Source organism: Amborella trichopoda, chromosome 6, assembly GCF_054954075.1.
Source record: "Amborella trichopoda isolate Santa Cruz 75 chromosome 6, AtrichopodaSantaCruz75HAP2 v2.0, whole genome shotgun sequence".
Classification (NCBI taxonomy): domain Eukaryota; kingdom Viridiplantae; phylum Streptophyta; class Magnoliopsida; order Amborellales; family Amborellaceae; genus Amborella; species Amborella trichopoda.
The window spans coordinates 3,718,627-3,845,796 of record NC_142341.1 but is presented as its reverse complement, the minus strand read 5'-3'; the positions used below and the strand labels follow the sequence as shown (position 1 = coordinate 3,845,796).

General features: G+C 36.9%; 7 protein-coding genes across 17 annotated transcripts; 4 read left to right on the top strand and 3 right to left on the bottom strand.

Annotated features, from left to right (window-relative positions):
- Nucleotides 1-18,586: 18,586 nt before the first annotated feature.
- LOC18434453 (glutaredoxin-C1) lies at nt 18,587-19,442 on the top strand. Its single transcript, XM_011625140.3, has one exon. The coding sequence runs from the start codon at nt 18,758-18,760 to the stop codon at nt 19,130-19,132; it is 375 nt and encodes a 124-aa protein (XP_011623442.1). The 5' UTR covers nt 18,587-18,757; the 3' UTR covers nt 19,133-19,442.
- A 4,746-nt stretch (nt 19,443-24,188) lies between these two features.
- LOC18434454 (Pseudouridine synthase family protein) lies at nt 24,189-44,904 on the bottom strand. 7 transcript variants are annotated; one of them, XR_016058340.1, is made up of 13 exons: nt 44,618-44,802; nt 44,420-44,463; nt 42,208-42,285; nt 39,828-39,951; nt 38,863-38,950; nt 29,304-29,382; nt 29,054-29,136; nt 28,212-28,277; nt 27,490-27,729; nt 27,200-27,256; nt 26,482-26,610; nt 25,169-25,431; nt 24,189-24,629 (listed from the first exon to the last, which is right to left on the bottom strand). XR_016058340.1 is itself a non-coding variant. In XM_011625141.3 (12 exons), the coding sequence occupies exons 1-12, from the start codon at nt 44,802-44,804 to the stop codon at nt 24,527-24,529; spliced, it is 1,275 nt and encodes a 424-aa protein (XP_011623443.1). In that variant the 5' UTR covers nt 44,805-44,904; the 3' UTR covers nt 24,189-24,526. The 7 variants fall into 7 exon arrangements, 5 of the variants coding, with proteins under 5 accessions (XP_011623443.1, XP_088726638.1, XP_088726639.1 ...); XR_016058339.1 differs by having other exon boundaries at nt 39,828-39,928; XM_011625141.3 differs by lacking the exon at nt 27,490-27,729 and having other exon boundaries at nt 29,054-29,133; nt 39,828-39,928; nt 44,618-44,904.
- A 10,873-nt stretch (nt 44,905-55,777) lies between these two features.
- Nucleotides 55,778-62,919, top strand: MUB4 (membrane-anchored ubiquitin-fold protein 4 precursor). The gene is made up of 4 exons (XM_006844525.4): nt 55,778-56,028; nt 56,126-56,391; nt 60,780-60,950; nt 62,717-62,919. The coding sequence occupies exons 2-4, from the start codon at nt 56,262-56,264 to the stop codon at nt 62,770-62,772; spliced, it is 357 nt and encodes a 118-aa protein (XP_006844588.1). The 5' UTR covers nt 55,778-56,028; nt 56,126-56,261; the 3' UTR covers nt 62,773-62,919.
- A 2,016-nt stretch (nt 62,920-64,935) lies between these two features.
- LOC18434456 (GRAS family protein RAM1) lies at nt 64,936-70,932 on the bottom strand. Its single transcript, XM_088870511.1, has 3 exons — nt 70,075-70,932; nt 68,259-68,727; nt 64,936-65,740 (listed from the first exon to the last, which is right to left on the bottom strand). Exons 1-3 carry the CDS (start codon nt 70,846-70,848, stop codon nt 65,082-65,084), a joined length of 1,902 nt encoding a protein of 633 aa, XP_088726637.1. The 5' UTR covers nt 70,849-70,932; the 3' UTR covers nt 64,936-65,081.
- Nucleotides 70,933-87,444: 16,512 nt separating this feature from the next.
- LOC148781491 (Pollen Ole e 1 allergen and extensin family protein) lies at nt 87,445-89,069 on the top strand. Its single transcript, XM_088870510.1, has 2 exons — nt 87,445-87,995; nt 88,414-89,069. The coding sequence occupies exons 1-2, from the start codon at nt 87,809-87,811 to the stop codon at nt 88,911-88,913; spliced, it is 687 nt and encodes a 228-aa protein (XP_088726636.1). The 5' UTR covers nt 87,445-87,808; the 3' UTR covers nt 88,914-89,069.
- Nucleotides 89,070-91,006: 1,937 nt separating this feature from the next.
- On the bottom strand, nt 91,007-95,170 carry LOC18434459 (glutamate-1-semialdehyde 2,1-aminomutase, chloroplastic). Its single transcript, XM_006844529.4, has 3 exons — nt 94,912-95,170; nt 93,283-93,456; nt 91,007-92,288 (listed from the first exon to the last, which is right to left on the bottom strand). Exons 1-3 carry the CDS (start codon nt 95,128-95,130, stop codon nt 91,221-91,223), a joined length of 1,461 nt encoding a protein of 486 aa, XP_006844592.1. The 5' UTR covers nt 95,131-95,170; the 3' UTR covers nt 91,007-91,220.
- A 19,264-nt stretch (nt 95,171-114,434) lies between these two features.
- Nucleotides 114,435-119,319, top strand: LOC18434460 (TPD1 protein homolog 1). Of its 5 annotated transcripts, none has more exons than XM_088870505.1 (4): nt 114,435-114,646; nt 115,603-115,773; nt 116,691-116,819; nt 118,152-119,319. In XM_088870505.1, the coding sequence occupies exons 2-4, from the start codon at nt 115,707-115,709 to the stop codon at nt 118,487-118,489; spliced, it is 534 nt and encodes a 177-aa protein (XP_088726631.1). In that variant the 5' UTR covers nt 114,435-114,646; nt 115,603-115,706; the 3' UTR covers nt 118,490-119,319. The 5 variants fall into 5 exon arrangements, with proteins under 5 accessions (XP_088726631.1, XP_088726632.1, XP_088726634.1 ...); XM_088870506.1 differs by having other exon boundaries at nt 115,599-115,773; XM_088870508.1 differs by having other exon boundaries at nt 114,436-114,646; nt 115,513-115,773.
- Nucleotides 119,320-127,170: the final 7,851 nt, after the last annotated feature.

Here is a 127,170-nt window from a genome sequence, read left to right as displayed (position 1 = left end):
GTGGTTCTTGTATGCCTATGCAAACTGGACCTTAAGGAGCAAAGAATAAAAAGAACAGGAGGGTCATAAGACAAATTAAGAGGTGGTGTCATTGTGATTCCATCTGCTCATTTATCGTCGCTTACAAGCAAGAAGATTTCCATATTCCCTAGTGTCTTTTTCACTCTTGATGGGTGCGTGATTGGATGCTTGTCATGCTTATATTTGAAGTTATAAAACCCCGCAATCTGGGTCGAGAATCGTTGATCTTGATCGGATCCAATGGGTGGGCGATTTGGGTCCCCACTCGTGCAATCCCCCATTTTTATGTTCTTTTTTGGGGAAAGGACATACCCCCTCTCTAAAATCATTATTCGAAGTAACCTCCCCGGTCCATGAAAAGTCCGTGGATCCCACCTCCAAGTAAAAAAAGGGGTTATATAACCTCTTGTTTTTCATGTCCAAATTACAATATTTCTTTGGGGAGCGATTTCATACAACGGTTTCATAATGTAATATAATGAAACAAGCTTAAAAAACTATGCTAGGGCTTCAGAGGACGGCTTTTCCTTTTGAATTTTTTTTAGATGGCTTTACTATCGCTAGATAAACTTGTTAAAAGAAAAAAATATTTTGAATTTGCAAAAGCCAATATCTTAAATTTTACCAAATAGATGGTCAAATTCATTGCGTTGGTGGATACTCATTTTGATCATATAAAAAGTGCAATTTTTTTTTTTTTTTGTAAGGATTGATTATTAGAATGAAGATGGGCTATGTGCAATTTTTGAGATCGCAAAAATGCAACATAGTTTTTAGAATTGTGGCTTCATTATATTACAATAATGGAAAAGTATACAATGAGATCATTTACCTTTGGTACAAGGTGGTCACAATTAATCTTGACTATTGGATATGAAATTGGATGACTGCATTTATTCCACTGACCAAGCTCAAACTTCAAAAGAAATTTTCTCGAACTATTTCACACACCCAAGCTATAAGATTTCACATCGGATGGTTATAAGTAATTATGATCTCCTTGTATTAAAGGTAAATGATCTCATTGTATTCAATTCCTACAATGACACGGTGACATGAAATTACTCCCTTTTATTTATTTTTATTGTTTTAGTGATCCCTTTATCGAAACCATATAAAAGCCCTCCTTTCTTTGTCTTTCTTCCTCGCTCATGAGCGTCTTCCTCCCTCCCTACTTCTCCCTTTCTCTTAAATTCCCCTCAACCCTCTTTGGTAGAGCTTACGAGTAGGATAAAAGAAGCATCTCAAATTCCATTTATATGATATTGTCCTTAAAAAAATGATAAATATCGTAATTTTGATAGATCTCCGGACTTTTCATCCACCTAGGGATTATATAAGATTATAATTTCGGAGAGGGGGCCATGCCTTTTTCCCTTATGTTTTTTGAACCAAATTTTCACCTATTCGGCCCAGATCGCTGATTTGACTGCTGAGGACCAGTATAGGGTGTTGCTCAGGCTTTAAAAGATTGGGTTATACTGTTGTTCAAATCCGACTGTTTCTTTTAGTAATTGGGCTTGGGCTTGGGCTTGGGCTTGATTTATTAATTTTGGACAATTGGTAGGCTCTGTCTCAAGTTCGTAAAACAATGATTGGGGTTGCCTTAAACCATATGTTTTCCTCTCATATTTACATAAATGTAGTGTTATATTTGATTCATGAGCTTTTCAAGGAACATTGTCATGCCTTATGGTGTATCCAATGCGTCCCTTCCCGTAAGTTAATCATGGGGATGCTTTGGAGCTCTTGGTCTCCTATGTAGAGCTACCAAAATGAATAAAAGAGCATGAAATGAGGAGAAAGTCTCCATGCAAGTATCCATATCAGTGATTCAAAATTCGGATTAGAGGGTTGGATCGTTTACCCACGAATCTGTGTTGGATTATTAGAGCAGCAATTCAAATCGGCTCTGAATCGGTCCGACATAGTGATCCAGAAGATATTAACAAGTAAAGGGAAAGTTTTTCTATAAACCTTAATTTGGTGTTCCATATCCCGGTGGACCCACAAATTGAAAATATATCTAGCGGCGGCATTAGTTTTTAAAAAATGCTATCTTCTAACCCCCTAGATATATTTGATCTTATTTTATGATTTTCTTACGTCCCCAAAACGCTCTAGCTTATAAATGAAGTGGGGGGATAAAAAAATGAGAAAGAAAGAGAGCTCGTCATTTCAAAAATTGTTTGGAACTTTAAAATGTCATAAAACATGACCAAATGGGTTTATGGGGCCAGGAAATAATTATTCTGAAAGACTAACACTACTAGGTACTTTTCTAACTTATGAGTCTACTGAGAAATGATACATCAAATTAGGGCGTACCAAAAAGTTTCCAAAAATAAATGAAACAAAAAAAAAAATTAAATAGGATTTTATAGGGTGGGGGTATAGAAGGGCCTAAAAAAAGATTAAATAAACTTTTTAAAAAAAACTATACATACATAAGGGAGGCTTTAAGGGTGCCGTGGCCTATAATGTCCTAGGATCAGTTCAGTCTTGATCAATTCCCATCCTGATTGGCCATTCAGATCGGAAATCGTCAGGTTTTAAAGCGTTGATCCTCATACGATAGTATATCCAATTGTTAAGATGGCCAAAATGCTATCCATACCTCACAAATTTAATGTATATTAAAAGATAACATCTTGTAGCCAACAAATTTAATGTATATTAAAAGATAAAATAGTTTGAAGAAAAAAAAAAAAAAAAACTCTAATGATTCAATTCCTAATAGATCACATCAATTATTGACGAGCATGAGCTTTCCATACTTACATTGTAGTTTTGTGCCTTGGATCGCTCAAGACCATGGTGTCCTCATCCTTATCCACAGTCCGGGGACACGCACACACATACATACAAATTGAGAGAGAGAGAGAGAGATTGATTAGGGGGGTTATAAATTATGAATAAAATTGGACACGCGCAGACACATACAAATTGAGAGAGGAGGAGGGGTAAATTATGATGAAATGCAAAATTTAGAAATCTTGAAATTATATGGCAAGTATGCATGTGATGAGTTGTGTGTGTGAGAGAGATGTAAAGTATGGTGAAAAGACAAAAAAAAAAAATTAGAGAGAGTGATAATTTAAAGGTAAAGGAGTTAAGAGAGAGAGAGGGGTACGATTGCAAAGGGAGTGGAGGGTTGAAGAAGAATGGAACATATTCCTGAATCATTGCAATAGAAGAAGGAGAGGAATGATGAAGTGAAGGAGTGCCACATGGGGTTAAAACTTAGGTCTCCTTTGGCTTCAATTGGGAAGAAATGAGAGCTTGCATGGAGGTGAAGGGTGGGATTGGAGGCACACAGAGAGAGAGAGAGAGAGCGTTGTCTTTGGTCAAACAAAGTTAGGGGAGGGAGAAGTTCTGAGTTTTCAGGCCTTATCAGGTTTGGAACATGGAAAGAAGCAGAAAGGTGCCACGCCTCGCCTCCCCTCCCCTCCCCTCCCCTCCTTCGTTTTCTTTTATGGCTTCCCACTTTTCCACCTTCCTTTCCATTGCTTATGCCTCGGACAACTCATCATCATCTCTCTCTCCACACACACGTTCCATTGAGCGTTCTCAAAACACCAACCGGGTTTCAATTTTGATGGTCCCATGGGGTATCATGTAAAAATTTAACAAAAAAAATTATTAAATTCCAAAAAATAACGGATGTTTTTTTGTACTGTGTTTTTTTTTATCATTTGGGTAAATATTGTAAAGTGTTTTCTCTATGAATACTTAATTTTATATTTTTTTTTATAAATATTTCAAAAATATCTCTGGACACACTACTTTTTCAAAAAATTTTAGATTTTTTTTATATGTTTTATTTTTTTAACGCTTTTTAGACGAGCCAAAACCTGTCCAAATGTACTGGCCGGTGTACTGGTTACTCGGACCAGGCCCTTGGCCTATTCCATTTTTCGAACACTACTGTAATTTGAACTTGAAACAAACATGAAGTCTTCTCCTCTCTAATTTGAACTTCCAAGTCTTTCTCTCTCTCTCTCTCATTTGAACTTCAAACAAACATACGCTCTCTCTCTCTCTCTAGAGCCTAAAAAGCAATTCAATTCCCAACCTTTTATAAAAAGCGATGCGTGGTGAATCTTGAAGACGGATTTCCATTGTCGTCATACTTTGACCATAATTTCATCTTAAAAGAACCCAAATACGTTTCCCAAAAATCAATGTCAGTCATAGGTTTGGACCCAACGACCATTTTTTCCGTTTCCAATTCCCTCTATATAACTGGACATAAAAACACACTTGCTTTTTGTTTCATACTCCACGTTTCCAACTTATATTTTATTCTAAGTTCATATCTAATGTCTAACAAAATAAAATAAAAAACACCCCTTTCGTATGAACTTTCAAGAAATCTTAGGTTTCTATAAGTATCATATCTTAAAATATACAATAATGGGTTTTGTTAGGCTACATCGTCGAGTGATGTATACCCTTAAAATCCTTAAAATTTTTGGACACTTAGATAACTTTATGTATTTTAAGTAAGGAAAAAGTTTATATAAAGATGCTACTTTATAATGTACAACTACGGATGCCATTCAAAAATCCATCGGAAAAAATAATTTTAATTTTGAAAAGCCATTTTATTGATCATCTCGATATCGAGATGTATGACTATGAAAAATAAAAAGATTTTAAGTCTTAGAAATAGTGCATTTTACAACATATTATCTACGCCATCCATTTGCAAGATTTTCATATGTTTATAGATCTTCTTGATTTTCAAGAATTTGATAAAGAATTGAGTTATGAACCTTATAATTGATCATCTTCTACCTCCTCCCCCCTTAAAATTAGAGGTTGCACATGAGTCTCTCTATGCTAGGGCATTCTTAAAAAATGACACGTTGTACCGGAAGATATGGAAACTTATGGCTTCACTAAGGGTATAGCTCTTCCTAGAGCATTTTGACGGGCCATGATTCGTATAGCTGACCCCAATTAATTTAAAAAAATGCTTTAACGATGACGATAATGACGCCCATTGATCTATGTTAATGGACACCCAATTTGAAATTGGCTAACTGACTTTAAATCCTAAAGCCCTAAAACTTGTAACCCTAAATCATTGGAACCACACATGCCTTGCGAACCATAAGACACCCTAACTAATAACCTATGATATCTAGGAAAACCACCAAATCTAGAAAAATCTTCCTGAATCTAGTAAAATCTCCTCAAATTTAAGAAAACCAACCTAAATCCATCTCCAATTGATTCATACTCATTTAGGACAACATCAAAAACCCCATATCAGAACCCTCTACCACCCCACAAAATTAATTTGGTGTGAATCTGGATCGGCGACATGCCCCACGTTACTGCCCCTCTAGAAAGTCATGGAAACTTCCAAAGTTTGTTGTTTGGTCTTGGCTGATGCTAAACTAATTTGAAGTCCTAATCCTAAACAAATTAGAACCCCCTATATAAACCCTTCTATCCTTCCAGAAATCACACACCTAAAACCCTAGAAATCCTATAGCTCTAAAGAAAACCCTAGAGCCGGCGAAATCCTAAGAAACCTAGAAAACCCAAGGTGAAATCCTAAGCCAATTCTTTATGATCACCAAATCCTATTTTTAAAATGAAATGGCTTAGGAAGACGATGCCCTAGGTACCAAAACCGTAGGATAAATATGTCCTTGGAAAATTCTTCAAGAAAAAAAAAAGAGAATAGAGTAAACAACTCATGGTCTGATACAGGTCCCAAGTAGGGCAACCGGCCCTGTCTAAGTTTCTTTTCAATCTTTTCTATAATTTAGTTTAATTTATTTTCCTTGTATGTCATGGTACCTTTATAGTTTTTGTAAGATTTCAAGTCGTCTCTATCGGCCGGCAGCTCTTAGAAAGGGTTGATCTTTCGAGATCATGGTCTGTCTTTGAACCATGATTTGATTGATCCCCACAATCTTTATCGATTTTAAAATTTAACCATTTAAAGCATAAATTTGTAGAGGTTTCATCTAAAATCTCTTCAAATTTGGTTGTAAACAATGGTACACCACAAGAAACTGAATTTGGCTTATATTATATTGTACAACCGGACAACATCCACCCTCCTTTCCCAGTGACCAACCTTGGAGGTAAATCGTGTTTCCAGATGATGGTCACTCAATGGAGTATGTTGAATCTCCACCGTTCAGAGGACAGAAGATGCTCCTCGTTATACCGCATTACCATGGACTACTAATACATCATCTGCTCATGTACTTCTCAAAACCAATAGGTACATACTCATGATAATCCACCCACGATGTGGTTTCATATAAGGCGTCAACCTTTTATTCAATGTATAAGGCATAGTCCTCAAACAGTAATATATAAATCTATTTCTACCCCCTAATTATGAAACTTTGAGCTCCAAAATAAAATTGAGCTGATATAGATACCTAAAAATCTTCAAAATAAATAGTCCAGGTAGTGTTTACAATATGAACAATTTTTAGGATATAGATTCTTTTTTCTTTATATTTATACATCCCAAGCTTAAAATGATCAATTTGAGGGTTTTTTAATACGAGAATAATTTTTTTCAATAGATTTTTAGAAGTGCAGCGTGCTTCATACTTCTCTATCCAAAATCGGTACTCCTAATTTTACCATTTGGGATTGTATATGAGACTGTTTATCTTTGTTACAAAGAAGCCACAAGTACTCTTAATCATTATATGTCAAATTAGATGGGATGGGGTATGTCACGAAATTCGAAAAAAAAAAAATGTGAACTTTGAGTCTGGGCGATGCTCTTACAACCATCCAATTTGATGAGATCTAGACATGAGTGTTTGTGATCTCTTTGTACCTAAAGTAAATGTTCTCTTTGTATACTATCCGGTCGATTTACCTGAGGATGGGATCTCTATAAGGTCTGGGATATATGAAAACAAAATAAAGCCTCCCTCAAATCCTCATCCGGAAAGCACCTTCGACAATTGAAATCTCCATGGTGGCTCTAAAATCAATTTTCAACACCCACAATGAAATTCCAAACTAAAAAAATGGTACAGATCTTATGGATCTAGAAACACTTATTTTTAGGGCGAAATGGACGGTTTAAATAATTTCTTATAATATACTTTATTTTTAGGGTTTGAAATCTTTTTTTTCTTTTTTTTTTACAACCATAATGTTCAATGTAAAAAATTTGTAATGCTTGAATTTACAAATTTCAATGAGTCATGAAGAGAGGTTTTACTTATTTGGAGAGGGCTGAAGCCCAATCAAACCATTTTCCTTTACCTAAAATCAAGTTCTAAATCATGTCCCACGATTTTGAAGGGCAGTCATGTCATTTGCTCCTTATTCAAGAAAACATCAAGAAAACATAGTGGAGGGGCACATCACTCTTTTACACATTCTACCCTCGAGTTAGTTATCGAAAAGGCAAGTAAGCTCTGGTTTTCTTGGACTGTGTTTGTAATTTTACATACAAAATTCCAAACCCTGATGTCAGTAAAAATGTTCTTTTATTTTCCTTCTTTTATACTTTAAGAGGAAAGAGCCGAGAGAAGGGGACCAAACTGTGCACTTGCGAAAGAATAGAAATGACCTGCTGCCCTAACGGAACAGAACAGAGTCAACGAAAGTACGTCAGTTTAGAGAGAGAAAGTTTTAGAGAGAGAGAAGGGGGGGGACAAGTGGGCAGTGGTTGGTGGGCATTGCCGTCATCCGATTGTCTTGTTCGGTTGCCTTTCCCACTTCCCTATAAACGGCGTTGCACACACAGTGTTCCACAGACTTCTTACAGACCTAAGAGAGAGAAAGGATTGCACTTCTAGAGAGAGAAAGAACCTTCCAAGAGAGATTCAGATACAAGGTAGGATAGAGAGAGAGAGAGAGGAGAAACTCAAGCAAAAGATGGTTTAGACTTTAAAGAAAGAAGTGAATACAGGAAAACTTAGAGAGAGAGAGAGAGAGAGAGTAGCCGGAAAGATTAGGTTTTGGAGAGAGGGAGTGGGAGAAAGGTTTTAGAGAGAGAAAGTAAACAGTAGGAGAGAGACGAGATTCTTAGGATGAAGAGAGAGGCGGCATCGGATAGTTTATAGTTAGGAGTATAGAGAGGGAGAGAGGAAATGCAAAAGGCTGACAGGTGATGAGTGTGATGATTACAGGGATGTTGAATTGCAATGGGCATGCCCGGCATTTAGAGAGAGAAAGAGAGACAGTGGCAGGACTTCTAAAACATGCGGGTAGACATGAACCTGCAAATACCTTCGTACGCCGCCCTCCTTTTCTTTTTTTTTTCTCTCCCCATGCTCCCCTTCATTTTTAACACCTCCCATTCTCTCCCTCTTTTTCCTTTTGGTCACATTTGTCATGGGTGAGGTTTATAAAACAGGACCTGGGTCAAAAAATTAGTTTTTTTGGGTCGGGTCTGGGTCCAAATCTTGAATCCGAATATTATTTGACTAAGAGTCCGGGTCACACATTGTTAATTTTAAAGAATCTTATATTTTTATTGAGAATTGTAATATGATACACATACAAGATATCGTTGTAGATTTTGATTGATATTAAAGCTATAGATATGGATGTATATTAGTTAGTTTGTTGTAAAATTAGGATTATCTCCATTGCCCAATACATATTTTAATTTATAAACATGCATTAAAATATATTTAAATATATAAATATTTTATTTTTTTGATTAGGTCAAGTGGGTCCCGTGACTTTACTGGCCCGATCCCACATGTTTCCACCCCCTAACATTAAAAAGTGCCTTCCTTATGTTGTGGAAGTGAGATGCATCTCTAAAATTTATTTGGAGATTTAGCATCGATTTGTGAAATCTTATCACTAACTTAAACCTTATGTCCGGTCATAAAATTTATAATTCTAAAATGGGAAAGCTTTTTAAGTTGCCCCTACAATACAACATAGAATATCCAACCGTTCATTTTTAATGGAGGGCTAAGATTACCTCAATCACAATATCACGTCTCTACGCTGTTTTATTTTTAATTTTTTTTCTATAAACTATTTTGACACCAAATTTTGGATGTCCGTTTCTCTATTAAACTCTCACTAATGAAAAATATAAAAAAATTATTTTCAATATAATAAAATGACCAAAATACCCCTTAAAATTTTAAGGGGTATTTTGGTCATTATTTTTTATCGAAAAATTATTGTTAATATTTTTTATAAGTGCGCCCCAATGAGAAGAGGCACGTACCAAATTTTATTTTCAAAAAATTGGTATTAAAAAAACTAAAAATAAAATACTTGGAGACGCTGGATCTAAGATCAAACGGCAAGTGGCTCTCTAGATAAAAAATGGACAGCTGGATGGTAGGGGGAGGATACAGCTTCTATATTGTAGGGGGAACATAAAAAGCTTTCCCTTTTAAAATATAGTACAAATCAAGCATATCTATAAACGCTTAAAAATTCGGTCCACACATTGTATTACAAGATGCACTGTTTTCAAGACTTCACATTTTTTTTTTCTTTTTATCCATGCTTGTTACAAGATACACTATTTTCAAGACATAACATTTTTTTTTCTTTTTATCCCTGCATCTCGAGGTCGAGATAATCAATTGGAGGGTTCGCCAATGTCACAACACTCTCTTCTAGAGGATCTTTGGAGTTTACCTTACTTCAATTGTATAAGATTGTAACATTACACAAGCTTTAAAAAATTAATACATACTCGTATTTCTTCAATTTTTATGCCTATACCTATTTTTTTTTATCAAAAAAAGCTTTCGCCCCCTTGTTAAGGGCTTTACAACCCACTTGGGTGTTTCTTGGAAATCTCCAAAGAATCCAAGTGGGTACTAAAGGTATTACGGCCCTTCATGGTGCTATTAGGACAGTGAAGCCTTTACTAGCCTATCATGAAGAGCATCTCGAGAAAAAAAAAGATAATGTGAAAAATGGGTACATGCGTAATACTAAAAAAAAAATTAGCCAAAATTTGAATTTATGAAAATAAACAGATATTTTAAATAATTTCCCTTCCTTTTTAATTTTTTAAGGCCAATTTTGTTAGTACACTCAATTTATGTTAATTTGGCCCTCCCTAATATGTTAATATAATATAGTAGTCTCTTGCTATAGCCACCCATTGCTTCGGTGGAATTATGAACATGCAATAGGTACTCTGGCTAATTAGTTGATTAATATCTACCGGTTTTACAAACAGCGAGGAAATGTTTACTTAAGATTATTTATTTCTCAGAATTACCCATTGCCATATGAAATTTGAGAATTCAAAAAATGTCATTTTACTATTAAGCGCAGTCAATGATATGGTCCCAACCACCCGATTTTGTATCCAACTATCGGAATTAATTGTGACCTCTTTGATATTGCAGCAATGTACATGGGAATTATTGATATGGACTGCTATTCCCGCTGATGTTGGATGGAACTAGTTAAAATCATCTTAGTACTTCGGATAAGAAATTCGATTATGGGAAGAGTGGTTTTAAACGTAGCCGATTTTCGAAATTCAAGAATGGTATTACACATTGTTTGAAAAACCGCCCGTTCTAACAGGTAACTGCCCGGTTAGATCAGAACCGGCCCTTTGCCGGTTCCGGTTACGAGTAGTTTTGGTGAAAAATAAAATTCAAAAAAATGTCTATAAGATCCAAAAAATAAGGAATTTGATTTGTAATATATTTCTTAATGTTTTTTACATTATAATAAATATTAAAATTATTTTAGTCATTAATATTCACTTTTAAAATCCATTTTTTCATTAATTTTCAACTTGATTTGAATGTATTTTGTTTTAATCATTCTTTACATGCTTTTCATATTTTAGTAGATGTTTTTTTACAACTTTTTTATTTTTTTTAACAATTTTTTGGCCACCTGGGACTTGCTCAGTTAGAACGGTTGAATCGGCCGGTTTACCGGTTAGGCCAGTTAAACCGCTTCTTGCCTCATGTCTGGTTAACTGTTCCGATTCGATTTTACGAACACTGGTATTATATGACCTAATATCTTTTTGTGATGTTATAATAGCATGGTCCCCTTTTAAGTGTTTATTTGTTTAAGGGAAAATATCTTCATATCCTCTATTTTTAGGTTTGATTTCTTGATAAACCCAATATTTCAAACTATACCTTTTAACCCCCTGGCTACTTTAAACATATTTTTAACCTAAACAAATGAAAGAAAAACATGCTCTTTCTAAATCTAATCATCTCTCTCTTCACTTATATACCCAAAACTTCTCTCTTTCTTTTTCTTTATGCATCTCTCACTCTCTCTCTCTCCTCCCGTGTTTTTCCAAACACCTCTCGCTCTCTCTTACCAGTAACTTCTCACTTCCGTGAAATCCAACCCAATCTTTTATCTCTCGTCACTTATATACCCAAAACTTCTCTTTTTCTCTCTCTTCTTGTGTCTCTCACTTTCTCTCCTCATGTGTTCTCTTCCTGTGTCACTCACTCTCTTTCCTCATGTGTTTCCCTGACCCTCTCTCTCTCCTCCTGATAGCCTCTCACTTCCATAAAATCTATGAAAATCCTCTGCATAACACGAATTCAAACAAGAGCATTTTTTGAAAAAATATCTCCATAATTCTTCTCTACACAAATGAAGGTCAAAGTAGCCCAAATCCCCAATAAAATACTCTCCCTCTTCAACAATTCCTCTCTCCAAACCTCTTTGTCGACCAACACCATCAAGAGCCCCATTCTTTCTCCAATTGAACCTTCTCAAACTGTTTCTTTTTAAGAACCAAAAAGATTTGTGCCAGAATAACAGATGCCAAAAAGAGAAGAAGACCTTGGATGCGTAATGGATCTTGAAGTACTATTTCTACATCCCCCTAACAAATCCAGCCACATTGGGATTACTCGCTAATGGTTGATCAAGTTCGATAGAGTCACTTTGGAAACAAGAAGTTCCAGTCTTGAAGGTATAATATCAACCACTTGACGCCCATCTTTAATGCATTAGCTATGGTTATTTCATATCCACCATTTTCTTTACGTATTATTCTACTTATTATCCCTGATGCTGAGGCATTATAAACTGTATTGTTACTCTTGCTCCCATCGGGATAAATCTGACCCCTTCCTCTATTCCCACCCACATATATGCGATATTTCAAGAAGTGAACTTCTTTCTTAGTAGCGGGATCCAGCAAAATAATGGCAAAAAAAGGCCAAAAAACAACAAAAAATAGGTCAAAACCAAGCAATGGAGTACAAAGATTTGCTTCCTATTATGGCCGAAAAGCTCAAAGCTGATCATTTCAATGCAAAGCTCAATGGATTCAAGCTTTTGGCCAACCCATCGAAGGGTTTGATAACATTTGAGAGCTTGAAGAAAAATTATGCTTTTTTGGGTTTAGATTATCTTAGTGATTGAGAACTCATGGCCATAGTTAGAGAGCGAGACAAGGACGGTGATGGAACTTTGAATGAGCAAGAGTTTTGTGTTTGAATGGTGAGATTTAAGTACAGATGTCATGAGAGAGGCTCAGGGTTTACTTGAAGAAGCTTTAATCCATAAGATTCAGGGAGTTATTGAGAGCTGATCAGGTTTATGCAAGAGCAGCTTTCCCTGTGCTCTCTTGTTTCTGTCTCTATCTATTGCTCTCTTTCTCTCTCTGTATACTGTGTACTTGGCAAGAGAGAGACTGAGGGGAGAGAAATGGGAAACATGAAGAGAGAGCGGAAGGAGAGAGAGTGAGGGGAGAGAGATGGGAAAGATGGAGAGAGAGAATGGGTGAGGGGAGAGATAGAAAGAGAGAGAAGTTTGGGAAAATGGCTTTTAGAAAAAGCACGTCTTTTTAGATTTGTTTAGCCTAAAATAATAATTTTAAATTTGCTCAGGGGGTTAAAATAAATAGAATCTACAATTTTTATGCCCTAAGATATCTTTAAAAACCTTGGGTCTATTGTGAAATGAAACTTAAATATATGAGGTTTGGAGATATTTTTCTTTTGTTTAATTCCATTAACTTTTTAATTCAAGATTTGGGTCCTCAAGAAGAGGAATGGGAGAAAATTCCATTGCCAAATTTCCAAAAATGCCTACATTATGTTACATAAACTATGATATGTGTTCTAGTGTTTAACAAAGATATGAATGTTAGAAATGATGATATAAAAACTATTTTGTAATTATAATATGATTATGAATCGTTTGTTTGAAGAATATAATCTTTTACTTGTGGCATAATGTCATCTTTTTTTATTTTGAATTTTTTCTATAAATCATCTTGACATAAAATGCATATTTTACAAAAACAAAAAATACTTTTGATAAAATAAATGATTAAAATACTCTTGCAAGTATAAGAGCTTCTTGGTTATTTTTTGTTAAAAAAGGTTTTTTCATCATTTTTATTTGTTGGGATCTTATGAGAAGTGGTCACACCCCAAATTTCATATCAAAATAATTCATAGTTAGATAAAAGTTAAATATTTGACTCATTCGATCACGATTAGACACTAAGATACTAAATTGTGACATTATGACGAACGCTCTCAAAACTATTCATTTAAATCGAACGACTTGGGAGTAGTTATGGGGATGTGAGCGTTCAAGTGGCAATAAATTCTTTTACTTTCTAATTTTGAGAAGTACCGATGTGTCTATATTTATAAAAGTGCCATACACTAGTGTTGTGTTCTTATATATCAACATGCCCGTAAAACTATGGGTGTGATTTCGATAAGGTTGCAACTTTAAACAATCCAATTAAAGCGCACCTCCAAATTTTATCATAATATGTAATTTTGCACCAAAAAATATATACTTGCCCTTTATTTATGTCACAAAAGAGATCTTGAAGCTGACTACAAGAAAATGATAAAAAGTAAGGAGCATTGGAAATTAAGACTAAAGAGAACATTTTACTATGTTGATGATGTAATGCTCCTGTAGGATTATCATAAAGGCATGTTTGATAATTGGAAGTTTAAGAAGTTACAAATTTCAGCTTATGCCGCACTTCCATGTTTGATAAGAAGGTTAAGCTAAACAAACTCTGCGCATGTGACGTCATTTCGACATGAAAAGCCAATAAAATGGCATTTTCCTTTATCATATTTCATTTGTAACCTTAGCAAATAACTTAGAAAAAAAATCCCACGAAAAGGCAGGAGATTATCTTTGTGATTCTAAGGTTTCTTTCCTTTAAAATTTAAAACTTAATATGTATGATTGTGTAGATATTAATAGCAAATTTACTAACATTTGTTAGTAGGGAAAATTAATAGTCCTTTTTTTTTCAGAAATTTATCAAGCTAAACGCAAGATTTTAACTGCTTAACAACTTACCCATAGTTTTTTTTTTTTTATCAAATTTCAAATAGCCCACCAAATGACAAATCAAAATGGGTTTCGAATTTTATTGAATTACACTAGGGTAAAATGCTAAATAGTAAAATTTTAGATGTGTTTTGCTCAATTTCGATTTTTAATATTCATATATAACATTCACTAACTTAGAAAATCGATTTGCAAGTATATTGGAGTTTATAAAAATGGTTGTGGTTTGCACAAGGTTGCTAACTTAATGAGGTGCACCTGCAAATTTTTTCATAAGATGTAATTTTGGTGTTGAAAATTCTTAGGATGGCCTATGAATCTATTTTTATCTCCAATTATAATATTGAAACTTCAAAAATAGTTCAAATATCTATAAATGCATGAAAATCTTCAAAATAGACGATCCAGATAATGTGTTACTAGATGTACTATTTTTGGGACTTGAAAAAAAAAAAAAATTCTATAGCTTTACATCTTACAATCTAGATGATCAATTGGATAGTTTTCTAACGTCAAAACAGCCTTTTCTTATGCATTTTCAAAGCCCAACCTTAATTTTACAATAGAAGGTTTCAACATTATATAAACTTTTTGCTTATAAAATTGTCTATGAAGACTACAAAAGTTTAAGAACCTTGTGAACTGTCCATGGTGTTGATACCATTTTTCTTGATGGATGTTGTATCATCCTCCAAAGTTGGGAACTGAGAAATAGTGGAACATCAAGTGTCCAACTGGTAGAAAAGTTGTAAGTTTGACATGGGAGAAATTAAGGAGAGAAAGTACCAAAGGCTTTTGAGGATCATGGTCTCTCCATTGAAACTCTTGTCCCATCTGGCTAATCAATAAATAGATATCCAAATTAATATAGAAACGGGTAAATATCGACTAATTCTTACCCCACGATCTTATCATTTTAATATATTTATCTCACATAATAAATTCACATGGAAATAGGGTTTCCTTAAGGATTGGCCCTAAAATAAATATCTAGCCGAAAAAAATGAGTGGCCTTAAATCTCAATTAATTGGCCCGCCTTTGCCCCATTAACCGAAACGAGCAGTGCTTGTGACCTCATCATCTTATTAAATACAGATAAAATTCCACTACTGTGAAGAGTGGCCTTAAATCTAAATTAATTAGCCCGCCTTTTGCCACTTAATTACCTCAAACGCAACCAACGTTACCTAAAACTTAGCCATTTTTCGCAATTACAAACTTCTTTGAGCAAAGAAATTATTTGCAATTACAAAGAAATAAATTTCTCAAAAATCCTTGTAGATAGCCGCCATTTAAGTGCATCCGGACTGAAATTTCCGCCACAAACCAAATTTCGGCAAGCCTATTCAAATCCAGTCATGCCCCCAATAGGAACCGAAATTTCGGCTAAAAAAACCAAAATTTGGAAATCCCGCTACCTTCTTCCTCAAACCCAATCTTTGAAAACATTGATGGGTGAGCCGGATCCCCATTCCAAAAAACCAGTCTTGACCAGTGGATCGGTAATCTGGTCGAGAGAACTAGGAAAAAAAAATATATTTTTTAAAAAGTTTTAAAAAAATAAAGTGGGGCCAGATGGCTAGTTTAGTCATATAATCAATCAGTACCTAATAGGAATTGACCTTCTTGATATATTGGGAGTATTAGGCCAACCCCTGTGTTTTTGGTTTAAAGGTGGCAATAGACCTAGGGCCGACCCGAGACATGAGGGGTAGACCCGATCAGGGTCCAAGAATGGGTCTAAAAATTAGACCTAGTGGATCGGGTCTAGGTCCAAATCTTGGACCCAGATAACTTTCCGGGTCTATGTCAGGTAATATATTTTAGGTATCGAGATATGAAATATATTTAAATATAATTAAGTACATAGATATTTTAATTTTGGGTCGAATCTGGGTCTCACATTGTATTTTCGGGTCCAAGTATAGGGTCTTGTGAATGCTGGTCTGGCTCAACTCAGACCCAACCCAACCCAACCCAAGCCGTTGCCACCCCCATTCTAGTCCAAATCGCAGCGTTTCAATTTAAATCCACCTTTTTCCAAACCCGCGTAGACCAATTTAAACCCAAGTTGCTCCAAGGAATTTCTCTATTTGGCAGGGGCGAAGAGAACTCATCTAGGACTATTTCCGATATTTAACTAGAAAGCAGGGGCATTAGGTATCGTACATTTTAAAGGCGACACATGCATTGGACGGCTCGAGATGGGGAGTTGAAGCCCCGACATTCTAAATTCCGCCTATCATTCGCACGCCAACCACGGAACCCTAAAAAAAAAAAAAACAGCTCCATCACGGCGCCATGTTCCCACGTGCAAAACTATCGCGTCTATACGTGCGATTCATATCTCTCGTGTGACTTATCCTCGGCACCTCACCTCACGTCCCTAACGGGCTTGTGAATTAGTGCACAATCATTCAAGAGAAATTGCTCGATGATGCACAGATCTGAAATTTAGCACCATTCATGCATGTGGATGCATTGGAAACCATGCATGGATGCAAGACTAATTAATGATACATATGGATAAGAGGGGAATACAGCATAGATGCATGCATGGTTTACCCATGGATAAGTCCATCATAGTTCACATGCGCAAACAGTGTTTAAAAACTCGGCCGTCGAAGTCGGGCCATTTCTGTGTCGAACAAACCATATCAAGAGGCCGGCAATTTTGGGCCAGAAAACCCCAAAATTCTCTTCTGATGATCGAGTAAATTAAGAATCCTTCTTTGTTAAATTTAGTATGGTCTAATTCAAACCAGGGTTTTCTCGGGATTGAGCCGTTGCCTAGTCCGGGCCAATGTACAGTTTTTTGAAAACACTATACAAACATGGATAAGGTGTGAAATTTGCATGCATGTATGATATTTACATTAACATATAATTTCCCGTCTCCAATGCATACGTGTGCTCATAAAGGCATATGTATGATATGACGCATTTCTAACATTTATACAAAATTTTTGGACTTTTGGGGCTAGTCTTGCCCAAGTGTTTTTCAATTTGCAATGCAAAACATTGCAAATTAGTGCCATCCATGTTGTGGGCAGAGACACCAAAAATACAAATGAAATTTGGGCCTTAAAATTTTTACTAATTTGATAATTTAGTAGTTAGTTGGGAAGACGTTCAACAATGTAGAATGGCATATCATAATTTGTATATCCAACTTCAATTAATTAAAAATAAAATTACCGATACCTCGATGATGATAAATCATTTACTAGTTACCAAAAGAAAAGCTTATATGATTTTTATAACGTATCTATCTATATCTTTTGTTGAGGAAAAAGGTTTGTGGATAAAGATTAAAAGGGCCATGTCACTAGATGCCCATTGGATAAATATACACTCTCATAAAATAATAGTGGCTTTTATGAATAAACATATACTCTCTCTCACGAAAGGGATCATGAAACGGTGAGTGGCTCACTTTAAAAAAATTTACACATAAAACACAAATAAAATGGATAGGAAGTAGACCGAAAACTAGTAGACCAGTAGCCAAGGCGTTATACAACTTTTCCGGGCACCGGGAAATTTTTCGGCAGCCGGGAACAGGGTCATGTGGGGCGTGTCAACCTAGTTCCGATGAGGAGATAATATTTCCTCCACTTTTTTGCCGTGAGCCGACAACAAGGACGGGGACAGCCGTCTCTCTACCAACACTCCCTCCTGAAAAAGCCTGCCCACTTTTCTTCCCAAAATACCCTTTTTCTCTCTACATTCTCTCTCTTACGTGTATACCCTAGAAGTTCCGTTCTCTCTCCTCATTCTACTTTCTCTCTCCCTCCAACGTGTTAGCTCTAAAAGTGACCTGCCCCTGCAAATTATTATCTCTCTAACATGTTACGAGCTGCCTCTCTTTATCTCTCTAAAATAATACTACGCGTGTGGCCGCAAAAGTTGCTTCTGCCTCTGCACATTTCGACTATTTCTCTCACTTCAGAGACACCGCTCTCTCTCTCTCTATACAACACGATTACGTGCGACCGTTAAGTTTGCGCCTTGCACCTGCATATTCTTTCTTTACTCTTTCTCTCTCATCGGGAACTTTCTAAAACAAGCTACTTTCTCTCTCTACCATATTATTACGTGTAACCCCCAAAAGTGTGCGCCTGACCCTGCATAATCCCCACTTTCTCTCTCTACCACTCTCTCTCCACCTCTCTCTCTCTCACTGCATGCGCTGACGACCATAACAAACAAGGTTTCAAACCCCAATAAAAACAAAAACCCCAAATATTAAAAAATTGAAAAACCCCACGGCCCAAGTCCATGTATAAATACCACCCCAATCCCCCATCATTTACCACCGCATTCACACTTTCTCGCTCTAAAACCCTCGGCCTCTATTCGCTCTCTCTTGTCCCCTTCTACTGGTTTTCCATCCATTTCACGCCCTTTCAGGCAGTACCCATCTCTGTTTTCCTATTCTCTCTCTAGATTTTTGTGGCTAGAATGCACTACCAGACCGAAGCTTGGGGTGCTTACATGGCTCCAAGGACCGCAGGAACCGACCCATTAGAGAGAGTTGAGAGGCTTGCGGCTGAAAACGCAGTGGTGATTTTCAGCATAAGCAGTTGCTGTATGTGCCATGCCGTTAAGAGGCTCTTCTGTGGAATGGGCGTTAACCCTACTGTGTATGAGCTCGACGAAGATCCGAGAGGTAAAGAAATGGAGAAGGCTCTGGTTCGGCTTCTCGGGAGCTCTCAGGCCGTCCCTGCTGTTTTCATTGGGGGAAAGCTCATTGGTCCAATGGACAGAGTCATGGCTTCTCATATCAATGGGAGTTTGGTGCCTCTTCTCAAAGAGGCTGGTGCTCTCTGGCTCTGAACCTCACGAGAGTTTTTCTCTCTCTTGTTTTTTTGTTTTCTTTCTCTCTCTAACAGAAGAGGAGTCTCCTCTATTTTGCTTGACCCTCTCTCTCTTGCTTTCACTCTCTCTCTAACCCTGTCTTGACACTTGCCTTGTCTCTTTTTTTTGCTTCTCTCTCTCTCTTGGGTGCTCTCTTTCTCTTGCTTCGTGCATCTAACTCGCTGTTTACTCTCTGGTTTTTGTTTCGCTCGGTGCAAAGGAGAAATGTAATTGTCCGCTATCTGTATAGAAAAACACTTGAGGAAAGAGAAAAATGAGTTTTATTATACATGGTTTCTTGGTTCCTTTCTCTCTCTATACTCTGTTTCTTCTTTATTGGGTTTGCTTTACTGTCTCTGCTTTATTTTACATGGGTTCTCTCTCTATATATATTTTACTGGCAAAAGGCTGCCTGGTTCATTGGTTCTTCTCTCCTCTGTTTCTTTATTGGGCAGGCCCATGCTATTTCCTAAGCTCATGGATGTTGGTTCTTTTGTTTCTTTCCTTTTTATTTATTCATTGGGTTTGCCCCATATAACCTTTACTTCGACATTAGTTTTTGGCTTCCGCTTTCTCTCTCTAACATTCAACAAACATAAGAAAAAAGGGAACTTCGATATTAGTTTTTGGCTTCTCTTTCTCTCTCTAAATTTCCACAAACAAACGAAAAAAAAGGAAACTTGTACATTAGTTTTTGCCTTCTGCTCTCTCTCTCTCTCTCTCTCTCTCTAACATTCAACAAACAAAAGAAAAAGGAAAGGGTTGTGCTTTCTCTCTCATGAGGTCAGCAAATAACTCTACCCCAAAAAGGACCTTTCTATTGTCAACCCTGAAGCTTACTTTCCAATGCTAATAACCTAGCTTTTTCTCTCTAGTCTCAATTTTCCCGCGAAATTTATCCCGGAAACTGCATAAAAAGTCACTTTCCGATACGAAATTATAAAGAAACCCTATTTTCCAGTAGAAATGACAGCCTTTTCGGCAAATTATTGTCGGAAATGTTATCTCTATGTTTAGTTGGTAATAAATTTCAGATCAATAAGTTCCACAAAAAGGCATTTTCCAGTCAGCAATATCTTAAAAAATATCACAAAGAAGATTTTCCGGCGTATGAGCTATTAAAATTGTTAATTTTAGTTTATGGCCAAAAACAATTTTAGGTAAATTATTGCCGATATATCACGTATCTCAAAGCCGAAATTTCTCAAGATACACGATTTCCTATCAATTATTGCAGAAAAATTACAGGTCGAAAATTCTATTTCCAATAAATAATCCATATTTGGAAATGTTTACCTAAGCTATGGAGTCTCGTTCTACATAAGTAAAGTAAGGTGCACACTGCATCTTGTAACCTATTATTTAAGGGATTCTATGCAATGTGACTGTTTACCATTTGTACAATGCAGTCATAATTCTTTACAACCATTTGATATAAAATTTGATAGCTTGGATGTGTCACAAAATTTGAAAAATTGTTTTTAAAGTTTGATCTTGATCAATGAAATAATTGCAACCAATTAATTTCGGTCAAGATGAACGTGACCACTTTGTATAGGTAAATGGTTTCATTTTATATGTTCCCATTATTTATGTCTATTTTCAAGAATTTGAGTATTATTGAACTATTTATACGTCTATTTTCAAGAATTTGAGTATTATTGAACCACACTATTTTAAATATATATATTTATAATTAAATATGAAAATAGATTTTTATACCATCATAAAAACCTCATCCTCTATGTTTTGTTATTTATTTGTAGGCCATTTTCATAAAATTCGATTTTTAGCCGATATTTAAAAATTCGAAGCATAAAGATCCCTAATCTTTTCCAATAATTACATTCAATAAAAAAAAATATATTTCATAAAAATTTTAGGAGTTACAATTTCGTGAGAAAAACCCTAAAAAATGGTTCGTGTGGGAAACGGACACGTGAGGGTCTCGAAGGGACCACCAAAGCATGCTTATCTGTTCCCTCTTTTGCCCGATTGGGAAACACCGCATGCTACAATGAGTCGGTTACTGGCACGTGTGAAGCCCTCACGTCACCGTACATGAACGTTGGTGCCACGTGGGATCTAAGCAGTGATCCCCTCCCTTCTGAAACGTCAGCATCAGCGTGATATTCTTCGACCGTACGACGCCACATCACCAGCGCGAAGTTGATCATTAACTTTTGTGTCGTATGGTGACTCCACGTGGACGGTAGAAGATGACTTGGAAGGGACCATCGGACGGTTGGGCTAAGTGATGACTTCAGCAACCGTTTGGGGTTGCAAGGGGCGCGCATGCGTCAGTACCGTCCGATACAGCCTCCTGGGCCTCGAAGATCATGACACGTGTCTTGAGTATTTAGCGGGAAATAAGGGGTTATTAATTGCAGGATAGAGAGTATAAAGAGAGAGTTTTTGGGTAAATAATGTCCGAAAGAGAGTTGAGGGTAGAGATTGTAGAGAGAGAAGTAGGAGTGGCAAATTCACCCCGTTCTGCCGCCGGATAATGACAACTCGGTTGCCGGAAAGTGAACAGTGGAGAGAGGTAAGGGCCGAAAATAGCGGGATTTTGTTTGCCGGCGAACGCGATTTTCGCCGGAAAAAGTGAGCGGCGCGCGTGATGTTTGTCGTCAATCACGTGAGGAGAGAGAGAGAGAGAGGAGTCAGTGGAAAGCGAAAGAAATGAAATCGTGAGCAATGCGTCAGCCATTGATTCCATAAAAAGGGAACCCAAAAATCCTGCACCATCACTGCTTCTCTCGTACCCAAATCCCATTTATACCTCTCTTCTTCTTCTTCTCTTCCCATTTTTCTCTCTCTCTCCCTCTCTCTACTTTTTCCGTATCTCTCTCTTTCCTCTTTTTCTTTTTTTTTTTTTCCTTCTTTCTTTTCGTATAATTCTTTGCATCTCTCCTCTTTTTTATCTTTTTCTTTTTTTCCTCTTGTTTTATATCTCCAGTTTCCATTTGAAACAAGAAAACATGAAGTTTTCCGTTGTGAGAGCTTGCGCATCGATGCTAATGGCGAGGGTCAATAAAAATGACCAAATGGTCGCTGAAGAAGACGAGAAAAGTAGGATTTTAGTGTTCGATGAGGAGTGTTTTGGTCAATTTTTGCAATGCCAAAAACACCAAAGGAAAAGGAATGGAATCCGTAGGCTTCTTTTGTGGAGGTTGGCAGACCGTGGAGATGAATTCGAACATGGAAAAGGACGAATAAGGGAATTAATTCTTGATCACTATAAAAAAAAATAAAAAAAAGATACATACAAGTTCTCATGCTCCAGCAGGGGTATCACACTGTACATCTTCTCCCTCAGGTAAAACAACCAATTTTAAGGATTTTCCCATTTTAAGATTTTCCAGTCCAGTTTAAATTTTTTATGAAAAAGAAATTTTGATCTGAGGTCCTTAAACACTTGGATCCAACTTGTAGAAAAATTGGAGGGTCTCCTTTTCAATCATATGATATTATTCTTATTCAAGCACGTATAGCACATATATACATGTCGCTTTTTAGGAAAAAGTTTTACATCATGGATATGCTCCTGCGGGAAGGCTTTATATAAGGTGTAAAAAAACAAATATAAAAGAATGGATTGGTTGAGATTCATTGGTCAGGATGAATCAGAATCACCGTCCAGTGCCACTTGTACTGTAGATTGGGTAAGAATGGAGGTGACTTTGTAGAGAGAAAGAGAGGGAGTTGGCAAGTTGACTTCGGCCTACATGTCATGAAGCGGCCCAAACAGATTTGTACAACACGGCGTGGGACTTATAAAAGTTCTATGGAAGTGATTCTCTAAATCCTAATCCCAAATCAAAAGGAGAATGAAATTGATATCTGGCTCTTAGGAATGAGATAGGTGACACTTTGTGAAAAGTAAGGACAATGTGTGTGAGAAAGAGAGCGTATATTCGATTGTGGATAGACAGGGAAAGAGGAACCCACATATTGGATAAGGTTAACATTAGTAACATAGATATCACCGGTCCCTTTCCACCAAACAAACTAAATAATGATTCCTCCCACCCCAAAAAACCAAACTCTACATGAGCAAGAGATACAACTTCCCCCAAAAAAGGCGCTGGGTGGTCACACCCCTATACCTAATTATTATTAGGTTGTGGTTTCCAATCCCAGGGGTGGTAACACCCTTTATACCAAATTACTACCAGGCGGTATTCCCCACTGCATATCCCCCCAAAAAAAAAAAAAAAGAAAACAAAAAGACTATTTGACCTAGCCTTTAGATAATGGAGGCTTCGCGATAGCAATTTGTTCCTAATGCTCTCTTTTCCACTTAGATTAGTCCTATAGTTTCACAATTTATCGTTACAATTCAAGAAAAAGTGTAAATGTCCTTTTAGAATTGCAGATCATATCACACAAAGCGCAATGCCCTAGAAATAGGAAAGGGAATATTGATTCATGGATCAGCTCAAAACATAAATGCATAAAATATAAGCGCCAAAAGAACAAAAGAATTAGATTCATGGTAAGGAACCCAAAATTTGATGAGGTATTCCCATATACAAGGCCGCCTCAACCAAAGATTTTTGCTGATTCTTATTCTGAAATTTTGCACGAAGGATTGTCGAAAGAAAGCGCCACATAATACTAGCATTACCAAAACCTGATCAGCCACCAAACCGGCATGTCTGGCCTAATCACACCAATTCATCAAATCGAAATTATTTGGATTTGATCTTCTTAAAAAACTAATTTTTTTTTAAATTCTTAAAAAAACTAATTCAAAATATAAACTGTATTACAAAAAAAAATTGTCCAACTTTGTTTTGCTAGTTCAACCGGTCAAACGTACGGTTCAACCAAATAAAACTAGCCAAACATAAATTTTGGTTATGTTTTCGACCAAACCCAATTTTACCTTTAAACCAGACAGGTCAAAGTACCAATCAAACCAGCCGGTCTGGTCTGGTCAATAGAGCACTGCACCATGCATAGGAGCCATCCACGAAGAAGCAACTTATTTACAAACAGCAACAAGTATAGTCACTTATACTCAACAAGCTTAACCAAGAAAATTCTCTTCCAATAGAATATCTCAGTTTATGATACCATTCCACTTTGAATGGAAGGCATTGATATTACATTCACTATCTTCTCAAACCGGGATCATCCATACAAATGAACAAAACGATAATAATGCATATTCCCTTTTCGTATTCAAGACAAAACGACAATAATACATATTCCCTTTTCGTATTCAAGCCAGGACCGTCCATTCAAATTAACAAAAATATAATAATCCATATTCCCTTTTCGTATTTGAATCTATAGATATCTGGAAATAATTAAATTCATAACTGAGAATTGGGGATTTAAGTCACACAAAAACGGAATGCTAAATTACTCTATAAAAGCCCAAGTGGGATATGGGCATTCATAAGTCCAATTGGGTCCAGAGTACCGAACACAGTGAAGCCAAAGCCCCTCTTCATGTCCATCATAACTGCAACGGCACATATAGAAGAGATGCAAATAAAATACATAACTATGACAAAGGAAAACAACAGCAAAATGTATCTCAAAATTTTTGAAGAGAAACCAAAATGACTCTACCCATTCAAAATACGACAAAAAATTTAGCATCATTTTCAAAGAACTCTGAAACCAGATAAAACTTAAAAAGCCAAATAACTCTGAAACCAGAGAAACTAAAAAGCTGCTATCTGTGCATTACTGCTCAACCTCTGAGCAAAGGGAGACTGAAATAGGCAGACTCTCAAAATAATAGTCACCACTCGCCATTATCAAGCAACATGACATTTTACAAAAAAATTCAAGAGGGTTAGGTACTGCAGCAATTCAGATATTTCAGGGGAAAAGCAAAGAAAACTAGACCATCTTCGCTACTCCTAAAAGAGGGGGAAAAGAAAGCTCAAGGTCATTCATCCATTGAAACTTTAATGGAAAGTGCCATCATTTTTGGAGAGGACTATCCATAACTTCTGAACACCTGCGGAGTTCTTAATACCACATATTCCTTACCCATGAGGAGCCAAATTAGGACAGTTTGTGCACATTGGATCAATCCTGAAGTCTTCTTTTGGATGCATTTCCCCTGACTCAGTAAGTTTCTCTGAGATTTGATGATCCTCAACTGAACCGGATGCTTCACAATCCTCGGTTACAGTTGTGGTGGTGGCTCTATCTGCACATGTTCTCTTAGCAGATCGAAGAGAAACAGTTTCAGAAAGATAGAGAGCATCGTTGCCTATTGGATAACCCAAGTATTGCAGGTGGACACGAATCTGAAAGTCCAAAACCCATAGCTCAGTGGTATAAGCATAAAGTCAATAGCGCATTAATCAGAATATACTGCCACTATAGATAAGTGTAACGGCAGTTACAAAAGAAAAGAGGAAGAATGCAAATTTGTGATCCAGGTTTGAAACTTTCGTATTCCATCCATAAGAGGCCATCTTTTTTTTTTAAATGTTAACCAAGTTGTATAAAGTAAAAGAGATGTACAAGTTACAAAAAATGCTGCCCGCAAGAGGGGAGCAATCTTCTGCCACCACGAAGGTGGCTAAAGCCAGGATCACTAAATAAAATAAAAATAACAAAATGAGCCCATCTAAAAGTGTTCTGCAGCTTGCAGTGACATATTTCTTACGTCACAATCAAATAGTTTAAGGTCTTTCTCTAACAAAATATCTGGCAAACTTATGGTGCATGTTGATCTAAAGCAGTGGTCCATGTTAAGCATTCTATTTTGCCATATTCAGCAATGAATAAAGAATTGAAATTATTAAAGACCATTTTATGTTGTTTCAAATGTCAACGTCAAGATGAATTTTTGGTGGAAAATCCATAATGTCCAAAACCTGTGTTCTGTAAACCAAGTACCAGGAAAAGTCAATCCCAAACCAGGTAACTTCTTCTGGTTTTCTAACCAAATAAAAGATCATCATCATCATCATCATTTTAGCCTTTTCCCAAATAAAAGATAGAATAACTAACTTATTCCAAATTAGATCTGAAAATCAAATGGAAATCAATATTGGCAAAACTTCAGGCAGCATTTAGATATTTGCTGCCAGTCTCATAGCAGTTCTAACCACATACTGAAATTTTAAACTGCAATCTTGAGATCCACAAAATTTAACAAAATATCTTTACTACCCCATAAACAATCCCAGATTATAGTTGAGAACCCCTGATTTACATTCCCTAGGTCCATATGTACATCCACCTTCCAGTTCAAAAAACATCCATTATACATTGCTTTCCTTTTAACATTTTTCAATATTTTTGGCTGTGAACAATTTTCGTGCAACAATAAGCAGACATCCTCTCACCTGATGTGTCCGCCCCGTAAGGGGTTCACATTTGACAATACTTTGAATGCCATTGGTGCTAATCCGTGTAAATCTTGTTGATGCGACCTTACCCTTCCGTGTTCTATTACAATGATCACCATCCCACAGCTGGAAAAATAAAAAGGCATAACAAAAGTTGCTCAGTATTATATATTGCCTCGAAGCACAACAACAAATTTTATAAATTAAAAGGGTATAACAAATGTTGCTTACTATTATATCTTGCCTAGAGTGACAACAATAAATTTTATAATTTAGTTTCAAGCATTTCTTAAGAACCTGGTGACAAACAATGTTTGACTCAGAGGTCAGAAGGTAGAGCAAAGTTAACTGAAGGAGCTTAGAGCCACAGAAAAGAATATTTAACATAGGGAAAGTTGCTATAATTTTATTGGAGTATAAAAAAACCACAATCCACTGGGTCATCACAGTCCAATGATGAACAGTCATGGGAAGAGGCACCCACTCTCTATCGCTGACCATAATTTCAGGGCCATAATGATATATTTTCTTCCTTTATTTGGCTATGTAGATTTTTTTTTTCAGCACCCATAACATCCTTGCTCAATACCATAAACTCACACAAATTGCAAACAAAAGGCGCAATGTGTTTTACAGGTCACAGAAAGCAGAATAACATGCCTGGGCATTGCACTCACATGAAGAGAACTAGCAAACCAGAAATGAAAGAAGTTACCTCTACTGAACTCTTCCCTTCTCGTGCATCATAATCTACGTTGGCATCAACAACTTGCTGGAAAAATATTCTTCGGATTATTCAATGACGCAGTAATATGCAACAAGACAAGCAAAAAATAAACCAGCTCCAAAATGTTTCCCAAGATTCTAACTCAGAAGGATAGAAAATTGATTAATGATCTGAAAAAGCTTTAGGCAGTTAAAAGTCATTAAAACCAATAAAAAATAAAATTGTAAGGAGTATTTTCTCAAATGCATTTTCTAATGCAAACAACATAATGGGCTTACAACTGATAATTGTTACTGATAATTGCTAGGGCTCATCTCTTCCTTTTTCTTATTAAGCGCCAAGAAAAGCTGCAATTCCTTGTCTCGGATGAAATCCCATGAAACTAAACTGTTTGTAAATTGTCCCTGAAAATTTGTATTCAGGAGGTACCGTCCCAGTTGTCCAATTATCAGATAGCACTTTACCAGAAAGGCCCAGCGATTGAGGTATTCGGGACCTCCCAGGCAGTTGTCAGCCTTCTGCATTTGAAGAATATAATGAGGGAGAGAGTGAATTCTTCTTAAACTAGAATGGTAGTCTCTAGTTCTGCAATAGGAGAGGCAAGAGCCCTAACTGGGTAAACTTAACCTGGACCCTTGGAAGAAGGTTTTCCATGAGCCCCAGATAACGGAAAGGGATTCCATTCAAGACCAGCAAGAAAAAGGGCTCCCATTTTTTCCTCAAATTTATTAAGGGACCTCAATGGTATAATGGCATTATTTTGAGTTCTAATGTTATATTCCTTCACTATGAGACATTATCCATACTTCTGTGATCTTTTGTAATAGGCAAAGGCTCTTATCTTTTTTTTTTTAAACTGTAATTCAAAAAAAATTAAAAATGATAAAGGAAAATATTGCAGAGAGACAGAAAATGCATTCCAGCAACAGCCAAGTGCAAGGATGCAAAAAGAGCAAAAGGCAAAATCACCCAAAGTACCGTAAAACAATCAATCACATACCTCCTCCTCGGGGAAAACACCTAGAACCTTAGCAATATACTCTTTCTTCACCTTCCCAGCCTCTATCTGTAACAAATTGCAGCAAGGTTTAGTCATTTCGAGTGGAAGGTAATTTGTTGATTCCCATAGTACTGATGAAAAATTGATTTACAGAAGAAAATAAGCAAACATAAACTGATCAAGTGAACCTTAAGTCACAAGACATGGAGTAATTAGAAGGTTCAAAAGCATTAAATTAAGATCACACCATTAGCCTAAGATACTAAAAATCAAGACATAGATTCATACATAATGCAGCCAATATATTCAGAAAAATCCTGCACAGTCTAACTATGACCAATTGCAAATGTAATAGAAATGCCATAAAATTTTCGCAGCAAATTGGAGAAAAAAAATCCATGGGCCCCGCTATAGAGATGCATCTAGAAAATCACCTAGGACACTTGATGAGAATAAACCATGAACAGATAATATGAGGGCTTCTAAATTTGTAAGCTCAGAGCTTTTACTGTTGCATGTACTGAACTCATATTATGTTTCAAATATTAACAAGAAAATGACAGCATCAACTGTCAAGAATGAGGCGTATTAATTTTTATAGGCATTACAAATGGCACAACGTCATGATTTTTCATTTTTGTTAGTCAAAATCAAAAGAAAGATTGTGTGTCCTTTCACACACATAAGATGCAAAAAACATTGCAGTTTGCAAGTATGAGTTTTCAAACTTCCAACAACTATAATAACAAATGACACTGCAAAAGGAACATTCATCATTTGAAGGGGGAAAAGAGAAAAGAAAGTCATCATGCCACACCCCAAAACGATACTGAGTATGTCACCTGCTTCCTAAAGCGGTCTGCTGCAGCCGCAGACCTGGCCAAAATTAAGAGTCCTGAGACCAAGCGATCTAATCTGTGCACTGCTGTTGAAACAAGTTAAGGAGGAAATAGAATAAAAAATACATATACCATCAGAATCAACAAATTAGAAGTGGTAATTGAATTTCTAAAAGAGGAGATAATTTCACTTCAAAATCATTTTTGAAAAGTATCACTCTGTTATGCAACTGCACGCAGTTTGAATGGATACGAAACAAAGGCGCTATGTCACGTTCAGCCTCCAAAATTCCAACAACTGTATTTTTGCGATATTGCCCACATGGATGCACCTGAAAATAAAAGCATATGATGTCAATGCTTAAAATTTCACAAAGAACATAGTAAATGTTTTGTAGTGAATATTATGGCTCCCCGTTGAACCTCCCATGCTGGAGCATGTGATGATAAGGCACATCGACCAAGAATCCTCACTTTTTTGGAAACCCAAACTATACCAAAGTTGACTACGATCCTTTGTATAATATCCTACGATATTTGGACTCTTTAATAGCTGTGACCTATGTGCATGCAGACATGGATCGTGAACCCCATGGTAGATACATGTGTATATATAGGGCACATTGCCACATGATCTAAACAATGAGATAGACATCCATATTTTTACCCAATCGTTGTGTTTGAATGTTCTTTCTCTCTCTTCTTCCTCAAACTTAACAGAGTATTAGAGCAAGGATTGAAACCGTAGGATGTTCGTTGTTTTTGAACAACCCTGGAATTGACATTTTCCTTCCTGCTGGGGTTGAAGCTGTGGAGTATCACCAACCCCATATTTTTCCAGCAATATAATCATGTTGTTTTACCAACAAGTAAGTTCATCCCAAATTCTCTTTCTTTCCAGGAAAAAAGGAAACCCCTGGTCTTATTCTCTCTTTTTTTTTACCCCACACAAAATCAAACCAAATATATTCCATATCCTTCTTGCGCACACAAACCAAAAGAAGGGTCCAATTTTCAAGCTTTGAGAATTACGGAATCAGTACCTTTAGAAAAGACTGAGGCTTCTGAATTAGAAAGAGAGGAAAAAAAGTCAGAAATCAAGCACATTATTTCATTGGGAAAAAGTCAACCTGACCAACCATGGTTGATGATCACTACTTAGAATGATCCAAATCCACCAAAATGTCCATAGGAAGCCGAGGAATTTGGGTTACATCACCGGGAAGGTGAAAGAGCCTCCTGTAGATGATCCAGACCATGATGGATGAGAAAGTGAGAAACTGATTGTAATGGCATGGCTTCTTCATTCCAAGCAGCCAAGTATTAGCAACGGATTGTTGTTCCTTGAAATTGCAAAGGATATATGGAAGGAAGTAGCGAAAACATACTCACAAGTTGATATACCTAGGATTTACCAGTTGCATCGTGAAATAATGAATTTGCAACAAGGGAAAATGGTTGTGGAAGAGTATTTTAGGACACCAAGTGGAAAAAACTAGACCACTATCCACTTATTAATCCCACCGTTGATGACATTAAAAAGCAGACCGAGAAATGAACGATCTTTGAGTTCTTAGCAGGCCTACTGCCTACATCCTGACTTTGAACTTCAGAAAGTACAGGTTCTAGAGAAGGACAAATTGCACTCTCTCAAATCAATCTATAATTATGAGGCGGAGAAGGCCAGCAGAAAGGCCACTGCAGGGGGACAATACTCAAGCATCCACCCTGAACAAATCAGCAATAGCGTCAAGTTTACGGAAGGACCAAATCGAGCCCCACTTTCCCCCGTAGAAAAGAAGAACCTAAAACATTCCCAATGTTCGAAGAGGAAACACAGCCAATAGCATTGTCACGACTTGCATCCATGCTTGAGACCGAAGTGAAGGAGTGCAAGTGCCAATATAGTACGGATTGAGGAGGAGGAAACTTCAGCCATACAGCCCAATGTATGCACTCCAAGAGATCAGGATATCAAAGATTTACAAAACTAATTGGTTGCTCTCAAGGTTCATAGATACATTGGCTCATCTATAATGGAACCAGTGTTTTAAAATGCAGCCGCATCACCGCATATGCGGCCGCATCATGCGGGATGCGCTTGCATCCGCATCAGAAACAGATGCATATGCGCTTTTGACAGATGCGGCCGCATATGCGCCGCATCAGGACGTATCGTAGCCGCATCCCACATAGGCCGCATCCCACAGCTACAGTATCCACCGAATTTTTTTTTCTGTTCTGCCCCTCAAGGAGGGGCAAAATGGTCTTTTTGACCATCCAAATGTTAGGGAAACTGTTCGGGGGGGTATTAGGGGCCCTAAACGAAGATTTTCAGCCACTTTTGTGGCTTTTTTTTGCATCAAATCGAGGTAAAAAAAAATTTAGGCGGAATTTTTTTTTCATTGAAATCTTCGATTTGGCAATTGTTTGATACTTGGATATTCATTGGATGCTTTTGATTGTTGATTTGGAGATGTTAGGGTGAATTTGTGATAAAAAATCAAGGGTTTCAGAGGTCGTAAAGAAATCGAGCAGTACTTCACAGAGTCGGTAAATTATTTTTCCTTCTTGTATAATATTACTATCATACATATTTTTAGGGCAATGTCTTCTTCCCAATCTTCTAGTAATAAGGACCCGGCTTGAAAATATGCTAAACTAAAAAATCCCAAAGATAGAAATTGTGTAATATGCTTGCTTTGTGGAAATACTTATATGGGTGGATAACTGGATACAAAATCTCCTACAACTAATAGTTTTGAAGTTAATCATTAAACTAAAATACCTACTATCACATATATCACGTTCATATTTTTTTCTATGCATTAACTTATTTTTTAAAAAATTTTAGAATTTTTTTTACATTTATTGACCGCATCATTGCGATGCACCCGCATCCAGGCCGCATCGCCGCATCGGCCCCCCACCGCATCAGGGCCGCATTTTAAAACACTGAATGGAACACGGCTCATCTACAATGGAAAGTGGTCATGATCATGGAAATGATTGCCTTAAAGAAGCAACAAACTTGGGATATAATTGATCGCCATAAGGACATGTGGTATGAAAATTGCTACACCACCAATAGACTTGAAGAATGTCTTTTTCCATGGAGATCTGCAAGAGGAGGTGTATATTACATTACCATTGGGTTTTTGTCCTCAGGGGAGAAAGGGAAGGTTAGCAATTTAAGGAATGCTATACATGGACTAAAACAATCACCTCGGGCTTGGTTCAAAAAATTCAATAGGGCAGTATTCCAAATTAGGTTTCAAAGAAGTGCTTCTAATAAGTCTGTATCTGCTAAAAGAGATTTTTATTCTAACATCGTATTGATTGTCTATGTGGATAATATTGTGCTTAAAGGAATAACACTAAATTCAAAGAGCTAAAGATTTCTTAGGGAGTGTTTTTGCCATCAAGGATCTTAGACCATTGAAATACTTCCATGCAATGTTTTAAAAAACAGACCGCCCGGCTCTTAGGTGCCCCAAAAAAACTTTCTGCATGCCTTGACCTGGGCGCCCCAACACAGGCGGCTGTACCTGGGCGGGCACTCAGCACAGTTTACGATTTTTTTTTTTTAAACTGCGCCCAAAAGGGCAAAAGGGGTCATTTTGACCCCCAAGTATGTATAAAATAAGTTTAGGGGTTTATTTTTCAACCCCAAACTGAAAAAAAACAAGAAACCCTCAATCTTAAACTTATTTATGAGAATCTAAAGCAATTGCTGAGAATCGACAGTACTTCTTGTTGATTGAAAAAGTTTGTTTTTCTTATTGAAATTATTTTTAGGGTGCTATTGGTGGTATTAGAAGACTTTTAAGTTGATTCGTAGCTCGATTGAGATAACCAACATCGAAGATCAGAGATTGGGTAGAAAAGATCAGTCTGTAATCTTTATTTGAGATTTATTTTTTCAATTCGAGATGTCTTCTGCGGGATCTACTAGGGGTGGAGATCCGGGATGGAAATATTGTGTTAACCTAAATAAGAATGATAGAAATAAAATTATGTTCAATTTATGTGGACATGTTTCTAATGCCGGAATAAATAGATTTAAAAAACATCTTGCCGATATTAGAGGTGATGTCGCCCCATGTAAGAAAGTCCCAGATCTTATAAAGAAAGAAATTTTGGAGTACATTTGAAAAGAGTAAAAAAAGATATAGCAGAATTAAAGTTAGGGGTTCATATTTTTTATGATAATATTGAAACTGAAGAAGAGGATGATGAAGAGGGGGAAGAAGAGGTAGCCATGGTTGGTACTCAGAGCTCTAAGACCAAGAGGGCTTTTGGGTCTTCCCTGGGGAGGGTTTGACATGGGAAATGGTCAAGGAGGCTTCGGGGCAAGCTTCTGATCCTAGTACGGCCACTCGAGCAACTTCTTCTACTGGTCTTTTCTCTTCTTTTGAAAGCAATGAAGATGATGATTCTGATTCTTATTGATGTCTTGATTGTCTTCCCTATTCTTTTGAACTAACTTTAATACTTTATTGCACCATCTTGGTTTGGGCTTTCAACATTTGGAGTTTGAACGATTTTTATTTAGTTATGTGGTTTGTAATTTATTTGCCTTTTTGGACTATTTTGTTGTGTGGTTTACAGGTTTTTTTATAGTTTTGGAAGTCAGTTTGTTGATGACTTGGAGAGTTGGAGACTTGGATGTTATTATGGTTTATTTTATGGATATGGAATATGGAGAATATGAGAGTTGGACACAAATATATGCATATATGCGCATTTGGATAGCAAATATATAAAAAAAAACTAAGAATTTGCACCGCAGAGCGCCCGCCTAGGTGCTGGGCACTAGGCAGGCCGCCTAGCGTTTTTTGAAACCTTGCTTCCATGAATAAAGGTGGCATGGTCTAGACAAGGAATTTTCTATCTCAAAGGAAGTATACTCCTGATCTCCTCAATGACACAGGAACGCTCAGAGCCAAACTAGCAGTATCTCCCATAGGGTTAGGTTAATCAAAAGTTGTATGATCAACCGTCAGAGCCTTTGAGTAACCTTGGTGTATATCAGAGAATGGTTGGTATATTTACCCAGTTGATTGTCACAGCTAGATAGAGCATATGCCATATGCATGGTGAGTAAGTTTATGCACGCAACATGCTCTCATCACCTAGAGGTCGTTTATTGCATTTTACGATATTCAAAATTAGCTCCAAGTAAAGAACTACTTTATACCAGTCGCGGGTTACCTTGATATAAAAGGTTTTGTGATGCAGATCGAGCCGGGCCACTTTATGATGGTTGGTGGTAATTTAGTCACCTAGAAAAGTAAGAAACAAAGTGTTGTAGCCCATTCTTTAGCAAAAGTTGAGTATCGAGCAAAGGCAAGTACTAGATCCTAATATTTTGTATAATTTATACTATGGCATGACTCACTTAGCGAGACCGCCATTACTCTACATAAAGAGGTGTACAGGATGATCCAGGTCCCATATTACACCATGCAAGAATAAACGGGCACCGGCACCAAATGACCCTAAATGCCCTCAAGAACCTGAGACTATATTAGGAAGTGGAGGCTAACATCATTATTTTAGTGTGTCATCCTCATGTCATGTTTGATTCAGATAGACAAGAGCACATGTAGGAAATCAGTTAGGTCAAAGCGGAATTATAGTAGGGCTAGGGGAAGACCATGGCATCAAAATACAATTGGTGTCCTAAAAACCATTGCAAACAATGACATTCATCAGATGCACATCAATATAAAGGTTTTAACAAGGGTGTTCTTTTGCAAAATGCTTTTAGAAAAGCTATATTATAAAACAAAGTACTATCTGTAAATCAACTTCTTAGCTCGCATGCTAACAGCACTTTGATGGATGAATCAAGTGGATGGGCATAAAGGTCTAGAATAATCTCTTGAGCATAGAGAGCTCAAGAGGGATTAGTACAGATGCTTAATCCAATGTGTCCAATTGTGTCTAGGGTAAACTGGAGTAGATATGGACAAGAGAGATGTTTAAGGTGTTACATGATAGCTTGATGAAAACTTACGGTAGTTCTGTCTACAGAGATGTGCTGCTCCCTAAGTTCTTACAGCACATTTCCCTCATTGTGTCATGAATCGCCGGTTGATGATGAGGATCTGACATCTTTATGTGCATCCAATGTGGAAAGGTAGCAGATTGGTTATTGGATGCTTCATCCAAGTGAGTGGAAGGACCGCTAGGGTATTAAGAAATTGCTTAGAGGTAAAGATAGAGAACAATAAATCCTAGTTGGATGGGATGAAATGTTGTGGATAGAATTGGTTAACAAAGACCTTATCAAAAGATGGAACGATACTTCTATTTTGGAAAGAAACCACACATCAGAGATATATGGGTGTGGGTTCTATATAAGAGTTTCGAGAAAGAGAAAGAAAATCTACTTTTCCAAGTGAAAAGAGGTCACATACCTCCGACAAGGAGGCACGCCCCTCTCTTGAATCTCTCTCTAAAGCTCGCAAGTGAGCACCACTCTCTCTCTTCCCTTGTTGCTCTCTTTAGAAACCTAGAACAAGTTCCACACCAAAACCAGGCAATTCAGTGAGATCTCTCAAACCATCTCCATCAAGGCTGGGGAATTTGCATTGTGAAAACAATCGTCGAGGTTATAGTAATCAAAAGAGGTAGACTTGAAGTTATGGCACCAATCTCTCAACTTTAGAAAAAGGAGCACCCACGTGCCATTTTTTTGTATGCATTTTTTTTGTTTCCATTGCATCAGAACTCTCCCACTGGTTCTCACATTTGTGCGTGGATGCACCCAGCACACCCCTACCATGCGCATGGACCACAAGGTCACATGCCTCCATTTAGGAGACACATGTCCTTTACTTAAATTGTGAAAAAGATCTTCTCTCTCAAAACTCTTTACATGAATGGGCTCGCACCCATTATTCCATTCCGTGGTAGGTTATCTTTGCAAAATAGAAGTGAGCCAAATCCGAGATTAATATGTATCATTCCCTCTTTGGAAAAAGATTCTCCTTAACCAACTCTATCTAAAAATATTTTATCTTAAGCAACTACAAATTGTCATTCTCTTTCCACCACCAAGAATCTTCCTAATTCCATAGAGGACCCGCCACCCACAAGGGGTGGACTATCCAAAAACAAACATAATGTTGGAACCCATAGTCGGGTAATGCAGCGAAAGCCCTCTTGGGAGCTTTAGTGAGAGAGCGAGAGCAGGGGGGAAGGGGGGGGTGCCACTTTTTAGGTGGCAGGTGACCTCTTTTTCACAATGTGAGAAAAGTTTCTCTATAACTCTAAACTCCTTATATAGAACGGTCCACACCCAATATTCCCTCACGTACATAGTTATCTTTCCAAAATAGAAGTGTGCGAATAGCACTTGATTAACAGATCACCCATGACACTTTTTCAGATGCTCCAACATGGAGACATTTGACAACATTTACTATATCTAAAATGCCAACATTAGTGTGTTTCAACTTGTGGCTGAGGTGCTAGCAAATTGGAGCTGCAAGGGATGCTTCATTTCCTGGGCCCTCGGATAGCTTTCAAACTGCCCAATAGGTCATCATGAGTGCCACTCAGTATTGTGATGCCTATACAATGATCCTTCCTAAGCCATGTCAAATAAGTGATATTACATAGATACATACACAAGCCTCAGTGCCTATGAGTGTTGCTGGTGACTAGTACATTTGCCTAAAAAGCCAATACTTCTAGGCATGTCTTTTCTTCTTATAAATAAAATATTGCATTCTTTTATAACACTTTTCCCATCCATAACACCAAGTACAAGGATTTCGAGGTGGCAGACCTTATGTTAGTGAGGCTGTCTTAAAGCGATACGAGTTCAAATCCTCTTGTGAGCATGTTTACACAATCAATAAAATGATATTGTCATTCAGTTTTCCCTTTCATTGCATAGAAAGGGTGAGAATATGATGGTGGATGTGACGCTATGGATAAAGATGGAAAAGGTTCAATTCCCACAATGAGCATTTTTATATTTTTTATTACTAAAAAACCTTGCAAGCCACAGGATTCAAACCACAGACCTATGAAAGAATAAAATCCGCTCTACCGCATAGAGCTTTAAATACTTTATGACATTAAAATACAAATTATTATATGACACTTTTTAGACAAATGTCTATAATGTAGTAAAACATGGCAACATCACCCAACACACACAATCAAGTGTCGGGCCCATGTCCCCTTCCTCAGAGGCATTCATGCTAACAGGCAGGTTCTCCAATAATCCCTACTATCAAGCGGATATTAGATTTTTACAATTCCACATTGTAATTCGTACCATTGCCTCTCCCCTATAAGGAGCTCGGCAATCACATATTTTGATGCCAAAACGGTTTTAGTCCATGACAAGAAGAAGGAGCACAGCTGGTTGCTAATTCACATTTTCATATCACTGTACCCCATACTCTCTTGAGTCTTCAAGGCTCAAGACAGTCCACAACTCCAACCTACAAAACAACCCAAATCAAAAATCTCACACAACCTTAATGGCCAGTGCTTAGTAGTCATCATTTAGTCATGGTTTGGAAGCTAGACTTCCTAATCCTTGTCATGAAGTGAGTGTTTGCATCCATGATGCAAATCTGACCATTAAGCCACAAAAGAAGGACACCGCATTGGCATACAAAACATTTCATGGCCAAACTTGGGGTCTTGGGAGAGCAATCAGCAAGCAAGACCCCGCCGGTTGCATTCTACAGTTCAAGCTAACCCAAAATCATAAATTATATGAAAGAATTTGACCTTTGAATACAAAGTAACGACCTTGTGTGGATTCATGCAAGTAGTTTGGCCCCAATTCAACCCCTAAGTGCGGCTGCAGCTGCAACAAGGCGGCCTCAGGCTCTCGGCGTGGATGCATTTAAGCCTCGAGGCCATCGGGGTGCAGCTGCACCACTCCTGAGGCCGCACCATTAACATTGTAACTTTTAACTCCTTAAAGTTATGTTTAAGTAAAAAATTTAATTGTTGAACTAGACCCATAAACCAGAATTTCCTGCATCATTAAATGGCTTATGCTAAACCTAGAAAAAAATTCCCACTGATCTTGTCGCTTTTTTGCCCTTCTTTGATAGACAAAGCCCTCAGTATTCAAGTGATTCCAATAAATATCTAAGGAATGCATGAATGTAATATAGAAGGAAATGAGTCTTTTAGCTTGCTCTTACACAATAATGCAGATCCTACCATACAAGGTTCCAAGTGTTAGAAATAGTTGATCCAACATGAAATATCGATTAGAGTCAAAGACAATGGACCAACTGGTGCAAACAGCTGGACCAACGATTGGGCCTAAAACTGGTTCTGTTAAAAAATAAAAATAAAAAAGGTAGCTGCAAAATCCCTCTGTGCTGGATAAAAACAGATTGTGCCAGCATTCAACCAATCAGTAGAACCATAAAACTCACAAGTTTGGTAAGTCGCCTCTTATTATACTATTCAACCTGTTCCAACAGTTGGACTGGCATGTAAACCAAATTAGACTCAGACCATTCTCTTCCCAAGTTGAGGCTCTGGTCTCCAGTTTCTAGTACTGCTTTCAAGTGTATTATAACCAAAATCAACAAGAAAGTCACTACGTAGGATGTGTAATTGAACCAAACCATGAAATAAAATTCTTTAGACTTATGTTTGTGTAGTGCAACAAACGATACAAAAGCGAACATGGCTTCCTATAAAAACTAAGTCTCCTTTTTAAGTATATGCTAGCCAATATTTATTCAAATCATGCACTGAGTCAATAGTAATTACGATACTGGTAATCACAAAAGTCCGGAGTTTAAATATCTTACCGGGACAGATGCCGGCTTACAAACTGTTACAACATCAGTTCCCTTTTCTAGAATAGAAACTCCCCAAGCCATCACCGGTGGTTCATGCCTGAGGTATTATTTGCACCTTAACGAAATCAAACTGCGATGACAAATGCCTTTGCATAGTAAAGTGATTAAAAACGATATTTTGAAAATCTAAGAAATTCCTTTCAAACCCTAGTTGCTAACTTGTGACATATCATCTATATGGTCCTCACATCATTAGATTGGACAGTGATGGAAAGGAGTGATCCATAACAAAATTGTCATTAATTGAATTGTGTGTACCCACTCTCCCTCCATCACTGTTAGACCCATTGATTATAAAGCGATAAATCATATGCTTTTTGTTATTATCACCACATGGATCATATTATATTTTTCTTATGGCTTTCTTGCTAGATTAAAAGAAGACATGTTCACCATTACCAAGCCAAAAATCATGTGATAAAATATTAGAATGCTTCAGGTTTTGTTCAAAGACTCTCCAGTCCCACAAATAGTTGTTGCATTGAAAGGAAACGTGCTCTTCAATTATCCACTTTTACGTTTCTGTGAAGTTGGAATACATTTGCCAGCGCATGTGTGTAGTAATTTGTTAGACATTGCAAAAGCTTGCCCACGAGAGGTGGGCGTGATAAGGGAACCCACACGTCAGGTGCTCTACATATCGAATGAACAAAGAACCAAAAAATGGTGGTGAGTAGGTCCCCCTATAACAAAAACTGAGGGGACTCAGTCAGTGTAGAGAGACATGAACAAAAAGATCAGTAAGAGAGTGGCAATGAGTTATGGTAAAAAACAGTCAGCGATGGTGTGCACTTGGAGAGGCCTAGCTGTCACCTTCCATGACCCTCTTAAGAACTCAATATAATTGGCACACACAAACACACGCACATATGTCAAATAAAATTTTGCAAACAAACTTCAAAGAAGCAACAAACCTGTGTACAAAGTGGCTAATCTTTTGGGACGATTGCACAACATATGATACATGCACCATTTGATCATCTACTTGGATCCTTCCAGCGTTTACGGCAGCAAGCTATTACAAACCATATTAGTAACCTGGAACAAAGTTGAGATAAAAACCCCCAAACTGAAAGCAAACTAAAATAAATGCATAATAACTACCTTGTAAAATATGAGGGCTAGAGTTTAAAACATTTAACAATAATGAAGTTTGCAAACAGGTAAAATAAACTGTGAAGCTAAGAACCATAAAAAGAGTCAATAATAATATTGACAAACTGTGCAGACCAGCAGAACAGCCTCCACATAAAACAGGTAAGATGTATTGTTATCCATTTGCATAGATTGACTAAGCTCATAATAAACTTGCTGCAATATTTATTCACACTGCTTCATTCAAATTAGAAGAATGGAAGTATTTTGAAAGGCATAAGGCATCACATAGGCTGAGGGCCCATGCTCAAGGCAGCCCGAAGAAATCGAAGGTTTCTACCATACACAGCCCACCACCCCCCTCCCAAAAAAAAAAACACATGCACACAACACAAGAAACACACATACACAACTTAATCTCCCTCCCTCCCTCCCTCTCTCTCTCTCTCTTGCACAAACATAGCATCCATAGTGGGAGCCTTGGACAAGGCAGTAGGTGCCAGGCACCCACCTGGCAGGCTCCCTTCCACTGCAGTCTGCCTAGGCCTAGGCAGGGTGCCAAGACCCTTTGTGCCACAAGGCACTACCTAGCAGCCAAGACTGGGGCCTTTTAAGATGAATTTTCCAGAAATGCACAGTTTGTTCAAAACTTGAGCATTATGGGGCACTGAATCAGGTATGACATCTGGTCCAGGCAGGAAGAGATATGGAACAGGCTAGTAAGGGAAGGGAATAGAATCCTTTCGCAAAAAGGGATACGAGAAGTATGGGAATATGTTCAGTTAGCCGTCCCAAAACAATTGAATCAGGCAGTCATCGGGCAGTAGAAAATCAAATCCACTTTCTTGGGTGCGTAGATTCTCCACAGGATCGGCTGGTGGCGAGGAAGGAATGGTCCCTAATTCCTTAGTAAAAAAAACTCAAAGGGATACACATGATGCAAAATTTCTTATGGGTCTGTGTCTTAGGATTATTCCCTGTATTGCCATTTTTCTCATGTCGCCTAAACTCATTTCCTTTGATCGCAAAGCTGGAGCTCTTGAACTTGGTATTTATATGAAGAGTGTCCGCTTGATTCAATTTCATTAATGAAACACGCCGCAAGCAGACCCGTGCCTTCTTTATATTTCTCTCTAAAGAAACGAGCCTGAACTGGGCATCGAGACTAGAAAACCTGCCTTTGGTGTATTCAGAAGGGACCCAAGATGCGGATATAAAACATCCTTGTATATCATTTAGAATTCAAGAACATTGCAATTGTTATAATTTATGACGAAGAATGACATAGACTTGATCAACGAGGCACTTACAAAAACTGGATTTGGGAGCAAGATTTGAGATTCCCGAATAAAAATTACTTTTAAAATTTTGAAAATGCAACATAAATATTACATTACATATTTGGAAGCAATTGCAAAAGAAAACTTCAAATATGTTTTGGAATATAAGGTAAATAAGGATAAATCACAGGGTAGAGAAATTTTGCAAGAACATAAAAAGGAAATGAATGATTAGTTCCATGTTAGTGGTTAGATAGTCGGTGGACTCAGCTTGGGGTTTAAAATGGGATGATCGTGCAGGAAGGGAAAATGATACGAAATATGTGACAAGAAAATCAGATGACCATTAGTGAGAGAAGACTTGGAGCCCTCAATTAGGGTTTTTTTTTCTATAATTAACTATGCAAGATCAAATGAGCTTCAAGAAATAAATTAATTGCAGTCCCAGTTCTTTGGCTCTATTACTGTGTAAATATACTCAAAAGGTTTCCATTCTATCCTCTTTGTTTGTTTTGGATAATGTTTAGTCCTATCCTGTGGAGTGAGGGAGAGTGTACCAAATAACTGTATGACACAGCCTCGTGGCTATATTACAAGATAATGAATGGACAATGCAGTGCAAATGATGAATGTACAGCAAAGTGCTAGAGTACAAATAACACAAGGTAAATGCATAACCAAATCAAAGCAAACGAGTAATATAATAAATTATATAGTTCTAGCTTTTATTGAAGGAAATGCACCAACTGCTTCATTCCAATCACGTTTCTCTAAATCACCCATGCATTAAAGTGTGCAGTTGAAAATGTTATCAGTTTGAGCAAGGCAAATAAAAGGAAAAGAAAAGAACTGAGTGTTTGTATATGAAGTATAACCAAGTTATGAGAATATTTCATCATCATGGATTAACTGGCATTACATAATATTCTTGGGGGCGCTGCCTAAACTCGTGCGTGAATAGATCCACAATGGTCTTCCCAACCCATCGAGACTTAACCTGTGAAAAGAGATGTAACATCAAAAAATAATCAGTCAATGGATATGCATTTAATGAGAATTTCGGCTGCAACACCAAACTTGCAAGAACTGCTCCAAAAGAATCTCCAAGCTACTAAAGGAAACTACAAACATAAAAAGAGAGACTTCATTTGATAGCTTAATTCTTAACCTGAACCATTTTAACAGTTATAGTTCTATAAAATTTCCTCAAAAAGAAGTGCTCTTTTGCCAACTGAACATGAAATGCACTGAGAATTTGGCACTTGACATCAAAAACCTAATCAATTCCATCTCATGATGTATCCCTCTAAGATCCTTGAACTCCACTATTCTAAGGTTATACATCGCTGAAAGATGAAAACTTTGGCATTTGATACCAAAAACCTCACACGGTAAATGACCCATGTTACATTTCTAACCACTTCACATGGTAGCTTCTTTAGAGCTTTCAGTCAAGGATTCTAACAGCTTTGGTCCCATGAGAAAACTCCTCCAAGATTGAGAGACGTCTCGATTTTACTGGTAGGAGGTCATCCTAGCTGCTCTATGGTGCCTTAACGAACAATGCATATAAGTGCTCACTGTTGGAGAGAGCGATACAGGGACTGAACCTCCTTCTATATAACGAAAACCTTGGGAGAGTGGTTGTTGGACCTCAAATATAAACTTCCCAGCAGTTTAAAGTCAATTTCCAAATAGCGAGAATGGGTCTGTCGGTTAACACATCTTTATCGATGGTGGATCAAGGCATCCTATCAAATGGTGCCTAAACTTGATGATTTTTTGGATAAGAGGCAAATAATGGCCAACTATTGACATCTGCAAAATATCACCTCTATATGATACAATTGATGAGGTTTATATGAGTTCGGCCCTTAAGGTCTTTTTAACTGAAAAAATCTCTCAGAACTTGTTAATTTATATCCAAACTTCCCAAGTATGATATGGACAGGTGTATTATGGCCATGGGAGTATCAGCCCATAGTTTTGTTCCACAGTTTGGATTCGAAGAAAAGTTTAAGGTGAGGACAGGTGCTAAATATCCACATGGTTTGGCTACAAAAAAGGAGAAAAACAAACAATACGGTATTTTTATTTGGTCGTGAACACTTCTAATTTTATAGATGGCCCATTATTACTTATTAGATGGAAGAGTCCTAGAAGAAGTCATAATTAACCAATTGGTATTTTTTGGATTGATTACCATCTTTGAACATTTAAGAACCATATGTTGCAAGCATTTCAGACATAATCTAATCATTCATCCTATTGGTCATTTATTTCAAAATGGTAAGGTGCACGACAAATTTAGATTTCTAGTTTGAATACGGTTTAATGCAGATGTATCAGTATTCAGAGGCTTCAATCCCAAAAGAATCTACACATGAGAATGATTTAAACCCAACTGTTTCCCAAAAAATGACAAATGAAGTGTGAATCCCACTAATCCTAGAGGGTAACATCTGCACATGCAAAAGCGTATAGAATGAAACAACAAGCCATTGGCATTTATACTGATCATGATGAGACATGTCACACTCTATGGGAAGGAATAGGACGTAATTATCGGCTCACTGGAACTCAAAATTTTCCAAGATAGGTCTAATTTCCAAGATTAAATAGAAAAATGGAATGAATTACTCATACTCTTATTATTGACAAGGTGACCTAGAAATTTGAATCGATAGTAGTTTAATATGACTGGAGGCGTTCAATTCTGTGGAGGTTAAAATTAGCATCAAATTTTGAACAACTAAAAAAGTTATACTACAGAGTACAGACTACAGAATCACATTTCAACCGACAGTTCAGCTCCATCACTTTAAGTAATAAAATTTATATTATAATGCTCAGAGCAAATGCTCACTGCACATTATGAATACGGCAACTGAACTAAAGATGCATCATTCCTATGAGCATTGCACCAAACTCAATAATAGAGATGAAGATTTAAAAGCGACACCTTATCCAACAAATTTACTTCCAGTGGGCATATTTAAATCCGGAATGATGTTTTCAGCATGATTCTCATATCAGAGTAACAATTGATGGTTTTCACAGGAATTTAGGGGAAGAGGGGAGGAGAGAGAGAGAGAGAGGTAGAGAGAGAAAGTTGCGCAATTTGAACTTACATGTGAAATGAACTCAAAATAGTAGGGCTTAACAAGTCGCATCCCTGTGTTAGCAGAAAGATAAGTGCGCAGAGTGAGAGTGAGACAGAGAGATTTCAGAAAATCAAACAACGAAAGAGAAAATGAGATTTCTTGAAAAATGATAAAATGGCAGATGGAGAGAGAATACTATGCGACACTAATAGGAGAGAGAGATACCATCGCGAAAAATGTAATCTTCAGGCTTAGGAGGATTCTCAGGGCTTTCCCATACAACGTCCATTGGAAAATTCTGAGAACCTTTCATGGAGAGAGTACACTTACAGGAGATCGATTTAGGGTTAAGTTTAGGGCTACGATCCGAAAAGAGAAGGGACAAAGTGCCCCCTGCTCCCAAGGTCGCCATTATGAAATTGACCTCTTTTTCTCTCAAATAAAATGGCGGGGTATTCAAGACATTGGCTGAGGCCGAAAACAAAACAAAGCCTCACCTCAAATCCTCATCCGGAAAGTATTTTCGACAATAAAAATTTATATTATGGCTTTAAAATTAATTTTCAACGTAGACAATAAATGTTTTAATTCAAAAAATAGTAAAGATCTTGCTAATCTATACACACTTATTTTTAAAGCAAAATAGACAATTTAGTTAATTTGTTATAATATACATTATTTTTAAAATTTAAAATCCTAAAAAAAATTTCACAACCATAATGTTTGTAAAGGTTTTCCAATGCTTGGCGCATGCTTTTGTTTGTAAACTATCATGTGTCATTTGTATTAATCTACAAACCCCGTTTTATCTTTTTCTTGGTAGATAAATTGGCATTTTAGGATAATTTGTTTTTTTTATGGAGGTGAGGTTTGTATAGGTGTCGATTTGAAACAATCAAAGTAAAAGACACCCCCAAAACCTTGTCTAAAAATGAAGTTTCAATGTCCAAAATTTATTATGCAATGGCCTCAAATCTAATTTTACCTTTAGTTTTAGAATATAGCTCCAAAAAAAAATGTAGAACGAGCCCATCTATAAATACTTAAAAACCTTAATAATAAATGGTCAAGATAATGTATTCCAAAATACACTATTTTTAAGACTCAAAATCCTTTTTCTTGTATCCAACCTTTCAAAGTTGAAAAAATCTATTAGTGCATCTTCGAGCGTCAAAACAATATTTTCTGATAAATCTTTTAGGTACACGTCATCTATATAGAATGAGGTTAACTTCTTATATAAACTTACATTTTATATAAGGGAAAAATCAACTGTCCATGTGGAAGTAACCTTCAAAGTTCCAAACAAGGCCGCATCCGATGGCCATAAAAAATAATTTTATATAAATTTTTATTTTTTATTTAAATTTTATCTCTATCTGAAATTTGTGGCATAGACGCATTTTTATACAGAGCACCAAATAAAATCAATAAAATAAATTTTGAACACAAATTTGATTGTAATACCTTTGAATAGATTAAATGGCTATGATCAATACCTTTGAATAGATTAAATGGCTAAAGCACACCAGTCAATTTTTTTCTAATTTTTTATTTATTTTATTTGGTGCACCTCATCAAAATGCATATACACCATAAATTTTGATAGAAATAATTTTTAAATAAAATAAAAAATAAAAAACGAAATTGTATTTTGGTTGTTGGATGATGCCAGGTTCCATATGAACCTTTCTACGGTGCTTTGACAACATTCAAGTGTGACGCTTTACCATCTATTTATATAAGGGTGTTGCAACCTTAAACAATCTAACTAAGGTGCGCCTACAAATTTTATCATAATATATAATTTTGATGTAAAATGTTTTTAGGATTATCTAAAAATTTATTTTTATATCTAATTATAGAATTTTAAAATCTAAAATGGTTAAAATTGAGTAGATCTATAAACATATGAAAATCTTGAAAATAGACGGTGTAGATAATATGTTCTAAGATGCACTATTTCTAAGACTCAAAATCTTTTTATTTGTCATAGTCATACATCTCGATGTCGAGATGATTAATCGCAGGTTTTTCGACATTAAAATAACTTTTTCCAATGAATTTTTGAGGTGCATCCGTAGTTATACATTTTAAGGTTGCAACCTTATATAAACTTTTTCCTTTATATAAATCACCAAACTTCAGTAGTTGATTCCAAAATCAAATAAGTAAAATCGGGTCTTCCACATGTTTGAAAAAAATAAAACAAATGCACTCCTTGTTTTTCCTTAAAAAAATGAAGACATATTTTGTGCTGGTATCTATTAGATAGAAAAACTATTCGAAGTATTGAAATATTGAGGAGAATTTTGAAAATGGGTTCTACTCCACTAGGTCTCAAGTTAACATTCAAAAAACATAAAGGTGAAGAGATTTTGTGCATGGGTTTGGCACATCATAGTTGTCTATATTATTTAAGTTTCATCTTTTTTTTTTTTTTACTTTTGGGTAATTCAATGAGCGTAACAATGCCCTACCCGGTTTTTAATTAGTTAGTGGTTTTTGAAGCTGTTAGTGGGAATGAAAACCATAACGTGCAACTAAGTTATGGAGAGTGCTTCCACCACTACCTCATCCCCTTTTTCGTTTCATTGTTTTAAGTGGATTGCAATAGAGGATTCAAACTTCGAATGTGTTGCAACGGTCAGCACCATAATCCATCAAGCCCAACCTCATATTTTTCATTTTGAGTGGGCCTAAGCTCGAATCTAAGCAATAAGGAGTCTTTTTTTTTATGCTCCACGACTTTTTTTCCTTTTTAGAACTTTTCATTACTTCTGCTATTCTACTTGAGCTTTTCCTCTTCTCATAGATGAGATCCACAGGGTTCCTAATCAGCATGAATGTGATTAAGGTATTGAAAGCCCAATCCAATTCTCCAAATTTCAACATAACAGAACCAGATAGAATGAATGACGCAGAAAAAAGACTATATTTTCTTTTTTGTCGACGTCTTTGCTTGCCGAAATCCATACAAGTGAGCTTCGAACCAGTTGGAGACCTTGAGGGGTCTCTTCCCCCAATTCAGTATAAAGTTTTTTAGTTTCTTCTCTGGTCTTCTCCTCCTTGCCGGTTTATCAACTCATATTAAAATCAAACTTAGGCACAATTCATTTTTATTCAACCATAGTGGATGACACCTTCCATATCCACGGATAGGGGTCTCTCCAAAAACAGAATTGGGCTTACAACTTGAAGCACAAGTGTCAGTTTGGCCATCATATGTAAATCGTTAAAATATTCATTTCTTATGTGGGTGTTATCATTCTACTGGAGGAGGACAACGAGTCTTTTGGAGCTCCACCGGGCTAGGCATTGGGCGGACCAACCATGGCTTGATTTTCTTGTGGCTCAATGCAAGGCAGAATGTGAACCAAAACTTGAGCCCTGAGCTTGGTAAAAATTATGTTGTTGAGGCCCAACCATTGGATCGGGTTGAGTTTGAGCTAATTTTTTGTGATAATAATGGATGTATTATATATCGTATGTGGGATTTCCTAAAAAGCGACCTTTTATCTTTTGTACGTAGAGGTCACAAACATCATTGTCCCTAAAATTTCAAAATAGGTGGTTGTAAGAGTGTCATTGAATAGATACAAAGTTCCAAAAAACAAATCTCGAACTTCACGATCACCCTAAGTTATCCAATTCGACATCCAATGAGTGAGATTGATTGTGACCTCCATATACAAAAAGTAAATGGTATTGTTGTAGGCAATCCTATCATATATACACAAGACTTCCTATTATATACGGGGTTAATCTAATGTTCACGCCTATAGGTGATATTTAGAAATGGATGTGAATGATAAATTGATCGGTAAAAATTAAAAAGTAAAACATTTTAATTGATAGAAAAACCCTTTGGATCAGAACAAGAGGTCATCGCTGGTTTTCTTTCTTCGAGTGAGAAACCTCAAATTCATGTATTTCTCTCTCTACCCAGCTCCATCTCTGCTCGATAATCGCCACCCCTTCTTCCTCTACATACCCCTCAATTGCCATTCCATTTATATATTATGAACTAGAGAGAGGTAAACCCCAGTGTTAAAAAGATCAAGTCGGGCTGACTAGTTGGTCATGGTCCGAGCCAATTGGTCGGGCTGGCTCCGACTTAGTCGGTCGTTTAGTGCTAAGTTTTATACAGTAAAGAAAATGATGGTAAAAAATTCTCAAAAAATTATAAGAAAAAAATTATAAAAAAAATATTTAAATTATATATGTATTGTTTTTCTGTATTGTCACATAAAATAAGCGAAACAAAAAATATTATAGGCATAATTGGCTTCCGAACAAAAATTTTAAGCACCTGAAGCAATACTTTTTCAGTGAACTAGTAACTGAATGAAATTACATATTATACAATAGTAAAAAACACTAGTCAAAAGTAGTAAGATAAACAATAGGGTTCAGGATTTTATTGAGTTTCGCTATCAGAGTTGACTGGGACAAAAATCGTCGTGAAGCCTGGTGGAGTTTGTGCGGCAGCAACAATTCCTCATTTCCAAATAGGAATACTGCCTTGTGAAGCCCCTAGGTCATAGTCACCTAGACTTTGAAACTATCTATGCTCCTCACCTCCTTGGCCTGTGTTTTGCCCTTCATCAGCATTTTCATTGTCCTAAATAATTAGCCCATGGGTCCCTCCACCTATGCGTCTATATCCAAGGGTGTAGTTGCTATGCCTGACTCTCTTGACTTGTTCCTGAACCAATCTAAGCCCTCTTCTTCCCTAGTGGATATCGTAGTATCTTGCAGCATCTCGCACTATGCAACATGCCAATCATCTCACATTACCCCATCACATCATTGTCGTCATCTTCATTGCCTTTATCGAAGTTGTCATCGTCTTCATCCATGTCTTCCATGGCTTCCACCATGTTCCCCTCATTGGTTGCTGGAATGCCACCGTTCTTATTCATATCCACCACATATTCTTATAGGAACTCTTGATCTAGTATTGGTACCTTCGGTGAGCCCCATGCACTTAAAAAAAACATGTGGAGCCCTGCAAAGTCTATTATTGAACCTGCACAAAACTTTTAACATGTTTTTTCCATAACAAGGCAGAAATCACCCCATTTCTTTTAACAAATCACATATTAGTCTTGCAAATCGATTGAGTTGTGCTAGTTAGTATCTAAATTAACCAGTATGTATAGTAAATCGACTGATTAGTACATTGTGATGTCCCAAAGAGTGGCCTGTCAAATTGGACTACTCGGGCTCGAATAGTGCCCAAGTCCAATTTAACTGGGCAACTTGGAAAACGTCGGCCGATTTTTCATAAAACCCAATTAAGGTGGAGGGAAAAGCTTTGTAATGACATTCGGAAGATTGGGCAATGGGTGAAAGATTGCTACAGATATTTGGATGGCTTGTGGATTAAGCAAATACAATTGAATGAGGAGAGAGATGAGCAGGACATGTGGGTGGTGAAGGCGGAGAGTTGGGATACGTTAGTGGAGAAAGAGATCAGGGAGAAAGATGGCTTTGGATTTTTTATTTTTTTATTTTATTTTTTGGGTGGGTGGGGGACGGCCTTGGGTGGAGAATGAGTATGGATGATGAAGGTGGGGGATTTTAAATGAGATAAAACGATATATATATATATATATATATATATATATATATATATATATATATATATATATATATATATATATATATATATATATATATATATATATATAAAGAGAGAGAGGGGGGTAGGGATAGTTATATTAATTTTGATATATATATAAAGAGAGAGAGGGGGGTAGGGATAGTTATATTAATTTTGATATATATATATATATATATATATATATATATATATATATATAGAGAGAGAGAGAGAGAGAGAGAGAGAGAGAGAGAGAGGGGGGGCGGGGGGGGGCAGGGATAATTATATATAGAAATTAATATTATCTCATATATTATTCTATATAGAGGGTGGGGATAATTATATATAGAAATTAATACAATCTCATATAATATCTCTATTTTCTTTGTTATTTTTCAAATCAATACTCCTTTAAGGTCATTGAGAATTAGATCGGGGATTGTTTGGCGAGAATGACGCTACAATCAAGACCTAGAAAACACATGTCTACTAGTAGAAGGATAACTTTGTTAAGTTATCGTTTAGCTAATTTACCAATCTATTTGATGTCTCTTATTTAGATGTCAGCCGCAGTGATTAAGAAAATTGAAAAAATGATGCATCATTTTCTGTGGGAATCTTTTGGAGAAGAAAATAAGTTTCATCTTCTTAGGTGTGATCGTGTTATACCCCTAAGAGTGAAGGTGGTATTGACATTAGAAAGAGTAAATATATGAATGAGGTTTTACTTTGCAAATGGTGGTGGAGAAGCTTGCAATTTACAGATAAGCTTTGGTATCAGGTGTTGTCTTCAAAATATGGTCTGGATAGGCAAGGGTATGTGGATAGGAGGAGGTAGAAATACATAGTTGTCTTCTTTGTGGAAGGCTATTTACAGGTGCAGGCCAATGATTGCCAGTTATTTTCACTGAAATGTGGGATGTGGTGATAACATATCATTGTGGTATCATAAGTGGATAGGTGATGCTCCTCTTAGGCTTACTTATCCCTAACTTTTTGCTAAAGTCTCGCAACCCAATGCTAAGATTTTGGATATGGTTGAAGTGAGAGGTAATCGTGGTGCTTGGAGTATTAATTTTCCATATGATAGGTTGAGTGAAGAGGTTCATCTTCAATGGAATGATTGGATGGGTATTTTGGACTCGACTTATATTTCACAGGGGGCGTTGGATGAAGTGATTTGGGAAGTTGAATGCGATGGGGTTTTCTCAGTCGGTTTTTTTTTTCAAGATCGTTGGAGATGGTCTTCACCTGCTGCTACCAAAGTGTGGAAATGACCTATCTCCCATAAGGTGCAGGTTTTTTTGTGGTTAGCTATTTAAAATAAAATTTTGATAGTGGACAATTTGATTAAGAGGGGTAAAATCTTACCCAACATTTGTTTGATATGTAAAGCGGATGAGGAATCCAGTGATCATCTTTTTATCCACCGTCATGTTGCTTCTAGAATTTAGTATTAGTTGTTTGGGCTTCTTGGGGTTCAAGCTTCTCTTCCCCGATCAGTGTTGGGCTTAGCGTCTCATTTAGCTTTTAATCATCTACCTTCTATGAGTGTTTTGGTTTGGCAAATAGCGAGAGGGGCTATTATTTGGGAACTCTGAAAAGAAAAAAATAGGCGGACGTTTGAAGGTAAGAGTCACTCTTTTGACAAATTGCCTAGCAATGTTAAACTGTCTATTTGGTATTGGTTCTCGATTACTAAAGAGGGTTGGGGTATTTCATAACCTGATATTTTGTTGATGGGTAGAGTTAAGATGAGACTAAGGTGTATTTGAGTGGCACCAGAGTGTGGGGGTTTTAGTTAAATTTCGATGGGAGCTCTCTGGGTAATCTAGGTTTGGCTTTTAAGTTAAATTTTGATGGGAGCTCTCTGGGTAATCTAGGTTTGGCTGGTATTGGGGATATGGTGTGTGAATGTTTTGGAGATGTTATCTTCTCATATGCTGGCTCTATTGGGTTAGCCACCGCTAACCAAGTAGAGTTATTGACACTGTTGCAAGGGATTAAAATTTTTATTGCTAGAAATTTGGGGGATAATTGCATCATTGAAGGGAATTATTTGAATGTTATTAAATGGTGCAAGAATGAGTAACATATTCAATAAGAGTCGAGGTCTTCTTGATTGCAGATTATGGACCTGGTGGCTCATTTTTTAGTCTCATTCTGCCATGTTTATCATGAGGTGAACTCCTTGGCCGATCTCTGGCTAAATGAGGGGCCTCTTTGCTTGCTCTTGTTGTTTCCTTTGATGTAATTTCCTTTGAGTAGATTTCTTTAATAAAGTAAGAAACTTTTGTCAAAAAAGATGGAGAAAGGCCAGGCGGCTGGCATTTGGGAAAGTTGGGCCTACTGCATGATCTTGTTGAATATGTTCCTTTATATAACCTTTATCTCATCAATCATCACTTTCAATAGAATGTGTATTAGATAACTTTTCAGCCCAAACCAAGGATAACCCAACCCAATTGTTCGGGCCTAGTGTGTGTCAAATCCAAACTGGGCCGTAGTTAAGCCCAATCAAGTGGTCGTAGGCTAGGTAGCCTTATTAGTAGCCCTATCTCCACTCTTGATGGTGGGGGGATGGGAATGGAAGGGGGAGGTGGTTGGGAGGCACATGCAACAAGGGCACTCACAAAGTTACAAAATAATTACAAGGTATGGCCGTTAATAGAGCATAATGGTGGATCAAGATTCGTATAGCTAACCGTAATTAGTTGGAAAAAGGTGAGTCCAATTAATTGAGAAAAGACTCTGATGATGATGCATTTATACAATCTTTTAAAGGTTTGAAACAAAGGCTGTTTTAAGATTTGTTTAGTTAGCTTTCATCAATTTCCATGACCCCTAATTTAGAACCTCTAACTAGGTAAAGTTTACTCCACGCCATGTCTTCATTATATCATTTTAGAGACTGTTTCAAAATATACTTTTGAGCATGGATATGTTTGCATACCAAACAAGGTTTTGACACTTAACAAAATAATGCCAACACATACCATATTCAGATATTATCAAACATCTTTACAAGTTGAATGTTGGCCACTCCTTTTATAAGAAAATTTGATACTTGCATTCAAAAAATAATCCACCATATATAAATAGAGATATTTATATAAGAGAATCCAACCTACGCTCCAAAATTGAAAAAGGAAAAAAAAAAAAACCTTTCCATATATTCTAAAGCTGATAGTAACCTCATATTATTTAATGATGGAAAAAAATATCCCAAAGTTGATAGCTAATTAAACTAAAACTATAACTAAGCCCCGAATACCCTATGGTGCCCTCAGGTAAAACCAACAAAAAAAAAAAGAAAAAAAGAAAAAGAAGAGATGACCTAGAAAATGTTAATTGAATGGTATAGTAAATTGCTCTATATTGTCGTAGAAAAACAATACCGAGTACCAATGTCTGATTAGTCGATGGACGGAGATGGCTGAAAGTGAGACCCATCAGAGCATGAGAAGACACAAGAAAACTCTCTCTATCTCACCATTCGTTGAGTGTTTTTACGGTGATGACACAATTATAAACAATGTCTTTCTATGTTCTTTAGATATCATGGCAGGGCATATTCCATGATCCATGTGAGCACACAGCAATGGTCATAACTCATAAGTATCATAAGTTCCAACTATTCCATCAAATGAAGAGAACATGCAACCGTATCGGACACATGTAGCAAGTCTTAATCACCGTCCATCAGTAAGTTGCATGTTAATAAATCTATTATGGCCATAAATTTTCCATGATCAAATGGTTATGATATCTTTATGTTTCTTATAATCAAATGGATCAAGTTATTGTTGATTTATCGAGTGCCTGGTGAGAGCAAACGATACATAAACTCTTCAAGGCAAGGGACCTATATATCAGGGTTTCTTTTGTCTAAAATTCTGGAGTTCACTATTAAATAACCAGATTAGCATTTTCTGAAAAATTATCAAATTTGAAACTCAACATTTAGATTTGACCTCCAAAATATGTGCATCCCTCTCCAATCTTAGTTATTTTAGGGACATACAGTTTTTTTTTGCAGAATTTATCAAGATATACCTATAATTTGAACTCTAATATTTTACATTATGTTATTTTGATATATTTTGGAACCCACGAAGATGTGTCATTTGATTGGCTATTTAAGATTTGATCAAAAGATTGAAAGGGTATCTAAAATTTGATTAAAGAATATGGGTAAGATGTTAAATAATTCAAACCTTAAGTTTAATGTCACATAGGAAAAAGTTTACATAAAGTAGTGTCACCCTTGTACTTTATAATAAGGTGCACCTCAAATATTTATATGAAAAGGTTGTTCCGACACGCCAAAAAATTATAAAATTAATTATCTCGAACTCGAGATGTTTGAATATGCAAAAGAAAAAAGATTTCACGTCCAAAACATAATAAATTTTATAATTCATTATCTTAATATGTCAATTTCAAAAATTTAAAGTGTTTATTTATCTACACCATTTTTATAGTTTTAAATTTTATAATTACTGATAAAAATAGATAACTAGAATACATCATATAACAAAGGAAAATGGTTTGATAGGGCTGCAGCCCTATGAAAGTAAGTAAAGCCTCACATCATAACTCATCCAAAATTACAATTCAAGAATTGGAAAACCTTTACATCTATCATCTAGACTTGAACATTATGGTTATAAGAAAAATTAAGATTTAAAGCTTTAAAAATAGCGTATAGTTGTTACAAATTATCTAGACAGTCCATTTCACCCTAAAAATACGTGTTTACAGATCCACAAGATTTATACTATCTTTTTAGTTTTTGTTGGTGCTGAAAATTGATTTTAGAACCATCATAAAGATTTTATTTGCCGAAAGTGGTAAGTGGACGAGGATGTGAGGTGAGACTTTATTTTGTTTTCATAAAACCTAGTCTTTATAGAAATCTCATCCTTTACGCGCGACTTATTTAAAATTTTAAAGTTAACACGTTATTGAACCCTCGCTTTTTATTGAAGGTTGAATTTTTCATGGCTGGGTGCGGTTTGTATGGAGCCGAGGTTCTAAACAATCAAAGTAAAGTGTAATTTTCAAATAGTGTCGATAGATGTGTTTTGAATATTAGAAATCTCTGTGATAGTCTTAAAATATATTTTCATATCTAATTATAAAAATTCAAGCTTAAAAAATTGTATAGATTGAACATTTATGAAAACTTGAAAATTTTGAAAATTGACGGTAAAAAAATATATTACAAGATGTACTATTTCTAAAACTTGAAATCCATTATTTTCACATGTTTATGCATCTTGATATCGAGATGATCAATTTAATTTGAAGATATTGACAACCTCTTCTAGTGAAACTTTTGAATTGGGCTCCAATTTGATTGTTTGGAGCCTCAACTCCATATAAACTTTTTCCTTTAATTTTTTAAAGTTCAAACGGTACGGGACCCTGGCCTTTTTTTTTTTTTTTTTTCCTTAGGTTGAGATCTCCATGGCTTTTTTTAAAAGGTTAAAGAGAACACAACTCAAAATTTGACACCCAAGGGTGAATCTATGATGTGCTCCCGCGGGAGCATGTAACCTGGTGGCTTATTTCATTTTCGCACGTTTCCTTTACGTGCCCTGCTCTCCTGTATAATTTCACTTAGATTGCTATATTTAAACAGCAGAGTTACGCGCTAACCGCCCATTTCGAAAGCGCGGAGGCACGCACGCGCGTCAGGACCCATGCTCGCCATCTGGTCAACCCGACCCCATCACTGAAACAAAACCCATCTCTCTCTCACTATAACCTCTCTCTCTCTCTCACTATAACCTCTCTCTCTCTCTAACCCTAGAACACACTTTAACGGCCTCACCTCTCTCTCTCTCTCTAACCCTAGTACGAACTTTAACAGCCTCACCTCTCTCTCTCTATCTCTTTCATCCATGATCCCTGGTTCGAATCCCTCTTTCTCTCTCTAAAGCCCTAATTATAAGGAACTCATCAGGTGCCTCTTTTCCCCTGCATCGAATTTCACTGACATCGATGCACTTCGATTTTCGAGGTACTTTTTGGGTTTTTACTCGGTTCTGGGCTCTGAAGCTTCCCTGAAAGCTTTATCGAAATTCAGCTGAGTTTCCTTTTGCTGTTTTGTGATCCAGATGTTCATTTGCGCGTGATTGTTGCTGAGGAAACCCTAGTCTGAGTTGCGGAGAAACCCTAGTTTGAGTTTGAGACTGTGACTGGAGGGATTGTTTTGTGGAGTTTTGCTTTATCGGGGCCTTGGAGAGAGCTTTAATGGCAGGAGAAGATCTGATTGAGCTGAAGTTTCGCCTCTATGATGGATCTGATATTGGACCGATACGATATGCTCAGTCAACGACGATTGCTACACTGAAGGAAAGGATTGTTTCAGAATGGCCGCGAGGTTAGAGAATGTGCGCTTCACTTTTAACTGTGTTTCCATGTCCAATCTCTGCAATTAGTTATAATCGTTTAGGTATAAGCTTGATTCTTTACTGGAGTATTGGTTTACTCGGTTTTCTTTTCTTCATAGTGATATGACTATATAATTTGTTAAAAAAATGTTAATTCCAGTGCCGTACGTGGTGATTTCTGTACTTCTTTTGTTGGCCCTTTTGTCTGTGCTTCTCTGTGTATATTTTTAGGATTATGTTGAAACCACTTCATTCATCTTTGTTATTTCTTTTCGTTCTTCATTCAAAATGGTTATTGCATGTTGGATGGCATTTTGATCCTTATTGAGCTCTGGATGTTGATAATGAAAAGCATGGTGTTTCAAATTACTATTCTCAAAGAAATCAGGGGGTTCGTACTCCTTATCTTGTTCATAAAATTGGAATTTAAGTCAATTATAAATCCTAGTTTCAGTTGAAAATCCTAAGATACATACACGTTTGTTTGTACTAGCTTCTATTCTTGCAATATAACAAATATATCCTAGCAATTCTTCACCTTACCGTGTTCTATCCTCATGATTTATCAAAAGAGCTTCTATCCTTTCAATTTCTCACCATACCCTACTGATTCAATAAAACGACACAAACATATTCATTAAAATTCGATGCACTATCCTTTTCTACTTATCCTTTACAATTGCCTTATTTAAATGCCATATCGACTAGATGTAATGTGTTTTCAACCATCTATTACCTTGCATCTCATTTTGCACCCTGCAATGTATCTGTTGTATTCTGTTCTTATTCAGCAATAAAAGCTAGGTAGAGGACGATATGCAATTCAGTCCGGCGCTTCAGCCTGCCATATTTATTCGATAGAAGGCCTTTTCTGCACTGCTTTCTCATCCTCAGACAATGTCTTGCTTCTTGTGGGCATGTTGAGTTGGTTCCCTTGGTCATCATCATTATCATCATCGTCGTCTTCATTATCATCTGAGCCTTATCCCATATAATTGGTTTTGGGTACACGAATCCCAACTATTTGAGTGGGTTCCCTTGGTATGTAGCATTATATTTATCTAGTCAAAATCAGTATTATATTACAAAATTGATCCATTCTAAAAATTTGAAAAGTATGGTGTATTATTTTTTTGTTCATAAATTTGTCAGTAGTTGAATTTGCCACTAAAGAAAAGGATATAGGGAATTTAGAGAGGTCTATTTCCCCCCCACAAATGACAGGAAGTGAACCTTATCAACTCGACTTGACTAAGATGAGTCAGTTTGAATGATTTTGAGACATTAAAATCTTTAAGTTGAATATAAAACATTGATGTACCTGAAGTGATTTGCCATTTACCTTGGAGCTTTGTGGCTATTGGGACTTTGGATATTTTTGAGATGCCTGGTTTTTTCACTAAGCTAATGAATTTACTGATTCAGTGGTTAAGGGTTGAGCTTTATAACCTTGAGTTTGGCGTGTGGGATGCTCACCACTATCTAGGTGCTCTTTTTGTGATAAGCAACCTCCTTGACTGCTAGAATGTGCTCTTTTCCTAGGTAGTTTCTTATACTATTATTAGAGCAGAAAAGTGAATTTAAGAAAAATAAAAGGGACCATGGGGAAATTCATGCTATAATGTTCAGACCAGTGTTCGCCAACTCGGACAATTCATCTCAGACTTGCCTAAGTTGCTCAAGCTCTGCAACTTGCAGAACCAGAGCACCCCCCGCATATAAGGCATATACAATAGCGGGCAATTACTGTAGAGACTTTCTCAAATGCTACAGGATTTGGCTGACTTGCCTACTTTTTGCAGTACTCGGGCGGGTCGCTGCAGTACTCACACGAGTACTATGCTCAAAATCGTATTAAAGGGATCTGCACCCTTTTTGCCCAGTTTTCACCATAGGGAGCCTAGAGAGACTGATTTGAGCTCATATTTCTTCCATAGACTCATTTTTGCACGACATATCCACTAGATAGGTCACCTTTGAGAGAGTAAAAAAGAATCAAATCCGGCAGATTTGAGAGATGAAATATTTTTTCCTAGGTCTTCCCAACAACATCATTTTTTTCATAATATTTATTTGATAATGTTGGCACATACAATTTTTTTTTCATAATATTGTATGTCCTATTTTTTATTTTGTATTTTTTTGTATGTTTGAGGTTTTCCCAAATTTTTTAGTATTTTTCTGCGTTCTTTGGCGAATTGGGCGACTTGGAGAGGACTCGTGGAAGTTGACTCTGACTCGCCTGAGAGGGCTGAGTTGCTTCTGCGGCTGCTGGTTTAGACGAGCAAGTAGAAGGAAAAACAATGTATTGCAAGTTTTGCAAGGAATGCAAAAGCAAGTTTTATTCTAGGATGCGGCATGTGAAATAACTAGAGATATGGTGCAGAGTTGCCTCACATTCTCAAGGATGTGGGGGGGACTAGGAATTGAGAGGAATCTTCACTCATTCTTCTACTTGTGTTCTGCACTTTGAGATCTGCTCAGAATATGAGAATACGCCTGGGCAGAATGCCCTGGAGCAATTGTATATTCTCATGAAACTTCTGGTCTTATTATTTGTCTAGTTATTCTCATTATTCTCAGCAACAACGATCGATGTGATGACTTGTCGAAGGCTAAAGCCCTTATCATTTTTTTCTTTATGTTTTTTAATCCGTTCTGTAAGTTCCTCAAATTTTATTGTAGCCGGTGGCGTGATGTATTCCTCGTCTATAGTTTGCTTTGGTTTCTGTTTGACAGATTGGGGCAGAAGCTGTTCATGTGTTGTGTATTGCTTCTCTTTTAAGATTCTATAATGGGGAGCTGGAAGACAAGAAGGTCAGTTGATCTTTCTAGTAGGTAACTAAGCAGTTTAGGGTGGACTATTGTTACAAACTTATACAAAACCAGGCCAAAATGATTACTTCCTCAGCTGGAGGGCTGTCTGTTCATTTTGTTTCCCATTTTAGGAGCACTTCATTGCTATTGTAGTGGATATGGCTCTGAAGGATCATGGTAGTTATTTCTTGAAATCTACATGTGTTTGGGTGTGTTAGACGATGGACATCCATACTTTTTGGTTTTAAATGGGCCCTGACTTCCCATCTTCTTGTCTGGCCCTCACTTTTCTTCTTCTTTACCCACCTCTATTCACTGATTCTGCGTGTCTATTGTCCAATCTGTGGCTAACTATAAGGGAAAAAACTGTGGATGGACGGAAAAGATGTTCTCACCATGGAACAGTTTGTCAGTTTGGCCCAGCTAGTGTCCGATCTTGGAAACATATGCTTTAAAATGTTGGACCTAAGAGTGGTTATCTGGTTTTGTATGGAATTATCTCACTGTGAATGTTTGCAGGTTGGAAAAGTCTTTGTCCAACTTGAAAGAAATTGGTGGGAAGGTGGCAATCCTTTGACAGATCCACGTCATCACATGAGAGAACCATGGCCAGTACGGCATGGTACCTGATAACTGTACATGCAAACATCAACTTACTCAATGGCCTCAAAAATATCTACCCTTTCTCCCACAGAGAATAGGGCCTTAATCCTTTTACTTAAAAGCCTATATGCTCCTCAGTTTGTATGTTGATCATGATGAAATAAAGAAGTTTTTGTTGCATTCGATTTGGTTTGGGATTAGTGCTGAAATAATTCTTTACTTCCCCTTTGGTTCCCACAAGACAAGAAAAAAGACAAGTCTTTGCTTCCGTTTGGATCCCATATTGCATGTTTCAACGTCAATGAATTCTACAGATGTTCCCATATCAGACACTCATTAATCAAATCTAAAGTTGGCTGGAACTAAGAGGGATCTCCTGGAGGGCAATTATTACATCATAGGAATTGGGCTTGGGCTTGAATGGTTAAAAGTTGACATTGGCAACACTACATCTGAAGTTGTTTGTTAGATGATAGTTAAGCATGACAGAGGTTTCCAATTTTTGACATTTCTAACAATTCTAGCTAATATCTACTGGAATTTGATGTATGAACCATAAGGAAAGGGAAACTTGGAATATGCATTATATTGACTTTTGCAGTTTTTGGGGGTGATGCTAGTATGATCAAGGTGTTTTAGGCTTGCAGCTTGTGCACGGGGAACTGGTTTGGGGGCATGTGCTAGATTGGAATGAAATTTCATGGAGAGATGGAGAGGTTTAAGCATATTGGGTTGCTTTGTATCATCGTAACATTTTGTGTGTTGTTGGCCTTTGAACTGTAAGATGTTTCAGCTATCAAAGTTTTTTATGTGCATTGGTGCAACATATTTTTCATAATTAGATCTTAGTGGTGAAACGTTTCTTCTCTTAGAGCTATACTTTTCTTTCAGTTTTATATACAATTTGGCGCCTATATAGTACGTTGTGTGGTATTTGAGATATATTTATTTGTTTCAGATAAAAAGGTTGCACCGAAGGGAGTTAATGACATAAAACTCATTAGTGCTGGAAAAATCTTGGACAACAATAAGACAATTGCACAGTCCAGATTACCTTTTGGTGAACTTCCTGGTGGGGGGATTACCATGCATGTTGTTGTGCAGCCATCTGTAGCAAGAACAAAGACAGGTTTGTTAATTTTCATTTAAAAATGTACATACGAGATCATTAATTGCTTGGTGGCAAGGTTAATATGAACTGGAGATGAATAACATCTTTTGCGCTGATCTTTACTATGTCGATCTCCAAGCATGTTTAATCATGCTTTCGAGGATTTGCTGTTGTCGAGCATGTTCATGAATCAGTTTATCTCACTCCGTTTTGCTTAAAAGAAACTAGAGCCACCTGTTAAAAATAACTCAGGAGTAATTATGATCTGATTCTTAGTTTTTTTATCGAATTGAGCTAGCAAGGAAAAGAGGGATGATGGATCCCTTGATATGTGTATTTCTTCCTGTTCTATCTTGGACATTTAATTGTGTCGAATCACTGTGTTTGGAAACTGTCGAGACACTTCTATTCATGAACGAGAAGTCATACACTCCTTGTCAGGTAGTTTAATATGATGCTTTGTTAGATAGGAGATGTAAATGTCCTCGTGGCATCAATCTGCAGGAGTTGAAAGGATTTCACCCATTACTGTAACATGTAAAGAAAGCTTTTACTTTTTAGTGAAGATGCAAGATAAATAGGTATTATTTGAACATGTGACAATGCTGGCATAACTGTTTGAAACTTTTGGAGTCAATCGTGGAGGTATTTCAGACTGAGAACCTAAACCCTCAAACCGCTTTATTGATCTGTTTCAACTTAAGCCATTATTTCACCCACCCTTAAAGAAAACTTCAACCATTATTTGAAACTATTTTTAATTTCTGGAGTATTCTTGGTATGACATTAAAGGGTAGCAGTGTTCTCTATCCTGTTGTAACTAAAAATGGTCGCAAGTATCTATAGATTTGACCTTTCAATTTCTTCTATCCTGCCATGTGCTAAATGTGATGCTAACTTGAGACAAATATCTACTGTTCTCTTTGCTTGTATTCTTGTTACTTTTGATGATTTAAGAGCTAGTGAACTTTGGTTTCTCTCTCTGATAATTTTGTTCCAATTTTCATTGAGAATAAAACTATTATTCTTCATATTCGTGTTAATAAGAAATATATTTACAAACTTGGAATTTGGGATTAGTTGACATGAATTCACTTGATATACTAGCATATTTGAGGAATTGATGGAGGCTTCTAGGGTTATTTTTGAGAAAATTAAGTCTGTATGCCTGTAACTTGCATCCATACTTGTTTCTTCCTTATTATCTAATGATAAATGGATGCCTTCTGTCGTGTTTTCTTAATTTGTCACATTTTGCATGGCTTGAAAAAAAAAAAAAATGCCACTCCTTCCCTTTTGATGAAAGCAAGAACTCCTCTTTTGAAACTTCACGCAAATTTGATTCTGTCTTTAATCATGATTGGTCAATTTGGATTAGTAATATCTCTTGGATGTAGGAGTAAATGAATTTCTATATCTGCCAACTGGTTTATGTGTATAAGATTAAGACAGAAAAGATGCATAAGCTGTCCCTCAGATACTAAAGTTTTGGCCAGGTATTTGAGACCAAGATTTAGGATCCATGCTGTAATTTCAGCGTAATCATTTATTAATTGAAAACATTTACAGAAACAAATGCAATAATTGAAAAACAGTGTACAAAAAACTTGAAACTCAGTTACCCGTAAGACTACTGCAAAAAACGAGTGAACTCGCTGAGTCCAACGGTAAATTAGGTTTTCAGCCACTTCCTGAGTTTTTAGTCCATGAAAATTCTGTACTAGGATTTTTGCTTTTTATTATTCTTTGATGCATTACTTATAAAAAATTTTTCTTGTGAACAGAAAAAAAGGTGGATGAGACACCAAAGAAGAGTCTTTGCAGTTGTGCCATTCTATAGACTCTTCCAGAGCTTATACTGCTCTAATAGTTGTTGCTACTCTAGCCATGTAATTGTAATGCTTGTAACAACCATGAAGATCGTATATTGTCCCGTCCGCGGGCCACCCGTGGTTTATTATTCATTGCATTTTTCTCTGTCTACAAATTTTTATTCGTTGTTTTTTTATTTATTTTATTTTTATGTATGCTTGGTGGGGATTCAAACCTGAAGTTTAGGGATTGAGGCACAAAACTTTTGTATCTCTTTTTGAGAAGCCAATGAGTTCCAACCCTAAATTTCTGACCATTTTGAAAGAGAGAGGATTGTAAATTATCAGTGTATCTGTGCTGTTAGCATATTTTGAAGAGGTATCGAGTTTTTGAATGAACGGAATGGTCTTAGCTGCCTCAAGTGTTCCCCATCCCCCCCCTCCCCCCCAACCAACCCACCAAAAGAAATATTACAGGAAAGAAAAAAAGAAAAAAAAAGGGGAAAATATCATATTATCTTTTATTTTTAATTTCTATATTTCATCGGATCCAAAAATTGAAAATATTATTTGTAAGTAATAAGATTTTATTTTATTTATCTTCCAACCTCTTAAATCATTTTGAATGTATTATTGACCTCAACAACTTATGAAATGATTCTATCTTTATCTCTTTCTCTCTCTCACATTATTGTCTCTCTCAAAACTCTCTTGAAAATCTAAACTCTTATCTCTTTCTCTCACATTATCGTTTCCCTATCAGAACTCTTTCTCTTTAAAACTTGAAACTCTATTTCTCTTTAAAACTTGAACTCCATCTCTGTTTTTTTAAAACTCCATCTCTTTTTTATACATAAGGTGTGTTCATGTTCGAGTTCAAGTTAAAACCTTTTGGATGGTAAATTCATTGAGAAGTGAAGAGAGAGAGATGAAGTTTGGATAGAGTGTCATTTTAATGTTTGCTTGGGTAAAAAATTTATAGTCAAAGGGGTTCAGGGGTTGTAAGATAGAAAAGATGGAGATTTTTTGTTTACAAGTAATATTTTCAATTTTTGGGTGTCATAAGATATGGAAGTTAAAAACTAGGAGATAAGGAGATATTTTCAAGGCGTTTTAAAAACGTGCGCGGTAAAAGATCAACCTTTTAATTTTTTGGAAATTATTGAAATATCTATTTGTTTTTAAAAATTAAAAAAATACCATTAGTTTTTCAAATTTATTCCCATAGCTTTTTTTTTTTTGTGGTAATTTTTTAATGCCCAGAATCCGTAAAGCCCGTGCACCCAATTGTATGGTTCAGACCCTTGTGAAGTTGCTAGGTCTGTAAAGACTTGTTTTGGGCATTAAAAAACTTGTGAAGAAAGGGTATGGGTGTATATTTGAAGAGAATAAGATATTTTTTGATTTTTTAAAAATATAGGGATATTTTCAATAATTTTTTAACGTGGTGTTTGAAGAATTTGAATTGGCATCTAATCCTGCAGGGACTCGAGTGTCCTTGATACAACTTTGAGCAAGTGCGATTCGGATTGGCCTGCATTTGGTTTCTTACTGATTACTGGAAAACCAGGAGACTCGGGCAATTCTCGAGTTTCGGGGCCTCCTTTTTCAGTCTGCCTCAGGCGAGTCTCCAGTGGAACATGCGATCTTTGAAACACTGTTGTATGCAAGTAGGCGAGCCCTTTGTATAGACCACTAATGTATGGTATATGTTACACCAGTCATAGATCTTCCATCCGTTTTGGATGATGGATGGTGGAGATCAGCTATATTCCACAATGACTGATATACGCCTGGAATGGCTTAGCCCCACCGTCCATGATCACGAGCTTGGTCTCATGGTCGGGTACGTTCCACAGTCCATGATCAGGAGGTCACTCTCCTGGAGGTCACTCTCCTGGTCGGGTATATTTACTAATTCCACACACAGTTGGTGTATGAGGTAAAATATGAGAACATGGAAATAAATCAATAATATAGGACAGCCTTCGATCGTCACATGATTTGAACGGTGATCGTTGAGTGGTCCTGACACCCGTCAATGGGGCCGTGCTAACCCTGACTATACTGTACCCGTAATATGCACCGTAGCTTTCCCAGCATCTGGAATTACAAATAAACTTGGGTGCCAACTGGCTTGCAGAAGCAAAAGAGATAACGGCTCCCTCATATACTTCATTGAGTCGATATTATACATAAATGACCAAATTTTATTTTGTAATGTAAATGAACAAATGCCTGAAGAAAGAAATAAAATGGACTACAGAGACGGTCAGGAGAATCTAAATACAGACGACTGAATTATGAGAGAAAGGGCAGGGATCACAGAGTCGGTTAATCAGCACCGCCATGCCGACACTGCGATGAGAGGGCGGTCCTGCCAACCGAGCAACAGGCACCCGGCGTCCTCGTTAAGCCGATACCCGTCGCAAGTGTATATGCTCAACAACATCCTTGACTGGTTCACTGCGTTCGCGCTCAATGGCACCCCTCGAAACCCCTTCCCCTCCATCACTCTCCTCCATCTCTCCAGTCTTTCATGTCTCTCCACCCTTGCCGCCCCCTCACAAGCCACAATATTATTAATTTCGGCTGCAAAAATAAACTTCTCAACTCTTGCCCTCTGAGGACTATCAGTGGGGAAAGTAGCATCGAGAGAGTCGAAAGTTGCAGAATAATAGTGCAAGGCTTCGAGGAATCGACTGAGAAAATAGGGGCTATTGTGACTTGCTTCTTGTTCGACGAGGGTCACGATTTTGGGGGCTTGGTCGCGGAAGAGGGCGAGGAGGGGGCCAAGGGCATGGGGGGCGACATGGTGGAGGCGGTTGACAGCGTTGATGGCAAGGGCCTCGCCAATGCGGCGGCCGAGGGCACGTGGGCGGAGCTCTTCGAGGGGATCGGCCACAGCATGGAACTCGAAGGGCACGCGGAGGGAGTGGGCAAGGTCCGCAAGCCGGCGCCCTGTCTCCCGTACTAACTCCAGTTGCGATCCCAGTCCTGTGAACGAGTTTACAAGCACCAAAATTAGTATACAAACGGAAAAGGCCGAATGCTCATGTTCACCTTTTTTAATGTTCGGATATTAGCCTTTAAGTATCATTTAAGAAACCATTATTTCAGAGTATTTTACAAAATATGGTTTTAATTTTATGTTAAAATGCACAAAAACATAGTTGTGATTTTATTTAAAGTGTATTTTTAACAAAATATTACTATTTTCATATATGGCTATTTTTTATAGAAGATGTTATATATAACATTTTTTTGTCTAGAAAATATAAACAATGAGACCATTTACTTTTGATACAAGAAGATTGCAATTATCATTGGCCATTATATTTGAAATTATGTTATTGTTTATGCACAAAGTCCAAAGATAAAATGTTTAGAATATTGTGACACAATTTCATCTATTAGATTTCACATCCAATAGCTAAAAGTGACTGTGACCTCCTTGTATAAAAAATAACTTGACTCGTAATATACAATCCCTTTCGTATATCATTATATTATTTTGGTATTATAGTGACTTTTTTTCTTAAAGATTTTATACTATGAGTATGTTCTTTGATACAAGGAGGCCACAAGCATCCCTAGCCATCCGATTTTAAATTGGATGGCTTGCAGTGTATCACAAAGTTTGAACAAATATTATTTAAACTTTAACCCTAGTCAAAGACACATTCATAACCACCCGATTTGAAATCCAAAAGGACAAAAGGATTGTATCTTTCTTATACCAAAAATAAATGATATTGCATATTTTTCTTTTTTCTTAATATTTTCCTATCGTTATACATAATGTATAACAAATAAAACATGCTGACCTTTATAACAGTGTTATTACAACTGGACCGGATTGCAAACCTAAGTAGTGTTAATTCCAATTATATCTGTAGGGCGACCAGTCATCTAACTCGACGAAAACGGATTGACACCCAAAATGACAAATTTGAAGTTTTAGGGACTAAACCAACTCAGAGTTAGCGGTCCAACCGGTTGGAGACAACCCTGCTTTATATATTTTCAGGTTAGCGGTCCAACCGATTGGAGACAACCCTGCTTTATATATTTTCACTTATACAGTGATCATTTGTAAAAAAGAAAATTGTTTCATTTCTTCAAGGGAAAGGTTTTTATACTTCCCTACAATATAGAAGATCTATGCTTCCCCTACCATCCAACCATCCAATTTTGATCAAGTGAGCCACTCACTGTTTGATCTTAGATCCGACGCTTCAGAGTATTTTATTTTTAATTTTTTTATATAAATTGTATGAATATAAAATTTAGTATGCGTCATCTTCTCATTGAGGTGCACCTATAAAAAAAATTAAAAATAAATTTTCAATAAAATATAATAACTAAAATACCCTTTAAAACTTTTAGGGGTATTTTGATCATTTTATTTTATTGAGAGTATTTTTTAATATTTTTTATAAGTGCGTGTTTAATAGAGGATTGGATGCCCAAAATTTTGTGTGAAAATAATTTATATAAAAAAAATTAAAAATAAAACAATGTAGAGACATGATATTGTGATTGGAGCAATCTTAGCCCTCCATTTAGAATGGATGGTTGGATAAAGAGAAGTATATAAGTTTTATATTGTAGGGGAAGCATAGAAAGCTTGCCCTTTCTACAATATGCGGTTCAAAAATATAGTGGTCAATTTAAAAACAATTGAAACTAACAGTCCTAATGTTTTTTTAATAGAATTATTATTTTTAATTTTTAAAATTTATTTATTTTTTCATATTCATGATATTCATGATAGATATTACATGTCCTTAAAAATTAAGTCGAAAAATTCATCTCAAAAACAGATTTTAAGATGTGATTCATTTCTACATAGACTCATATAGAAACCGTATCCTTTTAAAAAAGAGAAAGCTTTCTATATGCCACCATGTATAGGGAATTTATATACTGCTACACTCTTCCAACCATGGGATTTGAATGAGTGGTTGGGATTGGGACACCTCTAGCTGTAAAGTCACAAGTGAGCCTTAACTTTTTGATCTAAAGCTAATGGCTCAAAATATTTTGCTTTTGATTTTTTTACAAATCAAATTAAAGTGAAATTTGGCGCATGATCTTCTCACTTAGGTGCACCTAAAATATATACTTAAATATATTTGTATCAAAATAAAATGGCCAAACTGCCCCTAAAACTTTTAGGGGTATTTTGGTTATTTTAATTTTAAAAATATTTTTTAATTTATTTCTTAAGTGCGAGTCTAAGAGAGGATTAAACGCCCAAAATTTGGTATCAATATAATATGTATAAAAGAATTAAAAATAAAATAGTATTTAGGTGTGACATTATAATTAAGATCATCTTAACCGTCTATTCAGATCGAACGGCTGGAAATATGACAGCATATATAGATAAATTCCCTATACGTCTCTTGAAAAAAAAAAGCCCATCCCGTTTAAAATATCGAATATAATGTAACTCGTGGCCACTGCTACTGTCGTGAAAACTGTTGTCTTAACGTTTTATGAACCTTGCCTGTCAGTCTCAAAGCCGGTGGCCCTCCAGGGCGGCCAGCCAGGGCCTGGAGGAACGCAGGCCACTGATACCCTTGGAGGATGTCGAGATCGATGACATGAACTCGTGTCTCGGACGCGAAGGCTTCGAAGATGGCATGGTTTGCAGTGAAGTGTGCGAACTTGATGTAAGGGCAAGCTTGATACAGAATTTGATAAATTTTTAGGAGCTCTGCAGGGTGGGCAACAGGTTGAGGCTGAGGGGATGGGGGTGGGGAGAGGCGGGCAGAGAGGGCATCGGCAAAGTACGAGGCGACACGCTGCATAGAATCTCCGAGTGGGGATGCGGCACGGGAGAGGTGGAGGAGGCAACGGTGGGCGGCAGGGTAGTCTTCTTTCGCTACGGCTTCGGCACAGGCCAAGAGGAGATGCACCAGTTGCAGGCCGCTGTCATGTGACCCGCTACCTTCACCACCTCCGCCGTTCATTTCCTATGATAGGACGGCCGATCTCTCGTCAGTACACATCATGGAGTATTTTCATGGAGAGAAAGCAAGTATAATCCATGGAATATGAACCATCATCGTCCACTCAAATTATGGATGGTCATGGAAAGAGAGTAGGACGTTCTTTGTGGGGTCATTATCGTCCACTCAATTTATCGACGGTGATGGAAAGAGACTTGGAATAAGACATCAATTCAAAGTTGGGTTTTATTCTTTCCATTAATCACCCTCCATCAATCGAAAGAAAGGTGACGATTCCCTAGCATACCAGGATTAATTTATCTTTTCTTTAATCCATCGAATGATAATATACTTTCCCAAGAAGAATGTTTTTAAAGAATAATAGTCTTCTTCTAACTAAAATATATTATCCAAGGTGAATTTCGACCTTAAAAATGAATGGGCTTAGGAGGAAACCGAGGAGCAAAATAGGGAAGATCACCAAGATATGGGAAGTACACTATAATAATATACTTATGACCACGAGGGTGGCTGCTATTGTGATCCTCTTCACTGGGACATGCGGTGAAACCGATGTTTGGACGGTGATGAAGAGATTATGGGATTCACCATTGAAGCCATCACATATCCCTTGAAGTCGAGAGAATTTCAATATTCAATACTCTACTCTCGATCATGTAATATGAAAATATTATTTCTCGTAATAAACTTACAAGCACCCTGAGCCGTCAGATGTAGAACGAGTGTGTGCCATTCATCGAATGAATATTTGATTGGACTTTGATTTCAATGATACATGCCCAACCGCTCGATATCATTTCTGATAGCTCGGGATTAATGGTTTAAGTTTTTAAGCATTGCTTTCACTTTTTTTTGTTTTTGTTTTTGTTTTTTGGGGTGAATCAGTGGGGATATCGGACTGCTTTCACTTTTTGTAATGAAAGGATGGTAGCGACAACAATGCATACTATACATGATACACAGATTAGTGCTACACTGTCGATCATCATCGATGGAAGGCGGAGATGAGCCGTTGTCCACTGAGATATGGCTCTTAAGCAGAACAACTCATCTGTACCGTCCATGGTTGATGACAAATGGTGGATATGCCCTATATCTTTTGAAGTTGTGTATGTACTATAATTTTCCTTTCATCATTGGGACAAAGGGCTAAGCATGTAGCATGCAATACACAAGCATTGCTCCATACAATCTCTTACAAAGTTGTCTAGGCCCTTCTGCTGCGACAATGGACGGCTGAGATGAACCATTTCTTTTTCCTTGCATGCGGTCTTGCATGTATCATTATAATCAAATTTTTTACGAATTAACGGTAAGAACGAAATTGAAGACGTCTTATGAAATCTTTACCTGAAGAGAATTACTCACCCCTCCGCGCTCGAGTCCTTGCAACGGAAGAGTAGTATGAGAATATACATTGCTGCCACCGCCGCCACCACCACCACCTCCACCATTGTTGCCGCTCATATACAACTCATGGCTTCCCCGTGACCTGGGCCTGGACCCGGTCGCAGGCCCACAATCAAAGCTGCTGCACTGTGAACCATAGCCGACATCTGCCAAGTGCGACAGCTTCCCGGCAGTACCGGCATGTCCCTGCACGAAACCACCTGTTATCGATCCCTCCTCATCCAAACCATACCCGAGCAAAGAAGGCAGCGCCGGGCTCTCGGGCTGCTGCACAGTTTGTATCACGGGCTTGGCCTTGGGCATACTACTGCTGCTGAAAGCCCCCATCAACTGAGAAGCTGTGCAAGGAACACTGCAACTCTGTGATGTTCTCTGGCTGTAGAACTCTGATGGATGGATTGGTGAGCCAAAGTGGTCGGGGCCACCGGAACCAGTGGGGACCCTCTTGGGAGAGCATATCATGAAGTCTGGCGAGCCTACTACCTGGTCCAAGTGGTCGGCAAAGAGGGACTCCCATATGGAGCTGTCCGGGGAGTGGATTTCGAAGTCGGAATCGAATTTGTTGGAGTTTTGTAGGGTTGATGGGCTCGTTGTGGTGGGTTGGTCGGTGGAGACGAAATCAAATAGGGTGTTGGAATCGGCGACGGAGGCGGTGGGCGAAAGGTTCTCGGTTTTTGGGGGTGTCCCCAAGCTACCACACATGGAGTTTATCATGTCTAAAACACAGAGCAGCAGATGCCACAACCACGAGGTTAGAGAGGGAGGAGGAGATGTTCTAGAGAGAGAGAGAGAAACACCACCACCACCTTAGTAGAGGGAGAAACAATGACACCACCTACGTCAGAGAAGAGAACCCACAAAGTTCAAGAGATTGTAAGAAACTCCATCGCCTCACCCTCAAGCTCCTAAGAGAATAGATAACCAACTTCTAGAGAGAGAAACAAATCCCTCAAAGTGTCGAGAGAAAATCAAAGAAGAAAGAAATAGTAATGAGGAAATGGAGAGCCACCTTTCCCCCTCAAAAAAGATGAAAAAGGGACGGAAACAGGTGTTAGTTACACCCTAAAGCTTTTCTCTTGGTGCAGGTGGTGGCGAGGAGAGAGAAAGGGAGAAGGATTCGTTCATTTTTGGTGCACCTCCAACTTCAAAGAAGAGCAGGGAATTTACCGACAAATCCATGTTTTAGCCTTACTCATTTGGATCCTTCCCTCTCATCTAACTCCTTTCTATCAACCAATAATCGGCAAGAATCAACGGTGTAGGAGTCTACATTGATATCAAGAAATCTAAGACGTCCATTTCATCGGAAGGCGCACAATACTTTCCCTATTAGCTTGAGGTTGAAGGTGAGGACAAGCTTGGTTGGAGGGGCCGCGTTTTCTTGGGCCGGCCCGCTACGAGGTAGAAAGAGAGAGAGAGAGAGAAGAAAAGAGCAAAGATAAGATATGCTGCATGATATTTTTAACCAAAAGGGGGGGAGAGAGAGAGAGGGGGGATTGCACAACGTAAACGAAAAAGAGGACGAATGTATGTGTAATTGGTTTAGAGAGAGAGAGAGAGAGAGAGAGACAAAAGGGGAGAGTCTTGGCGATGTCGTCGTCGTTAGTGGCGTCGGTGACGCCGCCTGAGCCTTGGATTTGCCAAAGGCATGAAGCGCTTGGCTTGGCCTCTCTCTCTCTCTCTCTCTCTCTCTCTCTCCTGAGAAAAGCGTTGCCTGTCTTTGGCCTCTCTCCCCCCCTCTAGTTGGGGGTGGTAATGGACCCTGACTCGACCCGGGACCGAGACGTAGATCCGGTCTAAGTCCGGGTATGGGTCTAAAAATTGAACCTGACGGGTTGTGTCCAGGTCTAAATTTTGGACCCTAACGCTATTTAGGTTTCGGTCCGGTATTATTTTTTGGGTCTCAATATATAAAATATGGATCCGGTTTCTATGTGGCTAAACCCGCATATGTAGAAATGTGGGCATCTTAATAAATCTATTTTTGAGATAGATTTTAAGAGTTAATTTTTAAGGACATTTAATCTCTACCATAGAGATCATGAATATGAAAAAATAAATAAATTTTAAGAACTAAAAATAATAATTTTAGTAAAAATATATTTAGACCGTTAGTTTCCATTGCTTTTAGATGGAACACCTACTTGCATCCATCTTTAAGATGGATGCTTCACACTTTCTGGACCGTATACGTAGAAATGCGGTCCAGCCTGCATGAAAAAAGTTTCTATAAAATATACTTAAACATAATTAAATACATAATTTTTTTAAAATTTTTTTTAGTCGGGTCTGGGACCAAATCCAGTTCGGTCCGAGTCCAAATCCCATATCTTTTATTCACGTTGGACCCCGCCCGACCCGATTCCACCGCTTGCCTTGGCCCCTCTCACTCCCTCTCATTCTCTCTTCTCTAGTGCAAAGATTTGCTTCTCTGGCTTTGGCCTCTCTGTCTCTCAAAGCCTTGGTGGGCATTGGTTCTCTCTCATGTATCTCCCTCTACATGTAGTCCTAGAGCCTTTTGTCCCCTCCTCTAATTTGTTAACATCGACTCCGATTTTGTATAGAACCCCTCTCTCTCCCTCGGCATCCTCCTAGAGAAAGGGAAAATATAAAATAAGGTGAGCTTCCTACAAGTTGCCGATCTTCTACTGTATAAGCCAGTGGTTTAAAAAATGGATCGGTGACTCGAATTAGACATCCTAAAAACCGATTCGAATCGGTGAATCGACGATCCAAATCGAGAATAAGGTCGAAGCACTCGGATTAAGCCTTAAAAAATATTCAAAAAAATTATTAAAATTCATTATAAATATTGTTTTTTAGGAATCCAATAAGAAATGTGGGTACTACATTATTAACTTTAATTGTTTTCATCAATTTATGAATATTGAGATGTTCTTTCCTTGTATGAACTTCTGTTGACCATTAAATTTACATCACACAAAAGAAATCATAGAATTATCATGTATTAAGTATATAATCATATATGGACTACAATAAAGAGTTGACTAAATCGATGAAAAATTGGCCACTAAAATCTCGAATTGGCGGAAAACCCTAATCAGCTAAAAAAACCCAAATTATTACAATCTCCCTAACTATAATATTATATACCAATAATATTTTGTAATTATTTTATTATATAAATAATAACAAATCCAAAATATTTTATAATATCATCTAATTTAAAATGCATTATTGACAACTGTAAGAAAAATAGTATACTATATGATTTATAATATAAAAATTAATAAATAAAATAAAAGAATTGGTTATCAATGTAGAAATTATTAGAATACGTACCAATTTTTTTTTAATTTTTTAAGTTTCTAGAATAAATTAGTAGAAGAGATTGTTAGTAGAAAGAGAGAGATCTCAAATGGCCTTATTGTATGAATCCTATCTTTAAATTAATATTACTAAATTTATGTTAAAGACCATCATGTTATAAAAATAAAAAATATAATTAGACCATTTATTCTTAGGTTGTATTAAGAAATACTTTTTATTTTTTTGACAAGAAATAAAAAATAGAATTAGACCATTTATTCTTAGGTTGTATTAAGAAATACTTTTTATTTATTTTTTGACAAGGAATACTTATTTTTTTGACAAGAAATACTTATTTTTTTGACAAGAAATATTTTACAAGAAAAAGATGATACTTGTTGATTATCTTTTTTTTTTTTTTTTGATAAAAGAAGAAGATGTTGTACTACATTTTTTTTTGCTTGGTGTATTAGTTTTTATTTTTTTACAAGAAAAATAAAAAAATGATGCTGCCAAAGTACATTTTATTTTTTTATGCCTTTTGTTTTATTTTTTGCAAGAAATACTTGTTATATTACCTTGTATTTTTTTTACAAGAAAAATAAAAAAAATATTGTATTATCTTTTTTATCTTTATCTTGAAAAGCTTTTTATTTTTTATTTTTTCTATTTTTTTACAACAGTATTTTCTGCCTTTGTTTATTTTTTTGACAAAAAAAATAAACGACGACGTGCGCTAAGGGGTTCAAACTCTAGACGTCCACCGAAAAATCGGAGATGTCAACGAACACCGCCACCTCGCCTAATGTGATTTAATTAACTTCTATAATAATATATATTCAATTGTTTTGCTTTAATGATTTTTTGTGGGAATTATCCCACATCGAAGGATAAGCGTCGCTTTGTTCTCTATAAAGTCATGTGTAATAGATATTCAATTGTGCATGTAGAAAAGCGAGGGGGCAGACATGTGAGGTGAGTTACTACGTGTGGAGGATTTTAGAAGCCACGTGTTGCTCTCGTGAGGCGGCCACGTGTAAACCCAAAAATTACTAAAATGCCCAGGTTTTTTCAATGAGACTCGCAATTCACTATTGGGGATCGCCTGGTTCTCTCTAGACACGGGCGATTCTCGATTTTTTCGTAGAACCTGCTCCGTAGCAAATGATTCTCGAGTCGAACTGGGCGAGTCCGGCTCGACTCGACGAGTTTTCAAACCCTAATATAAGCAATGCACACCTTTAAATTTTGCCGGAACTTTTAGTTTTGGACGCGGTTTGCATGGGGCAGCCCTATTGGTTTGGCAATCAATATCTTTTTTAAATATAATTTGATCCTAATTTTTAGAGAATATATAACTTTAAAATGAAAATCATGAATATAAAAAAATAAAAAATAAAATTGAAAAGTAAAAATGATAATTGCATTAACAAAACATTTTGACCGTTAGTTACAATTGTTTTTAAATGGACCACCTATTTGCATCCAACTTTAAGATGTATGCCTTATATCTCTAGACCACATATTGTAGAAATGTGGTCCAACCCGTATAAGATAATTATGCATGCTTTTTTATCATACCTAGTTCTCATTTATTGTTTTTTCTTGCTTTTACCCACAGTAAAAAAAGTCATTGTTTTAAAGACTAAACTACCATTCATCTTCTTTATCCTACCGATTAAATCTCTTTCTACCCGCCCTCTTTCTCTTTCTCTCTACCTCCCATCTCTCTCTACCTGGCCTCTCGCTCTTTCTCTCTCTACTTGCGTAGAGAGAACGGCTAGAGAGAAAAAGAGAAAGGGCACGTGGAGATATATGGTGGGTAGAGATAATGAGATGTGGAGAGAGATGGCACGTAATGAGACATAGGTAGAGCGAATGAAGATGCCGATGTTCTTGTCAAAGGAAGAGTCCATACTCCTTCTCTATTGGTTACTTCATTTCGGTAATCCTGTGTCTTTGTTTGAACTTCTTGTATTTTACATTTCAATTAATGATAAGTTGTAATCTTGTATCTTTGCTTGAACTTCTTGAATTTATATTTGAATTAATGATAAGTCGTACATTACCGTTCAAAAAAAAAAAACAAAAAAATGGCAGGTAGAGAGAAAGAGAGAAGGCGCATAGAGAAAAAGAGAGAAAGGGCTGTAGAGAGAGATTTAATGGGTGAAGTAAGTGAGGGGAATGGTAGTTTAGTCTTTAACAAATGATTTTTTTATTGAGGTAAAAGCAAGAAAAATAGTAACTGAGTCATAGGTGTGAAACTAAAAATATTGGAGAGTAGAACGTCTACTAAATACATAGATATTTTTAAATTTTTGGGTTGGGTTTGACTGGGTCCAGGTCCCGCACGATATTTTTCAGGTTTGGATTCGGTTGGGTCTGGATCCCATATATTTTTTTTGAGTTCGTACCCGACTTGACCCGTTGCCACCCCTACCTCAAGTGAAAAGTCTCGTTTGGCTTGGCCTCTCTCTCACTCTCATTCTCTCCTCCTCCGATGTAAAGCCATGCTTGGCTTTGGTATCTCTCTCTTTTTTTAGACAAATGTTTAAAACTTTTATTGATGACTAATTAGAAGAGATTATATCTGAAGAGATCAAAAGCGAAGGCAATGAAGCACCTCCCATAGCCAAAGAGTCAGCTAGTGAGTTTGCTTCTCGGTAAACATGAGAGAAGGAAAAAAAAAATGGTTCGGTCACATCCATGATTTGCAACCAAGAGAACGAAGCTTCCATGGAACTCACTGTTCTTTTTTGCACCACTTAATCACATTCAAAGAATCCCCTTCAAGCCAAACATTCGTTCTCAGATTCTTCTCAAACAAAATTTTCACCTCACATAAAAGATCACTTAATTCAGCATAATTTACAGTTTTAACCCCAATCGGACTAGCAAAAGAGAAAATTATAGAACCCAAGGAATCACACACTACACCACCAATTCTAGCAAGACCTAAGTTTCCCAGAGAACTCCCATCAAAGTTAAGCTTAATACTTCCAACAGAAGGTGCAGTCCAAAAACATCGTGGCCTACTACGAGCACACCCAAGGAAAAAGAGGCTGCTAAGGTTTGCCATCACATCAACTTTTGGAATCCCCCACCCTTTTTTTGTCACAGACAATCATAACCAAATCGAGTGTTTGATGTTGGTTAAAAGTTTCTCAAAGGGGAGGGAGTTACCTTCAAAGGTTCTCCCTTTAAATTCATGTTATAAAGACAGTGAATAAGTAAGTGTGCACTCGACTTCCCATCAGCTTTACACAGTAAACAGACATTAGGCAAGATTTTTCCCTTTTTTATCAAGTTGTCAATGGTTGAAATCTTATTCAGAGATGCAAGCCAAATAAAACCTTGCACTTTATGCGAGATGGGCCACTTCCAAATTTATGCTACTTTTGGATTAAACCATCTCAGCCTATCATGAAACAGGAGGTTGTAACACAATTTAACAGAGAACATCCCATCACTTTCTGTATCCCAAATAATTTCATCCTTTGCATTAATTACAACATAAGCTTTATCTAAAGTTTCCATTAAAGAGCACCATTGGGAAAGATGGGCATGGCTCGGCCAGCCATAAGATAGAGAAATATTCCAAGAATTTTGTGTACCCCTTCTTTCTAGAGCATTACTAACCGTCAAATTGGGCAAGGTACCCAATCCATAAAGGTCAGGAAAGACTACTTTTAAAGGGTAATCCCCTATCCATTTATGGTGCCATAAAAGTACTTGATTGCCACAACCAATAGTCCACCTCGAATATCCCAAAATAATAGGCCTACATCTATAAATAGCCTTCCAAACTTGTGACACCTCCCTCCCATATCCATTATCCAACCACATTCGGAATCTATCTATCCCATATTTAGCTAAAAGTACTTTAAACCAAATATGGTTTTTGAACTGTAAATTTCGCCACCACCATTTACATAAAAGTGCCTGGTTAAACACCCTTATCCTTCTTATACCCAAACCTCCTTCTTTCTTCGGCGTACGAACTCTATTCCACCTCAGCAAGTGAAACTTCTTCACAACAATACTAGAACCCCACAGGAAGTCCCGCATCATTTTCTCTAATTTTCGTGCAACCGAAGCAAGCATATTTATCAAAGACATTTGATAGACTGGGAGATTGGCTAGAGATGATCTCAGCAATGTGACCCTTCCACCAAACAAGAGGTGTTTGTGCTTCCAAAGATCCAATTTAAATTGAACTCTTGCAAGCACAATATCCCAGACTGCAATAGAAAGTCTCGAATCCGAGATGGGAAGTGCAATATAGTAATAGGAAATGTTCCTACCTTACAACCTATCAAGTTTGCTAACTCCTCTGTCACTTCCTCAGAACAGTTAATCCCAACCATGGAAGACTTATGGAAATTAACTTTAAGTCCCAAAGTAAATTCATAAATTTCCAAGAATCTGACAATATTTGAAACTTATGATGACTCCACCTCATAGAAAATAAGGGTATCATCAGCATATTGAAGATGAGAGATTTGAATATCAGAGTTAGAAATATGAAATCCAGTAAAATTACCCAAAGTTTCCACCCTATTTAGCATTAAACTAAAACATTCAGCATAAATTGTAAAGAAAAAAGGAGAAAGATGATCCCTTTGTCGCAAAAGGAGAAAGAAGAACCCTTTGTTGCAACCCTCTAGAAGCATTGAAGAAACCAATGGGACTACCTTTAAAAAGAAAAGGAGAAAGATGATCCCTTTGTTGCAAAAGGAGAAAGAGGATCCCTTTGTCGCAATCCTCTAGAGGCATTGAAGAAACTAATGGGACTACCTTTAAAAAAGACTGAGAAATATGCAGAAGAAATATACCCAAAAATCTATGACCTCTATCTCTCACCAAAGCCCATTGCCCTCAAAATTTCTAATAAGGCTCCCCATTCGATCCGGTCATAAGCTTCTTCCATATCCAGCTTGAAGAGAATACCCGGCTTCTTACTGATAACTCTAAAATGAATGCATTCTTACTAATAACTAATAATTTGACGATCTTGGATAAAAGCTAACTGGCTTTAGCCTCTCTCTCTCCTCGAGTGTAAAGCCATGCTTGGCTTTGGCCGCTCTCCTCTCTCTCTATAGAGTGAGAAGCCTTGCTGGGCATTGTGTCACTCTCATGTATCTCCCTCTACCTGTAGTCCTCGTAACAACACCTGGCCTTTGTGTTTTTTCCCCTCCTCTAAGCATGTTAACGTCGACTCCGATTTTGTATGGAACCCCTCTCTCTCTCGCTTCACATAGATAAAGGGAAAATATAATATTAGGGTGAGCTTTGTGCAAGGTGCCGATCTTGTATTATATAAGCAATGCACACCTCTTACCAAAAAAAAAAAAAAAAAAAAAAAAAAAAAAAAAAAAAAAAAAAAAAAAAAAAAAAAGAAAACAAGACAATGCATACCTCTAAATTTTATTGTGGTTTTAGTGTCATAAACTTTACAATGACTTAAAAATCCATGTTCAACCCTAATATTGGAATTTAAAATTTTAAAAATGGTGCAAATCAAGTAGATCTCCATTAATTTTTATAAGATGTACTATTTTAAGGATTTGAAGTTTTTTGTCTTTATAGCAAGGCAAAGTGCTTGGTGAATCGGATGACTTAAACTATTATTGTGCAGTCACCCAACAAAATATATCTCAAAGATGTATTTTCGATACAAAATTTTAGAGTTCAATAATCTCAACCATGACTATGATCTAAATTTCGAAATTTTCTTTTTCAAAAAATAAAAATTTTATTTTTTGAATTCATTGGTTCACTGTCCATTTTAACTTTTAGTGGATAAAATTTTTTTGACATCCATATGAGAGATTAACGTTAGATAGACAAGGGATTACAGGGTAATAGGTGAGTCAGCACACTTACCAAAACCAAGATGATCAATTGGACGGTTTCCAACTTCGGATCACGTTTCTCAACTGGATTTTCGTGGTGCATCTTATTTCTATAGTATAAACTTTTTTCATAACATAAGCCCACTAAATGGAATAAGTGGCTGTGATCAATCTATTGTCATCCAATCATAGAATTAGATGGTGATGGAGGTTAAGTTGGACTAGGGATGCCGGTCTGGCATCCCTAGTCCGAATTAGATGTGTTTGAGCATGGCATGGTTCCGGGTCTATCTATTCTGCCTAGCCATATTTGGTTGGGCTTGGGCCTAGATAGTAGCCTTACATGAACTTGACTTGTTAAGGCTGCCAATCAGCTCAGTCTCGCCTACTGACTGTACTTCGTTTTGGACCTCTCATTCACCGATTTGACCATGCAACTAGCAGGAGTTTATTTAATTTTCTTGGGAGCTACCTTTCTTCATGTCCACCAATTTTGAGACCGTTCTAAGGCTTCTGTCAATAACGGTATTCAATTCCAGTAATTCCTATGATATTTTTACAATTATTATTTTGGGAGCTTATTCTGCCGGTCGACCCTCTGCGTCGATATTGATGAGTCACCATTTGGATTTATTATCGTATTGTCTCACTTATATGGCATCATGGGACTATCTAAAGATCTAAAATCCTTAGTTTCTCCACTCTAGAATAAACACAGACTTGGAAACCTAAAATTGAACCTTCACTTGGCCAGTGGCAATTGCAGTTTTTCAAACTTCGACAAGAAATGAGCGTCGCTAGTTAAAGTTTTCTCTAAAGATGATGGAACGGTCCCTCCACACTAAATTTTTCCAACTCAGACCCCAAATCTCGTTGTTGGGCGTATTTTTTTACTCGTCTATTTTCTTTATTTACCTTTGATACAAGGTGGTCTCATTGTATTCTTTGTATATAACCGTTCTTTATATTTTCCAAACCTCCTTCTCAATGTTAGGCAAACTCTAGCTGGTGTGGTGGGTTTAGTATAAAAGGCAGACTATGAGGCGGACCTTTTTGTAATTAGTAATTTGACATAGCCCTATTTCTAAGTATTTAGGGATGGACGGGTGGTCAAGGTAGCTGAGCCACAATGTAATGTCAAGAATTTCATTCCTACCGGTTAACAAATTAAAAGAAAAAAAAACACAGAAAAAAGAAAAGAAAAAAAAAGATGTGATAGCTTCCTAGTTGAACTACAAGTCAAACCGTCTATGTATAAATAGTTTGATGATCCCATTCTTAGAGCCAGCTTCAGGGTAAGTCTAGACTGAGATAAAAAGCATAATGGAAGAGAGAAAGGTTATAAACTACTGAAATCCATGATAAATGTTCAGTAAAAAAAAAAAAAAAAAAGGAAGAGAGAGATTTGTGTCCATCAATATGAGATAGGGTAAGTCTAGACTGAGATAAAAAGCATAGTGGAAGAGAGAGGTTATAAACTAATGAAATCCTGTTTAGTAAAAAAAAAAAAGGAAGAGAGATTTGTCCATCAATATGAGATCGAAAGTTCGACAATGGGTGCATATTTTGTGGTCTATTTACTCATTCTCATCTTGTTAGGAATGGTAATTCCTATCTAATTCTTCTTTTTCTTCTCTTCAATCCAATTCGAATTTGGTTATTGCTAGTAGCTTTAAGATCAGGTAATTTTTTTTTTGTTCTGAATTTAAATAGCAATGTTCTTCAGGTCAAAACTTTCAAACAGATGGTATATTGATTTTTTAATGTATATAGTTGAAACTTGAAAGTTTTCAATTTTTAAGGGAAAAGCATCACGTACAATAATGGTATGGTTCATTGTGTATGATATACCATGATACATATGTGCATCTCCGATTACAAACTATAGAGTTTAACCGTACTAAGGCTTTAAAAATACTAGCCTAAGTCCACGATTGAAATAAATGCTGGTCCAGTGTACTATATATTATATGGGAGAGCATTCTATATTTTTCCTAATGTATAAAATTTATATACTTCCCCCTATCCAACTGTCCACTCTTTTCTTAAACTCGTACATGTAATAATAAAAAAAAGAGAGACTAAAATACCCCTAAACGTTTCAAGGGTATGTTAGTCACTTCATTTTACCGAAACTTTTTTTTAATATTGGTTTTAGGTGTGCCACATTGAGGGCACGTACCAAATTTCATATTTGTATAATTTGTCGAAAAAACTAAAAATAAATACTTTGAAACATCAGATCTAGATCAAATGGCCAGACTCACTTGATCAAAATTGAACGGTTGGATGGGAGAAGTATATATCTTCCATAAAGTATAACCTTTCCTATATTATATACCATCGGTGTATAGGATGCACTTTGGCAAAGTTTTCTCACCATTTGCACAGAATAATTATTCACAGACAATATATGTTTTTTTCCATTTTTTTTAAATGGTAAGTACTCACATAAGGGGCACAATCCACTTTTTGTACATGCTTTTTTTAGTTATTGGAACGACATGCATGATGAATATCATGCAAGTAAATTCCTTCCCATTATATGCATACACATTGTAAAATCCGGACTTTCACTTTGACTATCACGCTATTTGCATAATTGTTTGCACGCTATTTGCATGCCTTTTACATGATTTTTATTAAATCCTTTCTCTATAAAAAAAAATTACTTAAACCTTACCAGTCGATCACAATATAAGTCATCAAAATACTCAAACCTTATAAGTTAATCACAATATAACTCATCACATTGTATTGTGTACATAATAAAAATGGATGGACGATATAAAAAAATAGATATTGGATATCAAAGAAGATGGGTGAAATATCATTCGTGAAATGTTAGAGGAGATCAAATATTGTGCGAAAAGAATGTTAATATGGGGAAAATATATATGGATAGGGATTGAACAGATTAAATACTAGATTGTAACTAGATAGCTGTGCAACTAGATCACTGTAACTATGAGGTTAGATAAACATTATTAGATTGCAACTAGATGGCTATAACTACTAGATAGCTGTGCAACTAGATCACTGCAACTATGAGGTTAGATTAAACATTATTAGATTGCAACTAGATGGCTATAACTATAATATTGAGGTTAAATTAAACACTAGATTAAATGAGGCTAGATTAAACACTAGATTAGATGGCTGCAACTAGATGGCGATGATGGTTACAACTAGATGGCACTAGATTGCAACTAGATACCAATGAAATGTTAATATTAGATAACAATTAGATGGCTAGATGGCAATAGAATGTTAATATTCATTGAGTAGATAGAATACGCTCGATTAAACACTAGATAGTAATAGAATGTAAATATTGGATGAAGGATAGATTGAAAAAAAAAAAAAAAAAAAAAAAAGTTTTTACAATATTGAAAATCAATAAAATGCGATTCAAAAGCAAAGAAAAGATCATTTATTTTTTGTGATATTTAAAACAAAGATAATGTGGCTTTTATTTGTTTACTATTTAAGAAAAGAAAGGTTTATTTAGTTTTTGTGATATTTAAAACAAAGATAGTGTGGCTTTTATTTGTTTACTATTTTTATATTGAATTACATAAATAAACACGGTCAACTTATCTTTGGCTTAATTTCTGCTTAATTTCTTACTTTTTGGTTATTTTTTCTCACTTTGCTTAATAAACATATCTTTATTTAATTTCTTAATAAATTTATCTTTGTCTAATTTGTTTAATTTTGATTAGTAGAAAATTTTCTCACCTTTTTGGTTTCCATTTTTCAGATTTTGATGTGGGTGTAAGAAAGATGTATGATAATGATAATAATTGCATATTTCTTTTAACATGGTTGTGACACTATTGCGACACAGTTGAAAATTCACTGGCAACAACAACCGGAAAATCCACTGCATTTTAGAAAGAAAAATAAAAAAAACTGAGAAAAAAATAACAAGAAGAGAGAGAAAAAAACTTAAAAAAAATTAGCAAGAAGAATCACGAACGCGGGTACTCGAGATCTCTTCACTCACCATGAAGAGTTGTAGTTGGCATTAAATCTTTTCCATTTATTCAAATCAAGACATCTCCTTACCAAATCTCTCACAGATAACCTTCCTATGATCACTACTTTAACGATTCCAGATAACCTTCCTATTATCACAACCTTCATAAACGATTCTCTTTTACAATATTTATTATTTGTACACCCTGCCACATTTTTAACCCCTACCAAATCTTCATGAACGATTCCCTTTCTTAAGGATAAGCTGCTTCCTAAAAACAACTCAAGAAAACTCTTAAATAAACAAAAGTTTCTTAAAACCACTCAAGAAAGAAGAAAACGGATCTACAAAAATAAAGTACTTATACTTCTGAAAAACGCACTTCCTTTAAAATAAAAAACATAAAAAAAAAATAGACTTTATCAAACTAACTTAAAAATCCTATTTCTAACAATTGGACCCTAATGAAATAAAAATAAATACATTCATAACTTCTAAAAATAAAAATAATAAATAATAATAATTTTTGAATCAATCCATTCTTGATGTGCATTAGATTAGTATATCTTTTTTTTTCGTAAAGGTATATATATATATATATATATATATATATATATATATTTTATGAAATTATATGAAATTAATCATAATTATAACAAACACTCTGTATATATATAAACCCCAACCAATAATTATTATACACCTAGTCAGGTATTTTATTTACACATCTTTACTGGGAATCCTCATGTTCCTTATTGTATTCAATAGAAAATAAAAATAAATCATGATATGACAAGAATATATTGGAGCTATGATAAAAGATGGAATATATGGTTAGCTAGATGGATATATCTGTATTGCATTTACTTAGATATTTAATCTAAAAGATACTCTGAATTCTTTTTTTTTTTTTTTTTCCTTATTTTTGTGTGTTTAGGTATTTTTATCTTATTTGATGTGTCATATGGACACATTCAGCAGAGCTGATTGATTCGACGGGGAGATGGGTCAAGCATAAGCTGCGCACCATCTCAAAAACCAACATTCAGGAAAACACAGCTTCGAATTCTCATATATTTTTGTATGGTTACTTCGACCAAAAATGAAAAACTTCTTACTTTGGCCAAAAATGGAAAACTTAGTTTTCACAAAAAACAGTTGTATCTTACATTTCATCTTGTTAGTTGTTTAGATTCTAGCCTCCCAAAATGGAAAACTTCGTTTCACCAAAAATATTTGTATCTTACATTTCATCTTGTCAGTTGTTTAGATTCATTTCATCTTGTCAGTTGTTTAGATTCTAGCCTCCCATAACGTATCATGTATCTTACATTTCATGTCAGTTGTTTAGATTCTAGCCTCCCAAAACATACATTTGTATCTTATATTTCATCTTGTCCGTTGTTTAGATTCAACTCATCTTGTCAATTGTTTAGATTTTAGCCTCCCAAAACATACATTTCTATCTTATATTTCATCTTGTCAGTTGTTTAGATTCATTTCATCTTGTCAGTTGTTTAGATTCTAACCTCCCATAACATGTCATGTAAGTTGTTTAGATTCTAACCTCCCATAACATGTTATGCATCTTACATTTTCATGTCAGTTGTTTGGATTCTAGCCTCCCAAAACATCCATGAGGTGTTATTTTCATGTCAGTTGTTTAGATTCTAGCCTCCCAAAACATGTCATGACTGTCATCCATGAGGTGTTATGCCTGAAGAAAATAAGATAAATAAAATAAATAAATAGATAAATAAGAAAGGATTAGGAGCTCCAAAAATGCTCTAAATCCATCACCATCCTTAAATATCTCAAACAGATTGCTTTTGAGGAGTTCGGACAATTTTGGGGTCCTCCACCACCTCAGAACTGGTTTCGAATAGTTACAATTTTAGGGTCCTCCACCACCTCAGGTTTCGAAGTGGATCGAACAACCAATTTTGGGGTCCTCCACCACCTCAGAAGAGGTTTCAAAGTGGGTCGAACACCCAATTTCGTGTTCCAGCGGGACAATGCCATAGCTTCCGTTGTTAGACACGTTCAATAAAAGTGTTCCAGTGGGACAATGCCATCGCTTCCGTTGTTAGACACGTTCAATAAAATCTAGTGTTCCGGCGGAACAATGCCATCGCTTCCGTTGTTAGACACGTTCAAGAAAAGTGTTCCGACGGGACAATGCCATCCCTTCCGTTGTTAGACACGTTCAATAAAATATAGTGTTCCGGCGCAACAATGCCATCGCTTCCGTTGTTAGACACGTTAAATAAAATCTGCTTGTAGCCGGATCATACTTTGTACATCAGAGTTGGAATATAAAATCTGCTTGCAGCCTGATCATACCTTGTTCATCAGAGTTGGAATTGGTAGAGCATATGCAGGTACAAGTCGGTTTTCCTACCGTTTGATTTTTTAGTAGAGTTTTTCCTCATTTCCACCCATCTTTATTTTTTTTTGGATAATTTAGGGGATGACAAACCCCTACTCGTTTTTTAAATCGTTAGTAAATTCTAAATGCGTTAGGTGAGAATGAAAGCCTAGGCCTTAACCGGTGCCTACCACCACCACCCCAACCCTATTCTCAGCAATTCTTATTTCCCAATGCAATAAATAGCAAAGACATTCCTTCCCGACTTCTTTCATGGCTATTTTGATCTATTAAATGTTTTATTACTCAAATGAACTCCAAATGTATGTCTTGTGCTTCTCATTAACTAATGTATAAAATTTATATACTGCCCCTATCCAATCGTCCATTCTGAATGGACGGCTGAGATAGCCTTAATCACAATATCATACCTCTACACTTTTTTATTTTTAAGTTTTTTTCTACAAAACATTTTTGACCCCAAATGTTAGGCGTCCACTCCTCTATTAAAGTTGCACCTGTAAAAAATAAAATAAAATAAAAAATATTTCAATAAAATAAAATGATCAAAATACCCCTAATATTTTAAAGGTAATTTAGTCGCTTTATTTTATCAAAAATATTTTTTTAATGTTATTTTTAGATGTGCCTCATGACATGTACCAAATTTCAAATTCATATAAATTTATAGAAAAAAATTAAAAGTAAAATACTCTGAAGCGTCTGTTGCATGAAACGGTCAATGGCTTGCTTAATAAAAAATTGGACGCTGGACATTCAGGAGAAGTATTGAAACCTTTCCCTTTTGTTTTCTAATATACTTACTTTTTTTGAAAAAAAGACCACCAAAAGTGGGAACACGAAACCTAAGGGTGTTGGTTCGTTTCAAGAAATTGAAAATTAAAGTTTTAGGGCGTTTTTTCATTTTGGCTTCTCTTGCTGCACAAAAACAAAGACTTTAGTCTGCCCTCGTAACTTGAGAGAAGCACCCCAACCCAAGCTCAACCCGTGAATAACTAAACTCGTTGTTTAGAAATAGAAAACTTCAATCTAAATTTTGATTTGCATGTCAAATTAAAATAGAGAAATTTATCAAAATACCTATACATTAATTTTTTAGCATTTTCCTCACTTGCAACTATTCTAAATCATGATCATGTGTCTTTTAATGGGTGTTCCGAAATTAAATCAAAAGATATGGATATAATATTAAATAGTTCATTTTTCATGGGTATTTGGACAAATGTTTATGCAGTAAAGAATAGTATGCTTTGATCCATATGATCATGCAAAAGCACTAGTGCATGTCTGATTATCACACTGTCAAATCTATTGATGGATGGTGATGCACTAGTGTGAGTCTGATTATGACACCGTCAAAGCTATTGATGGATGGTGATGCACTAGTGTAAGTCCGATTGTCACATTGCCAAATCTATTGATGGATGGTGATCAAAAGCAAGTGGGACTAACACGAACTCTGCATGGTCGTCCCACTCTCTTTAGCGTGCATCAATTGATCAGACTACTAAAACACTTATGCAGATTGCTTCTCAATGTTCATACGGATCATTACACTTTCCACTATTATAAGACCATTCGCTTTTGATACAAAGTGGTCACAATCATTCTTAGCCATTGGATGTGAAATCTAATAGATTGAAATAATTCACAAAATTCAAAAAATTTTGTTTTGAATTTTGTACCAAGTCAATGACAAATTCTCAATTCTCAATTTTATATCTAACCGTCAATAATGATTGTAATCTTCCTACACCAAAAGTAAATGGTCTTACTGTATACATTTCCCTTTACACTACCAAAAATGATTTTGATATCACAATCCTTTTTATTATTATTTAAATAATAAGACCCTCACAACGAAACCCATCACTTAAGTCCTGTGTTTGATGGAGAGAGAGAGAGAGAGAGAGAGAGAGAGAGAGCTTAATATTGGTTAACAGATTTAGGACCACATACTGGAGAGATTCACAGTTGTCATTTGGTAAGAGCCAAAACTTACCAGTTTGCTAAGTTCTCTGCAGTGATATTTTCTTTTTTTCAGCCAATGCTCCTTCACATGAACATGTCCTATCCCAGTAGACAAGCATCCTCTGAAAAACTTCAGGCTCACGGGCTAGTCTCTCTCTAGCTGTGTATAAATATGCTTGTCACCCATTAGTAACCCATTGGGTCTCCATGAACAACCCAGCAACCTGTGCTTTTCTCTCATTCCTAATTGCCTTTTCTTTTGCTTGTCATGTTACAGTTGATGGAAAATGGGTCAGAACTCGAAAGCTCGCAAAGCAAGTGACAATCTTTGGAATTGTGTACTGTGATGCATGCTATGAGAACACTTTTACAAACCATAGTTATTTTCTGCAAGGTAGTCACTGAGTCTCTCTCTCTCTCTTTTCTCGCTTCTTCTTGTACCTTGTCTCTCACCCTATCTAGTATGCATGTACCTCTCTCTAGAACATGCCTGGAGCGTCACTTCATACCATATCCAGTACGCTTGTACTTTCTCCTGGTATAGCCTACTTTTGCATGTACAGGCTTCATGTAACTGTCAATCCCTATAATCCAGTAATCTTCATTAAAGCTTTGCTTACTCAAGGCTAATTCAACCCCGATGGTATCTTCACCAAGAAAACAACACATATAAATTTTTTTTCCAAGTACTTAACAGAGAGAACAATATTGATCACGGTAAGTGGATGGTGGAGGTCAACTTTTTAACATGCATGTCATATATCAAGAAGTCTCCACAAATAATACATCTTTCTAATGTCCATTCCTTGCAGGAGCGCATGTCCAAGCTAGGTGTGGTTCCATAAATGCCACATCAGTGACCAATAGACAAGGCATCTACGCAATATGCTTGCCGATTGGCGTCATCTCGAGCTGCCACATTAGCCTGATCAACAACTCAGCGACAGCCTGCAATGTGCCACGTGTCAACTTGACATCGAACATCACACTGGAGTCATCTAATGGAATGGGCCCCATATATGTAGTGGCCCCACTTAGCTATGTGCCAAGTGGAGGGCCCATGAGCTGCCACATGGCATCAGCAAAATTTGTCATGCCTCCACTTGGCAACCCTTTTTCAGGGTTCCCTTTTCCGCCTCTTCCTCCAATTCCACATTTGTCCTTCCCATTTCCTTTTCGGCCTCCCATCCCTTCTTGGTTTTTGCCGCCACCCCCACCTTCACAATTTTCTTTGGAAAGCCCGCCTTCTTGGTTTCCTTTCTTCCGACCCCCATCTCCTCCCCATTACCCCAACCCAACAGTTGAACCTTGATTAATTTTAATTTGCAGTTTATTTACACTCACACACACACACACACCCACCCCACAGCAGCAGCATTGTAGTTAGATATTGAGAGTGGTACCTAGTTGTTTGTATTTGTAACCATTTAACACTATTCAGATAAATAATGTTGAGATACATTCTCCATTACATGGAACTGGTGAAATAGTTGTTGCTAGTAAGACTCTCTCTCTCTCTCTCTCTCTCTCTCTCTCCCCGACTGTCCATGCCACCCACAATTTTAATATGTAGAGCATCAGATATGCTAATTGACTCACAAAATACATTTGTACATACAAACACATGTATATAGGGACTATTGTTGATCCTCTGGTTTCCATGGACTGTGCCGCATTTCAAAAGGACAATTTGCAATTCATCCTCAGGTGCTATAAGGTGGCATCTACTATGTAGCCAAGAGATAAATTTTTTATCTTCAGTCTGAGGGTTGAAAAGGTCTCTCGAAAGCATTGGCAAGAAGGCTAAGTTTTAATGATGACCATGAAACCCATGGTTCGATAAGAAAAGCCTATAGAACCATACAAAGGCATAGTATGAATTGGGAGTAACCCCATGGAGATATTTAAGAGTGGAGGCTTAGGAGCAAGGGTAGAGTGCGTAATTTCTACTTTTGAGCACTGTTGGAAAAACCGGGCGATCTAACCTCAAACTGCTCGGTTAGATCCGGTTTTGGGTAGTTTTGGTGAACGACCGGTATTTAAAACAAAAAAATTCAAAAAAATGTATATAAATTCTAAAAAATAAAGAATTTGGTTTGTAATGAATTTTTTAATATTCATTATATTATGGCAAAGATTAAAAAAAAATTTGGTCATTAATACTCACGTTTATATTTTCCCACCTTTTTTCAGAAAATTTTTAAAATACCCCTAAGCACAAATCGATTCATTAAAATCCATTTTTCATTAATTTTCAACTTCATTTGAATGCGTTTTTTTTTATAATCATTCTTCATATGCTTTTCATATTTTAGTAGATTTTTTTTGTATCTTTCTTATTATTTTCAACACTTTTTTATTGGGACTTGCCCGGTTAGAACGGTTGAACCCGCTTTCAGGCCCATGTCCAGTTAACTGTTCAGGTTCGATTTTGCGAACACTGCTTTTGAGGTTTCGAATATGGTTTTATGTGGGAGTAGGATCAGGATTTGGATGAACTAGACGGTGGCATTGCAATTCAAGAATTGTTCCCCTGATTTGGCAGGTTTGAATACAAATTCATGCACTCAATAGTAACTTGGGTATTAGGGGTATAAATGTTTGAGGCCCCTGCCATAACCTGATGGATGATGTGGTCCAGGAATTAGGTCTAGCGTGTTAGGACAGAAGAGGACTTCATCTATAGAGTCACTACTGACAAGAAAAATCTAGAAATGTGAATGTTCAAGAGTTTTTTCAGTCAAGTAATATTTCCGTGCCTAAAAGGGCAGGTGTGAAAGTCCACCAAGGTCAGTTAGGAAGTCCAGTTTGTGAATCATTGCGTTGTGCAAAGGTTGGTCGAGGAGACTATTGTATATTACTTCGTTCTAGGCACATTCAAGGAAGACCTCCACAATAATTTTCTCATATTTCAGGTAATAATTTGTCAGCAGCATAAAGCAATGGGGGTCACTCCCCTAGTGAAGAAGCCGCAATCCCCGCCCCCGAGGGTAGAGAGGCCTTATTTTGAACCGCGAAAATTGGGAATGATGGATTATGGTTATGCAGGTCCCAATAGGATGAGATTCTACGAAGACAAGCTAAAATTCTTGTAGGTTTCATGGATTTCACATGGATACAACAGCGGAAAACTCATTGAATGTTGCCAGATAGGCAACACATGAGGTCCATACAACATAAGGGGTTGAGGATTAGTTTATTGACTTGATGGTTCTCTCTCATGGTTACAGAGAAGCAAACACGAACTGTTGATTCCCTCACTGGATTGAGTGACTGGCACCAAAATGGCTACAGTAACACCTTCCCTGTCACGTGGCATTGTATCCCACATACGTGGAACATATTAATGGAAATCTAAAGATCTTGTTTTATCATCTTTTGATTATTAATATAAGGCAAGACAAATTTCCCAAAACATGGCTGGTATACTATAGTTGAAACGACAATACAGAAAGAAGCTACAAATACAATGTAAACCAGCAAACTTTGAATCTCAAGATCATAAAAGAGGCCACAAAGAACAAGCAAATAGATAAACAACTAAGAGATAGAGAAAAAGCCATTACAAAAACAAAAATTAGAGAAACAAACAAAAAGGAGACAAAATAACATTACCAAATCAAATGCTTCGAAAAACCTTCTCAGCAGCAGAAATAGTGCTTTGTATATCCTCCAAACTATGAGCCAAGCTCGTAAAACCAGCTTCATATTGTGATGGTGCCAGGTACACACCCTCTTCTAACATGCCCCTATGAAACCTTGCAAATTTTGCAGTATCACTCTTCTTTGCATCACCAAAGCTATAGACCGGTCCCTCAGTGAAGAAAAACCCAAACATGCCACTAATGTGACCACCACACAATGCATGCCCAGCCTTTCTCCCAACCTCTAGCAATCCCTTTACAAGCTCACCTGTTATCTTATCTAAATACTCGTAGGTTCCATGCTCTTGCAAACGCTTCAGCGTATGAATACCAGCTGTCATAGCCAATGGATTCCCACTCAAAGTGCCAGCTTGATACATAGGCCCAGCAGGAGCCACCATTTCCATTATATCTCTTCTCCCACCGTAGGCCCCAACAGGCAAACCCCCACCAATAATTTTCCCAAGGGTTGTCAAATCGGGCTTCATGCCAAAGTATTCTTGGGCACCCCCATATGCTATCCTGAACCCTGTCATCACTTCATCAAAGATCAAAAGTGTACCATGCTCCTCTGTAAGCTTGCGTAATCCATCAAGGAACTCTCTTTTTGGTGCAATAAAACCCGAGTTACCGACCACTGGTTCAAGGATTACAGTTGCTATATCTCCTTTGTTGGCTTCAAAAAGTTGCTTGACTGCATCAAAGTCATTATAGGGGGCAGTGAGGGTTGGGAAAGTGGCAGCTTTGGGCACACCGGGGGAGTCAGGGAGGCCTAGAGTTGCAACCCCACTTCCAGCTTTAACGAGAAAGGGGTCGGCGTGGCCATGGTAGCAACCCTCAAATTTGACGAGCTTTTCTCGGCCTGTGAAGGCTCGAGCAAGACGCACACAACCCATACATGCTTCGGTTCCTGAGTTCACAAAGCGCACCATCTCAATGCTTGGAACAGCAGCGATCACCATCTCAGCAAGGGTGTTCTCAAGCACACAAGGGGCCCCGAAGCTGGTGCCCTTTTGGAGGGTTTCGATTAATGCGGCATTGACCTAAATTGCTTTCATGAGTGAAGTTAACTGAAATATTAAGTAACAAAAGGAAGCGACAAGATACATTGAAATGTCATTAGAGTTATGATACTGCCGATATTGATGTTCTTTTATATATCAGTTCTTAGTTTCCTTCTCTCCTTTTCAATTTTTAAGCTTTGATTTTTTTTAATAGAGCTTTTAACAAAAAAAAAAAAAAAATGTTGTAAGTAAAGCATTTCATTCATTGTATGAGAGAGTATATCCAACATAAACATACACAAAGGCCAAGAATCCACAAGCACTAATCTCATGACATTGTTTGCAAATGTGTTCAGTCCCACGACATTTAACTAGTGTACACAATCTATAAGGCTTGCAAACGGTTCATTGAATTCTAAGCCTCATGAACAAGATTATTTTTCAAGGGGTAACAATCCCACTTGGTGACTCCCCCATCAATTCCTACACTAATCTCGGATAATATTTTAAGTTACCACTCCTAATTAAAAATTTGGTACTGCTTTCAATCCTATGCAGAATCCCGGGTTCTAAGCGTCTAAGCTCATTCCAATCAATCTGAGACTCAAGAGTAAGTTGAATATATTATTATATTGTTCAACAGAGCAAAGATGTGACAATTACCAAATAAATAAGGAATGGCATAATATTTAGAAGGTTAATCATATGAACTAAATTTGCCAAGCACCAGGTCTACCAAAGGCCTTCTTAATGGAAAAGCTAGAACACAAGCATAGTTCCAGTATGATTCAAAGGCTCACCCAGTGTCTATCTTAGTTGCTAAGAGAACAAGTTATCCTATTTCTTTGTCACACCATGTTAAATAGATTTCAGATTTCTGTTTTTTCTGATGTAACTTTTATTTGGTGAAAATCATGGATTTCATGGTAATCAGAGTTCAAAATCTCATGGTAGGCCCCCATTCAGCACTTACAACTAAAAGCATGCCCGCTAAATCTGGATGTGGTAAAAAGGAAATGGAAGAAAATAATACCTTATCATCTGCATGGCCAATAATTGCAGGCCCCCATGAACCAACATAATCAATGTACTCGTTTCCATCAACATCCCATGCACGAGAACCTTTTACTTTGTCAAACACAATGGGTTGTCCACCAACAGATTTGAAGGCACGGACAGGTGAATTTACACCGCCTGGCATCAAATCCTAGAGTTCCAAACTTCTCTAAGTTAAAAATTCGCAATAACAACTCAAATAAAATATTGCAACCTATATGGTGAAGATTGTTATCTGCCCATACCAAAAAAATAACGGAAAAAAAGAAAGAAAGAGAATTGGCTTAATGAACTTATTGAATTTTACACAACAAAGCTCAATTTATATTTTACTTTGTTTTGATCATGTTTACACAATAAATTCTACAAAAAATCATCATACCATGCAGCTCCACTAACTACATCTTATGTAAGAAAAGTATCATTCATCAAAACGATGAGTGTAACTTCAAGGAGTTTGCACGCATAGAAAAAACACCAAAGCTAACCAAAACATGCACTCAATGCTAAAAGCTCACATAGTAATTCTAACTAAGACATTAAAACACATTGATGTTGATACCAAAGTGATTTGCATAGTAACAATAGCTAACGTTTGATCATAACTTATTTCATATGAGGAGAAGAGACTGCGTGCAAAGAGTATCACTTGTTCATCCACCAAACTCAACCTTTATCTCATAACAACAATTCGTATGCTGCTATTCTTCCATCATTTCACAGTGAAGTAGCTATAGGAAAATCAACTCTGATGTAAATTATCACTCAACTTGTATATAAAATCCAACTTCTTAGACTAATTGCATCGTTTCTGCTGGGTAACAAGCTGACTTTTGGTGGGCAAATATTCTGAAATTCAGATGCAGGGCTCTGTCCTAAACCGAATTGGAGTAGGATAGAGATCAAAAGACCCCAGTGTCTACTGCAAACCGCTAAAACTCTAATGAGATTAAGATTCAATTTGGCAATAATTTTCCATGATTCCTCAAAAGTGAGGGGGACTTTTCAGAAGAAAAGAACACAGAAACATAGCGCTGAGATTAATTTTAACAGGAATATCCAAAATTGAGATCAAAATATGGATAACAAATTGGCCATTTTGGCAACCATGTTTTCATTAATTTCATCAGGCTTGGTCCAACACTCGCCCTAAATCCCACATTTCGATATTTTCTCGCATTTTATGATTTACTCAAAGTATGGTCCAATGTTGAGAAAAACCCTGCTTTGCTTAAATCTAAATTCAGACTACCAAAACAAGGGAAACAGATGTGAGCTACCATTAACACCCAATAACCAAACAAAAGCACCAAATTCATCAAATCTGCATTATTCAAACTGAAAATTCACATAACTTCAAATAATGAGGACTAGTAGGAATTACAGGAACAAACACCTATCAATCTTCGATTTCCACCCAATTAACAAACTCCAAAGTCATCAGAAGACCAAAATTCATCAAATTCATCGCTTTTCACGCAAAAAGACCACAAATTTTCACTTCATGCGGTAGAGAATCAAAGAAATTACAAGCACAAAAGGAACCAGAACCTTCCATTGCCAGATTCCAGACGAGAAGAAACGAAAACCAAAACCTAACCCTTACCTTTGCGGCATTGAAAACCTCTTCAGATTTCTGAAGTATTAATCTCTTCTCAACTGAGATGGCCATCTTCACTGATGAAGAAGAAGCATTTGAACGAGCTTTTGAAGAATTCTTTGAAACAGAGATTGTGGGTTTTTGAATTGGAATGAACTGTTTCCATGAAAGGCCTGCCCATTCTGAGCTAATAGAAGAACCTGTAAAACCGGAGAGGGACGCCATGGCTTTAGCTTTGGGAACGAGAAGATAATAGCCCAGGCCTGAGGATATTTGGCTTCTTAGGAAGGGTATATATAGGGTAAAAGATGAAATTTCCCATCTCATTTCGGTCAAAAGGCGGCTCTTTACCATCTTAAATAGTAGGGCTGGAATTGGATCGGGACGGGTCCGGTCCAACGGGTCAGGTATGGTTTATATCATTGTCAGAAAACATGGCGATCTAACCGCTAATCATCAGGTTAGATCAGAACCGGCCACTTCCAATTTTGGGTGGTTTCGGTGATCGATCGGTATTTAAAAAAAAATCAAAAAATATATATAAAAATTCCCAAAAATAAAAGAATTTGGTTTATAATGAATTTTTTAATATTATTTACATTATGATAAAGATTAAAATTTTTTTTGTCATTAATACCCACTTTAATTAAAAAATCTATTCGTTAAAATATATTTTTTTTCATTAATTTTCAACTTCATGCGAATGTATTTTGTTTTAATAATCACAAGGATTTACCCAAAGGGAGTAATCCTAAACACGCTCCTGGAGGGGCACGAAAACTTTTCACTTGCATATAATACATAGGATCCAAGCCCGACGCAGACCCAAACCTAAACCTGGACCCAGTTGGTCAAATTCAATTGGACATCTGAATTAGTGTTTGTAAAATCGAACTAGAACGGTTAGCCAAACATGAGCTCGGAAGCAATTTGGCGAGCTCAACCGGTAAATCAGCCGGTTCAACTGTTCTAACTGAGCAAGTCCCGGACGATAAAAAAAGTGTTAAAAACTAAAAAGATACAAAAAAAAAATCTACCACGGAAGGACACGTTTTCTATGCGGCCGGCCTGCATAATGTAGAAATGTGGGCTTGGCAACAAATATTTTTTAAAATATAAGTTGATCCTAACTTTTTTAAAAAAGAAACGCTTATATAGAGCCGAGGCTCTAAACAATCCAATTGGAGTCTACTACAAAAATTTTATTAGAAAATGTTGTTTTGATGCCCAAATATTCTCAAATTGATCATCTCGACACCAAGATACATGGACATGAGAAAAAATGGATTTCAAGCTTTGAAAATAGTGTATTTTGTAATGCATGTTTGGACCGTCAATTTTCAAGATTTTTCAAGTTTTCATAGATCTGTCGAGCTACACTATTTTTGAAGCTTTAAACTTTATAAATAAAGATGAAAATATATTTTAAAGCTATGACAAAGATTTTCAGTATTGAAACCACATTTCTCAACAATATTTGAAGGTAGGCTCTAATTTTATTGTTTAGGGCCTAGGCTCTATACAAACCGCACCCTTTAGAGAATATATAATCTTTAACATGGAGAAAATGAATAATAAAAAAAAAAAACTATTTTGATGATTAGATATAATAATTATATTAAGAAAACTTTTGGACTGTTAGTTACAATTGTTTTTAGATGGACCACCTATTTGCATCCATCTTTAAGATAGATGGTTTGTACCTTCAGACCGCATATTGTAGAAATATAGCCCAGCCCACATGAAACAATTATCCTTTTTGGAAAGGAAAATGTTTATATAAGGATGTGTTACCTTTTTAAATGCTTTACAATACATGTCAAAACTACGTATCCAAAAAATAGATGGTATGAAATAGGGATTGTCTACAAAGAGATCATTTATCTTTTGTATATGGAGGTCACAATCATTCTTGTCTTTTAAATTTCAAAATAGGTGGTTGCAAGAATGTTATTGAATAGACACAAAGCTCCAAAAAATAAATTCTTGGATTTCATAGCTTACCTTAAGCCATCCAATTTGACATCTAATGAGTGAGAAGGATTGTAACCTCCATGTACAAAAGATAAAAGAAAAAGTCTATAATCAAATTTGAGCCTACCTCAAAAAATTTATTAGAAGAGGTTGTTTTGAGGCCCAAATATCCTCAAATTGATCGTCTCGATATCAAGATGCATGGACATCAGAAAAAAATGGATTTGAAGTTTTGAAAATAGTGCATCTTGTAATACATCAAGTTTTGAAAATAGTGTATTTTGTAATATATTTTTGGATCGTCAATTTTCAAGATTTTTAAGTTTTTATAGATATGCTCAATCTACACTGTTTTTGAAGCTTTTAAATTTTATAAATAAAAATAAAAATATATTTTAAAGCCATCACAAAGATTTCCAGTATTGAAACCACATTTCTTGATACTATTGAATGTGCGTTTTACTTTTGATTGTTTAGAGCCTCGGCTCTATACAAAACGCACCCAAAGATAAATAGTCTCTTTGTAGACAATCCCACAAATTATTACTTACTTCTACAATTAAGGTTGTATCTTTAAATAAACCCCACCCTTTTAAAAATGTAATCTCCATGAGTTAGGACCAACATCAAGAAATGAATAAAATTCATAGGCCCTATATGTGTCTAAGCACTATGGTAATTAGCTTTATTTGGAATAGATTATCATATCTAAAATTACTTATCACTATCATCATCTGAGCTTTATCTTAACTATTTGGGGTCAGCTACACTAATTAATTTCTATTATTTTGTTCTATCAAGGGCCATACCCTCAATCAAACTATAAATCACTATATTTTTTCTTATCACTTTCCTCCAATATCCTTTGGAACTTCCCCTTGCTCTTTTAAAGCATTCTACTTGAACTGAATTGCCTCTCCTAATAGGTGATGTATCAGGTCTCGGCTACACGTGACTAGTCCATCTAAGTCTATTTTCCCTCAGTTTATCAGCTATTGGAGTCCATTGTATATATTTATTTCGAATTCTATCATTTCTTGACTTGCCACTCATCCATCTCAAAATCCTCATCTCAACAACCCTCACCCTATAGATATGTTGTTTCTTGAATACCGAACATTCCATCCCATAAAAGCATGACGGGTATTACATTTGTCCTATAAAAGTTCCTCTTTAGTTTCAATGATATATCACATAAAACTTTAGATTTGCATGTATCCAATTTGCCCATCCAGTTTTAATTTTATGCGCGACGTCTTCCTCAATCTCGCTATTATCAAGGATTACCAACTCATGATATAAAAAATAATTGTGATCTCCATGTGTCAAAGATAAATTGTCTTTATAGACAATCCCCTCAAATCTTTTCAATAAACAAAAATAACTCTAAATAAAGCTAAAGATCCAAAATAACCCCAAACCAATAAACAAGATAATATTAAAATAGAAAAATATAAAAACCCATTGCATCAATCACACTATATGCGTTTTTTGTACCACCCTTAGATACATTCTTCTCGATTTTTTGAGAGGATATGGTATGCTCCGGTGCGAGAGTATCGTACATGGAGCGAAGAGTTGCTTGGGAGATTTTTTTTAGTTTTCTTTTTATTTTTTTTTCAAAATTTTGGATCCATCTAAGTATCACCAGATTATTATTTTAAAGAAAAAAAATTGGACTCGAGTTCTTGAACACCTGAATATTGGCCTCCATAACCTAAACGATTCCTTTTCAGTCTTAGGACATTATTTTAGGCACCATTAGTGCGATTTAAATTTTTTTATTTTAGGTTGGTTGTTAGGTTCTTGAGGTTGCATCCTCAAAGTTTGAGGTTCGAAAGATATTCTAAGCTTGAGTTTTATCCGGGGAGAAAATGCATAGTATATCCCTAGCGGGAGTAATAAAACTTTTCAAGTTTTTACTTGTGTGTGGGGCTGAGGGTGGCTGGGTTCATTGAATTTGCAAGGTTTAGTGTACCCATTCCCTTACATATGTTTTATATTTAGCTTCAAATATTTAGATGTGAAGGTTATATGCAGGGAAAAAGGACGAATTTTCTCATCTTATTTAGTCAACATTTTTTTTAAGGCTACAGTGAGACTAAGGTGCACATTCAATTTTTTTTTTTTTTTTGAAATAGTCACAAGAGATACACATTGGATTTATTAATGGAAAAAAGTTTATATAAGAGTGAAGCCCTAAATAATCAAATTAAGGCGCTTCTAAAAAATTAAATAGAAGAGGTTTCAATGCCAAAAAATCTTCAAATCGATCATCTCGACCTCAAGATATATGGACATGAGGAAAATTTGTTTTCAAGTTTTGAAAGTGATGCATCATGTAATGTATTTTCCGAACCATCAATTTTCAGGATTTTCAATTGTTTATAAATCTATTCGATCTACATTATTTTTGAAATGTATTTTTCAATTGTTTATAAACCACACCCAAATATATAACCTCTTATTATTATATCCTTGGATTCGGAAATATTGTCAGTGGACTTGTGGAGTCATTGAACTTGTGCCGTATTAGTACTCCTTCACTTGGAATAGTATTATGCCATATATTTTCTCACGTGTAAGATTAAGAAACTCCGCATTTGAAAAGAACAAATGACTAAATATTTATCCCAAAAGATTCTACTCCCTTAGGAGTACAATGTACATTTACTTCCTCGGGTAAAACCCCATCTACAATTAATTTTAAGCACCAAAATTTATGGAGATACAACCTCTTTAGCACATAGTTTAAGCTCAATAAAAAATATTTTCTAATTGCACCCTAAAGACATCAAAAAAATTATGTTTTGAGATTTAATACAAACCGTCCAATTTTTAAAAGGTGAGATCTAAGTGTTAGAAAACTCAAAATTTTAAACTTTTTTTTTTGAAAGTAATCATTAATTCTTAGATATTCTGTGGTGATTCCTAAACTCCAAATTGAAAAATCCTCCCAAGTAGTCATCTGAGAGGAAGGCGAACTGAACTATGCTCCCAAGGGAGTACAGGTATTCACACTTAAATTACTTTTTTTTTTGGGGTGAGTCAGCGGGGAGAAGGCTCCTACACGCTCAATGTTTATATAGGGATTATTTATAGAGAGACCATTTACCCTTTGTACAAGGAGGTCACAACTATTCCTACTCATTAGATGTCAAATTGGATGGGGTGGGGAGAGTCACGAAGTTTGGGAATTAAATTTTTTTGAAATTTTATGTCTAATCAATGACACTCTAGAACCACCCAGAAGGGATAAGAATGATTTTGACCTCATTGTACAAAAGGTAAATGATCTTTTCGTAGACGATCCCATTCATATCTGAGCAATATTACACGAGGTAGTTGAGTTCTTGGTATTTTTTGTCAATGACTTAGTGATGAATTAATTAGGTATGACATTTAAAAAAGATGAAAGCATAATTTAACCCTAAGAAGGTCTTAATTCAAAATCAAAGTTTCAAACCCTGGAATAATTATATGCAATTAAAACCAAGAGTCAATGAACGCATGTTTGAATATTATATCATATTTATAATAGTACTTGAATCGTTCGCATTTGGCACAATTCTTCGATGGGACGAAAATTTTCCCTTTGCTTTACACGGTGTGTGTTTATAGGGAGAAATGGTTTCCACTCAAAACAAGATAAAAATTTGTTAGTTACTCACAGTTCTCAAGACCGGATCAGACCACCTGATCTGATGAGTCTGATTGTTAATCAATGCCTTAAGTGGTCCGACCTAAAGCAAAAATTTGTTTATGATCAAAATCAATATTTGACCGATTTTGATTAGTCAAACGATTTGGTTTTAAATAATTATCTAACATATTCGAGCTATAACTAGACCAGTTTTGATTGTAGACCACGTCCTTCGCAAGTTCAGGAGCCAGTCATCTTGATAACTATTATTACTCATATAAAACTTGAGTGTTTTACCAAACCAAGGGGGAAAAAAAAAAAAGAAGACAAAGTTATAAAATAAAAACCAGTTTTGCGCTTGAAACAGTACCAATTTCCAAATGATTTTTTGCTCTTAATAAAATGATTTTATGATCCCATACCACATTTTTGTGCGTAATGAAAATTTATCCAGAAAATTTGTCAAATAGGCTCTAAATGTTACCAAGTCATGACATAAAATTATTCTGCGATGACTATAGTGTATCTTCCAGTGATTTAACAAACGGATCGGTAACCAATATTGGTTATCGCAAAAATCGGTGAATCGGCGGTCCGGATCGTTGTTTTGTTGTACATAAAAATAGTGAATTGGTGAAAATATACATGTAAAAACAGTTAACTGGCAAAAAACTGATTCATACAGCTATTTTACTGGGCAGAAAGAATAGTTAATCGGTGAAAAAACACGTGCCACAACAGTGAACTAGCCAAAAATTGGTGGATCAGTGAGTCGTCATTTTTTACTGTAGCAAAATGTGGTTTTATTGTAGCAAATCGCTGGTTCTCTTCTAGACCCGGATGAATGCTTATATATTGACTAAATCGATACGAGGTGAACGATTCCCAGGTCGGACCAGATGATTATGTGTTAACCCGGCATTTGGGTGACTGATTCCCAGGTCAGGCCTGAGGATTCCATGTTGACCCGGCATTTGGGTGACTGATTCTCAGGTCGGACCTGACGATTCCGTGTTGACCCAGCATTTTTAAATCATTGTATCTTCACAATAAAATCATTGCATTGCATGCTCCTCTTCCTATGCAATGGAAACTAAATACAATGAAAACTAACGGTCCAAATACTTTTTAATTAGAATTATTATTTCTACGTTTTAACATTTATTTATTTTTTCATATTCATGATCTCCGTGTTATAAATTACATGCCCTTAAAAGTTAAGTTTTAAAATCCATCTCAAAATTAGATTTATCAAGAGGTCCGCATTTCTAGTATGCGGGCATAGAAACTGAGTCCGCTTTTGTTTCATGTCAGCCATAGATATATCGTTTTTTGCACTCTAATATTTTTCAGCCAAGTCTGTAATGTTCATGAAATTTTAATTATCTAATGTTATAGCGATTAATATTTTTGGCTTTAGATTTTGCCTCAAATTTTTTTAACATTTAGTACCGGTTTTTTAATTTGCGGATATATTATTATTCCCATATTTGCGAACAATGGTGCCACTAATCAACGGCATGGTACCGCTGATCAATGGCATTTTGTATCATATTTAAAATCCCAAATCACTCTATCTCATGCATTACTAAATGATCTCATGCTCCCGTGGGAGCAAATGATTCATTTACTTCCTCTGGCAAAAATAAAGTTAGGGTGTTTTTGGGACCCTAATTTGGGGACGTATCCTCTACTACCTAGAGAGCTCAAAGGAAAATAAAAAATAAAAAATAAAAAATTTCAAACACATACTCTATGAACTTGAAGAAAATAATGTCCCAAAATTGAATGCACACCATCTAATTTTTAGTTAACAAAATTTAAGAGCTAAAGTACTCAAAATCCCTTCTTTTTTTTTCTTTTTCTTTTTTTTCTTTTTTTTTTGTTGTAATAACCGTTGATGTATTAAAATGAATGCCAAATATATTTTTTTTTGGGAAAAGTTTATATAGAGCCGAGGCTTTAAACAATCAAATTAGAGCCCACCTCAAAAAGGTCATTAGAAGAGGTTGTTTTGATGCCCAAGTACCCTCAAATCGATCACCTCAACATCAAGATGCATGGACATGAGAAAAAATAAATTTCAAGTTTTGGAAATAGTACATCTTGTAAAGCACTTTTGGACCGTCAATTTTCAAGATTTTAAAGCTTTGATAGATCTGCTAGATTTACACCATTTTTTAGGCTTTAAATTTTATAATTAGAGATGAAAATATATTTTAAGGCTGTCACAAAGATTTGCAATGCTGAAACTACATTTCTCGACACTATTTAAAGGTGGGCTCTCCTTTAACTCGTTTAGAGCCTCGTCTCTAGGCAAACTGCACCCTTTTTTCTTGAGGGTGCAAATGAATAGTTTGCTCCTATGGAGACATAGTATACATGTTCCATACATTATGCTGGCAATGGTCAAGCTTGATCCCAATAGGGCCAGGCCAGGCTAGCCCCAGCCCGGTCTTGACAAGGCCAAAGAGGCCCTAGCCCAGCCCAGTCCTAGCCCTAACAAGGCGGGCTAAATGGGAAATAATGAAAAATAAGAAAACAATAACGAACAAGAAGGTTGGGATAGGCCGAAACAAACTAACTCAGGCCCGATCGACCAGACCACCAGTCCAAATTTTAATGACCTATGTCTTATTTTTTTTGCTACCGGGCTGACCGGACGAATGAACGCAATTTAAGCTCTCTCTCTCTTAAGATAAAAGAGAAAAGGAAAGCAAATACTATGATCAACAATTGATTAGACTGCACTAGAAACATGAGATCGTGGCTTTTAAAGCAATGATCCCTTGTGGTCTTGGTCATTTACAAAAGACTGATTATTTTGGCAACTTAAAAGTAGGATCAATAAATCTATGGACAATTGTAGATATTTAGTATAGTTTGCAATAACACAAAGCATTAAGGAGATGGAGATGTCATAGGAGAATGGGAAAGACGCAGGAAAAGCTCATAACAGAGTACTCAATGCATGTCTCAAAAATAATCGATAGCCCAATTTTAGATGACACCTCAAATAGAGATGTCTTAAAATTTCATGTGCTAAAGAAAACAGGAGCATAGCATAGGCACATGAAAGGGACATTTACATGCATAGAACAGGGGATTTCCTCTCAAAGAAAGTTGCAAGCATAAAAACCATCAAAAAGTAATGTACTTGAAAAGACATCCCCTAGGTCAAGGGTTCGAATCCTTAAACTTGTCCCAAAAATTGGGAATGGAGTTGGGGCATCGGTGGTTATGAGGTGGATGCGTCAAAAAAATTGTAAAAATTAAAAGCGCACAAAAATACCAATCTAAGTTTGACACTAACCTTACATGTTGTTGTTTTCGAACATTAACTTAACTGACCTATCATTTTGTTTTTTTTTTTGGGTAATTCACTGGGGGAAGATATGCTTCTACTGATTTTATTTCAAATGGTTTAGGAGTTAGTTTTTTAAGGTGTTAGTGGGGTGGTATAAGTGGGAATGAAACCACAACGAGATGACTAAGGTGTGATCTGCGGCTTTATTATAAAAAGTAAATTTTACTAGAAAATATACTAGACATCGAAAATTCCTATGACAACGTAAAAATAGATTTTTTACCATGATTATGAAATTTGAAGCATGCATATCCAATGGATCTAAACTTGTGAGCACTTAAAAATTACGTAATGATTTATAAGCAACACTATTTTTAAAACTTGAAATTCATTTTTCGGATATCTACAATGTCTTGGTGGAGATCATCTATAATCCTTATTTTTTGACAAAGAGAATCTTTCTTACTAATATTTGAGCCAAAACCCAAACCAAGCTTTTGTTTTTCTTAATATGGAATAATCATTTCATTGTTTTTTGGCACGAAAAACATTTCTCCAAGTAAGATTTGAGCCGCAGCCTCATGCTATGCTTCTACTTTTCTTAATGTGGAATCACTAGGAGTAACTTAGTATGTACCCTTCTCTTATTGTGTTCTCATTATAGAGTGTAAGTAACTAAGTATATATCACACATCTTTGACGTATCATGGGCCCTTTAGTTTTGTTTCTAGTTATGAATCAAACAACTGAAAAGGCTATATGTTTCTCTCTAAAATCCAAGAACTGAATATGCAATCTCTAAAATCCAAGAACTGAATATGCAAGTTGGATCTACTATACGAATGTACACCAATTAACAATGGGAAATGTATCTCTAAAATCCAAGAACTGAATATGCAATCTCTAAAATCCAAGAACTGAATATGCAATCTCTAAAATCCAAGAACTGAATATGCAAGTTGGATTTACTATACGAATGTACACCAATTAACAATGGGAAATGTATCTATGTGTCCCAACGACATATAAGTTACATTTAATCTCACTTTTTAGCCGTTTGATCTTAATTGGAAAGGTACGATTGTTCATACCACAATGTCACGTCAAACACTGTTTTATTTTTCATATTTTTTTGACAAATCACTTTTAGGTGAAATTTTGGTCGTCCCACTATAAAATTAGGACGAATTTGAAAAAATAACAAATATTTTATGTAAAATAAATGACCAAAATGGCCCTATAATTTTTAGGGGTATTTTGGTAATTTTTCATCACTTTCAAATATTTTTTAAATATTTTTATCATATGCACCCTTGTCAGATCTATGCATGCTCTAAATTTTACTTCAAAACTATTTGTATAATAAAAAAAAGAAACACTATGAGCCATTTAATCAAGATCTAATGGTTAAGTGTTAGCATGTGACATTGTGACTCAAGCCATCTTAGCCATCTACTCAGATCTAATGGTTGAGACCAAGGGTCATATATACCATATATGTGATTGGGGTCACATAAGAAGCCCTCCCAATAACAATTGGGGTTAATTGGGCTCAGGTTTGGATTGATTAGCAGTTGACATTAGCAACCCTATAGCTAAAGTTTGATTCATACCGTTGAACTATTCAAAGAAAAAAAAATGTGCACGTTCTCCAATTCTAGGAGGGGTAAGATCAAGGTGATTACCTTATCAATCTAATGCTCTTCAAATGACCTCACCGACAATAAAATCTTCATGATGGCTTTAAAATCAATTTTCGACACGACAATAAATTTTGAAACTAAAAAAATGACAAATCTTGGGGATCTTTGAATGCTTATTTTTAGGGAGAATCGGAAGGTCTAGATTATTTGTTATAATATATACTATTTTTAGAGCTTGAGATCATAATTTTATTCACAACCATAATGTTCAAGCCGAGATGATCGATGTAAAAGTTTTTCAGTTATTGAATTGCAATAATTTTGATGAATTTTGAGGTGAGTCTTTACTTAGGAAGTATATACGCAATGCCTATGGGCAAAAATGGACAGTGTTTTCGCCCATAGGCTCAACACCGTCTGAAAAATCGAGTGGCCTGTGTTTTTCGATCGCTACAGACCTAGCATGTCCATGATGGTATCCGTCGTAGACATGCTAGATTTGTGGCGGTCAAAAAATTCACGCAGAACCACAACGAACGGCGTCATTGGTTGTTAGAATAAACCGTCACGGACATTAGAGTTTGAAATTCTAATCTTTTTTTATAATCATAATGGAAGATGGATTTTAAGGTTTTCTAACGTCCTATTTTTAATGAATTTTGAGGTGAGATTTTATTTATTTTCATAGAACTGTGGCCTTATCGAAACATTTTCCGTACTACTTGTTCTATCAAACTATTTTTTGGAATTTAAAAGGGCTAACGTGAGAAATAAAAAAAAAAAAAAAATTCAAATGGCCGAACCCAAAAGGAATTATGGAGCCATGATAACAACAGCAAACAATAAACTGAATTAAATTGTAACGTGCATTTCGCAATCCAAAGCATGGGTATCTCAGGCGCCGCCACACGTGTGAGCCAGGCGTGGAGTGAGGCCAATGACAAGCTTACATCATATTTAATTCTTTCGACAAATTACCAAAATGCCCATTTTATTTCGGCTGCTGATTACTCGCTATCGTTCATTTCTTGCCCAAAGATCTTTTGCCGTTTCCCTTCTTTTGTTTTTTGTTTTTATTGGACACTAAATTTATAGTACCCATTATCGAGCTGTTTTCTTTGTTTAATGTTTTTTAAAACTCGGATTGGCTGGCTGGTTAGTCATTGGCTGATCGATGCCAAACGAGAATCCGGTTGGAATTGGTCTAAAAAAATGAAATAAAAATAAATAAATAAATAAATAAATAATAAATAATAAATATAATAAGTGATAATGGTGACTGACTTGATCCCCCAATTGACTCCCCAAATTCTTCTATAGAACTTGGAGTCACTTTGAAGAATCAACCTGAGAAGAATCGACTAGGGTACCATTGATTCTGATTTAGATCGGCAATTTTGATCCATGTCAAAGATTTTTAGATCACAACATTGACTCAAAAATAGCCGTCGAACTAAATTTGGAAGGTGGCAATTTCTTGTGAGAAAGCCTAGAATCGCACAAATCCTCTAGTTTCCTAATTTTTTTTAATTTTTTATTTAAATATAGCTTGATGTGATTCAAATGCCCAAATCAAACCGGGTGAACCGGGGTGACGAGTCAGCGCCAGCGCCAGATTCTGATATTTGAAATGGTTCCATAAAATTCATCGATATTTGAAAGGCCTCCATAAAATTCATTTATCTCATTATAGGAAGAAGTAGCTCTTCTTGGCAAAAAATTCAATCTCTAATCGATAGAATTATTTAGTTTCTAATAGTGTTGCCATTAAGTTCTGATTTTTCATGGCTAAAATTCCGTTCTCTGATTTACTTCATTAATATGTGTAAGTTCTGGCAACAAATGGTCATTGAGAATTTAAAACTGTGGATTTAAGTTCCAGCGCCAGATTTCGATATTTGAAATGGTTCCATAAAAGTCATTTATCTCGCTATAGAAAGAAGTAGCCTTTTTTGGCAAAAGTTTCAATATTATTTTTATTGTTTTTTGACAAAGGATCCAACATTTTATTAAAATAACTAATGAAAAGAGATTACACCAAGAGAGAACACAAGGGAAGGCAAGGAAGTCCCCCCTCTAGCGAGGGAATCAGCCAAGGAATTGGCCTCCCGATAAACATGAGAAAAGGAGACCGAGAGGGAGGCCGAGAGATCCAGAATGTCCAACCAAATAGATCGAAGCTCCCATGGGATGCTCAGTTCCATCTTGTATTAGCTAATCACATTCAAGGAATCCCCTTCAATAATGCAAGAAGAGGTGATGTTTTGGGAGGAAATGAATTTAAGACCTTGTAATAAGGAACCTAGCTCTACGTGATTAGTTGGGACCGGCATGAGAGAAGATAACATTCCCCAAACTATTGCGCAGAACTCCCCCAATCCCTGCAGGACCAGGATTGCCTAGCGAGCTACCGTCAAAGTTCAATTTAAGGCATCCCTCCCCTAGTGATGGCCAGACAGAACGAGGTCTCATCTTGACTTTACCTAGCAAGAAGAGATTAGGAAGGTTGAGCATGACATCTAAATGAGACAGACCCCACCCCAATTTGATGACAGATAACCAATTACATAAGGAGAGCTTGATGTGATCGAGCAGTCTATCATCCGAAATGCTAACCCCTCAAAGGCTCGCCTATTCCTCTCTTTCCAAATTTCCCAAAGTACAACCCCTCTAACAATTTTCCAAACCTTAAATCCCCCGAAAGGCAGATGAGGAAAAGCAAATTGAGAAACAATATCCACAACTGATAAGGGAATGGGGCATGAACCCCAAGTAAACCAAAGAACCAATATCAAATCTTGGAGGCTACCTGACAATGAATGACAAGGTGATTGCCCGTTTCCTCACCCCTCTTACACATCAAGCAGATATTGGGTAGTATTTTACCTCTCTTGATCAAATTGTCAATCGTCAAAACCTTTTATTGGATTGCCAGCCATATAAAAACCTGTACCTTAAGATGAATGAGCCATTTCCAAACACTGGTAGCTATAGGGAAGGACCACCACCATCTATCGTGAAAGAGAAACCTATAGCAAGACTTGATAGAAAAAACACCATCGCATTCAAGTTCCCATATGAGCTCATCCGAGTGGTCATGATAAATGTAAATGTTATCCAATAATCCCATAAGAAGAAGCCATTGGTTGAAATCCTCACTAGAAAGACGACGGTATCGAAAATAGATATTCCAGACTTTACCAGAGCCAAAACAGTAGCATTTGGATGGAGAGCCTTTGCAAAGAGATTAGGGAAGCAAAGTTTCAAAGGAACGTCGCCTAACCACTTATGATGCCAAAAAGAGGTGGAAACACCATTACCCACATTCCAACAGAAATGACTCACAATCATAGGCCGGCACCTATAGATAGGTTTCCACAAGAAGGAAGCATCATTAAAACGACCACCTTGTAGCCACATACGAAATATGTCCCTACTATATTTGGAGGATAAAACCTGAAACCACAAGTGGTCGGAACAGAAGAAACTCCTCCACCACCATTTGCAAGGAAGAGCCTCGTTCATAAATTTAAGTTTGCGAATACCCAACCCTCCTTCATTTTTGGGGGTACAAACCCGATCCCATCTCAGCAAATGGAATTTCCAAGCATCACCAAAAGAACCCCACAAGAAATTGCGTAGCATCGATTCAATTTTTTTGATAACAGAAGCAAGCATGAGTGGGAGTGACATCAGGTAGATAGGTAAATTCTCTAAGCATGATTGAAATAAATTCACCCTCCCTCCTAAAGAAAGGTACTTAGGTTTCCATAGGTCCAACTTCACTTGCACCCTCTCTATCACCCTGTCCCAAACGGAAACATAATGTCTAGAGATAGAAATGGGAATTCCCAGGTAGGTAAATGGAAATGAACCAAACGAGCATCCCAAACGTCTGGCCAGGGCAAGGGATAAATTTGGACTGCAGTTGATGCCAAAAAGAGAAGTCTTGGAAGTTAACCTTGATACCCAAAGCCGCCTCGCAACAATCTAAGAAACAAGCGATATTAGAAACTTGGGGTTCTGAGGCCTCACAGAAAATGAGGTATCATCAGCATACTGGAGGTGGGAAACAAAGGGGCTAGTCTCAGCCACTTTAAACCCATTGAACCTACCGCAACATTTCACATTCTAAAGCAAGAGGCTGAAGCACTCAGCATAGATAGAGAAGAGAAAAGGTGATAATGGGTCACCTTGACGAAGACCCCTAGAGGCTTTAAGAAGTCGGACGGGGAGCCATTGATAAGGATAGAAAAATGGGGGGATGAGAGGCAACCAAAAATTCAGTTCCTCAATTTATCCCCAAAACTCATATTTCTAATTATCTTAAGCAACACACCCTATTCCATCCTATCATAGGCCTTCTCAAGGTTAGGACAATCCCTGGAGCTTGGCTGGGCACTCGAGAATGAATACACTGTTGAGCCACCAAGATACTATCAATGATCTATCAATTTTGTATAAAAGCCGATTGATTGGGGGATATGAGAGAGGGGATAACCAACTTCAATCTTTTAGCCAAAACTTTGCGAGGATCTTATACAGATTGGATAGCAAGCTGATGGGCCGAATGCCAAAAAGCTGGACAATAACTAACTTTTTGGGGATCAAGGCAATAAAAGTGGAATTGACCTCTTTAAAGATTTCACCCATCAACATGAAGGCTCTGACCATATCAAGAAGGTTAGACTTGGTCAGATTCCAAAATCTAGGGCAAAAAGATAAGGGAAAGTCGTCCGGACCTAGGGCCTTGTCACCACGAAGGGAAAAGACCGCCTTCTTGAGTTCTTCCAAAGAGATATCTCTTTTCATAAATGAGCTAGAGTCAGCCGAAAGACATTTGAAAGGAACTCTAGAGAGGATAGGGGTAAATCGAAGTTCCAAGGAAAAGCCCTCTTATAGTGAGCAATAATAGCCCCTACACACTCTTCCTCATTGTCCGAATCCACACCAGGGATAGAAAGCCCAGACATGTCATTTTGCTTTCACCTAGCACTTGCAATGGAGTGGAAGAATTTGGTATTGAAGTCGCCCTTCTTGAGCCATTTAACTCGCGATCTTTGTTTCTAGTAAAGCTCCTCTGATCTACAGAGAAAAAGATATTTCAGCTTAGCATTTTTAGCCTCTCTGTGCTCCAGGGACATTACCCCAGTTGAAAGAACCTGGTGATCCAAGAAACTAATCTCCTCTAAAAGAGAGTCCATCTTTTCTTTGAAAACTACAGAATGATCCTTCTTCCAAACAAGGAGCTTATGTTTGATACTAACGAATTTCCTATGGAGCTGGAAGTCCAGAGAGCCAAAAGACACAGAGTTGAGCCAAGTGGAGTTGATGAGGTCAACAATAGACCTATCATCCAACCAACCCAATTCAAGTCTAAAAGGTCTAGGGCAACTATAAACCTTATCAATGGACAGCAGAAGAGGGGTATGGTCAGAGGAAATGCGCAGCAGGGCTTTGACTGAAACCAAAGGGAAGAAATCTGCCCAATCCGAAGAGACCAAATTATAGGCAAGTCCAAAAGCGAAAGATGCCCGATAAAGCTATTAAAAAGATGCATAGAAGAATTGATGGAAGGAGCAGTTGAGCTTTAATATGGATACCTAATAAGATAAAAGTCCCCCCCAATGCAAACAGGAAAATCAAAATTGCAAACCACGGAGGCCACATCATTGAGAAAAGGCTCTTTAGAGGCAGAATCAAGAGGTCCATAGACATTCAAGAGCCCCCAAGAAAAGGCAGGGGTCGAGCCCTGAACCCAAGAAGCAAAGGTGATGGTCACAAAACATTGCAGGATTGAAGGGTCCCACAGGACCCACAAACCACCCAATGCCCCAATAGCATTAATACCGTAGAAAGAAACAACACCCGAGCCCCAAACCTCCTGAGCACCAGCAAGACCTGGACTCGTCAGTTTGGTTTCTTGAAGGATTAACACCCAATGTTTAAATTTTGAAACAAAAAATAAAACATCATTTTTCCTAGTAGGGTTACCCAAACCCCGGACATTCCAAGATAAAATATGCATTTCAAGGGGAAGAAGAGGAAGAAGAACCTTGGCCGACCCAAGCAGCGGTATTAGGGAAATGATCCACAAGTAGGGCCTCAGCATCAACGAAAGAAGGGGCAGGAACATCCGAAAGGTCGATGACGAATGGAGCCTTGCCAAGAGCCTGAGAAGAGGATGTTGTTTTTTTCATAATCCCAAGAGCTTCCAAGCGGGCAGATGATCTGGTACCGGCAGCGATAGGGTACTTCTTCTTCACAATGGGAGTTGCGGCATCTACCGAAAGATCAACAGGAGGAGGCGGAGACTTGGCAGACCTAGAGCCAAGGACCCTCGAGGACCTCGCTTTCTTAAGACGCTTGAATTCATCATAAAAGACCCCAATGGGAACATGAAAGTCCAAACCCATATCCCTGGCCATGGCAGCAATCTCCCCTTCCCCAAGGACTTCAGAAGGGGCAAAGTCATAGGGGAGAGGAGGTATGGGTATTGTCAAGAGCCAACAGAGACCTCTGAAACCCAAGGATCAACCTAGAGTCCGAAGAAAGGGGAACCGCATGCTCAGCAACCACCAAGGCACACGAGGCGGCGGAGGTAGAACCATCAGAACCACCCACAGTCACCGAGAGAGGCATCACGTCACAAGGCCCGTCATTCTCCAGGATGATGACCAACTGGGTAGGCGGTTCAATTTTGAGCAGATCAAATTTCGACCTAGGCTTGGGGCCCCATCCCTTGAAAGCATGACAATGGAAGGAGAGAAGATACATAGCTCGACAATGAAACATGAAACAGGCAAAGAGGAAGAAAATGGTGGCAGAGTCACAGATCGCCGCAGAGAAGAAGTCTTGTTTCACCAGAGGAGAAGCCCAAATAGGTAACCATTTACCAGAAGACACAGGAGAGAGGGGTTGAAGCGCGAAGAGGAAGGCGGCATGCATTGATGAGGCAGGGAAAAAAGAAGTAACGTCAGGGGGGCGTCTGACGAAGGCAGCACAAAAAGTTCGTCCTTGGGAGAGACCAAATCTTCCACGTGGATAGTGCCATCACAAAGGTTTTGAGAACTCAAGGGACCACCATAACAAGGAAGACCCCGAGGGAAGGCAACATAATCATCACGAGAAGAAACCGACGGAACCACCAGAGGTGGAACGACGTGGGTGGAAAACCCGCAAGTCCAAGCTGGAAACCGACCAATCGAGACCCACCTTTTTGAAATTTTGAACCAAGGTGGGGAAGTCGTGGGCGCACTAGACGCAGTCCTCTGAGGTTTCCATATACAATTGTGTCGACGTAGACCAAGGCGAGACTGGTCGACAGGGGTAGCAACATAATCAACTTTCCAGTGAAAAACCACCTACCAGTCATCGTCATTTACATGAACGGGTAACGGAGGATGAACCTCAGCCACACGGTCCTTATGAATTTAGAATGACGTCCTACTCAGCCTATCAAGAGTCAACCGTATGGCGAAGAAAGAACCATCAACTAAGAGCTTGACAATCTCCGGAAGGGAGAAGTCAAGAGCAATCCAGAGTTTCACACAAACAAAACTACAGTCTTTACTAACAAAAGAGGTCAAATCTAAGTCACAGAACACCCCATAACGGGAAAGAACCATTTTAATGATCTCCAGTTTCCAAACGTGCAAGAGGAAACCCCACAAACAAATCCAAACCAACTTCTAGCCATGGAAAGAGGAATGATCTGAAGGTTTCCAACGCTCAAGGGAGAGATGTGAACTACGAAACCTGCATAAGCGGTTACGTAAAACCATGGAGACATCTTCAAAAGATTTGAGCTTGAAAACTACCTTGTTGCCTCCAATAGCTTTGACATCAGGAATATAAGATAGGTTCCATCCGCTTCTCCCCCAATCTTCCAAACCAAAGAAATCATTCAATGGAGGAGAAAAGGAACCTGTGATGAACAGATTGGGGGGGACATCCATTAGCCCCAAGCACTCTCTATCAACATAGACTGACGAAGCTACAAACGCCCCATCGTACTTTCCTTCATACCTTCAATCTTTCCATTTGCAACCCCCTCACAACTCATATTCTCTAGCCTCTGCAACCTTGTCATCATTCTCCTCTCCAAAGAGGAGATCTTCCCTTGAAGTTTCAAAATTTTTTTGCCAAAAGTTTCAAATGTTTCAAATAACGTTGTTGTTAACTTTCGATTTTTCATAGCTAAAATTCCGTTCTCTAATTTACTTCTTTAATATGTGAAAATTCTAGCAACAAATGGTCATTGAGAATTTAAAACTGTGGATTTGCAAATAAAAATGTGAAAACATATTGTAAATTTGTTGAAAAAGAGAATCGCAATGCTGAGTTAAACCATTGGGTGAGGTTTGTATAAGGTGTTAAACCTCATGCTGTTGAAATAAGGTGAACCTCAAAACTATGCCAAAAATGTAGTTTTGGTGTCATAAAGCCTTACAATGATATGAAAATTTATTATTGCTCTTAATTATGAAATTTAAAATTATAGAAATGGTGATGATCAAGCAGATCTATAAATATTTGAAAATCTTGAAAATTAATGGTCTAGATAATGTGTTAGAAGATGAACTATTTTTAAGGCAAGAACTCCCATTTTTTTCATGCTCATGAATTTCGAGATTGAGATAACCGATTTGAGGGTTTCTAGAATAAAAATAAGCTTCTCTAGTGGGTTTTTTAGATGTACCTTACTTGTACTGTATGAGGTTGACACCATGCATAAACCTTTTCCTAAGCTATTTATTTCTTTTTCCTTGTTTTTTTAATTTATGTTTCAGAGGGGTACTCAAGGTCATTTAGAAATTTTTGATGGGCACTGTCGTGATTTGCCACTGAGTTATTCCCTGTCGTAACTCGTAACTAACCACGGTTCATTAAGGAGGTAAAAGCACGGCTTAACCCGGGTTAAGGCACGAGTATAAATAAATTCCATGGACGTGGTGCTGCCGTTTTGCAGTACCAGACACAAAACTGAGCGGGAATAGAGAGAGAGAGAGAGAGAGAGAGAGATTTAGAGAGAGAAAGAGTGAGTTAACGAGAGGGAGAGAGATTTAGAGAGAGAAAGAGTGAGTTAACGGGAGAGAGAGAGAGAGGAAATCTTAAGGTTTTTTCGCGTTCTTCAGTTTGGTAGAACTCTTGTATGAAGGATCAGCAACCACGGTGAGGCCTCTCTCTCTCTCTCTCTCTCTCTCTCTCTCTCTCTCTTTCTCTGTCTCTCTCTCTCTCCTGCTGAAGCACACGCTTCAATGGAGAATGTTCGCCGTGTGTACCTATGTGTGAACAGAGACATACTGGAATGGCTTCAAACCACCTTCTCTGCAACTCTTCACCTTCTGCACGTCTATAAACGTATTTTCCCTGCAAAAACACGAGCCCATTATGGCTTGGAAGCATACATCTTCGCTTTGAATGCGGCGAAAATGGTTCTGGTCTCTGTGCCCTAATTCCCTTTCTGGCATTCGTTTTGCCTCTTTTGTGATTTCACGGTCTCTACTCTGTGTTCTACCGAAATTCGCCATTTAGAAGAGGGTTTTCCCTTTTTGGAAAGGGCTCTTTTGTCGAGACTCAGGTCGATCCGTGTAGTTTCCTGGCTTTTTTGAACTGGTTTAGTTTCGAGCTTTATTGCAGGTGATAATGGCATTTCCTTTTATGCATCTCTATAACAGACTCTCTTCTTATGTACTTATGCTCCTTTGTTTTACTATTTATTAGGGGATTTCAATCCATGCTTTTAAAACAGGCCGAAATCGTCAAAAAACAGGTGAATTGTCGCCATTAAAGCGCCAGAAATTCACCTAGAGCTTCCTTCCTTTTTTTAGCCAAAACTCGTCCATCGTCTATTTTGTGGACAAAACCTAGAAAAGTTATGTCTCTATTATAGAAACTCTGATTTTGTACCTGTGAGGAAACATAAACTCTCTTTCCTTCTCTAACTTTCTCAGCGTTTCTATCGAAATTTCCATCAGTTACAGTGCTTTCTGAAAGCTTGCAAAATTAAACTTCTGCATGTTTTCCAACATCTTCAGTAAATGCCGAGAAGTTCTTGTCTTGTAAAGCCTGAAATCAACTTAGGGTTTCCTTCACTTTCAACTGAGCTTCCTTTTCATCGTAGATAGAAGCTTATCTGCTCAGGTCAAAGTTGAAACCCCTTGAAGAGACATCGCTAGCCACTATCTACACCGACAATCGTCGGATCGACTGCCTTCAATTCATCTTGGCGATGCCGCCCGTTTGGTTTAGAGGTGTCGAGGTCGTAGTTCTCGGCCTCCTATTATTGGCGTACAGAGGTATCTGTTCCCTCTTGTAGTTGTAGATTCATCCTTTTTGTTTTTCCATTTGTTTATGCTATGTTTTTCTCTCTAAAATTAACTGTAATAATGTGCAGGAATAGTCTACTTCAGTTGGCCGTTATTCCTATTTGTCTTGTCGTCTGATTCGGTGAACTGTGGTTATAATCGATTATGATCATTTCCTAGTGTGTATTATGCATTTGTAGAGAGAGAGAGAGAGAGAGAGAGAGGATTATGGGCATATGAGCAATTTTTTTACTTGATCACCTTCAATTATTGGTTTAAGATGAAATCAAATCGCGAGAGAGAGAAGATCACTGGTAATGAGCATTTTTTAAAGGGATTGTATACAATGATACCATATATTTTTTCCACGACAATTACTTACAATAAGCAGATGTGAAATCTGATAGTTTGGGTGTGTCACAAAGATTGAAAATTTTTTTTTTGAATTTTAAGCTTGGTCAATGAAATAAATACAAATACCCAATTTCACATCTAGTGGTAAAAAATAATTGTGACGACCTTGTACCAAGGTAAATGGTCTCATTATATACCTTCACTTTTTTTAATAGAGGACCTTTGAATTATTGATTTGAGTAGAAATCAGATAACTATCTTTTTGTCTGATTATTTATGTAGAGAGAGATACTACGTATTGGAGAGTACATTTTAACAGTATACTTAAATTTTATGGCATGAGATGATTGGAGATTATTTTGGATTGAATTTAGCAAGTAAGGCATGCTCTTCATATATGAGAGAGAGAGAGAGGTTATGAGCTTAGTGCAGTTTTTACCAAATTGCTCGAGGTTTGGAGGTTATCTAGGGATATATTTGAATTCGGTGAAGAAAATGCGGTTGTGTTTTTGAAAAAGGTGATTCTCACGGTTTGTTATGTATGGAACTTTCAGGTGCAGGCAGTAAGTCCCTGCACAGAGTGGAGGAGAAGGTTGAGGGTGGAAGCAGGAGCAGTATTCATTACCACCGAAAGCTGCTTCGCATCATCCACACCCCTCCTCACGCATCTTCTTCTTCTTCTGGTATTCTCTCTGCCTTTCTCTCGACCACTACTCCGACGCTTTTTGTGTTTCACAGTCCGTTGTGGACGTGCTTCCTCAAACCCTAAAGTTTGTAGTACGATGCCACCTCTAAGCGTGTCCAGAATATTCCCCCATATTTGACAATAATACCCTTCTTGCCTTCCTCTCAAGGAGTAATTTTTTAAAACTTTTACGAAAATGCCCCTTTCGAGCTCCCAACGTCTTCTTCGTTTTCATTTCATTCCATTCTCTGCCACCAAATGATAATCGATAAAGTAATACTTTGAAAAATCTTTTGGATATGAAAAGTAAAAAATATGTTCAAATTGACGGTTGGGATTCGTTAGAGCAACATTTGTCCCCTCAGCTTCTCAAGTAGTTCAAAATTCTTGCATTTATTCTAAAGAAATCTAGGTACCGATCGGATTATTGATCCGTGGTAATGAAATGCTTTAAAAAAAAAAAAAAAGGCTTTTTTATTATAAAAAAAAAAAGGCCGAAATCTCGTCTTTTTTTTTTTTGAACAAATTTACCCTCGATCCGATGTTATGAACGGCTGTCTTTAACCTTCCATCCCTTTTTCGGTGGACGTCCCCTTGAGCGTTAAAACAGGAAATAGCCGTCGGGATCGCTGGGCTTGGAACCCGTCCGATAGACTTGGAGAGGGTGCACCGAGGGATGGAGGAAGTGGAGGAGCGCACGACGCCTGTGTTGCTTCATGGGTTGGAGGTGCGGGGAGCCATGGTGGAAGGGGCCCAATGATATAACACTGGGAATGAATGCTTCTTTGTGGAGCTCCTTTAGGACTTCGTAAAAATAACGTCGTTTCCATTCCTCAGCCTCCTTCTCTGTTTATGGTGACCTTTCCATTCATCAAATCCAACTTCCATTATCACTCAAGGGTAATAACGTCCTATTTCGTTATAACGGATCAACATTCGGATCCGTGTATAAATTTCCCCGCAAGCATTCTGGGGTGACCCCATCTCAGGGTTGGGCTTCTTTGGTATTTCTGGAATAGTTTTGGTACTTTTGAGCATGTACGTGGGAATTCTGGGCCATTGTTGGAATAAGAAGCGGCATACAGTCGCCCTCTCTCTATAACTGTAGGGCGACACAATTCTTACGAGGAGTTTGAGGGTCTTTGTCATACTTATTTGTTTGTCCCTGTATCCGATAGCTCTCTTTCTCTCTCTACCTGTTACTAAATTTCAAGTCTATCACACTCTCTCCCGCTTATGCTTATGCTTATGCTTATGCTTATGCTTATGGTTTTGAGTTTCGGGGGGCGGTTGCTTTCTTTGTCTGACACCTTCTTCTCTCTGTAAACAGGAGGAAAGGAATTGCCAGATCGCGTGGATGACTCGTGCTCGAAGGAGGACATAGTCGTTTACCAGGGCCCCACCGCCCCCCTGCCCAGCGGCATCCCCACCTACACAGTCCAGGTCCTTAACGTGTGCGCATCTGGCCACCCAATCTCAGCCATCCATCTCGCCTGCGGATGGTTCAGCTCGGCCCGCATGGTTAACCCATCCACATTCAGGCGCTTAGGCTACAACGACTGCCTCCTCAACGATGGCGGCCCTCTAGCCCCTGGCTCCAGCCTCTCTTTCCAATACGCCAACACTTATCGCTACCCTCTCTCTGTTTCCTCCGTCGTTTGCCACTGATAACCCTAACCCTAAATATTCCCTCTTTTTTTCCTTCTTCAAAATTAAAAAAAATACAAAAACAAAACAAATATTTCCTTTTGGGGTCTCATTTTTAATACCTAATTTTGACAGTAAGTACAGAAGGCCCTCATCCTAAATATAAACTTTATTATTGCCCTTCTTATGTGGACTCACTCAACATGAAAAACCTGTAAATTTTCTCATGGCCCTGTTTTTTACCCAATTTTATTAGTAACTAGACTCGAGCCTCCATTAGAGTGACATTGATGTACGGGATGGGTGGGTTTACTGAAAACTTGGGTGTGGAATTAGCCCCTTTTTTGGGTTTGGATTTAGCAATTTTTTTTTCCTTCCTTCTTTGGAGAATGTGTCTTCATTGTTCAACAGCAAATGGGCAAATGAGCTTCCTGGTGGTGTAAATAAAAGAGGCAATAATGGGTTTGCGGAAAAGAGGAAGAAAAGAATTTCAGGTGTAAGAGGGGGTTGGTACATTGATTGAAGAGTGGGAGGGAATGGGAATTGATGAGTGACTGACGGTCTCTGTTTGTGAATAGTTTTTGTTTTTGCGAGTTCACGGGTTAGAGATCCAGCCATTAATGGCGGTTGTGGGGGTTTTAGCGTCTGGCAAAAGCGACCTCGAGTTAGTGGGGAAGGGGGCTGCGTTACTCGCTTTGCCTTTTTGTATTGGGGAGTGTGGAATGTTGCAGAGATTTTTCTTTTCCTTAGAGAGAGAGAGATGTTATTAAGAGCCTAGGATCATAGAGTTAGGTGTGTAAAACTGTAATGTGTGTCGGATATAATAGAAATTCTTCTGGTGTTCTCTGAAATCCGAATAATTCTTTCTTTCTTTCTTTCTTTCTTTCTTTTATTATTATTTTAACAGCAGTAATCCTATTTGTAGTTGTGAACCATTTTGGATTTGCAATATTTCGACGAAAGTTTTGAGTGTATATATTGGTTGGGATACGAGCTCTCATGACTCGAGACACCGAGGGGGGCCATAATTGCTTAATAAAGACATGTGGGGGCTTTTGTTTCTCACTCCTCTGATTGACACTATTTATCTCTTACAATTTTAAGTAGCTGTAGGGGTTGACGTCTCCCATTGGCGGCTTGGCTTCTTTCTGAGGTAGAGAGAGAGAGAGAGGACACGAGATTCCACTGTTTTAGAGAGAGAAACTGAGAGCCCTTTCGAATACGGCTACAGAGCCCGCTATCGCAGCCCCAAAAGGCTTGCGTTGACGTGCTAAGGATTTTAGAGAGAGGAGCGTCGTAGTCAAGTTATTAACCGGATTCTCCTCAACAAGTTGCAAGTCCAGGTTGTTTTGTGAGCCCACACCCACACACATTCTAATTAGCCTTCAGGTCAGTGTTAGACATCAGTTCGAGTTCCCGTTTCCCAATTTGTGGAAAAAAAAAAAAAACAGTCGTATGAGAACTACGTAAAATCTCAGGCAGCTTCTTGGATTGGGGTGTTGTTTCAATGTCGTCGAAAATGGGGCGAAAGTTCTTCATATGATTCACATGAGGAAAATTTTTATATAAGGATGAAACCTTATAAATGTAGAACTATCGGATGCACCTAAAAAATTCATGGGAAAAAAAAAGGTAGTTTTATTGTTGAGAAACCCTTTGATTGATCGTCCAGATGTATTACCATGAAAAATTATAAAAATTTAAGTCTCAGAAATAATGCATTTTACAGCATATTATCTACACCGTCCATTTTCAAGATTTCTATATGTTTATAGATCTACTTGATTTTAACTATTTTTCAAATTTAAAATTTTATAAAAATCTATTTTTAGATAATCCTAATAACATTTTACATCAAAATTATATACCATCATAAAATTTGAAGGTGCAACTTACTTCTTAAGTGTAAGGTTGACATCTTATATAAACTTTTTCCTAAAGAAAACTATACAAGAAGATTATTTGTGTTCAGAGCAAGATTATACTCACTCTTTGCCATTAGATTAGATATAAAATCGATCGGATGAAGATGTGTTGTTGACTACGCTCAAAATCCAAAACAAAATTTATCAATTTTTGTGACCCCCCAATCTATCAACTTTCTTACACAACAGATTGGATGATTGTAACTTCCTTGCATTATAGGTAAGGATCCGGTTTCTATGAGGCTAAACCCGCATATGTAGAAATGCGGGCCTCTTAATAAATCTATTTTTGAGATGGATTTTAAGATTTAATTTTTTAGGACATGTAATCTCTAACATGGAGATCATGAATATGAATAAATAAATGAATTTTAAAAACTAAAATTCTAATAAGAAAATATTTGGACTTTTAGCTTCTATTGTTTTTAGATGGAACACCTACTTGCATCCATTTTTAAGATAGATACTTTACACTTTCTGGACCACATATATAGAAATATGGTCTAGCTCGCATGAAACAATTTTCCTATAAGTAAATGATCCCGTGATGCTCATCGTTTTTATACGGGGGAAGTATTCAAGGCGTCCCTGATCATCAAATGCTCATTTTAGAAATGGCGGGTCACCGAATCAAAATTCAAAACGGGGAGTGTAAAAAACACTTTCAATTTTTTTGAAATTTATATGTTTTTCATATTATTATAAATCCCTTAAAACTTTGATCCAAAAAGTTCATCTTTATGATGAATATTGGAAAAGGAAAGCTAAAAAATCAGGGAGTCGGAGGACTCACCAAAACCAGATCCTCTCATGTAGGAAAATTTTTATATAAGGTTGAGGCCCTAAACAATCAAATTAAGGCGGACCTCAACAATTCATTAGAAGAGGTTATTTCGATGTCGAAAATCTCTGGTGTTGAGATAGATGATAATGCTTCAATGGAAGGGGCTATTATTGACCACTTTAAGAAGGCTTTCTCGTCAGATGTGAAGTTCACTCCAAAATTGGCAAGGGTGCCTTTTAAAGTTATGTCAATGGAGTCGAGCTCTAATTTGGAGTGCGACATTTTTGTAGAAGAACTTAAGGAGTCTGTTTTTGCTTTACATAGTGATAAGGCTCCGTACCCAGATGGTTTTCCCCCATCTTTCTTCCATAGATTTTATAACTTGATTATGGTTGAGTTATTAGAGATGGTTAGAGTTTTTATGACCAGGGGTGAAATATTCAAAGGGGTTAATACCACTTATATAGCTCTTACTCTTAAAAAATCAGTGATTGCAGAGTTATCTGATATTAGGCTCATCAGTCTTTTGACTAGTCGTTATAAGATTGTGGCAAAAGTCTTGGCTGTAAGATTGAAGCAAGTTTTACCTTCCCTTATCTCTAATAGAATCATCAAATCACTGATAGTATTTTGATGGCTCAAGAGTGTATTCATTCTAGAGTGAGAAGTCAAGTTCGTGGAGTTATTTATCAAACTTGATTTGGAAAAAGCATATGACAAAGTTGAATGGGGAGTGCTTTTGAAAATTCTAAAAAATATAGGTTTTAGGAAACAATAGAGGAGTTGGCTATTTGGATGTATCCTCTGCCCATTTCTCTGTGTTTTTTAAGGGAAGTCCTACTGGTTTCTTTAAGGCGTCCAGGGGTCTTCGCCAAGGGGATCCCATGTCACCATTCCTTTTTTCCATCTATGCAAAGTGCTTTAGTCTGATGATTCAAAAAGTGGAAGGTAGTGGTAATTTCTCTGGTTTTATGGTGGCTGAGATGGGCCTTAAAGTCTCTCATTTGCAATACACAGATGATACTCTTATTTTTTGTGAAGCAAATGAGTTGCAAGTTAAAAACATTGCATGTTTTTTCTATTGCTATGAGGTGGATTGGAAATGAAGATCAATTTCCATAAGACGTCTTTGATAGGGATTAACTGTTATAGATACCTCATTTTAAAACTGGGAAATTCTATGGTTTTTCTGAACCCATAGGACCACACTATTTCAGTGGACCCCTAAACCATAGACCGTCACAATCCATAGTCCCCATCCTATGATCCACACTTAGCAAATCTTGTGGTTTTTAGTAGTTATCCATTCCACACCCAGGTTTTAGTAGTTATCCATTCTACATGTAGAAAATCTCATAGTTTTTAGTAGTTATTCATTCAACACCCAGGGTTTTAGCAGTTATTCATTCTACGCCTAGCAAATCCCATAGTTTTTAGTAGTTATCTTTTCTACATCCCTATTAGGTCTTTAAGAGAGAGAAAACAAGCATGAGAAGGAGGTGAAACCTAGGACGCAATAGCCAAAAAAATCTGAGAGAGATAGAGATAGCCCAGAGAGAACCTGTGAGCAAATCCTAGATTTAGGAAAACCTAAGCTTTAGGCTGCCACCCTTAGGTTAAGAGATCCATCCCCTAGGCCTAGAAAACCTAAGCTTTAGGCTGCAGCCCTTAGATTAAGAGATCCATCCCCAAGCCTGGTCAAAAGCTGAAGCCATATAAAGAAAATCCTCGATATAAACATAGTCGTCGCGGTCCTGATACGAGCGAGGCCTTGGGTTTGTCGGGCTGACTAGCCCAACCAGGTATTTTTTTTCTCATCATCTTTTCCTTCATTTTTTTTAGTTATTTTGTTAGATCTAGGATTTTATTTTATTTTATTCAGCCTTTTGTGCTTTTTGGATCGATGATGGCTCTGCCACTAATCTGAGAGCAGATCTATTCATTTTTTAATAAATATGGCCTCAGATAAGAATTTAATTGTCCCATTCTCTATCAATCTTTTAAAATCAATTTGAGGTGTTCAGATATGAGGGATCTTCCTTTGAAGATCTCTCTGATTTGCATCATAAATAACTGTCCTCTGGCTTTGACTCAATCTTTGGCTAATCTTTTGGGATGTTTGGTGGGCTCCTTCCCTTTTTTTTACTTGGGAATACCACTCTCAGATTCTAAGCATTCTATTGCAGTTTGAGATAAGGGGATAGAGAGATTCCAAATGAAGTTCGATCTTTGAAAACCGAAATACCTCTCTTTGGGGTGGTAGGGTTACTTGTGAATCTCTTGTTTAGTGAATTTACCAATCTATTTGATTTCTCTTATTCATATGCCAACCTCAGTCATAAAGAAAATTGAAAAAAATGATGTGTAATTTTCTATGGGGTACTTTTGTAGAAGAACAAAAATATCATTGACTTAGGTGAGATCGTGTTTGTACCCCTAAGTGTGAAAGTGGTCTTGGCATTAGAAAGTTAAAATATATTAATGAGGCATTGCTTTCTAAATAGTGGTGGAGAAGTCTTCAGTATACTTATCAGCTTTGGTTTCAGGTCTTATCCTCAAAATATGGCCAGGATAGGCAAGAATTGTGGTTATGAGGGGGTAGTATTAACGAGATGTCTTCTTTGTGGAAGCCCTTTTACATGTGCAGATCTATGATTGCGAGTTACTTTCGTTGGTATGTTGGTTGTGGTGATAATATTTACTTTTGGCACCATAAGTCGATAGGTGATTCTCCTATGAAGCTTATTTAATCAAAACGTTTTGCTAAGGTTTCGCAACCTAATGCTAAGGTTTTTGATATGGTTGAAGTGAGTGGTTTCTGTGTTGCTTGGAGTATTAATGTCCCATATAATAGGCTGAGTGAAGGTACTTATATTCAATGGAAAATATTTGATGGGTAGGTTTATATATCCCAAGGGACTATGAATAAAGTGATTTGGGAAGTTGAACGTGATTGGGCCTTCTTGGTCAAGTCTTGTTATAAGCTCTTCTTCCACGATAGATGGAGATGGTTTTTACCTACTGCAGCCAAAGTGTGGAAATGACATGTCCCCCATAAGGCGCAGGTGTTTTTATGGTTAGCTATCCAAAATAAAACTTTGACAGTGGATAATTTGATTAAGGGGGGTAAAGTTTTACCTAACATTTGTTTGTTGTGCAAAGCAGATGAGGAAACTGGAGATCATCTATTCATCCAGTGCCACATTACCTATAGACTTTGGCTTTGGTTATTTGTTTTACTTGGGGTTCATGCTTCACTGCCCTATTCCATTATGGGTACAGTGTCACAGTTAGAATTATTTACCTTCCATGGGTATTTTGGTTTGGCAAATAGTGAGAGGGGCATTGTTGTTGGAAATTTAGAAGGAAAGAAATAAGCGGACTTTTGAGGGAGAGAGTCTATCTTTTGATAGATTGCTCAGTAAAGTCAAATTGTTTATTTGGTGATGGGTTTTCAGTTACTGAGGGTTAGGGGATTTCACAACCAGATGTTATGTTGAATTTACCAAATCTATTTTTTATGGATAGAGTAAAGATGAGACCCATGAGTAATTGGGTGGCACCAGAGAGTAGGGGTTTTAAGTTAAATTTTGACAGAATTTCTTTAGGTAATCTAGGTTTGGCAGGCATTGGGGGTGTGTTGCGTGACTATTTTGGAGAGGTCATCTTGTCATATGCTGGCCCTATCGGTTTAGCCACATCTAACCAATCGGAGTTATTGGCTTTGCTCCAAGGAATTAAAACTTTTATCTCTAGAAACCTTGGGAGTAGCTGCATTATTGAAGGGGACTCTTTGAATGCAATTAGATGGTACAAGAAGGAGCTGCATACTTCTTGGAAACTGAAGTCTAGTTGGCTACAGGTTATGGATCTGGTGGCTCCACTCTCAGTTTCATTTTATCATGTTTATCGCAAGGCGAATTCCTTGATTGACTCTCTTGCTAAAGGTGAGGCTTCATTGCCTGCTCTAGCTATTTCTTTTGATGTAATTTATTTTGAGTAGATTTCTTTAATAAAGTAAGGAATATTTGTCAAAAAAAAAAGAAATTCCCTCAAATCGATCATCTCAACCTCAAGATGTATAAACATGAAAAAAATGGATTTCAAGTTTGCGAAGTAATGCACTATTTTTTGCCGGTGATTTTCAATATTTTAAAATGTTTATAGTTCTACTCAATCTATACTATTTTTTAAGCTTTAAAAATTTTATAATTAAATATAAAAATACATTTTTAGGCGCCTTACTTTGATTGTTTAGGGTTTAATACAACATTTGAACATGTATTGAGATTCAAGTGATAATTACCAATATCCAAAATTTGACTAGATCCATATTATGTGGAACCTACATGTAACCTGTACAAAAATCTTCCAACTTTGAACTTGAGGAAAGGAGAAGCATACAATAACACGGTATACGTGATTGTTTGATATGAAATTGAGCGGTTGAGAGTTCACAATTGCCTATGATTTTTTTAAAAAAAATTGTGGCATACCTCATGTTGTTATTATCTCATATTTAATGGAAAAAGGTGCTTATAACCTTCTTATAGTGATCATATATCGTAAAATTCCTTTCAGAAAATCAACAATCAAAAACCTGAACACCTAAAATCGCCCCTATCACTATTATAATACCAACAATAAACAATTCGATTTATAAATGGACAGTCGAGAGTTATTTTCTATACCAAAAGTGTATTGCGCCGAGATATTCATGTATTTGTTCATCATTGGAGGTGTTGGACATTGGAACCATTTTCATTTCACTCGCCAACGAAATCAGAATCAAGGGTACATACAACCCGTACACATCTTCTTATCAATCATAATTGAAAATTTACTTCAATATATCAACGTCAGTGAAGCATTTGACAATACGGCAAGCTTTATATGCTTTTCCTACAACATAAAACTTATATACTTCCCCTTATCCAACCATCCATTCTGAATGGAGGGCTAATATTGCAAACTTATATACTTCTCTTTATCCAACTATTTGGACACCAAATTTTGTATCGCACTAGCAAAAAATATAAAACATATTTCCAATGAAATAAAATGAACAAAATACCCCTGAAAATTGCAAGGGGTCTTTTAGTCATTATATTTTATCAAAAATTTATTTTTAATATTTTTTATAAGTGCACCCCAATGAGAAGACAGCACGTGCAAAATTTTATATTCATACAATTTTTATAAAAAAAAACTAAAAATAAAATACTTTGAGATATCGGATCAAAGATCAAACAATATGTGACTCCCTTGATCAAAATTGGACGGCTGGACGGTCGGAAAAGCAAAGATCTTCTATGCTGTAAGGGAGACATAGAAACCTTTCCTTTGACAATATACAGCGACAAGTTTCTTTCCCTTTTCAATTTATCTGATAGCAGGTCATTTATCTCATACTCTACCATCTAAACTACGAATTGCAGCACCATCCATATCGGTACTGTTTCGATGGATCCGTTATCTGCAAATAGTCAAGTCTCTTCCCTACCCATTCCTCAGTAGAAACAGTGATGTTCGATTCAATAAAAATATCCACAACTCTAGCACATTTTCTCCACCAACTTATTCTGGAAGCCGCAAGAAAGCTAACACTCCCACACCTTTATATACACATTTTCTCCCCCAGCTTATTCCGGAAGCCGCAAGAAAGCCCCATTGGAAAAAGGTTGTTCTAGTACTTATAAAAATTCATAATTTATTGCTAAAAAAAAAAAAAATGAATTTTAAGTCTTAAAAATACTGCAAATTGCTCATTCATATTCAATATTTTCAAGTGTTTATACATTTTCCCAACCTGGCATCATTTTTTAGCTTTTAATTTCATAATCAGATATGATCGATTATAAAAGTAAATGACACTAGAACCCGATAGAGTTTGGAAGTGACTTTGGTTATTTAAAGTAGTTGCCTTATATAAACCGTCCATATAGCTATCTACATATGTATAAGCAAAAATTCACGAAATAGATGTAGCAAAA

What these genes read in the sequence shown, in the direction of transcription:
- LOC18434456 (XM_088870511.1), bottom strand. Translation starts at nt 70,848, where the DNA reads ATGATAAACTCCATGTGTGGTAGCTTGGGGACACCCCCAAAAACCGAG. An exon ending in GGGTGAGTAATTCTCTTCAG is followed by an intron (nt 68,728 to 70,074) that starts GTAAAGATTTCA and finishes GTCCTATCATAG; the next exon opens with GAAATGAACGGCGGAGGTGG. An exon ending in ACCGGCTTTGAGACTGACAG is followed by an intron (nt 65,741 to 68,258) that starts GCAAGGTTCATA and finishes ACTCGTTCACAG; the next exon opens with GACTGGGATCGCAACTGGAG.
- LOC18434460 (XM_088870505.1), top strand. Translation starts at nt 115,707, where the DNA reads ATGCCGCCCGTTTGGTTTAGAGGTGTCGAGGTCGTAGTTCTCGGCCTC. An exon ending in CCTATTATTGGCGTACAGAG is followed by an intron (nt 115,774 to 116,690) that starts GTATCTGTTCCC and finishes TGGAACTTTCAG; the next exon opens with GTGCAGGCAGTAAGTCCCTG. An exon ending in CGCATCTTCTTCTTCTTCTG is followed by an intron (nt 116,820 to 118,151) that starts GTATTCTCTCTG and finishes CTCTGTAAACAG; the next exon opens with GAGGAAAGGAATTGCCAGAT.
- LOC18434453 (XM_011625140.3), top strand. Translation starts at nt 18,758, where the DNA reads ATGCACTACCAGACCGAAGCTTGGGGTGCTTACATGGCTCCAAGGACC.
- LOC18434459 (XM_006844529.4), bottom strand. Translation starts at nt 95,130, where the DNA reads ATGGCGTCCCTCTCCGGTTTTACAGGTTCTTCTATTAGCTCAGAATGG. An exon ending in AGGTTTTCAATGCCGCAAAG is followed by an intron (nt 93,457 to 94,911) that starts GTAAGGGTTAGG and finishes TTGGAACTCTAG; the next exon opens with GATTTGATGCCAGGCGGTGT. An exon ending in TTGGCCATGCAGATGATAAG is followed by an intron (nt 92,289 to 93,282) that starts GTATTATTTTCT and finishes AAAGCAATTTAG; the next exon opens with GTCAATGCCGCATTAATCGA.
- MUB4 (XM_006844525.4), top strand. Translation starts at nt 56,262, where the DNA reads ATGGCAGGAGAAGATCTGATTGAGCTGAAGTTTCGCCTCTATGATGGA. An exon ending in TGTTTCAGAATGGCCGCGAG is followed by an intron (nt 56,392 to 60,779) that starts GTTAGAGAATGT and finishes TATTTGTTTCAG; the next exon opens with ATAAAAAGGTTGCACCGAAG. An exon ending in TGTAGCAAGAACAAAGACAG is followed by an intron (nt 60,951 to 62,716) that starts GTTTGTTAATTT and finishes TCTTGTGAACAG; the next exon opens with AAAAAAAGGTGGATGAGACA.
- LOC148781491 (XM_088870510.1), top strand. Translation starts at nt 87,809, where the DNA reads ATGAACAACCCAGCAACCTGTGCTTTTCTCTCATTCCTAATTGCCTTT. An exon ending in CCATAGTTATTTTCTGCAAG is followed by an intron (nt 87,996 to 88,413) that starts GTAGTCACTGAG and finishes CATTCCTTGCAG; the next exon opens with GAGCGCATGTCCAAGCTAGG.
- LOC18434454 (XM_011625141.3), bottom strand. Translation starts at nt 44,804, where the DNA reads ATGGCGACCTTGGGAGCAGGGGGCACTTTGTCCCTTCTCTTTTCGGAT. An exon ending in ATTTTGAGTTCATTTCACAT is followed by an intron (nt 42,286 to 44,419) that starts GTAAGTTCAAAT and finishes CTCTTTTCACAG; the next exon opens with GTTAAGTCTCGATGGGTTGG. An exon ending in GTAAGCCGGCATCTGTCCCG is followed by an intron (nt 29,383 to 38,862) that starts GTAAGATATTTA and finishes TTTTATTTTCAG; the next exon opens with GTGCATCCATGTGGGCAATA.